The 144,179-nt window shown below is 45.8% G+C and overlaps 1 protein-coding gene across 1 annotated transcript; it reads left to right on the top strand.

Moving 5' to 3' along the window:
- The first annotated feature begins 77,141 nt into the window (after window positions 1-77,141).
- Window positions 77,142-143,732, top strand: MORN3 (MORN repeat containing 3). Its single transcript, XM_063454265.1, has 7 exons — window positions 77,142-77,240; window positions 78,553-78,708; window positions 89,176-89,333; window positions 102,408-102,567; window positions 139,689-139,873; window positions 143,589-143,660; window positions 143,696-143,732. Exons 2-6 carry the CDS (start codon window positions 78,564-78,566, stop codon window positions 143,655-143,657), a joined length of 717 nt encoding a protein of 238 aa, XP_063310335.1. The 5' UTR covers window positions 77,142-77,240; window positions 78,553-78,563; the 3' UTR covers window positions 143,658-143,660; window positions 143,696-143,732.
- The last annotated feature ends 447 nt before the right edge of the window (window positions 143,733-144,179 follow it).

Below are 144,179 nucleotides of genomic sequence, written 5' to 3'. Positions count from 1 at the left end.
ACATTTTTATTATTATTTTTATTTTTTTAATTTAATTTAATTTACTTATTATTTGTATTTTATAATAATATATATATACAATATATATAGTTATTATATATATTATATATATATGTGTGTAATTTAATAATACGTGTATTTTTATATTAATATATGTACATATTAATATAAAAATAAACTTAGCATGACATTATATATATGATATATAGACATATATTATATAGGTATAATATATGTCTATATATCATATATATATATATATACACATATATAATTTTTTTTTTTATTCACTATAACTTTAATTTTTTTTTGATTTTACACTGGCAGGGAGACTGCCTGTCAGCACAGACAGTCCCCCTGCAGGCAGATACTTGGACACCTATTGTGACCATGTGGTCGCCCTGTTGGGCGATCACATGGCCACAGGGGTCCTAATCCGCCATGGGGAGACTGTCTGGGCTGCAGGCAGTCTCCCCACAACGGGAGCAACGCCGATCGCCGCCGGGGGGAACGACGGCGATCGGGTAAGTACCTCTTAAATTTAGGACGGTTCAGGACCGTCGTCGGTCGGCAACGCAAAAATGCCGATGACGGTCCTGAACCGTCTAGCGTCGTTAAGGGGTTAATATCTTTACATAAAAACAAAAGTGCGACTTTAAGCTCGTTTGAGCAAGACCCTCATCTACCTATTGTTCCTGTGTCATTGTCTCATTTATTGTAAATTCCCCCCATTCATAATATTGTAAATGTAAAGCGCTGCGGAATTAGTTAGCACTATATAAATATCAATAATAAAAATTTGAAAAAAAAAATCGAAAGGAGGTCAAACATCACAATAAGATATACAGTAACAAAGGAACACTCCAATGCACCATAGCTAGTGTTTATGGTGCTACAATACAATGTACTGTTGTGGTTATGGTGCCAGGTGTGTATTGTATGTAGTTAAACTGGCTTGGAACGGTTGGACTAATGGGAATGCCAGTGTGGCTTCTGCTTCCCCTCATCAGCCCAGAGTCTGAAGCTCCTGCCCTAAGACTTCCTTCATGCTTCTTTTTTTTTATTTTTTTTATTCTTTTTTTTTTCGTGCAGGGAATTACAGAACAGTCTGCTTCGTCACGACAACAGAGCAGGTCAGCATAAACACAACATTTCGACATTGACATTGCATGGTAGAGAAAAGCACATTTTTGTTTATAAACATAGCATTCACGTTTGAGAATTATATTTTGTAACATCCCTGCGCGGCCTTGGTGGTCTTAACTGGTAACAGGAAGGATTTCTTGCAGGGAATGGGTGTGTGTGTAATCTCGCTAGCAATAAGATAGTAGGATATGTATGGTAAATCAGAATGATTGACGTACCTACGCTGACATAGATTAGGCTAGGAGAAAGTGCTGGTACCTCTATATCGTTCATACTGAAATGATACATTAAATGTAGTTGTTCTACCGAGGAAAGTATGGTCGGCTATGCATAGTATGGGTGGTGATTTGTAGATTACTGTGGCTGACGCCCGGAATAAAAGTGAGGGGAGCATCAAAACTTTGATATTTACATAGATGGGGTTGTTAACCAGGTATTTTGACACACGACATGTATTCAGATTCTATATATCACCATTTGGATAGAGAATCTTGGTGTGTCTGATTGTGTGAGGTGGTGTGTATGTCTCCGTGTCAGGGTCTGAACCTCCCATGTTGTGTTTGGGTTGCTGGCTTTGTTGCAGGGCAAGGTAAGGCTCCTGCTGCATTGGGCACCATCTTGCCCCCGTCTGGGCTGCCCAGGGTGTAATGTGTGTGTAAATACCATGTTCATATGATCACCTGAGGGCGTGGTGGGAGTGTGGGGGGGTTATGGTCGACTTGGTCTGTCGGTCGGTGTAAGAATGGGTTGTTCATGAAAAGTTAAACGGAAAAGTTAAACGGAAGGAAAAAGAAAAAATAGTCAATACTCTGTAAGTCCCCAAAAACTGAGAGGCAGTCCTACCGTATTGTTCAGCTCTGTGAGGCTAAGCGAGATAGACTTTAGTCCCAGTGTCCATCTGGTGTCGGCTGCTGCAGTTCCAAAGGGTAAGTGGAGGCAGTGATAAAATATAAAAAAAAAAAAAAAGTCCACAACGGTATGTACACATTGAATTGAGGATGGAGTAGTCTTGCGGCTATGGTAACGGGCCGGTATTATAATAATTGGGAAGGACGGCGTATCTCTGCAAGCTGTCTGAGGTGTCTCAGGTGGTATTTGGTGTATGGAGTTCCCTCCTTAGTTCCCGTATAAATGGAGGGGCATTAGCTGGTTCCAGGTGTGAGTGGTAGCAGTTGACACGCCGTTAGCCATAGAGTCCCCTGGGAGCCCCAGCGCTGGCAGTAGCCCTTTTGCTCCTTGTATGTCGTGGACTGGGTGTGTGGCGTCTCCATGTTGTACCTGCAGTGTGCGGGGTGATCTCCATCTATAGGGGATGTTGTTCGCTCGTAGGAGGGCCGTGAAGGGCTGGAGAGAGCGGCGCCATGCAGGTGTGTTCCCCAATAGGTCTGCGTAGAAGGAGAGCGCCATGCTCTTGAATGAATATGGAGAGTGGTTGCGTACCGCGTTGAGGACTGCTGTTTTGTCTCTGCTCCTCTGGAACCGGACGATCAGGTCTCGAGGTGCCCCGGCCGGGGCCTTAGTCAGTTTGGGTAAGCGAAACATCCCCTCAATCTCCACAGCTTTCGCTTGCTTGGGCGGTAGGAGCGCTTGGAGCAATCTGCGTACCAGGTGAGGTAGCTCTGCCTCCATTGTATCTTCAGGGATCCCCCTGACCTTCAGATTTAGGCTTCTCCTGTGGTCCTCTGCCGCCGAGAGCCTCAGCTCCGTTTTTGCTTGTTACTGTGTTAGCTCACATACTGTTTGTTGCAGCTGCGATATTTGCATCTTGTTTTGGTTAGTGTCCTGTTCCAATGTGGCCATTCGGCCTGTCAGGCCTCTCAGGTCTTGTCGTATTTGGGCCACGTCGGCCTGTAGCGTGCGTTGTAGGCCCGCGAGCAGGTCTTTCAGGACCGCCGTTGTGACTGGGGCCGAGTCTGGTGGTGCAGGTGGTGGCTTGGGGGCCGGTATTGGTAGTACCTGTTCCTCCGCTGCCCCATCCGAGAAGTCATCTGACATGTTGGAGGTGAAGTCTGCAAAGGCGCCATCTTGGCTTCTCCCGCTCTTTGGGCCTGGCGCCAGAGGTCCCCTATGTTTTTGCTTATGCTGGGCTTGTCTGGCTTAGATTTCTTGGTCTTTCAACCCATTGTGTCTTTACCCTCCTGATGCTCCGTTGGGCTTGTGTCTGAGGGTTGTTCAGCTTGTTTTCAGCGTTTTAGTGACTTGTTAGTGCCGAGCTGTTCCGACATGCGGCCATTCAGTTCAGCTGCTTGGCTCCGCCTCCCCTTCATGCTTCTTAACTAAATCCTGCGTGGCTTATCTCAGACAAAGAGCATCTAGCTGGAAGATACACAGCTTCTTTTTAAAAAGTTACATTTTTACAGCACACTGTATTTACTTTAGAAATTGTTTTCTCCTGCTTTGTTAAATGAACTTGTATCATATACAGAAGGATGGTGTAGGCAACCTTTGGTACTTAAGTTTTGGACTACATCTCCTCTAAAGCTTTGCCAGTATAGTCCATTTTTGCTCCACACTGGACAGTAGCCTTGGAAACTCATGGACCAATGAGTCTCTGCAGTGTTATAGGGAGATTGGGACATAGTGATATTAAACAGTGGCTTGACAAAGTCTTGACAATTGCTGCCTCTTAAATTTAGCTCCACTGTGCCAACCAAACCATGAAGTAAGAAGACCGATTATCTGCTTAAAAGCCAAGGGATATTCTTTGTGAAGAACTCGAGCCAGGCCGTCCATGCTGGCGTCTACATGGAGGATGTACTTCTGTACTGGGTCAGCATAAGCCTACACTGGAGCCTCCGTTAGTTTCATCTTTAAAGACATGAAGGCATCTTCACACATGGGCGTCCGCTTTTGCCCAAAAGCTTCACAATGGTTTAACGTCTTCTTCTCTTCTAGGCTATGGTTTAGTTTCAGGAGGTCACGCAGGCTTGTAGTAATCTCAGAGTAACCTCCCACAAACCTTCTGTAATTCAGAAGAAAAAAAAAACAAGAAAAGAGCGTAATTCCCTTACATTAGTTTGTCGATGCCAGTTAACTACAGCCTCAATCTTGGCTGGTCTGTGGATATACCTTCTGGAGAAATGATGTGCCCCACATAAGTGACTGAACTTTGGGAAAACTTGCATTTGTCTGGTGATTGCTTGAGCCCTTATTCTTAATCTATAATAACTAATAATACCCTATCAGTTTCTCTTCATGTTATGCAGGAGTTTTTCCAAACACAATAAGGGCATTGAGGTAAACTAGGCAGGCTGCTGGTGATAAACTGCCCATTACCTTCTGCTTGGGGCATTCGAGTAAACTGATATAACCCCAGTGGACAAATAAAAGCAGTCTTTTCTTGATCTTTTGCCTTCATGGGAACTTGATAATACCCAGATCTTAAATCTAATACAATGGAATCAGTGACACCCCATCAGAGCATTTAGTAGATATTTACTCCTGAGCAAGGTATACCGGTCAGGCACAGTTCTGATATACTGATATAAACGCTACATTCTGTATTAACACAATCACTGAAGATGTCTTCTTCCATTGCCATTTCTTTACTTCAGGGATAACCTCTGATATGGTCCTGCTCAGTGATAGACTCTATAGAGACCTGTCGAATCCCCTTTAATAGATTAATAGGCAGAGAGGATTGATTCAAATCTTTGGGTTGCTCCAGGAGTAAGGAATATAGTTCCTGTCAGGGACCAGGAACCAGACAGAGACGGAACTAGATGCAAACACACCTTTATTGATAAATAACAAATAAATAGCAAAAGCAAAGTCCAGGAATCAAGCAGGGGTCAGTCACCAGAGCGGGTAGTCAGACAAGCCAGGGATCAGGAGCACGGAGAGCAGCGGAGTCAGGAACAAGGCCGGAGTCAGGAACCAGGAACAAACAGGAAACACAGGAACAAGGAGACTTCTGGGAAACAGGAAACCACGCAAGGGCAAGGAGGTTCTGGGCTTAGCTGCTTAAATAGGCAGAACTGATTAGCAGCAGGGTTGATTACTACTCACAGGTGAGTAACCGTGGCAACAAGCAGAAGGAGCTCATAGTAATTGCAGCTGAAAACTCAATCACTGAAACAGAAAAGGGTTGCTGTTTAAAACAGCAAAGAAACCCTGACAGTACCTCCCCCTCAACGACTCCCCCCATCTCTGTTGGTGGGTCCGGGCTTCATGGGGAAGCGGGCGTGATAGGAACGAAGGAGGGATGGTGCATGGACATCAGAGGCTGGAACCCAGGAGCGTTCCTCTGGACCGTATCCTTTCCATTGCACCAAGTATTGGATCTGTCCTCTGTGGGGATATTTATGGGATAATAATAGTAAACAGATGAGAATTACCCACTATTTTAATTCTCAGATCCCTAATCGTTATCGTTATAAGTGAAAGGTAAACCATATAATTAAGTCACAGATTTGTTATAAAAATAGATATTTATTTTTATATTCAAATGATAATAATATAAGTAACATGCATGATAATAATCAATGGAATTTCAGTATAACAATATGCAATACAATATGATAATTTAAAACAAACATTTCCTAATGACTAAGACAGTTTAAAATCTAAACATTAGGTCGTCAGGATTGATTTACGACCCTTTCACAGAGACAAAGAATGTGGCCTGTTTGAGTCTCCCTCCTCTCTGCCTTGAATCTTGAATCTCCCGAGAGTGTTGTAATGTCTTTCTCTTCAATCTTTGAATGTCTGAATCTCTGAATTTCCCTCTCTTCCCTTGTCTTAACTTTTTAAAGGGGAAATTCCTCTAAGTGATAGCCAATCACAATTGTGGGGTGTGGTTCCTTTCTAGGTAACCATTTTAGTATTTGGACTCTAGATGGCAGCCTTGTCCCACTAACCATACCTATCCAGGAAAGAGTTAACTTTTCCTGGTGGCTATTTTTGACGTCATTTACGTTACCTATATGGTGGCTATAACTTATTTTATCCTTTCTGTCAGATCAAGAGGATTTCTTCAGACTTATCCAGACTATGCGTCTCCATTTTCTGTAGTAATTCCTAATATGAGACATTGTGAACTAAGTTTCAACTTAGACTACAATGGGAATCTTGTACAATATCGAAAGTAGAATTTAATTATTTAATCCTCTGTCATATATGTCTGGATGTAGAATTTATTTATATTCTATTAGTAATTAGACAGTCTATCCATCCCCCGCTCTCAATGTCTTATCTCTAGGTTGCTTATCTTACACATTCCATTCAGCTCGGGCAAAGCGGTCAGTTTTAGAGAAAGGATAGAAATTTTGTGTCTCTTTGTTAACTTGAAGATACAAAATGGAGTCTGGTCTATTTAGATTGACTTCAGAATATACACTTTGTATTTCATCATAGCACAAAATGTCTGCCGATATAAATACCCTGACACCTCTGAAGACCTGTGAGTCAATGATGCTGCGTATTTCATATTCCTCATGATTGTCAATCAGAACAGGACGTGGCACTGAGGTGGTATAGCGATTACAAACCAACGGTTTCAAGAGGGAAACATGGAAAACATTTGAGATGCGCATGTTAGCAGGAAGGTCAAGTGCGTAAGCTACAGGGTTAACCCTTCGAAGTATACGAAATGGCCCAACGTATCGGGGTGCCAGATTTGTGAGGGAACACGGAGGCGTAGGTTGCGGGAAGACAGCCAGACCCTCTCTCCGACCTGATAGGTAGGTGCAGGAAGGCGTCTGCGGTCGGCCTGGAGTTTGTAGTTCTGCATTGCGCGTTGCAAAGAATTCTGAACCTGCACCCAAGTGGAACGGAGTTCCCTGAGATGTTCCTCCAATGCCGGTATCCCCTGTGGCAAGAACGTATCAGGCAACATGGACGGTTGAAATTTATAGTTTGCCAAGAATTGGGATAGCCGGGAGGAGGCATTAATCGCACTATTGTGGGCAAACTCCGCCCAGGGTAGCAGATCAGACCAGTTGTTCTGGTGGTCAGAAAAGTAGCAACGCAGAAACTGTTCCAGTGTTTGGTTAGCTCGTTCCGCTGCACCATTGGATTGCGGGTGGTAGGCCGAGGAGAAGGAAAGCTGAATTCCCATTTGCGTACAAAAAGCTCTCCAAAATCTGGACACGAACTGGCTACCCCTATCTGAGACTATCACTTTGGGTAACCCATGCAAACGAAAGACCTCCCGAGCAAAAATTGTTGCAAGTTCCTGGGAAGTTGGTAGTTTTTTCAAGGGAATGCAATGCGACATCTTCGAGAATCGGTCAACAACCATGAGAACAACTGTATTGCCACGGGAGACCGGAAGATCTACGATAAAATCCATGGACAAGTGGGTCCAGGGTCGTTCACCATTAGGTATGGTTTGCAGGAGACCCACTGGAGGGCGTTGTGGGGTTTTATTTTCAGCGCACACAGGACAGGCAGCTACAAAAGCGGTGACATCCGAACGGAGACTAGGCCACCAAAATTGCCGGGAGACGGACCAGATTAACTGGTTTTTGCCTGGATGTCCAGCTGCTTTGGGGTCGTGGTATGTACTCAATAGTTTCGTACGGAGGTTAATAGGTACAAAACAACGGCCATAAGGTTTCTCTGGAGGAGCATTACTTTGTGCAGCCAGAATCTCCTCGCCTAGGGGTGAGGTGAGGTTAGTACGGATGGTTGCCAGTATATGGTCCGGAGGAATCACAGGAGTAGGGGTTATTTCCTCTCTAGATGGAGGGGAGAACTGTCGAGACAAGGCATCAGCCCGAATGTTTTTAGTACCGGGCAATTAAGAAACCACATAATTGAATCTTGATAGGAAGAGAGCCCATCTAGCTTGCCGGGGGGAAAGCCGCTTAGCTTTGGAAAGATATGTAAGATTCTTGTGGTCTGTGAGGATGAGGATTGGCACTGAAGTACCCTCAAGAAGGTGCCTGCATTCTTTGAGAGCCAAAATTATGGCTAGAAGTTCTCTATCACCAATCTGGTAATTGCATTCTGCCGGGTTCAATTTCCTCGAGAAATACCCGCACGGATGCCTGGAGCTCTCAGGGTTAGGACGTTGAGACAGGAGGGCGCCTACTCCTGTCTCAGACGCATCGACTTCAAGAATGAATGGTAAGGCAGGGTTAGGGTGTGCCAGTATAGGAGCAGCAGCAAAGGCGACTTTGAGAGACTCAAAGGCAGTAATGGCTTCTTGTGACCAATGCTGTGGATCAGCATCTCTCCTGGTCATGTCCGTGAGAGGTTTACCAAGGAAGAAAAGTTGCGTATGAACTTCCGATAATAATTGGCGAAGACCCGTAGGTCGAGGCCATTTTAGTACAGCCAAAAGTTTCTCAGGATCCATAGAGAATCCAGCATCTGAGATAACATATCCCAAGAATGTGACCTGTTTGCAGTTAAACTCACATTTTTCCAATTTGCAGAACAGATTATTTTCTCTGAGTCTCTGTAGAACACGAGAAACGTCTGCGTGATGGTTCTCGAGAGATGTGGAATGGATAAGAATATAATCAAGATAAACCACCACACATTGCTGCAGCATATCTCGCAGGACGTCATTTATAAATTCTTGGAAAACCGCCGGAGCATTGCAAAGACCAAAGGGCATTACTAGGTATTCGTAATGGCCGCTCCTGGTATTAAATGCGGTTTTCCATTCGTGGTCCTCTTTTATCCGGACGAGATTATATGCCCCTCTCAGATCAAGTTTGGTGAAGACCGTTGCTCCCTTGAGGTGGTCAAATAACTCGGTGATTAATGGAATGGGGTAGGCATTCTTAATAGTAATGCGATTGAGACCCCTATAGTCGATACAGGGTCTCAACTCGCCATCTTTTTTTTTTACAAAGAAAAAGCTGGCCCCGGCAGGAGAAGATGACTTCCGAATAAAACCTTTAGACAGTGCATCGGTAACATACTCCTCCATGGCTCGATTCTCTTCTACAGACAGTGGGTAAATCCGGCCACGGGGAGGATTGGCACCAGGTTGGAGTTCAATACCACAGTCATACGGACGGTGTGGTGGCAGAACGCTGGCTTGACCTTTGTCGAATACATCTTGGAATTCTTGGTACTCAGCGGGTAAGGAAGAGGCAGAACATGCGCCCAAAACTTTGACCGGTTTCTGGAGACAGGAAAATGTGCATTGCTGGGACCATGATAATATCTCAGCTTTGCGCCAATCAATTGTGGGGTTATGCTTCTGTAACCAAGGGTATCCCAAAACAACCTGGTAATATGGAGAGGAAATGACCTGGAATTGGATCGTCTCATGATGTAGAGCCCCTACAGCCAGAGATATGGGCACGGTTTCTTGGGTCACGTGGGTTGGCTGTATTGGTCTGCCATCGATGGCTTCGAAGGCTAGTGGAAAGTTGCGAGACTGTAAGGGTATAGAGTGCTTTGATGCAAATGCACAATCTATAAACAAGCCTGCGGCCCCAGAATCAAGAAATGCCCGGGTTTTAATGGATGAATCAGGCCAGGAGAGGATAATAGGCACCAAGGGTTTGCGCACACATATCTCTGGGTCTGCAGAAAGACCACCCAAGATCTGCCCCTGACAGTATCTTGGGTGCGGGCCCTTTGCCGGACGAATCGGGCAAAACTTTAACACGTGACCGTGGTGTCCGCAGTATAGGGACAGACCCTCCCTCCTCCTAAATGCTCTCTCCTCGACCGAGAGGCGTGAGAAGCCTAACCGCCTTGGCTCCACACAGACAGAGGACTCAGGACCAGGAGGCATGGGAGGTGAGGGAGGTGAGGGTGGGCAAGAAAAGCTCGCTGCCAAATCTACAAGAGGCCTCTGCAGGCGCTCCCTGGATGAGGATCTCTCTCGGAGTCTGATGTCAATGAGGGTGACAAATGATATCAGTTCCTCGAGATCTTTAGGTAATTCTCTGGCTGCAATCTCATTTTTAAACACATTGGAGAGACCCTGTGCAAAGGCAGCCACGAGAGTCTCGTTGTTCCAGCCACCTTCTGCTGCCATGGTACGGAATTCACTGGCATACTTGACAATAGTTTTTGTGCCCTGAGCATTAGACATGAGTAGTTCGGCAGTAGGGGTGGAGTGAGCTGGAATATCAAAAACCCTTTTGAAGGATGCAACAAATTCAGGGTAATTGTAAATAATAGGCTTCTCTGCCTCCCAGAGAGGTTTTGCCCAAGCTAGGGCCTTTTCAGACAGCAAAGAAATCATGAAGTGAACTTTGTCACTGTCTGTAGGAAATGCCTGGGGCAGGATTTCAAGGTATCCTTTAACCTGATTTATAAATTCTCTGCACTGAGCTGGGTTGCCCCCAAAATACTGAGGGAGCGGGACAGACCCAGTCATTTCTCTAGCCGCTACAGGTTTGGAGGCTACAACCGGTGCTAGAACAGGAAGTGAGGCAGAGGCGGCCTCAATCGCAGGCTGGCCGGGTACTGGATCCAGATGGGCATACTGGTCCAAATGGTGGTTCTGCTGGTCCCACCGGGTAAGTAGGTTAGGTATAGGTGTCTTGCCTGTACCATCTGTATTCATGGCCCTTGCGTAATGTCAGGGACCAGGAACCAGACAGAGACGGAACTAGATGCAAACACACCTTTATTGATAAATAACAAATAAATAACAAAAGCAAAGTCCAGGAATCAAGCAGGGGTCAGTCACCAGAGCGGGTAGTCAGACAAGCCAGGGATCAGGAGCACGGAGAGCAGCGGAGTCAGGAACAAGGCCGGAGTCAGGAACCAGGAACAAACAGGAAACACAGGAACAAGGAGACTTCTGGGAAACAGGAAACCACGCAAGGGCAAGGAGGTTCTGGGCTTAGCTGCTTAAATAGGCAGAACTGATTAGCAGCAGGGTTGATTACTACTCACAGGTGAGTAACCGTGGCAACAAGCAGCAGGAGCTCATAGTAATTGCAGCTGAAAACTCAATCACTGAAACAGAAAAGGGTTGCTGTTTAAAACAGCAAAGAAACCCTGACAGTTCCTCCCCACGGGGGCATAGAAAAGGAACCTTGGGGGGCGGAGCCAGCAACCATATTCTCTGGACGCGTTTCTGGGGAGCTCCGAGCAGACCAGCTTAAATATCATACAAAATACCAGAAGAATTACAGCCACAAGTGCCCTAGTGTGAACAATCGGGTCTCCATGCTATCGGGCGCAAGAATATGAAGTACAGGGCGGATAGGCCCCCGACGACCGCTGATATCGGCGACTTACTCTGGAGGCCGCGGTCAGCCACAAGGCCTGAAATGGCGCCACTCTCGGACCTTCCCGGTCCTCCAGTGAAGCGTCCCTTGCAAATATCAGAGAGCTGGAGATGCCGGCTACCAGACGCAATGCCACTGTGCCTTCTACGAAGAATGCAGAGCAGCCTGTTACATAGGGAACTCTGAAAACCCTCCTGGGCGACCTCCGCCGCAACATTGCCGTAGACATCAACGCTTTTAAGGAGGAGATCAAGGGAGTATCTGTGCGCCTACATGATACAGAGCTTACCACAGCTGCACACGAGATCCGACTCATTGACATGGAAAGTAAGCTGACAACGCTCAAATGCGACCAGACTCAAATACTAAACCGCATGGCAGCTATGGAGGGCTGCAGACGCTGTAATAATGTTAAAATGAGAGACCTTGCAGGCAATATTACAGTGGCTGAAGAGCTCTGGCATTAGAAAAAGGCCCTGTATTTGTTCTGCGCAGCGCAAGCAAATTTAATAACATGCTTGCGCTGTGTTTGCTTTTAAATTGTCTCTGGTGTCTCCACAAGTGGGATACCAGAGGACAAAAGGGCCAGGTAAGTGTATGGTGCATGTGTTTGGAGCCTGCTTGTGTGATTGCATGTGTGTAGAGTGTGGTGTGGTATTGTGTAAATAGGCCAATTTCATTTGTGTTTGTGGTGTAATATGTGTGGCTAGGGGCTGTAGAGAGTGTGTGTATAGGGGGCATAGTGTTATAGGGGATGTAGCGAGTGTGTGCCTACAGGCTGTAGTGTGTGTGTATAGGTGACGTAGTGTGTGTAGGGGTTGTAGAGAGGGTGTGTAGGAGATCTAGTGTGTAAAGGACCCAGAGTGTGTATAGGAGATTGTGTGTGTGTGTATAGAGGATTAAGAGTGCATATAGGGTAAGGTATCTAGCGTGTACCTGGAGCGTAATGTGTGTAGTGGTGCAGTGTGAGGGGTGCTGTAGTGTGTGTGTGTGTGTATATATATATATATATATTTGGACGTATTGTATGTGTGAGGGGCGCAGTGTAAGGGTGTTTTTATCTGCCGTCACATTCTAGGTTTCTAATTTTCTTTGTCTGTTAACTCACTGAGGGTTCTTTTATATATTATATATATATGTGTGTGTGTATATATATATATATGTGTGTGTGTGAGCGAGGGTGCTGTCTGTCTGAGGGTGCTGTGCGTGAGTGAGGGTGCTGTATGTGTCTGAAGGTGATGTGTGCTGTGTGTCTGAGGGTGCTTTGTGTGTCTGGGTGCGCTGTGTGTCTGGGTGCGCTGTGAGTGTTTGGGTGCTGTGTGTGTCTGGGGGTGCTGTGTGTGCCTGGGGGTTCTGTGTGTGTCTGGGTGCTGTGTGTGTCTGGGGGTGCTGTGTGGCAGGGTGCTGTGTGTGTCTGGTGGTGCTGTGTGTGTCTGGGTGCTGTGTGTGTCTGGGTGCTGTGTGTGTCTGGGGGTGCTGTGTGTGTCTGGGTGCTGTGTGTGTCTGGGGGTGCTGTGTGTCAGGGTGCTGTGTGTGTCTGGTGGTGCTGTGTGTGTCTGGGTGCTGTGTGTGTCTGGGGGTGCTGTGTGTGTCTAGGGGTGCTGTGTGTGTCTAGGGGTGCTGTGTGTGTCTGGGGGTGCTGTGTGTGTCAGGGTGCTGTGTGTCTGGTTGCTGTGTGTGTCTGGGGGTGCTGTGTGTGTCTGGGTGCTGTGTGTGTCAGGGTGCTGTGTATGTCTGGGTGCTGTGTGTGTCTGAGGGTGTTGTGTGTGTCTGGGGGTGCTGTGTGTGTCTGGGTACTGTGTGTGTCTGAGGGTGCTTTGTGTGTCTGAGGGTGCTGTGTGTGTCTGGGGGCGCTGTGTGTGTCTGGGGGCGCTGTGTGTGTCTGGGTGCTGTGTGTGTTTGGGTGCTTTGTGTGTCTGGGGGTGTTGTGTGTGTCTGGGGGTGCTGTGTGTGTCTGGGTACTGTGTGTGTCTGAGGGTGCTGTGTGTGTCTGAGGGTGCTGTGTGTGTCTGGGGGTGTTGTGTGTGTCTGGGGGTGCTGTGTGTGTCTGGGTACTGTGTGTGTCTGAGGGTGCTGTGTGTGTCTGAGGGTGCTGTGTGTGTCTGGGGGCGCTGTGTGTGTCTGAGGGCGCTGTGTGTGTCTGGGTGCTGTGTGTGTTTGGGTGCTTTGTGTGTCTGGGGGTGCTGTGTGTGTCTGGGTGCTGTGTGTGTCTGAGGGTGCTGTGTGTGTCTGGGGGTGCTGTGTGTGTCTGGGTGATGTGTGTGTCTGGGTGATGTGTGTGTCTAGGTGCTATGTGTGTCTGAGGGTGCTGTGTGTGTCTGGGGGTGCTGTGTGTGTCTGGGTGATGTGTGTGTCTGGGGGTGATGTGTGTGTCTGGGTGCTGTGTGTGTCTGGTGGTGATGTGTGTGAGGGGGTGATGTGTGTGTGAGGGGGCTGTTTTTTTTATTAATAATTTGAAAAAAAAGTGATATCCCCCCTCCCTTCTTACCTTTATCGTGGGAGGGGGGGGGATCCGTTCTGCCTGTGGGTGGGGTGCTGCCTTCCCTGGTGGTCCAGTGGTGAGAGTTCACTCTTGCGAGATCTGAGCGTTGCCGCGGTAACCGCGGCAATGCTCAGACCTCACGAGAGGCCCGGCGGAGCTGCTGGCTAGAGCTCCGCTGGTCCTCTCCTCCCTCCCTCACACCCCAGCTGGCGGACGCCTGGAAGTGTCTCTGGGTCGGTGAGGGAGATCTTTGATCTCACCACCGGCCCATGGAGACACACAGCAGGGCCAGCGCTCGGATAGCTGTGATCTCCCCTGCCGGCCTCGGCCCCACGGCCATCGCGGCCCACCGGGCATTTGCCCGGTGTGCCCGATGGCCAGTCCGGGCCTGCTACCAACTACCGGTGCCACAGGCGGGCGCTCCGAACATCAGCAGAGACGTCATTATTCGGTTCCAACAAGGCTCAGGTAGACAGTGTCACGGTAATATACCCCAACACGCAGGAATAGTTCAGATAGTCAAGAGACAAGAAACCAGGGTTCGTCTACCGGACCTTAGAATGGCCGGACTAGGACGAGAATAAGAAAGACAGAGTCTAGAACAAGCCGAGGTCAAGGGAACTGAGAGACAGCGTAACGTAGAACAAGCCGAGGACTGGTACACAGAGGACAAAACAGCGGATAAGCAAGCAAGGATAAAGAGAGAGCGGAGTCGGGAACAAAGCCAAGGTCAAGCACCAAAAAACCAACTGAACGATACAAGCACTAAAGGGAACTGGACAGAAACCACGATAGGGCAAGGAGCAAAGGAAACAGGTGAGTATAAATACCCTAATGTTCACTTTGATTGGCCCCTGTCATATCCACGCCCCCAAAACGTGAGTGTATGGGGAACATGGCATGACAGGGGCCAATGGGAGACTGATTCTAATTTAGTCTCCCACTGTCCCTTTAAGAGCGCGCCCGAGACGCGCGGCGCGCTCTTAGTGTCGGGCGGGACACGTGACCGCTTCTCGCGGTCACTGCCCGCCTGACTGATCTTATCGTTGGCTGAGCCGCGCGCGGCTCGTGCAGGAGCAGGACCGCGCGCGGCGAGAAGAGAGGACCCCGGCCGGCCCCTGGAGAGGGTAAATACCGCTACAGTACCCCCCCCTGAAGACACGCCCACCGGGCGGGGAGGAGCAGGCCTGGCAGGAAAACGAGCGTGGAAAGAACGCACAAGGCGAGGAGCGTGAACAGCGTCAGCGGAAATCCAACTGCGTTCCTCAGACCCATAGCCCTTCCAATGTACCAGATATTGGAGGCGACCCCGAAGAAAACGAGAGTCAATTATAGCCGCCACTTCAAATTCCTCATGGCCCTCCACAGAAACCGGAGGAGGAGGAGGGACATGCCGAGTATAACGGTTGCACAGGAGGGGTTTTAACAAGGAGGTATGAAACACGTTAGGAATGCGTAGATTCCTAGGAAGATCCAATGCATACGAGACAGGATTAACCACATGCAAGATACGTCGTCCAAGTATACTATAACGAATGTATGTATATATTGACGTAGGACATCATTAATAAATTCTTGAAAAACTGCTGGGGCGTTACAAAGGCCAAAGGGCATCACAGTATATTCGTAGTGGCCACTCCTGGTATTGAATGCGGTCTTCCATTCGTGATCCTTTTTGATACGTATGAGATTGTAAGCACCCCTAAGGTCCAATTTAGTAAAAACTGTGGCCTGTTTAAGCCTATCAAATAGTTCTGTGATCAAAGGTATGGGGTACGCATTTTTGACGGTGATTTTATTTAGGCCCCTATAGTCAATACAAGGCCTTAATTCGCCATCTTTCTTAGATACAAAGAAGAAACCAGCCCCTGCCGGGGAAGAGGATCTTCTTATAAATCCCTTCTCTAAAGATTCCTTAATATATTCCTCCATAACCAGATTCTCCTGAGGAGATAAAGGATATATTCTCCCTTTGGGAGGCATCGTACCAGGTAGTAAATTAATAGCACAGTCGTAAGGCCTGTGAGGTGGCAATTTTTCAGCCTCCCTTTTATCAAAAACAGATTTAAGAGACAGGTACTGAGGGGGTATGACCGTAGGCACGGGAGGAATATTAGTAGAATTCAAAGGGGTGATTTTAACAATACAAGACTCTTGGCAAGAATCACTCCAAGAAACTATTTGTCCTGACTCCCAATCAATGGTGGGATTATGAGTACGTAACCAAGGATACCCTAACACGAGGTGAGAGGAAGGAGAAGTAATGATCTGAAACCGAATGGTCTCAGAGTGTAACACCCCTGTAGACATATGTAGTGGAACAGTTTCATGTGTGATAACTGGAGAGCATAATGGTCTACCATCTATGGCCTCAACGGCCAAGGGTGTCTCCTTCTCTCTGGTGGGTATGTTATTCTCCTTGACAAAACTGGAATCAATAAAGTTTTCGGCCGCTCCGGAATCAACCAGGGCTAGTATATTCCCTACTATGCAGTTACTACCAAGGTGCAGGGAAACAGGGAGAAGTAATTTATTAAGAGGCAAATGTGAGGACTGTGATGTCACACCCAAGGCCAGTCCTCTATACGGTCTTAGGTGCGATAGTTTCCCGGACGCACGGGACATTCTTGTCTCATATGACCCCTCCTACCACAATAAAGACAAAGCCCCTCCTTTCTCCTATAAAGCTTTTCAGCGTCAGTAAGTTTGGCAACCCCTAACTGCATAGGTTCCTCCTCAGAACCTTTAGATCCCTCGGGAGTCTCAGCTCTAGGTGAGTTAACGGGAACAAAACGTCTATTTCTGGACCTGGTATATAACCTGTCACGGATCCTGTTATCTATATCGATAAGATAGTCAATCAGGTCCTCCAGGGGTACAGGGAGGTCCTTAGCTGCTACCTCATCCAACATAGTTTCAGACAGACCTTCCATAAACGCAGTAGTAAGCCCATTATTAGTCCAATCTACCTGTGAGGCAAGGGTACGGAACTGAATAGCATAATCGGCTACAGATTTAGATCCTTGCTTTATTCTCATTAATGCCCTGGCGGCATTTTTTGACCTTTTAGTCGTGTCAAATGTTCTACGAAACGCTGTGAGGAAGCTATTGAAGTCGTGTACCATAGGCCCATTAGCCTCCCAAATAGGATTTGCCCATTCTAGTGCCTTATCCGTAAGCTGGTGCATAAGAAAACCCACCTTAGATCTATCAGTGGGAAATGAACGTGGGTACATTTCAAAGTGGAATTCCACTTGATTAAGGAATCCCCTACATGTCTTAGCGTCCCCTCCATACCTAGGTGGCGGGGTTAGATGTGCTGAAGCATTAGGCATATTAGCTGTGTCTGGTATAGGGTTTACAGGAGGCGCAGGTACAGGTACCGGAGCTGATCTGGATAACAGTGTCTGGATGGCTTGAGCCATTTGATCCATACGGTGATCCTGTTCTGCGAATCTAGCCTCATGAGTGGCCATCTGTTGTCCTAAACCTGCGGGGTCCATGGCCCTATCGTAATGTCACGGTAATATACCCCAACACGCAGGAATAGTTCAGATAGTCAAGAGACAAGAAACCAGGGTTCGTCTACCGGACCTTAGAATGGCCGGACTAGGACGAGAATAAGAAAGACAGAGTCTAGAACAAGCCGAGGTCAAGGGAACTGAGAGACAGCGTAACGTAGAACAAGCCGAGGACTGGTACACAGAGGACAAAACAGCGGATAAGCAAGCAAGGATAAAGAGAGAGCGGAGTCGGGAACAAAGCCAAGGTCAAGCACCAAAAAACCAACTGAACGATACAAGCACTAAAGGGAACTGGACAGAAACCACGATAGGACAAGGAGCAAAGGAAACAGGTGAGTATAAATACCCTAATGTTCACTTTGATTGGCCCCTGTCATATCCACGCCCCCAAAACGTGAGTGTATGGGGAACGTGGCATGACAGGGGCCAATGGGAGACTGATTCTAATTTAGTCTCCCACTGTCCCTTTAAGAGCGCGCCCGAGACGCGCGGCGCGCTCTTAGTGTCGGGCGGGACACGTGACCGCTTCTCGCGGTCACTGCCCGCCTGACTGATCTTATCGTTGGCTGAGCCGAGAGGACCCCGGCCGGCCCCTGGAGAGGGTAAGTACCGCTACAGACAGGCACTTATGTCCGCAGTACGCAACAAATCCCCGTACCCCCGTTCCTCTAACCTTGGAACTTGCTAAACACAAAATACTATACAGGTGGGGTTTCCCAAAGAGCCCTTTATAATACCCAATGTACACGGGACCCTAAAAGTCACTGAAGCCACAGAGACTGCCAGCACACTCCAAAAAGTTGAACTATCCAACACAGCTGCAGCAACTCATTCCCCGGGACACTGATCGCGGCACGCCACCTGGGACTTGTCCTGAGTTCGTTCATTTATACCTGCTGCCCTGCTTCCCAGGAGATATTTTGAATGACACCATTCCACCAAGTTACCTATAGCACTGTTTGCAACTTTTTATGCCATTTTGTTTTCAATGTTTATATTAAGTTCAGTTGAACTGCTACAACATCTCCATAGCAGGGTACCCAGAGGTACTCCCATCAGGCCGAATCTCGACCTACCACCCCCTGCTAACACCGGGGGAATAGATTCCCCGTTTTCGTATTTTTAAAAAATAAATAAAAGGAGCCCTGTTGAGCTTCAAGGGCCTACTTGTAGCAATCTTTCTGCAAGATAGGGGGAAATTCCACCATACAGACTAATGAAGCCTCTCCAACCTCTTTCGGATAGCTCCGGAAAATTTCCCGCACCATGCTTGTGTAAGTGTTCCAAATAATAGGGGAAGGGCAGACCAGTGCTTCAACTTACACTTGGTGAAATGTCCCAGTGTTCAATTGGGACTACAATACAAGGGTATTCACTTGTGCTAAGGCCCCAAAGCTTAGCATCATCAGCAGGTAGAATTGGAACATGCTTGAGGTGGGCCTCATAGAAAGAGCGATATACAATAGTGCCTTGGGATCCTATGTAAAGCTGTGGTGGGGACCCCTTCTACAATGACAGTCACTATAGATCATGGGCCTATCCTTGGATTCTCAGAGGATAATGGACCCTCAGGTTTAGGCAATTTTTTCTTATTCTTCTGGGACATGTGTCGTTGCCGCTGACTCAGGCTCTGAGGTACTGCCACACAAATCTATCGCCAGCATCTTTACACCCATGGTGTCACTTTCCTTTGGGCAATTTTTGCTGTAATGCCTAGGCTGCATGCATCAATAATAGGTGAGCCTTTTAGGCTTCCCTCTTGACCTTTGTGCAGGAGATTTTCCCAGTGTTTCTATGGAAGGGGGCCACTAGCAATTGAGCTCTTACCACTTCAAAGGTTGCTTTACTAAAGCTCCACTCAAAGGTTGACGGCATTATGTCTCTTGATAGTATTATAATACTTTTCTATCTCTTCCTCCCCAGCAAAAAAAAATTATTTATCTCCTGGAGAATCTCTTCAGCGCTTGCCTGGCGGGATGTGACCTGAAGATATCTCACAAAGCCTAATGCAAGTGGTCTCAAACTTTCTAGTATCAGTCTTCACTGTGTCTCTTCTCCTATAAAGACTGAACGGCAATGTCTCTCCACACATGAAAACTCTCTTCCCCTGTGGGGGTAGGTATACATCCTGAGAAAACCTTTAGCCATTTGTAGTCTTTGTTATGGGAGATACGGCTCAATCCAGTGGCTAAGTCAAGGAAAGCTGAAGGCTCTCTCTCTGTTCACATGGAGAGCTGGTTTGGCAGCCACGTCGTGGCGAAGTTACATATTTTATAGCATAGTCTCTGTCCTCACTTCAAGAATCTTGAAAAATCTGGCTAGGATCATAATCTTCTTCATCATCCTCTACTGCATACACCATAGACCTCTCACCAGGAAGCAGATCCTTACTTGGCTTCTCTTTCACTTGTAGGTCAGATAATCCTTGCACTAGGGCCATTCCGATGTCTCTGAGTCACACTTAGTGTGGACAGTCCTAGGTTTCAATAGACCAGTGATCTGTCACAATGTAGCTCAAAAGACATGTCTTGTTAAGTTGAGAGGTGTCTGGCATGTCGCTACTGCTTGACTGGGAGCAACTCACATCTTTTGAGCACAATCTCTGACTTCTCGTGGTGTAGGAAGGAAAGACTTCATATTAAACTTTCTAGAGTCCCAATTTATCCCAGCAGTGCCTCCATTTGTAGCTCCTTTTTGCTCCATACTAGGCAGTAGTATTGGAAACTCAGGGACCACTGCATGGGCTGGAACAGACCGGGAGTTCTGAGCCTCCGCAGAGGTATAGGGAGATTGGGACACATTGATATTAGATAGTGCCTGCACCAAGAAATCAACATAAACGTATATACACCTTTCTAGCACTGGGTCAAGGAAGACTCAGAAGCTGGGAACAAAACGTAACTTGCAACTCGGTAAAACAATAATGGTGATTCAACATCCACTGGTGAGAGTACCACTAGCAGTTAATGCAGAACCCTATATTCCCCATCCCACATCATACAGCTCCCTACATCACCCCACTCCCAGATAGTACAGCACCCTATATCCCCCACACCAGATAATACAGCACCTTATACCCCCCCACTCTCAGATAATACAGCCCCCTATATCCCTCCACTCCCAGATAGTACAGCATCCTATATCCCCAACACCAGATAATACAGCACCTTATACCCCCCACTCCCAGATAATACAGCCCCCTATGTTCCTCCACTCCCAGATAGTACAGCACCCTATATCCCCCACACCAGATAATACAGCATCGTATACCCCCACTCCCAGATAATACAGCCCCCTATATTCCTCCACTCCCAGATAGTACAGCCCCTCATATCCCCCCACCCCAGATAATACAGCACTCTATTTCCCCCCACCGTAGACAGTCCAGTATGACCATCTTACTGCGTGGTAGTCTGACTGGAGATGATGAATTGTTGCTGGTTTTGCAGGGGTAAACACCCATTGTTCTACCACAGTGTCTGCTATATCTCTCATTCACCTCATAACCAAATAAAGGGTCAAGCTACTTGCGAGAGAAAAGGTGTGGAGCTACACATGAGGGGAAGCAGCTGAGCTACTCTTAAAACGGCTCAGGAGAGCCATTTTGTGACACCAGCATGATGTCCGTAAGCATTATGGGAGATATAGTCCACAACATTTGGAATACCAAAGATTGCCTCCTCATGCTGTAGGTTATAGCAGGCAATTTTATCACATGACAGGAGGCTTCCTATTTTGCATAACTCTCTTTACTAAACTCCACAGCAGTAAAGAAAGTGAAAACATTTAACCAATCAAAATGCAATAGGGAGTATGATATTCCCAGTAAATAGGCTCCTCCCCCTCTTTCTTTACTGCTCCATCGCAGACAGGTCAGAGTTTTTGGCTCTTCCCTTTATTTATAGTTTATCTATACTTATTGCTATGTCTATTTAAAATCCTTGTAACACTTATCACCTATTTATCTTTCCTTTCTTTAATTGCATACACTTCACTGTGTATATTTGCCTTATCTCTGAGGTTTATATACTTGCTGTTTCTAGGCAGTTTTCTAGTCAGTCTTGTCCTGCCTATTACTTGTCATTTCCTACTTTAGACTGTGTTTTTCTCCGTCCCCGCCCTCGGGCGGACCCCCCTCGGCGTTTTTTTTTCGATACAGCTGATACCTCACCTCACATCCCACTGCCGGCTCTCAATCAGTTGCTTTTTCCGTGCCACTCGCTAGTTTTCCTCACTCAAGTAGTGGCCATCTTTGTTCTCGCATATCGCGAGACTGCGGCGGCCATCTTTGATCGCCCGCGAGCTCTTTTTCACACAGCGGTTATTCCCCCTTTGCCACACAGTTCGGAAGAATAATTTCCTTTATCCAATACTACAGAGGTCCGTTAATTATTTAGCACAAAGGTTATTAACCTGTGCCTTGCTTGGGTGCTGCCCCTATACTGTGCTGCTGTTGGAGGTCGCCCTGTGGCCATCTCTGTTGTTTCCTGGGTGAGGCCTAGTAACATATATATATATTTTAAAAATCCCAATACTGTGGTTTACTGCCCTGTTGGGGCAAACTGACATTGCTAGTGTCAAATACATACTGTGATACCCTGCTGGGGTCCCCACAAATTGGATTTCTCCACTATATTAACCCTGCTGGGTTTTATATACCACCACTATACCCCAAGATACCCTGCTGGGGTACTACATACCACATACCCTGCTGGGGTTATATATTTTACGTGTCTATTAACAATTTACACGTTAATACAAAGCCCTGCTGGGGTTTCAAGGGTGCTGCCCTTATAGTCACTACCAAATACAGCTTCGCTGACCTCTGCCATATACGCCCTGTGCCAAGCCTATATTTTATCTATTGACAAGATGGAAGCTCCTCAAACGACAGACTTCCAAACAATGATTAATGAGGCTATAGCCGCCTCCATGGAGAAGGCTCTCTCCAGGATGATGGCCTCCGAGAAGAGGAAACCATTAAAATCCCACCAATCCCGCCACGATTCAGATTCTGAAGACCTAGAATCTCACAAGAGCCAAGAACCCCTCCCCGACAAACGCCACTGGAAAGGGGAAAAGGGAAACCAGAACCCAACTAAGGGTAAAAACCCGGCCAAAAGGCACAAACCCTCCACGATCACCACTCCGACCTTACAATACGAGGACTCCTCGGATGAAGACGACACTCACACGAAGTCCATGGCCGTTTTAGATGAATGGCAAGCACAGAAGTCTGACTCGCAAGATGACGCATGGGGCTCAGACTCCGGGTCCCAACCCGGTTTCTTTCAAAACACGTTACTAGGGGAATCGCTAGATCCCGATACCGCGGAAACCCCACAAGAGGGCGAAGACACTATATTTGATCCATTGGGTCACAGACTCTTCGACCCAAGAAACATACGTCATCCATGCTCGGGGGACTGGACACCCCCGGATCATCTTGCAAAATTTATGCACCTCTGGCTACGTAAGTCCCTAGACAAGACCGTCCGCAATTGCCTGCGGTCAGAATGCCAACGACCCTCGCTACCCGACCATGTAGCAGAAACACTCGAGTTTGACCAGGTGATGACCACCTTTATGTCTCGAGGTGGCCGTGACTCCCGTAAAGGGGTAGAAAAAGGCTTCAGGACAAATTATTGGACTCAGTGGGGCCTTGGCTAGGGCAGACCAATTTGACACAACCAGGATGCGTGAATGGGCTCATGATGTGCGGGAGTGGGCACAAAGATGCTCCTGCTTTGTGGGTAACACAAACGTCGCCCTCTCCTCTGAGCAGCGCAAGGCAGCACTACTCCGTATTGACGGAAAGTTGGTGGAATTGGGCACCAAAGAATTAGGTCCACTGGCACAGGGCAAATTATTCGGAGACCCGTTCCTTAAAGATTTAAACAGACACGTCAACGTGTTCACATCTCTAAACAAAGCTCAATCCTCTATGAGGAGAGTCTATGAGGAGAGGACGGGCTGGCCGCCAAAGGGGTCGTGCTGCCAGCCGTTTTTGGCCTTCAGGCCCCCGCACCCCAAGGCCCCAACCTTTCTACCCAGAGGTGGGATATCGTCAACCATTCTCCTACACCCGAGGTGCAGACAGAGGTCATGGACCACGTACCCGAGGCAGAGCACGCTTCTCTACCGGTAAGCAACCATCTAACACATTTTACTCTCCCACTTCGTACAGCAGGGCGCTTCTCTCCGCGGACGCATGGGTCCTACAAACGGTACAGGGCTATGTGGCGAAACCAGCTTCGCCACTGTGAACTGGAGAGGCCTGGCTGCTAGCCTCCTGCCCGCTGACTATGGCCCCTGGACATATTGCACTTTAAAGACTATATTTGGGCAGGTAATAATTTGTATTGCTGCTGCTGGCCCTTTAAAAGCAGCGATGGACATATTGGAACTTTTGGGACTACTGTACCTTTAAGACTGTGGAACGTAGTACAGTAATCCTGCCTTTAATACTTTAAATGTCATGTATGTATTGTTGTATGCAGTTAACCTGGGTTATATATATATATGCAGCCTTCATCTGATTGTTCGGTAGAATCACTCCATTCATTGTATTGAGGAAACTACCGAACAACCAGACCACCCAGGATTAAGTGTGCCTCCAATTACCGTTTGCAACAATGTTGCAAACGGGTAATTGGCAATCATGTAATGTGTTCTGTGTCCTCTGGGTGGCCGCCATTCAGGAAACCAACACGTGGCGGCGGCCATCTTTAACTACCGAACAGCGGTGTTTTGCCGTCGAGTGTCTGGAACTGAAATCGGACACTTGACTAGGCAAACACCGCTGAGACCTCCATACTTCCAGAAGTTCGTATGGAAACTACCGAATGACCCCCCGTTCGGTAGAAAGAACCCCACAAACAAGGGAATTCATTCAAACCCTCTCCAGGCTCTATAACACAGGCAATTCGTCTGTTTTCATTCCCTTGTTTGTGACCGACCGCAGGGCCAAAATGCATGGAACTGTTTTCGGATACTTTACCCATGCGGTCGGTCAATACTTTAAAGTTCCATAACTCCTGAACCATTTATCCGAATGGGCTGATTCTTGCATATGTTGTCCCCCTGAATAAGGGCTATCAGGGGATACCTGTTTTGGAGGTGTAGCATATGTATTTGGGGTACATCCAGGAATTGGGGAAAAAGGTGTACAGTATAATTGTGTTAAGTGTTAATCTAAGGGGAGGAAATGTGTGGGAGGTACATCCATGTGATTGGTTAATTTCATCCTCCCCCTGGGAGTGTCCTGTATGTACTTGTTGGTAATAAAAGCCAGACTGGGTGTCCCAGTCTTGAGTTCCTGCTTAACCCTCAAAATGAAGTGTCGTCTCGTTCTTGGGGGGGATTGGATTGTAAGCTGACTGCCAAGAGTGTAAGCCGATTGTATGCTTTTCTTGTTCAGCTGTTCCAGTTCGGAGTGTTATTTCGTATCCAGCTCGTGAGTTCTGATGTTCTGCAGTAGCTGTGCCTGTCTATGGAAAAGGGGATTATCGCCTAAACGCATTTTTCCCCTTTTATGCTGAAACGGTCCGTTACAATTGGTGGCAAGCGGCGGGATCGTTCCTACAACCAGAGGGACAGCTACAGACAACACCATTTCTGGATTACAAATTGAGGGCAACGTTAGTATCCGTACAGCGACCCTATCTACAAAGGAACTCAGAAAATGGAGGAGAAGTTGCAGGATAGATTGTACAGTTACGTATGCCTGGGGTCTGGAGTAGTCCCAGAGGAGCACATGTTGATGTACAGAGAGTCTGCCAGAGCCGAATTGTGGGACGAAGCCCTAGAGGAAGTACAGTATTCACGAGGGGATCAGCGCCGCAGCAGAAGGCAGCGAATTCTGGCTAGAATGGCAGAGCGGATGCCCCTCCTGAGAAAACAGACCACAGAAAAGTGGGTGACTAGACTCGAGATTCTAGTATACGCAGAACTGGTGCTCGACGACGCATACCAGGCGCTACAGTGGTACGCGGCTCAGTGTGTCCCCAGGATGGCAGAGTATGAGTTCCCAGAAGGCGGAGATTACACTGGCCCCGGTCTATTTTGGGATAATAGTGGTGACGAGGACTTTGGGGAAGATACCGACTATCGTTTTTGGGACCTGTACGGCATCCGAGAGAACATGCTGGGTCTCTTTGGCGCTATTGACCTCGAGGCAGACCTACGATATTTGGTTAACCAGGAATGGAACCTGGAGGGGGATTACCTGCGACTCATCAATGAGGCCTGGGAAGAGACAACCGGTCCTCCCGCCCAACAGCAACCAGCAGTACCCGAGGTAGCAGAGAGCCTAGACTGGTCCTGTGAGCAACCCCAGGGAGATGAAGGTGTCGTCCTTCCTCCCCAGCGGCAGGCTGAGTTACAGGGGGCAGAGGTTGTTGTTCCTGCCCCCCAGCAGCAAAGTGAGATGCCAAGAAGGCAGTGTGAAGTGAAGGGAGAGGAGAGCAGCGTCCTCCCTCCCCAGCGGCAATGTGTGCCCCAGGGAGCTGATGGTGTCGTCCATCCTCCCCAGCAGCCGTGTGTGTCCAAAGGAGCCGAAGGTGCAGTCCTTCCTCCCCAGCGGCAGGCTGAGTTACAGGGGGCAGAGGTTGTTGTTCCTGCCCCCCAGCAGCAAAGTGAGATGCCAAGAAGGCAGTGTGAAGTGAAGGGAGAGGAGAGCAGCGTCCTCCCTCCCCAGCGGCAATGTGTGCCCCAGGGAGCTGATGGTGTCGTCCATCCTCCCCAGCAGCCGTGTGTGTCCAAAGGAGCCGAAGGTGCAGTCCTTCCTCCCCAGCGGCAGGCTGAGTTACAGGGGGCAGAGGTTGTTGTTCCTGCCCCCCAGCAGCAAAGTGATATGCCAAGAAGGCAGTGTGAAGGGAAGGGAGAGGAGCCTGCTAACCCCCCTCCCCAGCGGCAGTTTACCGTCCAGAGAGAGGAACTTGTTACACCCTCTCTCCAGCGGCAGCCTAACTCACCAAGGGGAGATGTTAAGCCCCACAACTGTGCAGATGGGACCGTAGTCTCTGCACTTACAGCACAAGGGATAGGGACGGTCGGTCCTGTTCCCCAGCCTCAGTGTGATGGATCCAAAGGGGAGACAGTCGGTCTCCCCCTCCGGCAGTCGAGCTGCGCACCTAAAGGGGAGACAGCCAGTCTCCAGCAACCAGACGCCCACCAGACTACTCCCGTGGTAGTGCTGGCAACAGGACAGAGTACCGCTGGTCTCTGCCCCCTCAACAACCCACCAAGGCAGCCTACCCGTCTCCCACCCAGCAGTGGTGAAACACCAGAACTTGGACAAAATCCTTCCTCACCCAGATGTAGTAACCGGTTAGTGTGGGTGGGCTGCTCGGTTATTTCTGTTTTGTGGGTGGGTTGCTGGACTAACCAGGGCACTGACCGGCAGAAAGTCAGGTACCCTGTTAGTCTAATTGGCCAAGGGGAGAAATGTGGCGAAACCAGCTTCGCCACTGTGAACTGGAAAAGCCTGGCTGCTAACCTCCTGCCCGCTGACTATGGCCCCTGGACATATTGCACTTTAAAGACTATATTTGGGCAGGTAATAATTTGTATTGCTGCTGCTGGCCCTTTAAAAGCAGCGATGGACATATTGGAACTTTTGGGACTACTGTACCTTTAAGACTGTGGAACGTAGTACAGTAATCCTGCCTTTAATACTTTAAATGTCATGTATGTATTGTTGTATGCAGTTAACCTGGGTTATATATATATATGCAGCCTTCATCTGATTGTTCGGTAGAATCACTCCATTCATTGTATTGAGGAAACTACCGAACAACCAGACCACCCAGGATTAAGTGTGCCTCCAATTACCGTTTGCAACAATGTTGCAAACGGGTAATTGGCAATCATGTAATGTGTTCTGTGTCCTCTGGGTGGCCGCCATTCAGGAAACCAACACGTGGCGGCGGCCATCTTTAACTACCGAACAGCGGTGTTTTGCCGTCGAGTGTCTGGAACTGAAATCGGACACTTGACTAGGCAAACACCGCTGAGACCTCCATACTTCCAGAAGTTCGTATGGAAACTACCGAATGACCCCCCGTTCGGTAGAAAGAACCCCACAAACAAGGGAATTCATTCAAACCCTCTCCAGGCTCTATAACACAGGCAATTCGTCTGTTTTCATTCCCTTGTTTGTGACCGACCGCAGGGCCAAAATGCATGGAACTGTTTTCGGATACTTTACCCATGCGGTCGGTCAATACTTTAAAGTTCCATAACTCCTGAACCATTTATCCGAATGGGCTGATTCTTGCATATGTTGTCCCCCTGAATAAGGGCTATCAGGGGATACCTGTTTTGGAGGTGTAGCATATGTATTTGGGGTACATCCAGGAATTGGGGAAAAAGGTGTACAGTATAATTGTGTTAAGTGTTAATCTAAGGGGAGGAAATGTGTGGGAGGTACATCCATGTGATTGGTTAATTTCATCCTCCCCCTGGGAGTGTCCTGTATGTACTTGTTGGTAATAAAAGCCAGACTGGGTGTCCCAGTCTTGAGTTCCTGCTTAACCCTCAAAATGAAGTGTCGTCTCGTTCTTGGGGGGGATTGGATTGTAAGCTGACTGCCAAGAGTGTAAGCCGATTGTATGCTTTTCTTGTTCAGCTGTTCCAGTTCGGAGTGTTATTTCGTATCCAGCTCGTGAGTTCTGATGTTCTGCAGTAGCTGTGCCTGTCTATGGAAAAGGGGATTATCGCCTAAACGCATTTTCCCCCTTTTATGCTGAAACGGTCCGTTACAGGCTACATCGTCGACTTTGTAGTCCTCCCACGTCAAAGGGATCTACCACATCCCATCAACTGTTCAATAGAAGATCACACCCTCATACACAACGAGTTTCAAGAACTATATTCGAAAGGGGCAATAGAACCCGCCTCCGATCCCAGAGGTTTCTTCAGCAACATATTCTTGGTGAAGAAGAAAACGGGAGAATTTCGCCCCGTCATAAATTTGAAAAGACTCAACGAATACGTCACATACAGGACCTATTACAAGACAAAGATTGGTTCACAAGGCTAGGCCTAAAGGACGTGTACCTTTCAATACCTGTCCACCACTCCTGCCGACAATTCCTACGTTTACTCTGGCAAGACCTCCCGTGGGGGGGCGGGGCCTGACTGTGATGGCGGCTGGACGCATTATCAGAGAGCTCCGGGCAAATCATTGAAATTAAGCGACTTACCTGTACTACCGGGGCTCTCTCCGAAATAGAAAGCGAGGTTCTGAACGCCAGGTGTAAGGCGACCGGCTCTGCACGATCGGTGGCAGCCGTCCAGCATCAAACCCTCAACGGGTCGAAGTTAGGCCTAGCAAGCAGCGTGGAGGGGAGAGGCGGCCGCTCTCTCAACCAAGCTCAGGCAGACCTCTGTACATCCCTTGATGGCACCCTGCAACCCCCCCCTTTGGACCGGCGGGGGTGATCCCGGTCCCCACCCTGGAGGCTCACTCCCTCCACCAGGACTAAGCGACACGGCCTCAACCAGCATTGACAACCCACATGGCATAACCAATATGGCGGACGCGGCGGTCCTCACGTCTGATTATGGCGATGTGATGCCCAGAACGATGGCCTTCCTGGACAACCTAATTGCCGACTTCTGGGGAGCGCTGTCCCTCCGAAACCCAGTACCCGCCCAACAAATCTTGCAAGAGCACCCATCCAAACCTGATCCCTGGCAGCCTCGAAATAAGCGGAACACAGAGAAAACACAAACAGGGCGAAAAAAAACGGGTCGGCGGAGCACAAAGGGCGGGAAGCACAGGCCTACATCGGACAGTGATGCCTATGGAGCCATCAGCCGGAAAGCCAAGCAAGCCGAAGCAGGGAGAGGAAAGCAGGGGACACAGAAGAAGACACTAAACATTATGGACACTCCACCGACCTTTTCTGGGTCACTACACCTCAGGACTCATCCCAACACAAGGTACTGTACCCTGCTCATGACGGGCATAGGCTGAAAGCACAGATGGTCGCCGAACCCACAACCACACTACACACAGCCAGGAGAAATCAATCATCTGTACCTAAGCCTGCACCATCTGTTCCACACATCCCCATACAAGCTCATACTGATATAGTCACTCAGGGTGGTAAATCTCCTTTGCAAAATGCCTTTAAGATGTAACTATATAAGCACCATATATCAAACAGCTACTGCTATACTGAAAAACATGTTCATTAAGCGACTTCACTTCTATCCTACATAAGCAACTGGCTAGCATTTATTGGCCATATAAGCAATAGGCAAGAGTTGTATCTGGCATTGTAGATGACATTTTAAACAAAGCTCAGTCTCATAGGACACACACCCCAGCCGAAATGCCTATATAATGCCTATATTCAAAATATACAAAGCGAATTATTAATCTTGTTATTAATCTTGTTGTTATACCTTTTAAAAATTGTGCATGTCTCTCTCATGGCTCTATTACATGTAAGCTGTCTATTGTGAATCTATTGTCATTAGCTGTTGGGGCATGACAAAATTTGTGTACGTTTCTTATCTGCACTACAAAAATAAAGAATTAAAAAAAAAAAAAAGACCTCCCGTGGTAGTTCACGTGCCTCCCCTTCGGCCTCAGCTCGGCCCCATGGTGCTTCACCAAATTACTTAAGCCCGTGGTTGCTCATATTCGAACACTAGGAATTCGCTGCATTATATACCTGGACGACCTCCTGCTGTTCTGCTCCGACAAGTCCAGACTGGTACGGCACACACACTATACCACGGCTCTCCTATCATCCCTGGGTTTAGTGGTGAACTTCCAAAAGTCGGCCATCCACCCATCTCAAACAGTTCAGTTTCTAGGATTCAAGATAGATTCCACCACCAGCACGCTACGACTGCCGACGTCAAAGATTTCGGCCATCCGCAAGGAACTACGCAGGGCCATTCGGTGCCACATCATTCCTCTCCGCGCCCTCGCCCGACTGGTGGGACTCCTCTCACCTTCCATACAAGCTATCTTCCCGGGCCCACTCCACTACAGGGCGATGCAACGACTCAAGGCGTCCTTCCTCAGACACAATCCCTCATACGACTCAGAGACGAACTCAGATGGTGGCTAGACAGTATGGAAGCATGGAACGGTCGGACCATTTTCGGGAACACACCCGATATAGTCATGGAATCGGACGCCAGCCTCTGGGGATGGGGCGCAACAAACTGAGATACTTCGACAGGAGGCGCCTGGATCTCAACTTGCACATAAATTGCTTAGAGCTTCTGGCGGGATCCTTCGCTATCCGCAGCCTGGCAAAAGACAAGATGGACTGCTGCATCCTCCTCAGGGTGGACAACATCTCCGCAGTCCACTACATCAACCGCCTGGGCGGAGCCCGGTCCCGTCTTCTGTCAGAATTAACAAAATAGATTTTCGACTTCTGTCTACCCCGCAACATCTCCCTCAAAGCAGAACACCTCCCAGGGGAGATGAACCTCACGGCGGACTGGTTCTCACACCACTGGCGAGACACCAGCGATTGGAGACTAGATCCACAGATTTGCAACCAACTGACGGAACACCGGGGTCCGTTTCATCTGGATCTGTTTGCATCTCGCAACAACAGACAAACAAGAGTGTACTTCAGCTGGCTCCCAGACCTGGAGAGCAAGGCAGTAGACGCATTCCTACAACCGTGGCCGAGCACGGGAGCCTACGCCTTCCCTCCTTTTGCCATGATAGCAAGGACCATCCACTACCTGAAAAGCCAACAAATCTCCCTAGTCCTCATCACTCCATTATGGAGGGGACAACCATGGTTCCCGGATCTCCTGGCACTATCATACAGGGATCCCCTCCTACTACCTCATCATCCTTACCTCCTCACGGATCCCAAACGCAACCCTCATCCACTGATCCTAGACAACCGACTCACCCTAGTGGCTTGGACTCTTTCCGGGGTACCTGGCAAGTTGGCGGACTATCGCAGGCTGCTAGGGACCTCCTATGGGACTCATGGGTTCCGGGAACCAGAAGATGCTACCTATCCGCTTGGAATTCCTGGTCAACTTGGTGCATGGAACGAAATCTCGATCCATTTACAGCCACTATTCCAGCCGTTTTAAACTTTCTGTCTCACCTATTCTCGACAGGTCGATCATACAGAGCGATTAAGTAGTCCGCTCCGCTATCTCGGCGGCCCACATTCCCACACTAGGGATCCCGGTGGGTAAGGATCCACTGGTGTGTCGACTCCTAAGGGGCATCCGACTGCAACGAACCCCAGGCCCCAAATACTCACGGCTCTGGGACGTAGACGTTGTTCTCCGTTTCTTGAGAGACTGGCCAAATAACGATAACCTGTCCCTTTGACAACTGTCAGCAAAACTCACGGTTCTGCTTTGCCTAGTGTCCTTCCGCAGGGATTCAGACATTCGGGTATTCGACATAGACGCGTTCTCAATCTCCCCGGAGGGAGTCACGTTCCGGGTGTCCCGTCGCACAAAATCGGACTCTATGTTGGTGTTCTACCCCTTCTTCACCTCAGACCCACAACTCTGCGTCGTTTCCACCCTACGACGGTACGTGGAGGTTTACACTACCGATTCGGACCTCACCCTCAGGCCAACTCCTCGTATCTTAAGTTAGACCACACGTTCCCATCTCGACGACCACCCTCACCAGATGGGTTTGTTGGATTCTGGCTCTAGCAGGCGTGGACGCTTCCTTCGGGGCCCACTCGGTACGCGGCGCGATGGCCTCCTCGGCCTTCATGTTGGGTGCCTCGCTATCGGATACCCTACGTTTGGCGGACTGGTCAAGAGAATCCACGTTCCGCACATTCTACTTCCGCCCGAACTCCGGTGCAGCCATGTCACTCATACAGCGTTAAAAAATGCAAAATAAGAAGCCTCCTGTCATGTGATAAAATTTAAGATTATGGGGGGCGGGGCCGGACCGCCGACGGGATCAGACATGCTTGGTCTGAGCTCCCGCCTTGGGACCGGGAAAACGGCGCTAACTGGAGGTAAAACCTTCAGAAACATCCGCAACGACACTCACCCTGACCCCCAGACTCTAAGGTACAAGGGGATACCCTCCATGAGGTGCTCCGTGACCCGATGACGGCCCGAGGCGTGAGGAGCTTGAGCCGGGACGAGACGGCCGCTCTCCCGGGTCTCCGGCCGGTGTCCGGCGCCCCCCCCCCCTCTGGACCGGGGGGGTCATCCTGGTCCGTAAGGGAACAGAGCAGCTCGCCAAACCAGGCTCCAGTACTCACCCGAACGCGAGGTGACCACCGCATGGCGCTTCTCAAGATGGCCGCCATGACAGCCTGCACCAGGGCTAGGCTGGCGGACTGCACCAAGCAAATAAAGATGGGACCCAGCGGTGGCACATACAGCCAGACGGCGCAAGTAAAAACCGGAGCGTTACAGGGCTGACAACACCTGCCAATTGCCGTGCGAGCAGAGAAGGCCGTACATGTCCAAGGGTGCGAGGTGGCATTATTGAATGTGGCTGTGAATCATTACATCTCACACATCGTCCTATCCCAGGTTAATGCAATCCTGACCAAAGGATACCCACTGCCATTGCTGGATCACGTGCAGCTCACCAACGTTGTCCTGTCAGAAGGAAAAAGGTAGGCAGCTCAGCTAGACAACATGAGCAGGACGGGTCCGAATCACAGCAGAGGCCGGACAGGCAGCTGCTTCAAGACACAGGAAAGCGGTACTCACCTGCAGCACCTGGCAACCTAGCCTCCAGAAGGGGCATCGGCTGACCCAGAGACTCTAAGCCAAGCGACCTACCCTGGGACTTACAACCCACGCAGAGAGTCACTGGAGCAAACCTCCCTACGCCGACAGCATCACTATACCCTGAGAGACTATCACGGGTCAAAAGGCAGGAATTAAAATGTTAGCAATATTATTAACCGATAAATACCCAGCGACACAAATGATTTAGCTAATCTGTTTTATCTGCCAGATAAGCCTGTTGCCACATACGTGTCACTGCTTGATATGCTTAGTAGGGCTAGCACTTACTCAGTTTCCACGCATGCTACCATCCCTTAGCAATGATACTTACCTGCTATTAGACCCTCCAGGCTTAAAAGGTTTTCATTAGTTTTCAGCTTGTATTACTGCTCTACTTCCCGGTTTAGAGTTACCCAGGCTAGCCATGCTGTCAGAACACACACCACATTAAGTTACAACATAGTTACTCACATGCATGCTAATGTTGCTGTTTGACACCCTGGTGACTTACAACTAGACGTACATACCAATCTTGTTTATTCACATATAAAAACAAAATGTGCCAATACTAAATGCCATTTATGTGAAATACCTTGTTTTCATAGGCTTGTATTATGCTGTTGTGGCATCGTCAGCTTGTATGTTATCTCGTGCACAATAAAAATAAAGAATTAAAAAAAAAAATAATAAAAAAAAATTTAAGATTATGCTAGCGTTAGTGTACTTATAATCTTAATTTTAATAATGACAGGAGGCGAGTATTTTCCCACCCTTCCCACCCGGGGAGGAGGGGAACTTCCGAGTTACTATAGTAGATACAGTTTTTTCTTATATTATACCTACCGCTATCCAGCTTATATATATAGTATGTTCCATCTCCCTTAATGATGGTTATTTAGAGTTTATCAGGATATAACCATCCATAAATAAGAATATTGTATTAGTAATCCATGGGTCGTTGTCATTGACGCAACCAGTTTTGAGACCGGTGCCTAACCCATTACACATTCTCTTTCAGTTTAACTTCACGCACGCATGGAATATCTGCGAGACCCTAATCGGATTACTGCTCAACCCATGAACTCCACCGTTCCTGTTGGACCCTTTTCTCAACCGTTGACTTTGTTACGACAACCGTTGATACTTGTTCCTGATCTTCCTCAAGACCATCGTTCTATTGGTTTCTTATCTGTTAGTGATCGTTTCAGACTTTATACGGATCTCCTTCCCTGTTTATGATGTCGCCTCCGAAAGAGGGGGAGGAGCCTATTTACTGTGAATATCATACTCCCTATTGCATTTTGATTGGTTAAATGTTTTCACTTTCTTTACTGCTGTGGAGTTTAGAAAAGAGAGTTATGCAAAATACTCGCCTCCTGTCATTATTAAAATTAAGATTATAAGTACCCTAACACTAGCATAATCTTCAATTAACAGAGCAGCACATAAGAAACTCTAACTTAAACACACTGTACAATAAGGAAAGCTAAAGTATTTAAACTCTTTTTCAGGGAGAGTGTTTGGAGAGTGTGTGAGTCTCACGCAGTTAAGGTGTGCCTTGGGATGCATAAACAAAGTTATTTAACTCTGAATGATTTATACAGCAAAACCTCTTGGAGAGTATCTCTTTAAAAGGGAATTATCACTTACCAGAATTTGTTAATATTATGCTTACATATCACTTATAATTAACAAGTATGTGTTTGGAAGGTGTGAAAAATAAAATTAAATGTGGAAATTCACATACCTAATATTCAGCTATTTGGTTTATTTTAAAAATGTCATTTGTTTATTTATTTCAGTGATAACAGATTTATGAACATTTCCTCATTTTTTAATCACAGTAAAATGTTTTGTTTCACTTTTAACTTTTCTCCACTATATATTTGTTGGTTGAATTTACTATGAAAAAAAAAATAGTAAATTTTTCGTTCACTTTCATAAATACAGTCAAAATAATGTTGAAACTTAAAAGAGCAGAATGGGTACTTGCCCCAACAGTAAACCTATTGTCACTAAATGCTTTAGAAGTACCTTTATTGATCTTTGATTTGATCAGATTTTCTTCTGCTCCTCTGATTGCTTGTCATTTCCCCTTTTGCTTTTTCTGACTTCCTGTATTTCAGCCAGACTGTGCAGCAATGGCCATGCTCCAGTGACTCTCTATGAGAATCAGTAATGACACACCTTAGTGGGCATGCCGGAGCTTAGTGATATAATTTTCATCACTTAACACATGCCTCCAATGCCCGTACCAAAAAGTACTCAACCTAAGTTACACTACAAATACAGGATTCAGACACTAGAACTTGTATACCAAATCACACTTAAATATAAAGAGGCGGACAAACTCTCAAATACAGAAAAAGTTGGATATATCTATATCTATCTATAGCAACCTCTCTACCCACTGTTAAGCCCTTCCCTTCCAGCCCCTATCAGCCAATCTCACTACCCACTGTTAACCTCTTCCCCTGCAGCTCCTGTCAGCCAAACTCTCTTAACAGTGGATAGATAGGTTGGCTGACACGAGCTGGAGAGGAAGGGGTTAACAGTGGGTAGTGATGTTGCCTGACAGGGGTTGGTGAGGAAGGGGTTAACAGTGAGTAGTGAGGATCGCAGACAGGGGCTGGAGGGAAATGTATTAATTGTATTAAGGTGAGGGAGGGAGAGGCGTACATACGAGTGGCTGGTAACAGGCGGGTGTCAAAGAAATGAGGAAAGGAAGGAGAACAGAATACAAGGATCTATCAAAGCTATGAAATAACAAGTAGTGGAATCTGACGCCAGCCTTTGGGGCTGGGGAGCACACTGCGCAGAATCCTCCACCGGTGGCCCATGGCTTCACAAGGAGGCGGAAATGCTCATTAACTGTTTGGAATTGATAGCAGGCTCCTTTGCCATCCGCAGCTTGGCCAAACACATGTCGAACTGTTGTATATTGCTACGCATGGACAATATTTCGGCAGTGCAGTACATCAACCGCCTAGGCGGGGCTTGAGCTCAGGCACTTTCAGAAGTGACCAAAGACATTTATACCTTCTGCCTCTCCAGGAACATCACGTTGACAGTGGAATATCTCCCGGCACCTCCAACCTCATGGCGGATTGGTACTCCCGTCACTGGAGGGACAACAACGACTGGCAACTAGCCGGGGCAGTCTTCGAGACCCTCAACCAGCTTAGGGGTCCCTTACAGATAGACCTCTTTGCCTCCCAGACCAACCGTCAACTTCCCAGGTTCTTCAGTTGGCTCCCAGATCCGGAAAGCGAGGCAGTGGACGCTTTTCTCTAGACATGGACGACCCTAGGGGCCTATGTGTTCCTATCATTCTCCATGCTGGCGAGGGTACTGCACAAAATCCGGATGCACCGAACATCCCTATTATTGATCACATTCCTCTGGCCGAGCCAAGCCTTGTTCCCGGACCTATTGGAACTCTCACTCGACCACCCGCTGAGGTTAACGGATTTCCTTCTCCTGTTATCCAACCCGCAAGGGGAACCACATCCGTTAGTTCTCCAAGACCGACTCCACCTCGTGCCTGGATGATTTCAGGGGATCTTGGGATGTCACAGGACTTTCGCAGTCAGTTAAGGACCTCCTCTGAGACTCGTGGGCCCCGGGGACTAGACGTTTCTACCTGGCAGCCTGGAATGAATGGTCTAGCTGGTGTCTGGAGAGGGACTCCGATCCCTTTACAGCCACTGTTCCCGTCGTGTTGAATTTCCTATCAGCTATTTTTACGTTGGGTCGGGCTTACCGGTCAGTTAATGTTACATGGTCTGCAATATCGGCAGCCCATGTTCCTGTCCTACGAAATTGGCCAGACAACTCGATGTTGTCCCTGCGCCAACTTTTACTCTACTACTATGCCTGATCTCTTTCCGACAGATTTTGGATGTTAGGGCCTTCGACGTGGACGGTCCTTCCTTCTCCCCAGAAGGGGTCTCGTTTTCGATTTTGCGTCACACAAAAACTTTTTCGCCTTCGTTTTTTTTATAATTTTTTTCCGGCTTTACCCCGTCTCTGCGTGGTTAAAACTGGTCTCCGATACGTGGAAGTTACGGCTCCGCTCCAGAGTTCCCCCTCGGGACAACTACTCATTTCCTATGTCCAGCCGCACGCGCCGGTTTCAGCTACCACCCTCGCTAGATGGGTTCGATGGTTGCTATCACTGGCGGGCGTTGAATCTATGTTTGGGGCGCATTCTGTACGCGGGGCGGCAGCCACAAACAGCCACAAACTTTTTCATCAGGTGTTTCTCTGGCGGATATTATGCGCTCGGCTGACTGATCTCGGATACGATACTTTCCGTATCTTCTATTTCCGTCCTGCTTCTCATGCTTCTTTCGCGCTTTTCATGCTTCTTTCGCACAGCGTTAAAAATGCAAATATGAAGCCTACTGTCATGTGGTAAAATTTTAGATTATGCTAACGTAGTGTACCTATAATCTTAATTTTAGTAATGACAGGAGGCAAATATTTCCCACCCCTCCTCTCCCTAGCAGGCTTCTGTGTCCCCTTCTAATTATTTTCTACTGTTGCTTGCACCTTTTCATACTTCATTATAGTGACATGATTTTACAAACTAACATGAATGTCTAGAGATTTGTCACTGGGGTACTGATGAAATATGACCATTTCGCAACCTTTCACCCTTTTCTCCTCTTTTGCAGTGTGAATGCTGATACCATACGGTGGATTTACTCTTCGCACCTTGGTCATTTCAAGCAAAGTTTGGATTACTTGGGATCCACATCGTTAACTGAGTTACGATTGTTGGACTTGTTCACTGGACTGATAATAAATATATATATATATATGTAGACCACCCAGGTGCAGCAATAAATACACACTAAAGGTAATTACTTCCCTTATGTATCAGGTTGTAACAAGAGGATTCCTCAAAAGTCCTCAAAATGCAAATATAAAATATAAGATACACCTAAAAATCAAGGCAGAGAGAAAATGCATAGGGCAACACTATATAATCAGAATGTGGCCCCTCTGTGTAAATAATGCACTCACAAGATGTCGGAATATTAAGAGCCCATCAAGGTTTCTTTAAATGCTCAGCCACAGGCGTCCTCAATGTCCCAGGGTACATGTCAAAAGGAAAAAACTGGACATAGTACAGTAATGCTTAAATATAAATAGACACTTTAATTGAATGCACTTACAAAAAGTGAAAGATAAAAATGCTCATCAATTAGTCTCTGTGTCCCTCGGTTTCAGCCGGATAGGAGACCAAAATAAGCAATGATGCCAAGCTCAACGCGTTTCGTCTCCTAACGGAGACTTCCTCAGGAGCAAATAAAATAAAATACAATAAAATGCAATTTGTAATAACAAAAATAAAACATCACATCATATCAAAGTCCGGAATTCCTTTTGAAGGTCCTCTCATCATTCGTTCCCTCAATCAGGGACGCTGGAGTCACCTGTTCTCAGTTTCCTCATCAGTTCCTTGCCAAATAAGGACTTCTGTTTTTTCCGTGGAACGCATATGCGTTCCACCCGCCGGTGGCCCACGGTGACGTCATCGGTCCGCGCGTGGAACGCCCATGCGCTCCACTTCGTTCAAGAGAGAGAATCTCAAAGACAAAAATGAAAGTGCTAGAGACATCAGGCAGAATCACATCGGACACTCTGTATATACATAATAGATCAAGTATACATCGAATATACATTATTAGAATAAATCAAATATACATTAATGAGCACTACTCACAGAGGAAAAAGGTTGATGGAATCACAAGCTATAGTCTTGGTAAAAAAGGGGGGAAAATAAGAAAAAAAGGAAAAACAAAGAAGAAAAAAAAACAAGTAAAAATAAAAATAAAAATAGAAATAAAAATAAAATAGAAAAAAAATGAAATAAAAATAAATAAATAAATGAATAAAAGTAAAAAGAAAAATATAATACTAAATAATAAATAATAAATAATAAAAAATAAAATAAATATAATGTATAATTAAAGAAAACAAATCAAATCAAAATGTACATTCAACCCAAACGGTTGAAGTGTTTTCAGCTTGTGAATCCAAAATCCCTCCCTCTGTCTGAGTCTCATAACAATATCACCTCCCCTCACACCAAGTGATATTTGTTCTATTATCACCCAGGAAAAAACATGTGTATCAAAAAGCGGACAACGGTTACAATGAACTGGAACGGAATGATTTAACAACCTTTTCCGTATGTTATTCTTATGTTCCAGAAAGTGTACCTTAGCTTTCCTCACTGTTCTCCCAACATATTGCGCTCCACATCCACATGTGAGGAGATACACAACATGTGTGGAGGAACATGTGACTTGTCCCTGAATCTTAAATTCCTCTTTGGTGACAGAACTAGAAAAGGAATATGTATGCAGAGGCTGTCCTCTACAGGCTTTACATATTCCACAGGTATGAAACCCCTTAAAGTTACTATGAAACTTAGTCTTCTTCTGAAAAAGACTTGGAGCAAGAAAACTAGAAAGGTTCCTTCCTTTTCTATAGATAGTATTTGGGTATTTCGGAAGCTGAGGTCCTATGTATTCATCATACTTAAGGATGTTCCAGGGTTTCTTAAATATTTTATTAATGGCAAAGGTTTTAGAGTTATATTGGGTGTTAAATGAAAATTCAAAGGATCTATCCGAGTTATTAGTTGGTTTAACTTTGTTCATCAAAAGATCTCCCCTTTTGATGTCCCCAATTCTTTTAACTCCTCGGTCTAATAATCCTCTCTCGTATCCCTTCTCTACAAATTTGGTGGTTAGAATTTCGGCTTGTTCCATAAAGGTGCTTTTATTGGAACAGTTTAGTCTGAGCCGGGTATATTGGCTCTTAGGGACTCCTGCTAACCATCTCTGATGGTGTCCACTCTTTGAATCGATAAAGCTGTTAATATCAGTAGGCTTGAAATAAGGTTTAGTTAAGATCTGAGAATCTTCAATGAAGATGGTCATATCCAAAAAATCAATAGAAGTGGAACTAGCTACTGGACTGAAAATTAAAGAGAGGATATTGTCATTGAGATATCGAAAGAAATCACGTAGTTGTTCTTCAGACCCCTTCCATATGACAAGGATGTTGTCTATATAACGACGCCAGAGCACCAGGTTTGCCGCATATGGATTGTTATCCCAAATGGACCTACGTTCCCAAAAGTCCATAAAAATATTGGCATAACTTGGGGCAAACCTGGTGCCCATAGCTGTTCCCTTGATCTGCAGGAAGTATTCATCATTGAACATGAAGAAATTGTGAGTTAGTATGAACTCAATGGCTTCTAGAAGAAACCCTGCAAATGCTGGGTTTAAAGACGTGTCTTTATCTAGGTTATCTTTAACGGCTTGTATGCCAAATTGATGGTCGATCACTGTATATAGTGAGCTCATGTCTAAAGATGCCCACATATAATCTTCATGCCATTCAATAGACTCTAACTCCTGCAGGAGGTGTTTGGTATCTTTCAAATAGGATTGGGTTGATATATTTGTAAGGAATGGTCAATAAACTGGGATAGATTCGATGTTAATGAATTAATGCCACTAATGATGGGCCTGCCCGGTGGGTTCACTTTACATTTGTGTATTTTGGGTAAGAAGTAAAAGGTCGGAATCCTAGGGTTCTCCTGAAAGAGAAACCTATAGATCCCGATGTCTATCACTTCTTGTTGAACTGCTTTTTCCAATAGGATCTTTAATTGAGATTTGAAAGTCTCATTAGGATTCTTGGAGAGTTTAGTGTACGTATTCTTATCTCCCAATAATCTGTAAGATTTCCCCAAATAAAATTCCACGGTCATAACAACAATGCCCCCCCCCCCCCCCCTTTGTCAGCATTTTTGATAACCATGTCATCCCTCTTTTTTAAAGCATTGAGAATCTGCATTTCATGTTTGGACATATTGTTACAATATTCTTTCTTATTGGTTAAACCGTTTGGGTTGAATGTAGATTTTGATTTGTTTTCTTTAATTATACATTATTTTTTATTTAATTTTTTATTATTTATTATTTAGTATTATTTTTTATTTATTTATTATTTTTTATTTATTTTCATTTTATTTGATTTTTATTTTTATTTCTATTTTATTTTTATTTCTATTTTTATTTTTATTTTACTTATTTTTTTTTTCTTCTATATTTTTCCTTTTTTTCTTCTTTTTTCACCTTTTTTTACCAAGACTATAGCTTGTGATTCCATCAACCTTTTTCCTCTGTGAGTAGTGCTCATTAATGTATATTTGATTTATTCTAATAATGTATATTCGATGTATACTTGATCTATTATGTATATACAGAGTGTCCGATGTGATTCTGCCTGATGTCTCTAGCACTTTCATTTTTGTCTTTGAGATTCTCTCTCTTGAACGAAGTGGAGCGCATGGGCGTTCCACGCGCGGACCGATGACGTCACCGTGGGCCACCGGCGGGTGGAACGCATATGCGTTCCACGGAAAAAACAGAAGTCCTTATTTGGCAAGGAACTGATGAGGAAACTGGGAACAGGTGACTCCAGCGTCCCTGATTGGGGGAACGAATGGTGAGAGGACCTTCAAAAAGGAATTTTCGGACTTTGATATGATGTGATGTTTTGTTTTTGTTATTACAAATTGCATTTTATTGTATTTTATTGTATTTTCTCCTGAGGAAGTCTGCATTAGGAGACGAAACGCGTTGAGCTTGGCATCATTGCTTATTTTGGTCTCCTATCCGGCTGAAACCGAGGGACACAGAGACTAATTGATGAGCATTTTTATCTTTCACTTTTTGTAAGTGCATTCAGTTAAAGTGTCTATTTATATTTAAGCATTACTGTACTATGTCCAGTTTTTTCCTTTTGACATGTACCCTGGGACATTGAGGACCCCTGTGGCTGAGCATTTAGAGAAACCTTGATGGGCTCTTAATATTCCAACATCTTGTGAGTGCATTATTTACACAGAGGGGCCACTTTCTGATTATATAGTGTTGCCCTATGAATTTTCTCTCTGCCTTGATTTTTAGGTGTATCTTATATTTTATACTGTTCACTGGACTGTTAGTTCGCTACAAAGAAAGAGGAAGTGGAAATGCATCACAGGGCTATTTATAGCAGTGACTCTTGTTTTCTGATATGTTTAAAAGTTTTGATTGACCTGTGCTGCTGACGTTTTAGTAAAGAAAGATTATGCAAATATTCACTTCCTGTCATTACTAAAATTAAGATTATAGGTACTCTATGTTAGCATAATAATAATTACAAAGTATTTAACCAGGAAAGGTACATTCAGATTACTCTGGTTTCCAAGTACGTCCTGGGGATGTTACCTTAGCCCAACATCCAGGGGTTGTTACTATCACCCAATTTAATGGTACTCATTTTATCTACCTCGGAAGGATGAAGGGCTGAGTCAACCCTGCCGGGATTTGAACCTGCGACCCAAGGGTTAGAACAGATTCTGCTGATCTACAATTTACATGCAATGCTGGGCAAAGCCTGTCAAAGCATGCAGATTTGTTACTGCTTGCAGTGCCGAATACATACACGCTTGCTGGACAAAATGTAGACGCACATGTACGCATACCACATTTCTTCATTAGATACCTGTGCAGGAATCATGGGGTGGCAAAGTTGTTGTAACATGGAAGTATTGCCGAGATCAGATTTATCCATTTTATTTAACCCCAACTGCTTTATAGCACATCGCTCACTTTTTTGTGTGTGTGTGTCACTCTCCAACACTCTCTAACACCCTTTTGTTAGAGAAATCACACACATATTTGAATAGTGCAGTGGAATTATAATTTTTTTTTTTAAATGGTCCTACCATGTGAGAGTGCAGACAGGTAGGCTCTCCCCCCCCACTAGACATAAAATAACTTTTTATTAAAAGGGGAAGCATCACAACACTCGCCAATATGTGATCTAATGGTGGTTTTATTCAGTCAACAAAAACACTTTTTTTTTCAAAGCAAGTGTCTTCGGTGTGTAGACATTGACTTTTGATGACTGAATAAAACCACCATTAGATCACGCATTGCCAAGTGCTGGGGCATTTCTCCTTGTATTACGAATTTCTAGTCCTGTGAGACTGGGACTGTCTCTATAGAACAGGCAGAATTCCGACAAATTGAGGGGAAAAAAGTTGTCAGATGCAGTAATGGCAGTAACAGTCAGCAGACCCCAGGTAGGAAGTCAAACTCTTAACATAGGGTATGACTATTTACATTAGGGGGCACCAGGCCAGGGTACTCTTGATACCATAACCACTGCAGCATTCTTGCAGTGTTCCTTTATTTTTATTTTTTTATTTACTATATGTTTTTCTGTTTTTGTAAGACATATATTTGAACAATATTATAAGGTACAATCACTTGTGGCTTGTAGGTGAGAACTTTGGTCTAGGGTTCCAGTCTCCTAACTGACACAAGAGCACTTTTATGGCTCTAGATAAGAACACCAGATAACATCAGACATATAGACCTACCCAAACATGTACAACATTCCTAGCAACCATATTTTGTTTTTCACCTTTATGCTATTTATTGTTTATCTATTACTATCTAGTATTTATCTATTCTTGTAGAAAAAAAAACCTCAGAATTCAAATATAGCTTAGTAAATTGTTGTGAGTTTAGGGGGAGAATTAAATGTTTGGGAGAAATGCACTGCTTATTATATAGTTTACAGTTTATATACTTAGTACACAACTACAGTTAGGTCTGGAAATATTTGGACCCTGACACAATTTTCTTAAAGGAACACTACAGTCACGTAAATTACTTTAGCTAAATAAAGCAGTTTTAGTGTATAGATCATTCCCCTGCAATTTCACTGCTCAATTCACTGTCATTTAGGAGTTAAATCACGTTGTTTCTGTTTATGCAGCCCTAGCCACACCTCCCCTGGCTATGATTGACAGAGCCTGCATGAAAAAAAAAACTGATTTCACTTTCAAACAGATGTAATTTACCTTAAATAATTGTATCTCAATCTCTAAATTGAACTTTAATCACATACAGGAGGCTCTTGCAGGGTCTAGCAAGCTATTAACATAGCAGGGGATAAGAAAATCTTAATTAAACAGAACTTGCAATAAAGAAAGCCTAAATAGGGCTCTCTTTACAGGAAGTGTTTATGCAAGGCTGTGCAAGTCACATGCAGGGAGGTGTGACTAGGGTTCATAAACAAAGGGATTTAACTCCTAAATGGCAGAGGATTGAGCAGTGAGGCTGCAGGGGTATGTTCTATACACCAAAACTGCTTCATTAAGCTAAAGTTGTTCAGGTGACTATAGTGTCCCTTTAATTTTGGCTCTGTATGCTACCACAATGGATTTCGTACACAGTCTCCTTATTCCAGGGGCTCAAATGAAATAAGACAAACTAGAAAAGCTACAATTTCTGGGGAAATTGTGTGAAGTGTTCTTGCCTCCACCAGTAGTCTACAACTGGAGAGGGCGGAGTAACTGGGTGGAGTGGCTTGAGTAACTGTTGTGTGGTTGGAGTGGCTGGAGTAACTGTGGAAAGGTTGGAGTGTGGTTCACTCACTCTACAGCAAGGGCAGAGAAGAGCTTTCAAATCTTTCAAATCCCTCGAACATTCCACCAACTGCCAACAGGAACTAATAGATTTCAAATAGGGCAGAGAAGAGCAGTTAAAAACAAACTGCTCCAAATTGCTCAATTCACTGGCGGCTGCCATCTTCAAATGATCGTATTTTAAAAATAAATCCTACATCAAAGAGCTTTATATTGTGAGAATCACAAGACCCAAACCTACATTTTGATGCATAGTATGTCTCTGAAATATTAAAAATGAAGGTACAGTCGCAGTTTAGCTATTGCCCTTCAAATTTGAGGTGGCTAGAGTGGAGTTTCAATGAATGTCAATGGACAGCGTGAGTTGCAAACAAATGGTCATATTGTGAAAACTATCAGGACTATGGCTTAGCAGTTGACATGTTTAGTGTCAGGGATAGCTGAACATTTTGATATACGATTTGTGTAGGTGGGCTTGAAAATGAGAGAGTTGTGGCAGTTTAGAAATCATGTCCTGATTTTTCAGCTTATGCCAGCTCCCATTCTAGTTTTGAACATTTCGCCATTCATTCCTATGGGACCAATTTCGCAACAAAAATGACGATATTTCGTGTACCATTCAGCGAAACGTTCCACAAAGTAATAGCAATCCAATTGGGAACAATCCGCACGTTTCGGTATATTACTGTCCATGTAGTGTAAAAACTGTGGGAGGAGTTAAGGTGGTAAATTTAGCTATAATAAGAATAATATATATGTGAGATAATATTAAGTGGTCTTGCTATGCAAGAACACTTAATTAACACAATAATAAATCATAAATTCACCTGTAAAGTGAAGAGCCGTCCAATCAAGTTAGCTAAATTTAGCTGAATCTCAGCAGACAATATATCCCTGTACACTTCAGAATTCATCCGGCTACTTCTGTCACATCATCAATAGACACTAGGGACCGAGTGCCATTGGAAGTCATACATGCCCATGCCATCACACACCTCCACTGTTTTACAGATGATGTGGTATGCTTTGGATTATGAGCCGTTCCAAGCTTTATACATACTTTTTCTTCCCATCATTCTGGTACAGGTAGATCTTAATTTCATCTGTCCAAAAATGTTATTCCAGGACTGTGATGGCTTTTTAGAAAAAAAATATTTTTGCAAAATCTAATCTGACCTTTCTATTCTTCAGGCTTATGAATTGTTTGCACCTTGTGGTGAACCCTCTGTATTTGCTCTTGTGAAGTTTTGTCTTTATGGTAGACTCAGGACCGGTGCAAGGATTTAGCTACACAGGCAAAGATGCATTTTGCCGCCCCCCACTCCCCCTTTTAAAAGAAATGCATCTTCACATGTGTCTTGTTGTAACCTCCCTTTTGAATTTCATATCCCTTTTTTGCTCTAGTGTATTTTATTCACCCTTTAGTGTGTCTTACAACCCCCTTTGTATGTATCTTACTCCCCCCCAGCCCCTCTGTGTGTCTTTTACCTCCAGCCCCTTTCTGTGTCTCATTCTTACCCCAGCCCCTCTCTGTGTCTCTTTCTTACTCCAGCCCCTCTGTGTGGCTCTTTTTCCCCTCAGTCTGTTTTTTTTTTTTTTTTTTTATAAATTCTTTATTTTTGTAGTGCAGGTGGTTACAGAATATACACTTACGCCACAACAGCGTTTGTCAATACAGGAATGAAAATGATGTAGATTAATTTAGAAATAAATAAATATGTTTAAATGTCTATCTGTTCCTGTCCAAATCTGAGATGATTAAATTGCGTATACGCAGAAGTAAGTTCACACTGACACATGGAGTTCAGGTTAAAAGCACTTCAGAAAATTTAATGGCATCTGGTTAGAAAACGGGTATGCAGACCCTTTTAAAGGCAAAATGACATCATCATTGAATATCAGATAATAACAAATAAACATCATTAATTGGATTAAATGTTAAGTGGCTTATGTCAGTGTCCACCCATCAATATTATTAATTGGCTCAGGGATTTGAGTGACTAGTGGGGCACCCTCCCATCATGGGATGTCGTCTTTACTCGATGGGAGGGGGAATCTGGCGGCTAGCCATTTTGGGTAGTTAGTGATGTCAGTCTCGTGGTCAGGTGCAAGGTTCTTTTATGAATAGAACATTTCATTAGTACAGTGTTCTCATGGCCTTCAGATTATACTATGTTGCAAATTACAGGAGATTCAGCAATTCCGGGGTTAGTCATGTCTTTATAGAAAATACAGTCTCTGTTCATTGTACTAAATGTTGCTGGGAAATTCTGTCATGTAATGTAGACAAAATGGAGGGTCTGTCATAATGTGAGGTTATGTGAGATTAAAATGGAGTTAGTACAATAATTCAATACAGGTGCAATAAAGATTTTTAAATAATTCTACATCAGTCCCCCCTATGAAATGTTAGATTCTAAAAAAGATAAACTTTATTGGTTAGTTCCAGAAGACAGGTTAGCCCAAAGGCACAAAACCCTATGAAGTAACGGTTCTTAAAGTCTTCTTAGTTCTTCAGAGGGACATCATAAAATAGACAAGCTTACATTACCATATGGACCTGTGTTATCTGGAGTATAGGCACAACAAGTCATGGTGACAGGTAAACGTTATTGGTTGCAATAGATATAATAAATGCAAATTAAAATATTATTATTAGCAGTGACGGTTGGGAAAATGGACTCAAACTTTCCTTTTACTGCAAAATCATCTGGTACCCCCCTTGGCACACCTATGGCATCAATATATATATGTGTCAAACTTTCCCTTTAGAGGGGTGCTCCTCTTTGTGTTCTGAAGCATGAATGTGGTGTGTCAAGAGTACCTTGTCATGTATTATGTGTATGGACATAATAACCTTGGCTAGGGCACATTTGCTTATGCATCGTAGTATTAAACCTGTCCCACGCTACATCAGCGTAGGTGGACTCGGATCATTTAGTCAATATTAATATCACCACAAACTCAGGATGGACAAATAATCCTGAGGAAGCTTGGCGTTTGGATCTCTTTAGCTTCACGAGGTCTCCTTTTGGGGTCCTCAGCTTTCCATCGATGGCAGGTGGTCAGGCATTATTATGGCCATCAAACACCTACTTGTTGGTATCTTTTTATTTGTTTTAACAAGTCATTTTTCCTTTAGAGTCAAAAGTGTGTCAAAATCAACAAATGTTACTTCCCATGTTGCAGAGAGAGAGAGAGTCTTGAATCTGGAACAATGAATCCACTGAGTGATCTCTGCAACTTTCACAATGCACTATTGGGTATATGGTCTTGGTTGTCACATTGATGACCGGCTAGGCTTCTGGCCATCCTGACAAAATGTCTATTATAACTAGTGCATATTTGACCCAGCAGCTCTTTGTCACCTGGATTCTTGAAAGGGATAGTGAGAGTTAGCTAGGTGCTTAGGATTCTCCTCCTCTTCTGCCTGAGCTGTCCTTGGCACAAATAACACAGGATCGGCAGTAACTGATGATTAGAGGAGTAATTCTAGGTGCTTTAGAGTATTTAGAGATCAAAGAGTTCATGAGGGTCTTGGATAGGTATAAAGTTCCATGGGCCCACTGCCCAGTACATGTTTTTGGGTAAACAGAACTTGAGAGTGTTGGAGTACAGCCCGTCTTCAAGGGTTGCCCCTTTCCGTTTTTCCAGCTTTGTATTTCTTCAGGGTCAGCAGCTGCTTGTCATTCTTTCAGAAGCTTGAGATCTGTGGGTAGGATCTACATGGTGAGTATAGAAGTTTCTTCAGCGGACACCCTTCTGTCCACTTCCCTTGGTGCACTTGTGGCTTGGTTGGCAGCTTGGTCAGCTGAGTGGTGCTTCTTATCTTCCAGATTGATCCAAAATAATGTGCTGCACCCAGGGCATATCTTGAGTCAGTGTAGGTATTGGCATGTCTTCCTTCAGGCATTTTGTATGCCACTGAGAAGGCTGTCAATTCAGCGTCTCGAGCAGATGTGGGCGAGGAAAGTGAAGATGCTTGACGTACCTGATCTTCTGTAGCAACAGCAAATCCAGTATGGTACCTTTCCTCTTTATCCGCAAACAGAGTGGAGTCAGGATCTGGTAAAGCTACTGCATGCTCTGTTGAAAGGTGTCTTGTTTCTTCTTTCATCTGTTCAAAGCAACCATGAGGAGCAGTAGAAGAGGTTTCCTCACCTATTTCTGTGTGAGATTGGGGGGTATTTGTCTTTCTATTTACAGTTCTCTTGCTGACCCCCCTCTGTAGAGAGTTGTAAATTGATTGTTAGTGTTTCATGTTTTGTTCTAATGAGTCAGGTTCCTTTCATGAGATTTCTGGGGACTTAGTGAAGAAAAAACATGAGGGACAGCCACCTCCCTTACAGGTGTCGTACTTACATGGGAATCTGGGTCAGGACCGCACTATTTCCTTGAGAGTGCCCAAAACAGTTCTTTCATGATGAAGTGCACCTCCACCAGTCTGAATAATTTTTTGTTAGAATAATTTTTCGTTAGTGTGGTATTTCCCCCTGGGAAGTGGCGGAAGAGTGGCCAGAGCAACTTTTCTTCAAAATATAATGTTGTCAGGTAGAGGCAGAGTTGTCTATGAGCGGAGGAAATTGGTAAGGAATAAGAAGGGAGGAAGCATATAAAGGATATAGATATGGTAGTGGGGAGATGGAGGAATGAGTAGTGGATAGAGCGAGAGGGGAAGAAGGTGGAGTAGGAAGGACAGGGGAAGTAGGAAGAGGAGAAGGTGGAGTAGGAGGAGGAGAAGGTGGAGTAGGAGGAGGAGAAGGTGGAGTAGGAGGAGGAGAAGGTGGAGTAGAGGGAGGAGTAGAAAGAGGAGGGAGGAGTAAGAGCAGGAAGAAGGAGGAGGAGGAGAAGGTGGAGTAGAGGGAGGAGTAGGAGGAGGAGAAGGAGGAATAGAGGAGAAGTAGGAGGAGAGAGGAGAAGGTGGAGTAGAAGGAGAAAGTGGAGTAGAGGGAGGAGTAGGAGGAGGAGAAGGAGGAATAGAGGAGAAGTAGGAGGAGAGAGGAAAAGGTGGAGTAGAGGAGGAGGAGAAGGAGAAAGTGGAGTAGAGGGAGGAGTAGAAAGAGGAAGAAGGAGTAAGAGGAGGAGAAGGTGGAGTAGAGGGAGGAGTAGGAGGAGGAATAGAGGAGAAGTAGGAGGAGAGAGGAGAAGGTGGAGTAGAGGGAGGAGTAGGAGGAGAAAGTGGAGTAGAGGGAGGAGTAGGAGGAGGAGAAGGAGGAATAGAGGAGAAGTAGGAGGAGAGAGGAGAAGGTGGAGTAGAGGAGGAGGAGAAGGAGAAAGTGGAGTAGAGGGAGGAGTAGAAAGAGGAAGAAGGAGTAAGAGGAGGAGAAGGTGGAGTAGAGGGAGGAGGAATAGAGGAGAAGTAGGAGGAGAGAGGAGAAGGTGGAGTAGGGGAGGAGGAGAAGGAGAAAGTGGGAGACTGTAGATGAAGGGGAGGGATCGGTGGAAGGAGTAAGCGGGGGTGGGTAGGTAAGGGAGCAGACAGGTGATGTAGCAATGGAGGATACATCAGAAATCAAGACTAGGTAGAAATGCAATGGAGGCTGCAAATAGCCCATGTACAACAACTATTAACTGGCCCTATGCTTTCCCTAGAGAAAAATAATAAAAGGCTAACATACTCATCTTGTCTGCACAGGCCTCGAACGTTTCACTCCGTGGGTGTCCCGCAGTGGTTAGCCCACCACTTCTCCCACACCAGACTTGTGCCCGTGGAGACAGACGCTATCCCTGACTCTCGTTCTTTATTTTATTAATTTATATCTAACATCTCAAAATGTAATTCCTACTTATATCACAAATATACATTATCACAATTTTATGTCTCGCAAATGGGATAAAATTTATTCTACTCTTCACTGATAATGTATTTTTAAAACATACAAAAGAGACAAATAGCATTGTCTTCTGCAAAATAAATGAAAAAGATAATGGAGATTTTGTTAAGCTTATAAATAGCTATACATTAATTCACATTTCTTGTTCTCCAGTTTCTGGCTGTTAATAGCAATGTACAATGTAATAGAGCAGCAGAAAATGCTAGCAGAATGCTTGGTTGCATAGGGAGAGGTATGAGCAGTAGGAAGAGGGAAATGCTCATGCCATTGTACAGAACACTGGTGAGACCTCACTTAGAGTACTGGATACAGTACTGGAGACCATATCTTCAGAAGGATATGGATACCTTAAAGAGAGTTCAAAGAAGGGCTACTAAACTGGTTCATGGATTGCAGGATAAAATTCACCAGGAAAGGTTAAAGGATCTTAACAGGTATAGCTTGGTGAAAGGACGAGACAGGGGAAATATGATAAAAGCATTTTAAATACATAAAGGGAAACAACACAGTGAAAGTGGAGACTATATTTAAAAGAAGGAAAACCACCACAACAAGAGGACATAGTCTCAAAAATAGAGGGACAAAGGTTTAAAAATAATATCAGGGGGGGCGGGGCCGGACGCCGAGCTGGACGGTCGCAAGACAGACCAGCTCCAGCAAAACATGAGCTTTTCAGCGATTAATCTGCAGTTTTGGCCACATATTCCGACCGGCAGTGGCGGCCCTCGATGGGCATAGTGCCCGGGACCCAGGGAGAGGCTAGCTCGCTGAGTTTTAGTCCCCTGGGAGGGTAATCTTCGAGGCTGAAATTGAGGCCTACTCCAGCGGTGAGCGGAGCGGACGGCCGCTGCCCCGCTATCCCGCCGAATGGTACCCAGCCGGGGGCCTGGGCCCTCGAGGAACCGGCCCTGTTCCCCCCCCCCCCCTGGACCGGGGGGGTGATCCCGGTCCTCACCCTGACACCCTGACCGCCACGAATGGGACGGAGGCCTTGCAGTACTGCCAGATCTTAAAATGGCGGGGAACACACTTAACCTCAAGATCTCGGCAGGAGAGAACTACCCCACGACCGCCGCATCCAACGCGGCTCCATAGCGCTGCAGGATCAAACACCCATAGACTCCAGCCGTGTACCTGCAAAAAGGCACCATACTGGGACACTTACCTCGTGGATCCCTCCTCAGGCTCTCAGCTCCGGTAAGGAGAGGGATCAGCAACCAGTGGCGGGAAAAAGGGCACAATGCACCAAGCCTGCAACCACCAGTCCGGCAGAGCATATCAGCCCTCACTCTGCACCACATCACCACTTGGAAACTCCGGGGTCCAAGCCCAGAAAATCCGATGTCGCAAAGCACCCCATGCAGCACCGGCTAGCCAGCCCACAGCAGCCGCAACGCGAGCTGAACACCAGACAACAAGGAGACCAAATTGACTCCACAGAAGGCAGGACTTTCCAGACACAAAGGGACCTTCTAAGCATGATCTGAATAGTCCTTACCCTCCCTAGTGTAAATATAACGAAATGCTACCTGCCTTACTGTATTTTAAGTATTTTCTGTATTCATGTATAGCTATCAGCGGCTAGGGCTTGACAGTATATCTCTCGAGCTTTACCTACTGCATCCATGTGTGGCTAAGGGGAGTAAGGGGTGAAAATAAATCGTTCATACCTAAGCATGTACTTACCTAAAATAAGCTTATTACCTGCACGTAACCGTATAAATCTAACGCAAAGCTATCTTCCTGTATATTTTCTTGATATCTCATAGAATCGCAATCTATACAATACCTACTCAGCATGATTTAAGCGTGATCACATATATATAAAAAATAGTGCACAGTACTACTACACCCCAATGCTCTCTATACTATGTAATCTTTGTTTTGCAATATACACGTGGATTGCCTTTGGGGTACCATGTGCTTGTATGTTACCGTCATATGCACTACAAAAATAAAGAATTAAAAAAAAATATATATAATATCAGGAAGTATTACATTACTGAGAGGGTAGTGGATGCATGGAATAGCCTTCCAACTGGAGTGGTAGAGGTTAACTCAGTAGAAGTGTTTAAGCATGCGTGGGATAGGCATAAGGCTAAGCACTTGCTGCTAGTAACAGATCTAGAATTAATACACTATAATGCCCAAAGTCTCAATTCCTACGCATATGCAATAATAAAATATCTGGGCTTACAACAAAAATTATGTTAGTCAGTCTTTTAATCTTGGAGGCAAACATTATCCAGTACAAAAAACAGATTGGAACACACTCCCACCTTATTCATTTGTTAATAGTTATGCTTACAATGTTAACTGGTTCCTTTTCAATTAGATCAAAACATTTTTAAACCAATCCTTAATTGTATTACCATTTGTTCAAGAAATCTTGGTTTATTAGAAATTTCTTTTAGTAAATGTTCTTTAAGATAACCCTTCTTCCAGCATGTTATCAATCTTTGTACACAAAGTTCAAACACACTTGTTACTTACACGTGAATCGATAGACATATATATTCTATCTACATATTAACCATCACTTGTCACAGACACTTTCCTGATATAGGGAAACTAATAGCAGGATTATTTTAGTAATTGTAACTTTCTTGTTCATAATATGCAGGAATTTAAGGAAAACAGCATGTCTTTAAGATAGGATGAGCATGACACGATATATGGGCGGATATGACCTCACTGATATGGTAAGGGCAGAGTGAGGGCAGGAGGAGGCGTGGGTACTAAGGACAACCTTCTTTTGTTCTAGGGGCCATTTTCTTTTAGGGCATTTCTACACTAAGTTATAGCCTAATAAAATAAATCAGAGAAGCAACATTCTGTTCGGCAAAATGAAATACTAAACTATGGACAGACTTGACGGATTAAATAAGACAAATGAAAACATTATACATTTAACAGCCCGTGAAGCTTTGGAATAACATGGTGCAAAAATAAACTCACGGGATGCAACTAACCTCCCCCATCATTCACCAGCTATTAATCACCCAACACGTCCAAATACATATACACGGCGTTCAGTAGCCGACGTCATGACGACAACCCAACCCGATCTGTCAATCAAGCCCCAAGCACGAAGAGGATTCGTCGGGGGCGTGATTACCTGTTTAGAATCAGGGTATAAAAGAGGGCTTTCTACGTTTGTTCATTGCCCTGTCGTGGTTCTAGCTTGTCTAGTCACTCAGTGCTCTTGTATTCTGTTAGTTTCTTTGGTTTTGACCCGGCTTGTCTGTTCTACCTCGTTTACCTCTATTACCCTTTGACTCGGCTTGCCTCTCGTTTACCTGCTCTCTCGTTCCCTCGACCTCGGTTTGTCTCTAGACCATTCTTTACTACTACTTACGTTAGTCCGGCCATTCTAAGGTCCGGTATACGTACCCTGTACCTGTTTGTACTCTGCGTGTTGGATCCCTGTCCCGATCCTGACATTACGACAGGGCCATGGATCCTGCAGGTACAAACACTCAGGTTGGTCCTTCCGATTCTAGATTTGATGCCATGGATCACAGAATGGACCAGATGGCTCTAGCGCTGCAAGCTTTATTATCTCGATCTAGTAATCCACCGGAGGAGATGCGAGCTACGTCCATCTCTCCTGTAAGTTCAGGTCTAGAAGTAGCCACTGTAGGTGCTTCTTCCCGTATTACACCTCCTGTACGTTATGGTGGTTCTCCGGAGAAGTGCCGTGGTTTCTTAAACCAAATTGGTATTCATTTTGAATTACAACCTCGCTCTTACCCTACAGATAGGGCAAAGGTTGGATTCATTATCACACTCCTCATTGATAAGGCTCTGAGATGGGCCAATCCTCTGTGGGAGAATGAGAATCCGTTAGTCTATAATTATAATGCCTTTGTCGCTGCTTTTAGAAGAACTTTTGACCCTCCAGGTAGAAAGGTCAATGCAGCTAGATTACTATTGCGCCTTAGACAAGATAACCAAACCCTTGTGGATTATGCACTAGAGTTCAGGTCTTTGGCGGCAGAAGTTAAGTGGAATGAACAGGCCTATATAGACGTATTTGTAAACGGATTATCTGATGTAATCCTAGACGAGGTGGCTACTAGAGAGCTCCCTGAAAATTTGGAGGATTTAATTTCTTTTATTTCTCGTATTGACGAACGTTTAAGAGAGAGACAGAACACTCGTGATAATATGCGTAGACCTTCCTTTAAACTAGCGCCTTTATTTCAAAGTCCTCAAACCACTATCCCAGTTTTTTCTGAACCTATGCAAATAGGCAATACTCGCCTCTCAGAAGAGGAGAGACAGTACAGAAGAAAGGAGGGATTGTGTATGTATTGTGGAGTAAGAGGGCACCTTCGCCTAAATTGTCCTAATCGTCCGGGAAACGCTCGCACCTAAGTTTCTCTAGAGGACAGGCCTTGGGTGTTTCTATTTTGTCCTCTATACACAATTATAAAGATCACAGGCTTCTACTACCGGTTTCTTTAGCATGGGAGAAGGGAGTAATAAAGACTATGGCATTGATAGACTCCGGAGCTGCTGAGAGCTTTATCGACCAAGTTTTTGTTTCTAAACACTCTATCCCATCTCAGCTAAGAGATACTCCCTTGGCCGTTGAGGCCATAGATGGTAGACCATTATCTGAACCTGTGATTTCTCATGAGACTATACCTGTTATTTTGACTGTTGGTATCTTACACGAGGAGGATATATCCCTTATGCTTATCTCTTCCCCTTCTGTTCCTATAGTTCTGGGGTATCCATGGTTAAAGAAACATAACCCTATTATTGATTGGGAGCTAGGGGAGATAACTTCATGGGGTCAGGGTTGCCAAGACTGGTGTTTACAGAAAGTCTCACCACTTTGCGTAGGTAATACACCGGTTAACTCCACCCAGTCTACAGACTTACAAATACCGTCTCGATACATAGATTTAAAGGCAGTCTTTGACAAGAAGAATGCTGATACTTTACCTCCACACAGGTCCTTTGATTGCAAGATTAATCTCCTACCTGGTACTATGCCTCCGAGGGGCAATGTATATCCTTTATCCACTAAGGAGAACTTAGTCTTAGAGGAATATATCCGTGAGAATCTAGACAAGGGATTCATTAGGAGATCATCCTCGCCTGCCGGGGCCGTTTTTTTTTTTGTGAATAAAAAGGATGGCACGTTAAGGCCTTGCATTGATTACCGAGGTTTGAATAAAATAACTATCAGAAATGCATACCCAATTCCCTTGATTACTGAGCTCTTTGATCGTTTAAAGGGTTCCAAGATTTTCACCAAGTTAGATCTCAGAGGGGCGTATAACTTGGTGAGAATTCAGCAGGGAGACGAGTGGAAAACAGCGTTCAATACTCGATATGGGCACTATGAGTACACGGTAATGCCTTTTGGGCTCTGTAATGCACCGGCAGTATTTCAGGATCTGATCAATGAAGTTCTTAGGGAATTTCAACAGGATTGTGTTATTGTATATTTAGATGATATACTAATACACTCTAGAGAAATTGAGACCCACCACAGACAAGTCAGAAGGGTATTGCGCAAACTCCTACAACATGGATTGTACTGCAAATTGGAGAAATGTAGTTTTGATCAATCTCAGATAAACTTTCTTGGTTACGTGATTTCTGGGGAAGGCTTTAAAATGGATCCGGATAAACTCCAGTCTATTTTAGATTGGCCATTACCTAGGGGTCTCAAGGCCATTCAGAGGTTTATTGGATTCTCCAATTATTATAGGCGCTTCATTAAAGGATACTCTTCCATTATTGCTCCTATTACCAATATGACCAGACAGGGGGCTGACACTAAGACTTGGTCTACTGAAGCTCTCGTTGCCTTCAAGACACTTAAGGAACTTTTTGCTTCTGCACCAATTTTAGTTCACCCCGATACAACTTTACCTTTCCTACTCAAGGTAGACGCCTCAGAGACAGGTATAGGTGCCATCTTGTCTCAAAGGTTAGGCATGGATAAACCATTACATCCATGTGGTTTTTTTTCCAAGAAACTATCTGGGACTGAAAGCAGATATGATATTGGTGACAGGGAACTACTAGCTGTTATCATGGCCTTAAAGGAGTGGAGACATTTATTGGAGGGGACCTTGCATCCTGTTACTATTCTGACGGATCACAAGAACTTGTCTTATATTGGGGAGGCCAAGCGCTTATCCGCCAGACAAGCTCGTTGGTCCTTGTTCCTCACCCATTTCAATTACGTGCTCACTTATAGACCTGGTTCTAAGAACTCTAAGGCCGATGCTTTGTCTCGCCAACATGAACCTTCTACTATATCTGAGACGGTTTTCTCTTCTATAGTTCCCAAGTGCAATATTATCGCCAACACTAGCCTCAGGATTCATTCTCCGTTGCTTGCCGAGATTATGAAGCTACAACATCTGGCTCCTAGACAGAGTCCTGAGTCACGGCATTTTGTTCCTGCTGAACTCCAACTAGAACTGCTACAATGCTTTCACAATAGTAAGGTGGCTGGGCATCCTGGCATTTGTAAGACATGCTCCTTAATAGCCAAAGATTTCTGGTGGCCCACCTTACGTAAAGATATTAGGGATTTCGTCGAAGCATGTGAGGTCTGTATGAAGACTAAACGACCTCAGACGCTTCCTTGTGGGCTTTTGCATCCCTTGGAAATTCCCGAGAAACCATGGACCTGTTTGGCTATGGACTTCATTGTCGATTTACCTGTTTCTAAAAAACAGACTGTGATTCTCACGGTGGTTGACAGGTTTACTAAGATGGCTCATTTCGTGCCCTTACCTAAACTTCCATCTTCCCCTGAATTGGCTGAGATATTCGCTAAAGAGATATTTCGTTTACATGGGATACCTTCCGAAATTGTTTCTGATAGAGGTTCCCAATTTGTTTCCCGTTTTTGGAAGTCATTCGGCTCTCAAATGGGTATCACATTGAATTTCTCTTCTGCCTATCATCCCCAGTCTAACGGAGCTGCTGAACGCACTAATCAAAAGATCGAACAATATTTGCGTTGTTTCGTTTCCAAACACCAGGACGATTGGGTTGGTCTGATTCCTTGGGCAGAGTTCGAACACAACAATCTCGTTTGTGATTCTACTCGTTCTAGCCCCTTTTTCATGAATTATGGCTTTCATCCCTCCATTCTTCCCTCGGTTTCTCCTTCCCAAGGAGTACCGTCGGTTGATGTTCATGTTGCCAATCTGAGGAAGTTGTGGGATCAGACTCGACAAATTCTTCTGCATAATTCCATGTTGTTCAAGAAACACGCTGATAAACATAGAAGGGCGGCTCCAGTCTTTGTTCCAGGGGACAGGGTATGGTTGAGTACCAAAAACATTCGCTTGAAGGTTCCTTCTATGAAATTCGCTCCTCGTTACATTGGACCTTACAGGGTCCTGACTCGAATTAACCCAGTTGCGTATCGTCTGGCTCTTCCATCTGCCTTACGCATTCCTAACTCCTTTCATGTTTCCTTGTTAAAACCCCTAATATGTAACAAGTTTTCCTCCACGGCATCCTCTCCTCGCTCTGTTCAGGTTGAGGGACAAGAGGAGTATGAAATCAATTCCATCATCGATTCTCGTATCTCCTGGGGGAAGTTACAATATCTGGTTGATTGGAAGGGATATGGTCCTGAGGAGAGGTCTTGGATACCTCAGGAGGATGTGCATGCGCCTTGCCTCCGCAGGGCTTTTCACTCCCGTTTTCCATCTCGTCCCGGTTCCTTCCGCCCGGTGGGCGTTTCTGAGGGGGGGGTACTGTCAGGGTACCTGCTGTCTCTACCTCTGTGGAGGTGAGACACTTGGACGTTCTTCCTCGCAAAAGGGTTGAATCCCTCGTTCCTCGCGGTTCCCTCGGTCGTTTACACGCCGGCCGCGAGGGATCCACTTCCTTTTATGACGCGGCGTTCAGTAGCCGACGTCATGACGACAACCCAACCCGATCTGTCAATCAAGCCCCAAGCACGAATGAGGATTCGTCGGGGGCGTGATTACCTGTTTAGAATCAGGGTATAAAAGAGGGCTTTCTACGTTTGTTCATTGCCCTGTCGTGGTTCTAGCTTGTCTAGTCACTCAGTGCTCTTGTATTCTGTTAGTTTCTTTGGTTTTGACCCGGCTTGTCTGTTCTACCTCGTTTACCTCTATTACCCTTTGACTCGGCTTGCCTCTCGTTTACCTGCTCTCTCGTTCCCTCGACCTCGGCTTGTCTCTAGACCATTCTTTACTACTACTTACGTTAGTCCGGCCATTCTAAGGTCCGGTATACGTACCCTGTACCTGTTTGTACTCTGCGTGTTGGATCCCTGTCCCGATCCTGACACTGGCGTCACACAAATGGCAACAACAACAACAACAACACACAAACCCTAGAAACCTCCTATACGACACATCACTCCTATGTAAGTAGCAAAATACACAATTAGAATATTTTCTAGCAAAAATTCCATTGCTAAGTCTTATCAGTAGTTTCTGAATAACTCTACGGAAGAGACAAATCTGAATTTGCAAGCACGCAACCCCCCCTCCATCCCCCTCGCGTCTCACAGAAAGCAAGAGAGAGAGGCGGGGGAAGGCGGGGGAAGTGGGAGAGAGACTGCCAGCAGAATCTCTTTAACCATGTCAATGCTGTACAGTAACAAGACAGAAGGATAGCCACGTTACAGTTATTGCAAAAGCAAAGAGACACAAAAACACAACATTTAGTAATACTCTCAGTGCAACTCAATACAAAACCCCCACCCTCTACCAGGGTAATGGCTAACACAAAATACAAAAACAATTATTATGATATACATACATTCTTAACCCTTTGTGATCTAGTTCTTCCTCAACCCAACCTTCCTGCTGAATAGCCTTCAGTACTCTGTACCATGCTTCAGCAGTCCGCAATAGCAATCTTTTCAACACCTTTAACCATCTCCTCTCCCTCTCTGTCTTCAACTAAATCACATGCGAGCCAGCCCCTACTGGGCTTACTCAATTCCTGTCCCATATCCCCCCTATACAGGAGTCCCAGATATAGGGAAAGAAAAATGAAGCAGAACGTCTACAATGCTCGACTGCCACTCAAGAAGGGTGGGTCCCCCTTAAGTGCGTCTTCCCAAAACGTAGACCAGTCACTAAATCCGCCTACCCGAGGTGGTAGTCACGGATTGGAGCGGGGTGAGAAGTGTGTGACCAATCACTTCTCTATCAAGAGAAATAGGAGTGGATAGAGTAATAATACAGGAAGTATAGGAAAAGTACAAAGTAAGGTGAAATTTTAGAGACAGACACAGGAGTTTGAATGACTCCTAATTAAACAAAAAACAACAATACAATTGAAATACAGTGCATGCATCACAGTTCAAATAAAATCAACAGTAATCCCTTTCCTTTACTCGTGTGACCAAAGTCACCTCCCTCAACCTCGTAGTGTCCCCGCTCGGAGAATGACTTCCTCAAGTCTCACTACCAGCGGCCACGGAAAACAACTGACACCGGTCCGAGATCCGTAAGCCTCCCTCGTTACAGCAGTCCACTAAGTGTGGCCACCTCTATCCTCACCCCCGTAGCGCCCCTATGAACCCACTCATAAGTCTCACTACCCCGTGGTGATGGAGACAGCAATGCCTGCCCGAATACACGCACCACAAATAACAATTGGAATGACTCCAGCTCAGCGCTCAAAGCTGGAGGGTACCACCTCTCTGCAAGCAGAGCTATGTGCACAATGAGGCTAGCTAGGCTATCAAAGTGACACCAGAAGGATCCCCAGGAAACTATGAGTCTACACAATCTCCACAGATCCAACACCCCTCTTTTTCCTTACAGCCACAGCCACGAGGCTCCTAAAAGAGGTAAACAGGCAAAGAAGACCCCCAGGAAAACTTCCACAGGTCCACCCCCCTTTTTCCCTACAGCCACAGCCACGTGGCTCCTAAAAGGAGTAAACAGGCAGCAGAGGACACCAGGCAAACACCCCCGGGTCCACCCCCCTTTATCCCAAAAGGGGTAAACAGACAAACATAGGACCCCCAGGCAAACTACCACAGGTCCACCCCCCTTTTATCCCAAAAAGGGGAAACAAATAAACACTCAACCCGGGCACTTAAACTAGAACAGGCCAATTCAAACACACCCAGGCAACAGATAGACTAAATGCAGGTAAACAAGTGAGTAACAAGACACCGGGCAAGATATTACCTGTCTTTGATGTCCTCCCGGGAAGCAGTCACAGACACGTGGACGGGTCAATCAAAGGGGCCGGAACATACCGGTGGCTCTGCAGAAGTCTCTACCGTGTAATCGGAGGTGATCAGTCTCCCTTTCCCCCCGGATTCCTCCGTTCAACAGCGTCTTCCTTAGGACGGCTTACCGGCCAGAGGCCATAGCCCGATGCCCCACGTTCTGGGCGCCAAATTGATGTAGATTAATTTAGAAATAAACAAATATGTTTAAATGTCTATCTGTTCCTGTCCAAATCTGAGATGATTAAATTGCGTATACGCAGAAGTAAGTTCACACTGACACATGGAGTTCAGGTTAAAAGCACTTCAGAAAATTTAATGGCATCTGGTTAGAAAACGGGTATGCAGACCCTTTTAAAGGCAAAATGACATCAGCATTGAATATCAGATAATAACAAATAAACATCATTAATTGGATTAAATGTTAAATGTCAGTGTCCACCCATCAATATTATTAATTGGCTCAGGGATTTGAGTGACTAGTGGGGCACCCTCCCATCATGGGATGTCGTCTTTACTCGATGGGAGGGGGAATCTGGCGGCTAGCCATTTTGGGTAGTTAGTGATGTCAGTCTCGTGGTCAGGTGCAAGGTTCTTTTATGAATAGAACATTTCATTAGTACAGTGTTCTCATGGCCTTCAGATTATACTATGTTGCAAATTACAGGAGATTCAGCAATTCCGGGGTTAGTCATGTCTTTATAGAAAATACAGTCTCTGTTCATTGTACTAAATGTTGCTGGGAAATTCTGTCATGTAATGTAGACAAAATGGAGGGTCTGTCATAATGTGAGGTTATGTGAGATTAAAATGGAGTTAGTACAATAATTCAATACAGGTGCAATAAAGATTTTTAAATAATTCTACATCAGAAATATATTAAGCAGTGGCCTTGAGTAGACATGCACATTTTTAAAGAATCAGTATTTTTCACTTTTAAACATCAAATCATGTGAACAGTTGTACAGAAGTGAGAGATACGGGGTTAGTTATGATAAAAAACAGGGGTAACAACGGTGAGGTACGACATTGTGTTATCTTCGGATAATTCTGACATTTCAGTTTTGTTATTATGTGCTATACCATCAATGGTGGGCCGGGATTTTTGTTCGGGGTCGTGAGTCCGACCTTTTTGTACAGGTTGATTGTCTACTCATCCCAATGGGGGGACTCGGTAGGGGCGTAAGGTCCCCGGCTGGGTAGCGGGCTATACAGTCGGCCTTTCTACTGTTGCGAGTTGTGGTATGGCTTATGAGTCATCAATGTCAGGGGTTCTGGTGATGGTCGTTTATAGGGGGATTTGCTGGTGTAGGGGTTGCCTTCGTAGTAATATTTGATGAGTGCGGCTGCGTCGGCAGAGCCAGGCAGTTGGGTATGGTGCAGTGGTCGAGGGGTAGTTGGGTAGGTGGGCAGTGGGGGGGTGCCTGACGGATGAGGGGAGTGGTGCTGCCTCCTTGGGTCCCAACCAGGACCCCAAGTAGGGTGGGAGGGGTGGGGGGTCAAGTTGGTAGTTGTTGCATCAGAGGTGGTGGCATAGCTGTATGAGATCGTGGTATGTTACCATGGAAGGGAGCTGTGTCCTTCTAGCCATGGGTCCCAGACTTTGTGAAATGATTTTGGGGTGTCATGTATTTGTGCTGTGAGCCTATCCATATCAATGCTGTCAGTTATTTTAGTGTGTATTTGGGGATGGGTGGGTATATGTTGTGTGGACCAGACTTCAGCGATTGCTCTCCGAGTGGCTTGGGCCACTCTTGCGATGAGTTTGTTTTCGTTACGGGTGAAGGTGTCCAAGGGTTTAGAGAGTAGTAGGGCCCACGGGTCTAGAGGTACAGGTTTGGTGAGTATTCTGGATAGGAGTGTTGTGATTGTGTTCCAGAGGGGGGAGAGTTTGGGGCATGTCCACCAGCAGTGGAGGAAGGTGCCGGTGTCGCCACACAGTTTCCAGCAGAGGTTAGTGGGGATTTGTTTCATTGCTTTTAAGCGGCAAGGGGTGAGGTACCATCTGAAGAGCATCTTATAAGCCTGCTCTTTGTGAGTGACGCAGGTGGAGATGGATTTAATGGATGACCAGACGTCCGTCCAGTCAGTTGAGTCTGCTGGGGGTCCTAAGTCCGACTCCCATGCTGTGATGTATGGGAGGGCTACCTGGGTGTGATGTGTGGTTAGTGTCGTGTATAGGGCTGATATTTGGCTTTTCCTAGTTGGTGAGCGGAGGGTGTCTCTTTCGAACCCAGTCAGGGTCGAGGTGGCTGCTATTCGGACTGTGTCTGTTGTGGCGAAGCTTCGGAGTTGGAGGTACCTAAAATAATCAAATGTGGTTAAGGTTTCTGGGTCGGGAATTTCTGCGTATTGCAGGAGTTTGCCATTGGGGTAAAGGTGGCCTAGTCTGACTATGTCCCTGTCTTCGAAATGGGTGTAGTGTTGTGGTGTGAGACCGGGCGGGAACATTTTGTTGCGGAGTATTGGAGTGAGGGGGGATATGCCTGTGGATAAATCGAATTTTCGCTGAGGTGGTCCCAGAGGTCCAGGGAGTAGGTGATCGTTGGGGATGTGGGGGGTGGTAGTGGTCTATGCTGTCTCGGGAGCCACATGTATTGGGAGGGGTGGTCTTTGCCAAAAATGGAGTGTTCTAAGTCCACCCACCGTTTGTGTGCGGGGGGAAGATGCCAATGTTGGATTTGCGTCAGGTGGGCTGCATTTAGATAGTGTGTGAGGTTGGGAAGGCCCAGTCCTCCATATGGTGTAGGTACATACAAGGTGGCTCTGCGGACTCTGGGTTTCTTCCCGTTCCAAATAAATCTGTCTATAGCTGTTTGTAGGAGTTTAAGGTCATTTTTTTTTTACAAGGGATGGGTAATGCCTGGAATGCGTAAAGGAATTTAGGTAGGAGATTCATTTTAATCGAAGCTATTCTCCCGAGCCAGGAGATAGCCATCGGTTTCCAGCGTTCGAGATCTGAGAATGCTTTCTGGAATAGGGGGGGTAATTGGCTGAGTAGAGGGCGGTGGTGTCACTGGTAATTTGGACGCCTAGGTATGTGATTTTTGTTGGGCGGATGCGGAAAGGGAATTTTTGTTTCAGAGTGTGGATGTTGGAGTCAGTGAGGTGGAGCGGCATGAGGTCTGATTTTGTGGCGTTTAATTGATATCCTGAGATTGCTGAGTAGTCTTGGAGGGTGGATAGGAGGGCAGTCAGGGTTGGGATGGGGTTGGTTAGGGTGAGGAGGATGTCGTCTGCGCATGCGGCAACGGTGAATGTTTCGTCTCTGATGCGGAGTCCTGTGATGTGTGGGTTGGTTCGTATGGTCTCTAGGAGGGGTTCAAGGGATTAGGCGAATAAGAGGGGGGAGAGGGGGCAGCCCTGACGGGTGCCGTTCAAAATAGGAGGGAGGGGTAATGTTGGGGATCAGGAGTTGTTGTCAGGATCGGGACAGGGATCCAACACGCAGAGTAAAAACAGTAGCCAGATACGTATACCGGACCTTAGAATGGCCGGACTAACGTAAGTAGTACAGTAGAGAATAGTCAAAGACAAGCCGAGGTCGAGGGTAACAGAAGACAGGTAAGCGATAGACAAGCCGAATCAAGGGTAACAGAGATAAGCAGAATAGAGCAAACAAGCCGGGTCAAAACCAAAAGGGATAACTAGAAAATACGAGCACTGAGTGACTAGAACAAGCTAGAACCACGACAGGGCAATGAGCTAATGAAAGAAGCACTGTTAAATGCCCTGTTCAGATAAGTAGACACACCTCCGTCGAGTCCTGATTGGTCCTGAACCAATTGAGTGACAGGTCGTTCCGTGTTGACGTCCTGACGTCGACCTCCGGGCGTCATGCTATAAAAGGGAGTCACTCCCTCGCGGCCGGCTTTGCATGACCGGATGGACCGCGAGGAAGAGGGAAATCAGGCCGTCCGGATGGATGAACGACTAAGTCTCTACCTCTCTCGGAGGTAGAGACCTCAGGTACCCTGACAGTACCCCCCCTCTCAGATACGCCCACCGGGCGGAAGTAACCAGGACGAGAAGGGAAGCGAGAGTGAAATGCCCTGCGGAGACGGGGAGCATGAACATCCTCCTGAGGTACCCAACTTCTCTCCTCAGGACCATATCCTCTCCAATCGACCAGATATTGTACTTTCCCCCGGGAGATTCGAGAATCGACGATGGAATTGACCTCATACTCCTCCTGACCCTCCACCTGAACAGAGCGAGGAGGGGCGATCGTGGAGGAGAATCTGTTACAAACTAGAGGTTTCAGCAACGAAACATGGAACGAGTTAGGAATGCGTAAGGTAGTAGGCAAAGCTAGACGATACGCAACTGGGTTAATTTGAGCCAACACCCTGTAAGGTCCAATATACCGGGGAGCGAACTTCATGGAAGGCACTTTTAACCGAATGTTTCTAGTACTCAGCCATACTCTATCGCCTGGAACAAACACCGGTGCTGCCCTTCTACGTTTGTCAGCGTGTTTTTTCACCAGCATAGAATTGTGCAGAAGAATTTGTCGAGTCTGGTCCCACAACTTCTTCAAATTGGCAACATGGACATCAACCGACGGTACCCCTTGGGAAGAAGAGTCCGAAGGAAGAATGGAAGGATGAAAGCCATAATTCATGAAGAAGGGGCTAGAATGCGTAGAATCACAAACGAGATTGTTGTGTGCAAACTCCGCCCAAGGAATCAAACCGACCCAATCGTCCTGGTGTTCAGAAACGAAACAACGTAGATATTGTTCAACTTTTTGGTTGGTGCGTTCAGCAGCTCCATTGGACTGAGGATGGTAGGCAGAAGAAAAATTCAATTTGATGCCCAGTTGAGAGCAGAAGGATTTCCAAAAACGGGAAACAAATTGGGAACCTCTGTCCGATACAATTTGGGAAGGTATCCCATGTAAACGGAAGACCTCCTTAGCGAATATCTCTGCTAATTCGGGCGAAGATGGGAGTTTAGGTAAGGGAATGAAGTGAGCCATCTTAGTAAATCTGTCCACCACAGTGAGGATAACAGTCTGCTTTTTAGAGATAGGCAAATCAACAATGAAGTCCATAGCCAAACAGGACCATGGCTTTTCAGGAACCTCTAGAGGGTGCAGAAATCCGCATGGGAGCGAATGAGGTAGCTTAGTCTTGGTACAAACTTCACACGCCCCAATGAATTCTTTAATATCTTTACGTAAATCAGGCCACCAGAAATCTTTAGAGATCAAAGCATACGTCTTGCGAATGCCAGGATGCCCAGCCACCTTGCTGTTATGGAAACAGCGTAACACTTCTAGTTGGAGAGTGGCGGGAACGAAGTGTCGATCCCCAGGAGTCTGTTTGGGCGCAAGATGCTGTAATCTCATGATCTCAGTAAGCAACGGAGAGTGAATCCTGAGATTCGTGTTAGCGATGATGTTACCCTTAGGAACTATCGAGGAAAGGACTGGCTCAGTTATAGTGAACGGTTCATATTGACGAGACAAAGCATCGGCTTTAGAGTTCTTAGAACCAGGTCTGTAAGTAAGTACATAATTAAAGTGAGTAAGGAACAAGGACCAACGAGCTTGTCTGGCGGACAGGCGCTTAGCCTCCCCAATATAAGACAAGTTCTTATGATCCGTTAAAATAGTAACAGGGTGTAATGTCCCTTCTAGTAAATGTCTCCACTCCTTTAAAGCCTTAATGACCGCTAACAGTTCCCTATCACCGATGTCATATCTGCTTTCAGGCCCATATAATTTCTTAGAGAAGAACCCACAAGGGTGTAACGGTTTGTCCACCCCTAACCTTTGAGACAGAACAGCACCAACTCCCGTCTCAGAGTCATCGACCTCGAGTAAGAACGGCAGAGTCGTATCAGGGTGGACTAGAATGGGAGCAGAGGCAAAAAGTTCTTTGAGAGTCTTGAAAGCAACAAGAGCCTCCGTAGACCAAGTCTTAGTATTAGCCCCTTGTTTGGTCATATTGGTAATAGGCGAGATGATAGAAGAGTATCCCTTAATGAAGCGCCTATAATAGTTGGAAAAACCAATAAACCTCTGAATAGCCTTGAGTCCTTTAGGCAACGGCCAATCTAAAATAGACTGGAGTTTGTCAGAGTCCATTTTAAAGCCTTCCCCAGAAATCACGTAGCCAAGAAAGTCTATCTGCGACTGGTCAAAGCTGCATTTCTCCAATTTACAGTATAGACCATGTTGCAGAAGTTTGTGTAGTACCTTTCTGACTTGTCTATGGTGAGTCTCAATCTCCCTAGAGTGTATCAGTATGTCGTCCAGGTAGACAATAACACAATCATGTTGAAACTCCCTAAGTACCTCATTAATCAAATCCTGAAATACTGCAGGAGCATTGCAAAGTCCAAATGGCATAACTGTGTATTCATAATGGCCATACCGAGTATTGAACGCCGTCATCCACTCGTGTCCATGCTGGATTCTCACCAAATTATATGCCCCTCTGAGATCTAATTTGGTGAAGATTTTGGAGCCCTTAAGACGATCAAACAACTCGGTAATCAATGGGATAGGATAGGCATTTCTGATAGTTATTTTATTCAAACCTCGGTAATCAATACAAGGCCTCAGCGTGCCATCCTTCTTTTTAACGAAGAAAAACCCAGCCCCGGCAGGAGAAGAAGACCTCCTAATGAATCCTTTCTCTAAATTCTCACGGATATATTCCTCTAGAACAGAGTTCTCCTGAACAGATAAAGGATATACATTACCCCTCGGAGGCATAGTACCAGGTAGAAGCTTAATTTTACAATCAAATGGCCTGTGTGGAGGTAATGAATCGGCATTCTTTTTGTCGAATACTGCCTTTAAGTCTTGGTACAGGGGCGGTATCTGTCTCTCAGTGGACTGAGTAGAACTACCTGGTGTATTAATATTGGCCAATGGAGAAACCCTGCGTAAACACTTCTCCTGGCAGCTCAGACCCCACGAGAGTATCTCCCCTAATTCCCAATCGATAATAGGGTTATGTCTCTTCAACCATGGATACCCCAGAACTATGGGAACAGAAGGGGACGAAATGAGCATGAGAGATAAATTCTCCACGTGTAGGATACCAACATTTAAGTTAATGGGTATGGTCTCACGAAAGATAACGGGGTCCAGTAATGGTCTACCATCTATGGCCTCAACGGCCAAGGGTGTCTCCCTTAACTGGGATGGGATATTGTGTCTAGTAGCAAAGGCTTGGTCGATAAAATTCTCAGCAGCTCCGGAATCTATCAAGGCCATAGCCCTTACCACTTCTTTCTCCCAGGTTAAGGAAACTGGTAGCAGAAGCCTGTGATCTTTATAATTAGGAGTAGAGGACAAAATAGAAACACCCAAGGCCTGTCCTCTAGAGAAACTTAGGTGCGAGCGTTTCCCGGCCGGTTAGGACAGTTCAAGAGTAAATGACCTCTGGCTCCACAGTACATACATAACCCCTCCTTCCTCCTGTACTGTCTCTCCTCCTCAGAGAGGCGGGTATAGCCTACCTGCATAGGTTCAGGGAGCAATGAGACCGTGGAGTCAGGACTTGGAAATGCGGGAGCTAACCTAAAGGAAGGTCTCCTGTTCCTCTCTCGAGTGTTCTGTCTCTCTCTTAAACGTTCATCTATACGAGAAATGAACGAAATTAAATCCTCTAAATTCTCAGGAAGTTCTCTAGTAGCAACCTCGTCAAGGATTACATCTGATAGCCCATTCAAAAATACGTCCATATACGCCTGCTCATTCCACTTGACCTCTGACGCCAGAGACCTGAACTCTAGTGCATAATCCACAAGTGTTCGGTTCTCCTGTCTCAGGCGTAACAGTAATCTGGCTGCATTAACCTTTCTACCTGGAGGGTCAAAAGTTCTTCTAAAAGCAGCTACAAATGCGTTATAGTTATATACTAACGGGTTATCGTTCTCCCACAGTGGATTGGCCCATCTCAGAGCCTTCTCAATGAGTAAGGTGATAATAAATCCCACCTTTGCCCTATCCGTAGGATAGGAGCGAGGTTGCAATTCAAAGTGGATACTAATTTGGTTTAAAAAACCACGACACTTCTCAGGAGCACCACCATAACGTACTGGTGGGGTAATGCGAGAAGAAGCACCTACAGTGGCTACCTCTAGGCCTGAACCAACAGGAGAGATAGGAGTAGTACGTAACTCTTCTGGTGGATTATTGGCACGAGATAATAACGCCTGTAGTGCTAGCGCCATCTGATCCATTCTGTGATCCATGGCTTCAAACCTAGGATCAGGAGAACCAAGCTGACTGTTTGTACTTGCAGGATCCATTGGCCCTGTCGTAATGTCAGGATCGGGACAGGGATCCAACACGCAGAGTACAAACAGTAGCCAGATACGTATACCGGACCTTAGAATGGCCGGACTAACGTAAGTAGTACAGTAGAGAATAGTCAAAGACAAGCCGAGGTCGAGGGTAACAGAAGACAGGTAAGCGATAGACAAGCCGAATCAAGGGTAACAGAGATAAGCAGAATAGAGCAAACAAGCCGGGTCAAAACCAAAAGGGATAACTAGAAAATACGAGCACTGAGTGACTAGAACAAGCTAGAACCACGACAGGGCAATGAGCTAATGAAAGAAGCACTGTTAAATGCCCTGTTCAGATAAGTAGACACACCTCCGTCGAGTCCTGATTGGTCCTGAACCAATTGAGTGACAGGTCGTTCCGTGTTGACGTCCTGACGTCGACCTCTGGGCGTCATGCTATAAAAGGGAGTCACTCCCTCACGGCCGGCTTTGCATGACCGGATGGACCGCGAGGAAGAGGGAAATCAGGCCGTCCGGATGGATGAACGACTAAGTCTCTACCTCTCTCGGAGGTAGAGACCTCAGGTACCCTGACAGTTGTGCGGCCGGTGTGTGATACATTGCTTGTAGGAAGTGTGTGAGTTCTTGTGGGAATTCAAGCTTGTGGAGCACTGCAAAGAGGTAAGGCCAGAGAAGGCGGTCGAATGCCTTCTCGGCATCTAGGGAGAGTATTGTTGTCGGGAGGTGTTTGTAGTTAGCGTACCAGATTAGGTCTATTGTTCTTCTCGTGTTGTCTTGTGCTTGTCTTTGTGGGATAAAGCCTACCTGGTCCGGTTTAATGAGTTTTGGTAAAAGGGGGTTAAGTCTCATCGTCATAACTTTGGTCAGGAGTTTTAAGTCGATGTTTAGGAGTGAGATGGGGCGGTAATGGCCTGGTTCGTCATGGGCTTTACCGGGCTTGGGCAGGAGGGTGATGTCGCCTTTGAGCATCGCGTTAAAGACTTTGCAGAGTCGTGGGGTGAGGATGTCGCTAAATGATTTGTAGTAAACGGCCGTTAGACCGTCGGGACCGGGGCTTTTATTGGGCTTTAAGGTTTTGATTGCTGTCAATAGTTCTTCTGGGGAGATGTCTGCTGAGATTAGCGATCTGGCTGTGTCCGTGAGGGAGGGGAGGGAAAGCTTCCCGAGGAAGGCGTCAGTTAGGGTTCGGGTTAGGTCAGTACCTGGGTCAGGAGTATGGTTGTAGAGGGTTGTGAAGTATTGTTGGAAGATTTTCCCTATCGTGTGTGGGTCGTTGCTCATTGTGCCGTCCGTGGTGCGAATTTGGGAGATTCGTTTCGTTTCGGTTAGGTTTTTGAGGCGTTTTGCTAGCATTGCATCCGCTTTGTTACCCTTCTCGTAATATTTCTGCTTGGTCCACGTGAGTGCTTTTGTCGTGGCTGAGAGTGATAAGCGTTTGAGTAGGGCCCTAGCTGTGGTGAGATGTTCGAGGAGAGAGGGGGTTGAGTTTAGTTTGTGTAGGGTTTCTAGGCGGCCTATTTCGGCAATGGTTTCTAGCAGCTGTTTGTTGTGTTGTTTTTTGCGGGCAGTTGCTATAGCTATTAGTCTACCTCGTATTACCGGTTTGTGTGCAGCCCAGACAGTGATTGGGGAGGATACGGATGGGTCGTTGAGGGTGAAGTATTCTTTGATGTCATTGGCGAGGGACATGGTCGTTTGTCGTGTAGGAGTTGTGAGTTGAGTTTCCATGTCCATGGGCGTGTCATGTTAGGGATTGAGAGGGTTAGGGATATGTCGGCATGGTCTGACCAAGTTATGTGACCGATGGAAGAGTGTGTGATTCTTGTCGTGATGTTTGGGGAAATGAGGAAGTAGTCGATGCGGGAGTATGTGTTGTGAGGGTGGGAATAGAATGTGTAGTCAAGGGTTGAGGGGTGTTGGGCTCTCCAAATATCCAGTAGATTCTGAGTGCTTAAGAATTGGGAGAAAAGGGCGTCATTTTGTGACGGTCTTGAGTTCTCCTGAGATTTGGTGGTACGGTCCAGGACTGGGTGGTGAGTGGCATTGCAGTCGCCGCCTATAATGGTGAATGTTGTGTATAGTGCTGATAAGTGGGCCGAGAATGTTTGCCAGAATAGTGAGTCCGGGGTAGTGGGGGCGTATAATGATGTGATGGAGTAGGTGGTAGGGCCTATTTTGCCCGTGAGTGTTAGAAATCTCCCTTGTTTGTCTGGGAAGGCTTGGATATCTGTCAGTGGGCAGGATGATTTGAGTATGATGGCCACCCCTTTGGATTTGGCATCCGGCGAGTTGGTGAGGAAGCTGCGGTTGTAGTGTTTGTTCTTGAGTGGGAAGTGTTTGTGATGGGTAAAGTGGGTTTCTTGAATCATAAGGATGTCTGCTTTTAGGCTGTGGGCCCATCGTAGTAGGGAGTGTCGTTTTTTGGGGTTGTTAAGGCCCTTCGCGTTGATGGAAAGACAGTGTAGTTTGAGCGGCATGGCCTGAGAAAGGGTAAACGCTTGCTACAGTGTGTCCTGGGGGGGGTGCGGGGAGGCGTTAAGGGGGAGCACCGGGGTCTGGGTGGTACCAAGGAGGCAGCAGAGGAACTTGGTGTATCGGGTAGGGTGGGTTGGGTTGTTAGTGTGCTGGGCTTACTTTTATTGCCAGCGAGGGTAGACTGAGTTGCCGGGGGTCTCTCTGGCCTGTGTGGTCGGAGACCGTCGGCACTTATCAAGTCGTGTGTGGGGGGGAAGTGGTCGTCTCTCTGGGAGCGGGCGGCAAACATTGTGCAATTTCTTGCGGGCAGTTTCAATTTACATAGAACCTGAGTAAGTATAACTTGGGAGGTAACTGTTGTAAGTCAGGGCGTCTCTAGTCTGGTGTCCTTTCCGTGGTACTTGGGGTCCTGAAAGAGGACGTGGGTGTATGCGCTGCCGAAAGGAGAGGGCCAAACCTGTAGGTCGTCCTGAAACTATATACATGGGTGTGTGTGTGTTGTGCCACACCCCGGCACGGTGGTTGGTCTGTCGGAGTGGATCGCTATTTGGCCTAGCGGCTCGGGAGTCTTAGGCTGGCCCGGAGACCGGGTCCCCTTAGGTCTAGTCTTGTGGCGGGGTGTTGTCGTGAGTGCTAATAGTGGTATAGCAGTGACACATTTATCTGAGTGCGCTAGTTGCACTGGTGTTGGGACCATCGCGGCCAGCCGCCCCCCCCGTCCCCGGGGGGGGAGGGGGGAAGGCCGCCAGGGCCCCGAGTCATTTAACATCTCCCCCCCCTCGGCCCCATTCAGTGGGGGCTGTTGGTGAAATGAACTGCTGGTTTGTGGCCGTTGAGGAGCCACATCCCCCTCGACCCCGGGACCATCACGGCCCGCCGCCCCCCCACCTCAGCGGAGGGGGGGGGGAAGGCCGCCAGGGCCCCGGGTCATTTAACATCTCCCCCCCCCCGGCCCCGCACAACGGGAGCTGCTGGTGCGATGGACTGCTGGTTAGTGGCCGCTGAGGAGCCACCACCTTCCCAACCCCGGGACCGTCACGGCCCGCCGCCCACCCCACCTCAGTGGAGGGGGGGTGGGGGGAAGGCCGCCAGGGCCCCGGGGCCGCCCCCCCCCCAAACCCCACAGAGCGTCCCCATTACATGTGCCAGTAAGCCGTTCATCAGGAGCGATCAAACAGTTCATGTGCAATATTCAAGGTGTAGACTCTCCCCGCTGGGCTCGGCGCCGCCACCGCCCGCCGCCCCCCCGCTCCGCAGAGAGGGGGGGGGGGCGGCCGCCAGGGCCCCGAACCGCAGCCCTCCCAATCACCCCCCCAGCCCCGCGGTAGGCAGAATGAGTGTCCCCACTGTGTTCTTACGGTTTTCCAGAGTCAATAAAGTTCTCACAGTTCTGTCTCCGCCAGGCAGGCGGCAGGGCGTCGATCCAAGCATCTATCGGCCATGCGGGGTCTCTGTCACGTGCGGTCAGGGGGCGCTGGGCCGTGTGCTTGGGTTTGCCATGTGTCCTTGGTGGGGGGTCCCAGGGTTTCGAGCAGGCATGGAGAAGCTCGGTCAGGTCCTGAGGCTGTCGAGTATTTCCCCGGAGCCGAGGGGTGGGAAAAGTGCTTGGAATTGTCGTTTGTTCGATGATGTTTAAAGTTTAAAGTTTGTGTCCAGGCCCCATTGTGGCCTCTAAGCGGGGTGCTTCATGCGGTGCGTCCGCTTGCTAGGGCCTGAGGCTGCGTTGTGGAGTTGGTCTGTTGCTGAGGCTTCGTACGTGTCGGGGTGCGGCAGCGGGGCTTGTAGTGTTTAAGCGTGGGATTGCGACGGGCGTTGTCACCTATCTCGGTCTCTTTGAGGCTGTGGTTCCCATGTGCGGCGTTGGGTCGAAGGCTGCTGTAAAGTTACGGCTAGTTCTTGGGTGAGGTCTTGGAGGCCTAGTTGTGCGGCGAATTCTCGGGCTTCCGATGGCCTGTGGAGCGTGTATGTGCGGTTGTCGTGTCTCACCACTAGTTTGAAGGGGTGACCCCAGGAGTAGCGTATTCTCCGCGCTTGCAGTGCTTGGGTCAGTGGTCTTAGTTCCCTACGTTTACGGAGGGTAGTGGGTGCCAGGTCCTGGTACAGTTGTACTGTATGGCCTTCAATTTGTAGTGGGGTCTCTCTTGTTGCGCGCATAATCGCCTCTTTAATGTGAAAGTAGTGGCATCGGATAATGATGTCTCGAGGCTGCGTGGTGTTTGTGGATGGAGGGCGGAGGGCCCTATGTGCTCTGTCGAGGAGGAGGTCTGACGGCGGGGCGTCAGGCAGCAAGCTGCTGAAGGCCTCGTGTAATATGGCGGTAAGTGCCTCTGGTGCTGAGGATTCTGGCAGCCCCCTTATGCGAATGTTATTACGCCTTGACCTGTTATTCAGGTCTTCTTGCGTATCTTCCACGTATGTAATTTGTTCTTGTAGGTCTTTGAGGGAGACCTCGTGAGTGGAGGTGGTGGCGGTTACCTCGTCCATTTTGTTTTCAAGCACATGTGTCATTCATATCCCTGCCCCCTCCACACAGCCTGCAGCAGACACCAGGGTAAAAGGCTGGGCTTGGCTCCGCGGGTGGAAAGCTCGGGGCTGCTCTTGGCCATGCTACAAGAAGTAATCGGCTGGAGGGGATCGAAGTGCGCTTCCCTCTTGCCAGTCAGCCTGTCATTGCGCCCCCAGGGCCTGTGCGCCCTAAGGCAGCAGCCTGGGCCGCCTTATGGTAGCGCCAGCCCTGGGTAGACTTGACTAATGGGATGCCTACCTCCTGGTGTTTTTCTCTTGGCTGGATGTTGTGAAGTGGTTTTTCATTACCATGGAAAGGATCCTACTACCATTCACAACTGTTGTCTTCTGTGGAACTCTAGGCCTTTTTGTGTTGCAGAGCTCACCAGTGCATTCCTTTTTTCCTCACAATTTACCAAACTAATGGTTTGGGCACTCATAATGTCCATACTGTCTCCCTGATTGTTTTGGTTTTTTTTCTTGTTTTTTTACAGCCTAAGGATGGACAGTTTCACTTGAAATGAGAGCTCCTTTGACCGCATGTGGTGGGTTCACAGTAAAAGCTTCTAAATACGAATGCCACTACTGGAATAACATCCAGACCTTTTACCTGCTTAATTGATGAAGAAATAACAAAGGAATAGCCCACACCTGCCTATGAAACAGCATTTGAGTCAGTTGTCCACTTACTTTTGGTCCCTTGAAAAAGAGGGGACTACATATTAAAGAGTAATAATTCCTAATCCCGTCTTCCAATTTGGATGTGAATACCCTCATCAAAGCCGGGAGACTGCACTTTAAACCTATATGAATTATTTAACTGTTTCTTATTTTGGGAAACAGCCAAAATAACAAAACTTGTGTCAGTATTCAAATATTTCTGGACCTAACAATTTTTTTTTTTTTTTGGTGTATCCACTGTACATTGTGTGCAGTGTATTGCTAATATATTTATATATATATATATATATATATATATATATATATATATATATATATATATATATACCGGTGTATATATATATATATATATATATATATATATATATATATATATAGAAAAAAAGGGGAAAAACCTTGCACTCCTACTTACAATATTAATGACCCGGTGCTCGATTGCACTATTCAATATGTGTAAAGGATAATCAGCACTCCCAGGTTTTGTAGAAAAACAAACTTCTATTTATTCCGAAATGTCAACGTTTCAGTTCCTCTAGGGAACTTTCATCAGGACAGCTTGCTGTCCTGATGAAAGTTCCCTAGAGGAACTGAAACGTTGACATTTCGGAATAAATAGAAGTTTGTTTTTCTACAAAACCTGGGAGTGCTGATTATCCTTTACACACATATATATATATATATATATATATATATATATATATATATTATGCCAAAAAACAGCTGCTCACCTGTCTTTAAAAGTTCCAATATTTTATTCAGTATAAGTTAAAATAAGAGACCAACGTTTCAGTCCCTGCTCAGGACTTTCCTCAGGGTAACAAAACAACATTTTGTTTTGTTACCCTGAGGAAAGTCCCGAGCAAGGACTGAAACGTTGGGGTCCTTTTTGAACTTATACTGAATAAAATATTGGAACTTTTAAAGACAGGTGAGCAGCTGTTTTTTGGCATACTGTACTATTGGAGTCCAGGCTATGGCACCCGGCACATTGGAAATCTACTAAGCGTGAGTGTGGGGGATATTGGATTTTATATATATATATATATATATATATATATATATATATATATATATATATATATATATATATATATATATATAAACATATTAAAATATGTAAAAGGCAAATTAAATTAAAGAAGCATTTTGGATAAATCCCCATGACTGCTGACATACCCATCTTCATGTTGCCCAATAATACACAAGACCTAAGTTTGTTGGGTAAGGGCAACGGCCATAGCTTTATTTATTTAAACACCAAATGCCAGCAAACATTATCACCCTGTCAGTTGTTGGGATGCTTTTCCAACAGACAGTTTTAACCTGGAAGACCCAAGAGTCCGTAGCAGCCTGCCCCCGCCATAAGCTCTCAGCAGGCTGCAACTCCCCAAGCTGACTAGGCACCTTCTTCCACTGTACTGCGCTGGCCAGGAATCGCACAAGCTGTGACAAAAAAAGAAGAGAAACAAACACCAAGCACAACCAGCAGAACACGAACTAGGATCCCCGCACTACTCCTGACAGAATGGTAAGTCCCCTCTCCATGTTTAGCTACAATTGTATCCCCTAAGTCCCAACCCCTTAACTCTGGCAGCTGTTAGGTCTTCCCTTTCTTGGCAGTCCATGGAGATACTTGTGTATCACCCCTTTGATGTCTCTTTATTTTATTTTTCTCATGTTCCCATATTTCTGTGTTTATCAATTATGCTCTATATTTCTTTTTGCCCTCATTTGGTAATGGTTTGACCTCTTACCTGGGATCCACAGGGCACCTCTAAATGCCTCTTCTGTGCTGGAAGAGAGTTCAAAGCTCATATTAAGAGCTTCGTTTAGCTCTCCTGAGCTAAGACCTGCAGTGCAATGCCAGCTTATTGGTCAGCTAATCACTCTCAGCCAATGAGCCAAGCCCTGTGCTGTTGAGTTTAGCTTGGCAAAGAGAGCTTCCAACTTTGAGGAGGTAGGGAACGGTGCCCAGTGGATCCCAAATAACAAATCAAACCATTACGGAACAGTTTGACTACATATATTAGGAGAAGGGTGTGCCAGGGCACCCCTGGCACCATAAGCACTACAATGTTCTGTAGTGGTTATAGTGCTTAAAATATTAATGCAATAGTAGTTCTGTAAACAAGATGCAATAATATACCTTTAATAGTCTCCCTATTTGCCTTTAAGACTGCAATTATTTGAAGCATAGTACAATACCCCAACCAAACATGTTGCTTCTTACTGCCAGTGTAATCAGGAGAAGCTGGGGAATATTAGGGGCATATAATGAAGAAATCTGTAACAGTTTATTACTTCAATTTCTATTATAGAAAACCTTCCAATACAAAGATTATTATTATTATTAGTATATGCTGAAACCTGTGCACTTTCACAAAATGACATATATTGACAAATATTGCAAATAAGCGCAAAATTGATTTAGAATACGTATTCATTGCCACTTTTCATGACCAGTCTCCTTGGGTGCAGTACCAGGTTCAGATGAGAGGTGGTGCTGTTGAATGCACTAGTCCAGCAATCTATAAGTGTTGACTAGCCGCCTCAGCGTTCTGTTGCTGTGGAAACTGTTCTCATGGTTGCATATGCACAGCTGAATGCATGCCACTTTTCTGTTTTGAGTGTATTTTTACTTATTTATTTATTTTATTTGGTCTGCCAAGTTCAGTTCCAGATTTTAAACGGAGGTAAGTTACTGATTTTATTTTCATGAGAATACTAGAAGTGCTGCAGCATGGTACTTAGGGGATTATTAACTGGGGCAAGTATACATAAACATGGGAAGCACGGGTAAATCTGTATTATTGTGTGGGACAGTACTAAGGATCTCTGAGAATGTGTGTGACAATTGGGTTCCATTGATTTTTTTTTTTTTTTTTTTTTTTAAGTACTTTTAGTGGTCGAAAATTATAAAACTAGTGCAAAAATACATGCATGGGTTATCTCTGTACAGCCTGGGGACAATAGGCTTTGGCAGCTGAAATAGATGCTGCCCAGTACAGTAACTCCCACTAATCTCAGGGGAAAGTATGTCCCTTTAGTTCTAACCTCTATATACCTCTATATTCACCCATTGTGAATAACCATTTGGAGCATTTACTCAATTTAGCTATTTGAGCCTTAACCCCTTAAGGACCAAACTTCTGGAATAAAAGGGAATCATGACATGTCACACATGTCATGTGTCCTTAAGGGGTTAAAGGGACACTATAGTCACCAGAACAAATACAGCTTAATGTAGTGGTTCTGTTGTGTATAGTATGTACCTGCAGGGTTTTAATATGATCAGAGAAAAGGCAGTGTTTACATTACTGCCTAGTAATACCTCTAGTGACAGTCACTCAAATGGCCACTAGAGTTGCTTCCTGAATCAGTGTTGCACAATATGCAGCACTGAAATTCAGCGTCTCCACACTCTGCATGGAGGCGCTGAACGTTTCCCATAGAGATGCATTGATTCAATGCATCTCTATGAGGAGATGCTGATTGGCTCAGCTTGGCGTTTTGCCGCACATGTGCTTTAGCATTAGATTAGCTGAAATCATCAAAATTGATGATCTCAATCAAGGCGGCAGGGTGTGCGCAGGACCAGCCTTGAGGAGACCCGTGCGATGCTGGCAATCAGTAAAGCTACTACCTTTTTCACAGGGGGGCAAGGAGGGCCAGCCACCTAAATACTGATTTCTCAACTATAGTGTCAGGAATACACATTTGTATCCTTCACACTATAGTGTTCTTTAAAATGCTCAATTTCTTTTTTTAATGGGACTTATTTACTAAATTAGGAATAGTGGCAAATTAAAAACTGAATTGCAGATTTCAGGTTTCTTTTCTAGTTCAGCTATTTTGACGTAAAATTTGCCATTTGATTTCAATTCACAGTTTAGCAAATAAACAGCATTTAACTATGCAGCAGAACTGTATTTTGTTGTTGTTATTATTATTACTGTGAATAGTTCTTTGAAAGAACACAGTTTTGACCGAACATTTTCATTTCAGTAGCTAACACAATGCCCTTAGTGAAATCTCTGAAGAAGGCTGAACCTCCTTGGAAGGAATGGGACCACAAAGCACAGAAATCTGGCTTAAGACATTCCGTGTACAGTGTAAATGGTGATGAATATTCAGGGGAATGGATTAATAATTTAAAGCACGGTGAGTCAGGCGGCTACAGTTATAAATGCCAGATCCCAGTGATATTAGAACAGACAGTGTTTATAGGTTTGTCTCATATTCTCCATTCTATAGGATTAGCAATCTTAAAGGAACACTCCATTGCCTATTTATAAGATAAATAAATCTCTGCTTAGTAGTTATACCCTCCCTGCCTTCCCCAACCCCCCACCCCCACCACCCCAATGAAAGCATGCATGCATTCAATTGTGCAAGTTTAACTGGAGGTTTATCTAAAAACAGCTTGCAAAAGCTGCAGGTCTCTTGTATGCAGTGGCGGATCCAGAGCCTGATCTCGGGAGGGGCACTTGTAGATTATTTAAAAAAAATAATCCTAGCACAATAACCACTACAGCTCAGTGTAGTAGTTATGATACCGGAGAAACTGACGGAAGCCAAGCACAGAGAGATGGACACAGGTTTCTTCAGGAAGGAAGAGATTCTTTATTGGATCACCGATCGGGACTCAGAGGGACTAGCGTCACCAAAATACAGCAAAGTCTGAGTACTGAATACATAGAGTACATTCCTTATATAGCACTGTAGCTCCTCCCACAATTAACTACACCCACACATACCCTTAACCTATTTAATGAATAGAGTCTAAACTCATCCATCCGGTCTAACCACGTGGCTCATCTGATACAAAGGAGAGGGACGCGTAATTCCAGTTCTTACATTCCTGCACCTGGTCAGTACAGTGATGACAGTATCTTAGCTACGTGTAATTAACTAACTGATACTACAAACACATATACATACATATGCCTTGTGGCAATCTTAGCCTGCTAAACTTGTATTTTACTGGAATTACATCACATTCCCCCCTTTGATGCCTCTGATATTTCACAATTACTTGAGGCATCACTTAACCTTGGTTTGCATATACCTCAGGTTACCTGTTCTCGTAGTCTTAATGCATACCTCACAGCTAGGAATGTCGGTACCTCTACCTTCCTGAATATAAAAACACATGTAAATAAACACAATCAAAAGCACATCTTTCGCCGTCATCCTCAGTCTTCGTCCGTGCGATGGAACCTCAGCTTCCAGGATGTGAGGGCTGCAGGGAATGGAGTTCTGCTCGTCTTCACAGGTGTCCCTTCGAGACTTTCCTGGCTTATACACTATGTGATGGTAAGCGGACAGGCTTTATTATGGCCTTCTCACTCACACCTGTAACAATAAGATTTGTAATCCACAATAATTCCTCGTTACTCCGACTGAGTAGTGCGTTTCAACCGGATCTTGCAGGGATTCTCTGGATCTGCTGTAACTTGCCAAGAATCGACTGCTGCTGGTTTAACCCTGGAGTGATGTATCCACGGAGTCACTTCTGCTACTTTTATTGCTGTAGGGGTAGACAAAAGAACAACATAAGGACCTCTCCACTTGGGCCCTAACGGTACATTATTCCACTCTTTAATCCACACTTGATCTCCTGGATGATAACTATGAACAGGGGGATAAATATTCACCGGTAATCTATCTTGTACCCATTTCTGTACCTCCTCCATAGTCTTACCCAACTCTACAACCTGCTGCCGAGTAATTCCTTCTCCCAACTGACTCAAGTCCCCCCTTAAGTTACCAAGTACGGGAGGTGGTCGCCCATACATGATTTCAAAAGGAGAGAGGCCCATCCTTCTGGTAGGGGTACTGCGGATTCGCAATAAAGCTATGGGTAAGAGAACGTTCCACTTAAGTTGGGTTTCCTGACACATTTTAGCCAACTGGTTCTTTATAGTTCTATTCATTCTCTCTACCTTACCAGAACTCTGGGGTCTATATGCAGTATGAAGCCTCCACTTTATACCAAGCATATGAGTCAGTTGTTGTAGGCACTGATGAACAAAAGCTGGACCATTGTCCGATCCTATAGAACAGGGTAGTCCATATCGGGGTATTATTTCTCGTAGCAGGAATCTCACAACTTCTCCTGCTTTCTCTGTACGAGTAGGACATGCTTCTACCCAGCCTGAATAGGTGCACACAATTACCAGCAGGTAACGATGTCCACCCGATTTAGGCATCACTGTAAAGTCTATTTGTAGATCGGACATGGGGAGTCCCCCCATAAACTGAACTCCTGGTGGCTTTACTGGTCCTTGTCTTGCATTATTCTTAGCACACGTTACACATCTGCGTACAATGGCCTGAGTCAAGTTGGACAATCTTGGTATGTAGAAATGTTTTCTAAGAGATTCTTCAGTACTGTCTCTCCCAGAATGTGTCCCGTTGTGATAATTTTGGACAATTTCTACCGCTAGCGATGCTGGTATAACTATTCTTCCATCTTCTAGCTGATACCACTTGTTCTCCAGATACTTTCCCGGTTCAGTCTTTAACCACTCCTCTTCTTGAGCTGTATAAACTGGAGTCCATTGGGACAGTGGAGTTGGTATAAGAGCAGCTATATGCCCTACATACTCCTGTCTTCCTGATTCAGCAGCACGCTTAGCTGCACTATCTGCCATCCGATTTCCCTTGGTTACATCACCATCTCCTCTCAGATGCGCTCGACAATGTATGATACCGACTTCTTTCGGCTCCCACACTGCTTCCAATAGTTGTAGGATTTCAGCTGCGTACTTGATTTCTTTGCCTTCTGAATTCAGTAGTCCTCTTTCTTTATACAAAGCTCCGTGGGCATGAGTGGTTAAAAACGCGTACTTAGAGTCCGTATAGATATTCACTCTTAAACCTTCAGCCAATTGTAACGCTCGTGTTAGTGCTATTAATTCTGCCTTTTGTGCTGATGTTCCTTTCGCCAGTGGCCGAGCTTCTATCACCTTGTCTATTGTTGTCACTGCATATCCTGCATAGCGGATCCCTTCTTTCACATAACTACTGCCGTCGGTGTAATATTGAACATCGGGGTTCTGGATGGGAAAATCACGAAGATCTGGTCTACTTGAGAATACTTCATCCATTACTTCCAAACAATCATGTTGACTTTCAGTAGGTTGTGGCAAAAGGGTAGCTGGATTTAAGGTGTTTACAGTCTCTAAATGCACTCTTGGGTTTTCACACAACATTGCTTGATACTTGGTCATACGGCTGTTACTAAACCAATGATTTCCTTTGTAATCCAACAACGTCTGTACTGCATGTGGGACTCGTACATAAAGTTCTTGACCCAGAGTGAGTTTATCGGCTTCAGCTACTAGCAGGGCGGCTGCAGCTACGGCTCTTAGACAAGGTGGAAGTCCGCTGGCCACTGCATCCAGTTGCTTAGACATGTAGGCAACAGGTCTTTGCCATGATCCCAAGTACTGTGTCAATACTCCCACAGCCATTCTTCTTTGCTCGTGTACATATAAGTAGAATGGTCGTGTGTGATCAGGTAGACCTAATGCTGGGGCACTCATCAAAGCCTTCTTCACATCTTCAAATGCCGTTTGCTGTTCTTGGGTCCATAAGAAGGGGTCGTGCTCTGTACCTTTGATAGCTGCGTACAGAGGTTTTGCTAGTATCGCATAGCTGGGAATCCATATCCTACAGAAGCCTGCTGCCCCCAAGAATTCTCGCACTTGTCTTCTATTCTTGGGTATTGGTATTTGGCAGACAGCTTCTTTTCTCTCTGGCCCCATAATTCTTTGACCTTCAGAGATATGGAATCCTAGATACTTGACAGTTGGCAAACACAACTGAGCCTTCTTTCTAGACACCTTGTATCCTGCCTTCCAGAGAATGTGTAGTAGATCGTGCGTTGCTTGCTGACAGATTTCTTTTGTAACTGCTGCTATCAACAAGTCATCTACATATTGTAACAATACACACTCTCCTGGGATGGACTCGAAATCCAATAGATCTTGACTTAGGGCTGAACCAAATAGGGTAGGTGAATTTTTAAACCCTTGGGGCAGTCTTGTCCAAGTCATTTGGCGTTTTGAGCCCGTTACAGCGTTCTCCCATTGGAAAGCGAAAATACATTGACTTTCTGCGGCAATTCGGAGGCAAAAGAAGGCATCTTTGAGATCTAAGACTGTGAAGTAAGTAGCCCCGCCCGGAATTAAAGCAAGCAGGTTATATGGATTGGGTACAACTGGATGTATGCTAACAACCGCATCATTGACTGCTCTTAAGTCCTGCACAGGTCGATACTCATCTGTGCCGGGCTTTTGAACAGGCAGCAATGGGGTGTTCCAGGGGGAAGTACAGAATTTTAGGATACCATACCGTATGAACTTATCCAGATAGGATTGGATGTTCTTCTTAGCCTTCTGCGGAATGTGATATTGTCTTAGGCTCACTGGATAAACCCCATGTTTCAGTTCAATTTTTATTGGTGGAATATTGCGGGCCAGTCCTGGTGGGTTGTTCTCTGCCCAAACTCCTGGTATGTTAAACAATGTCTCATCACTCCTAGGGTTTTGGCTAGTCAACACTGTATAAAGTCGCCACTCTTCTTCCTTTGGTATGGATAAAGTCATAATACCTGAAGGTCCATTAAACTTTAAAGATGTTGTTCCATCTGGTAGGAACGTAATCTGCGCTTGTAATTTTGATAGCATATCACGTCCCAGCAATTGGACTGGACATTCAGGCATATAAAGGAATTGGTGTTTTACTATGTGGCCTCCCAATGTACAGAGTCGACTTTTAAGAACCGGTCTTTCAGCACTTCTTCCAGTTGCTCCTATCACAGTAATAGTCCTTCCAGATGGAGGAGCAACCAGATTAGTCACCACTGAATGTTCAGCACCAGTGTCGATCATGAACGCACTCCTTTTCCCCCCTATTGATACATCGACCATAGGCTCCGCTCGACCAAGGGGGATGGAGCCCGGTCGGTATCAATAGTCCTCCATGACCGTGTCAGCCAATCCTACGAAGTCCCTACCTTCTCTATCGCGGGACCTTTGCGCTGCTGGAATATACCTATCTTCCCTCACACTTCCTCTGTTCCCATTACTCCCTCTATAACCATTACTCCCTCCGGGACCTCCTCTACCTCTCGCTCTGCCTCTAAAGTTTCCGTAGCCTGCCCTGGGTTGGTCTCTCTCATACTGCTCTCTTTGCGGACATTCGTTCCTCCAATGCCCTTCTTCCTTGCAATACGCGCACTGATCCCTACTCAAAGGCTCCCTACTCCATCTATTATTGCCTCTATCTGGGCCCCGTTTATCTACGCCTGCGATCGCTACCGCTAGCATATCAGCCTTTTTACGCATCTTGCGCTCCTCCTCTTTCTTGCTTTCTGTTTCCCTATTCATATAGACCTTATTAGCTACCTCCATTAGTTGGGAGATTGACATACCTGCAAACCCTTCTAACTTTTGTAGCTTGCGCTTAATATCTCCGTATGCTTGGCTGACAAAGGCGGAGTTAACCATTCGGGAATTATCTGCGTCTTCCGGATTAAAGGGGGTGTACAAGCGGTACGCCTCCAATAATCGGTCATAAAAGACACTGGGCGCTTCATCGCTTTTCTGGATCACCTCAACTGTCTTCGACATGTTAATGGCTTTCTTTCCTCCGGCTTTCATGCCAGCAATTATAGCGTCTCTATAGGCTCTGAGTTGAACCATATCAGCACCATTTACGTTCCAATCGGGATCAGTGTTGGGATAATGTGTTGCGGCCCATGCTGCTGGATTAGCTTGGTTCAAAGCACGGGCTCTATCCTCTAATGCTTTAATGGCTGCTTGATTTATTCTTGTCCTTTCCTCATTGTTAAATAAAGTCATTAATAACTGCTGGCAATCAGCCCATGTCGGATTATGTGTCTGTACTATTGAGGTGAACAGATCAGTCATGGCTTGTGGTTTCTCAGTATACGAGGAATTATGGGTCTTCCAGTTTAAAAGGTCGGTAGTGGTGAAAGGGACATATACGAAGACAGGGTCAGCGTGTGCCATTTGACCTGCGGCATCGATATAAGCTGACCCGGGATTTAAGCGAAGAGGCATCTGATAGTGCTTTAATTGTTGGGCACCAGTCAACTGTCGGGTTTGGATGGGGCTACGTAGGGAAGCGTCAGTCATGGGTTCCGGTCGGGGAGATATAGGGTATGGGGATGTGGGAGGTTGGTTTTGGGAAAAGGTAGTGAATAGAACACTTCGGGCCGAGCTAGATGAAGCTTGACCGGAAGTCTGAAGTGGCGCCAAATCAGGATATTCGTTTCTAATGGGGGTGGGTTCTGGTTCCGGAAGGGGAGATTTAGTACGAGGGGGGGTGGATCCTGTACTGGAGGAGGAAGCGGAAGTGGATGAGGGTAGTGAGGGAAGGGTTACAGGACTTCCTGTATTTGCGTCACTTCCTCTTACCGGAAAGTAAGGGGGCGGCAAAGGGATCTCGGACTCAGGGGGCGTGTCCAAAATGGGCCTAACACCAGCCCTAGTGGACGAACAAGTCCTAGCTACCATGAGGCGACACTGTTCCTCGTGGCATGTCCGGAGCCATTTTGGCGAGTCATTTACGGCCTGTCTCCAACAATCAATATAAGGAAACTGGCCGTAAAGTTCAGGCCTACCTGATACAGCCACGTGTAAGCGCTGTACCAGAGTTGGATCCAAACTGCCACGTGGCGGCCATGCCGCAACCAAAGTAGGCCACTCCCTAGTGCACAAAGTGACCAAACGTACAGGGGACATCTTAACCCCAAAATCACAAACTTTGAATCCCTTTTTAAAATTCTTAACCATACATCCTAAGGGATCCGGAATCGTTGACTGCGACGCACCCATATTTAACAGTGGAACGTCGTCGACAACGATTACTATACACGCGTACTATTCAACAGTCACACCCGTTTCCTCTGGCAACAGCACCACGTGGTACGGTTACCAAGTGAAACGTACACAATAACAATAAACACTCAGGGAATTCCCGTACACACACAGCTGCTACACCAGTCACTATATAATCAATATTATGCCCTTTGGCGTAACTACACAGTCACCCACGCTATAATTCTCTATATACGAATTACCCGTCTATAACACACCCCAGTAACATCGTCTTTTACAAATAGCGGTTACAGTACGGTTAGCATAGGTCAAAGCACAAGTTAAGGTCACAATACAATTATTAGTGGTTATGGTGTTAAACATGCAATGGACGACAATGATTAGTACTTATTATATAATGTCAGTAAATATACAGGGTTATGGTACCGTGCACTATAATACAGCAACACACTATCAACACTCTCGCTAGACGGCTGAGCTCGCGCTATCTAACAAGATATACACTTTACTAAAACAATCGTTAACACATTTACAATTCCCAACTAAACTATTGGCCAGTACCTTGAATGGACTACCTAAAACTATATACACCCGTTTTGGTTAGCCACACTGCCCAATCACCACATATATAGCGAGCTAGAGAACCGAATTTACACAGACGCCTCTTAGTCGCACTATACAACGAGCTAGAGAACCGAATTTACACAGGCGCCTCTTAGTCGTACTATCAAAAGTCTAGTGGGTTCCAAATTTACACGCCTTCCCACTTAGCCCAGATAGGATGAGAACTAGCGAACCGAATTTACACAGGCGCCGCTTAGTCTCCCGGTCCCTCCGACCTAGCGAACGTAATATACACCCTAGAACGCTAGTCTAGACAAGACACCGGTGTCCGGCTAGGGCTATTTACACCAGGACCCCGCCTGACTAACCAAATCAAACGGTCTGACTAAAGAGCGTTCGATCGAGCGGTGCGCCTTCGCTCCTTCCCTCCGACAGAGGGGGCAGATACAGATTCAAAAACCCCTTTGGGCCTACCGCACAATCGGTATACCCCTAGCGGGTCCTGCCGTCTAAAACAGCAGTTGTCTTACCTCCTCGTTCCTGAACCTGAGTTCACACTCATCGACGGGGACACCCCAGCACTTCTCACGTAGAGGCCGATGATCTCCTGGACAACAGACCAGTGGCGCCGAGACGAAGGGAGGTCCACGCAGAAGTTCAGGGGTGCAGCCGTAGAGAACGTGGGCAAAGATAGACCGTCTCACGCCTCTGCCTCTCAGCTACCGTTGAACGATGAGCTTCCCGGCCAATGCACCAAATGATACCGGAGAAACTGACGGAAGCCAAGCACAGAGAGATGGACACAGGTTTCTTCAGGAAGGAAGAGATTCTTTATTGGATCACCGATCGGGACTCAGAGGGACTAGCGTCACCAAAATACAGCAAAGTCTGAGTACTGAATACATAGAGTACATTCCTTATATAGCACTGTAGCTCCTCCCACAATTAACTACACCCACACATACCCTTAACCTATTTAATGAATAGAGTCTAAACTCATCCATCCGGTCTAACCACGTGGCTCATCTGATACAAAGGAGAGGGACGCGTAATTCCAGTTCTTACATTCCTGCACCTGGTCAGTACAGTGATGACAGTATCTTAGCTACGTGTAATTAACTAACTGATACTACAAACACATATACATACATATGCCTTGTGGCAATCTTAGCCTGCTAAACTTGTATTTTACTGGAATTACATCACAGTTATGGTGCCAGTAGTGCCAGGATCCCACCCCGGAGTAAGTAGTCATACCGTTTAAGAACAGTTTGACAACTTACCTGGGGTCTGCTGGGATATAGGGCATAGGAGAAGTGGTGTGTGTTAGGGGTGAAGTGTGTGTGAAAGGTGCAGTGTGTGTGTGAGCGGTGAAGTGAGTGTGAGTGCGTAAGGGTGGCAGTGTGTGTGTTAGGGGGCAGTGTGTGTATGGGGGCACTGTATGTCTGTGTGGGGCAGTGTGTGTATGGGGGGGCACTGTATGTCTGTGTGGGGCAGTGTGTGTATGGGGGGCACTGTGTGTATGGGGGGGTCGTGTGTGTGTGTTTGGGGCAATGTGTGTATGGGGGGGCAGCAGGGTGTGTAGGGCACTGTGTGTGTATAGGTGTGCAGTGTGTGCGGGGCAGTATGTGTATGGGGCAGTGTTTGTGGGGCAGTGTGTATGGGGACAGTGTTTGTGGGACAGTGTTGTATGGGGACAGTGTTTGTGGGGCAGTGTGTGTATGGAGGCAGTGTTTGTGGGGGCAGTGTGTGTATGGGGTCAGTGTGTATAGTGTTTGTATGTGGGGCAGTGTTTGTGGGTCAGTGTGTGTATGGGGTCAGTGTGTGTGTGGGGCAGTGTGTGTATGGGGACAGTGTGTGTATGGGGACAGTGTGTATGGGGGCAGTGTGTATGGGGGAGGGGAGGAGGGAAGGGAGGCTTTTTAATAAAAAAATAAAAAAATTATTTAATAAAATATATTATGTCCCCCCTCCCTTCTTACCTTTATTGAGGAGGAGGGGGGACATTTCTGGATCCCTGGTGGTCCCAGTGGGGAATCCCTGGTGGTCCAGTGGTTCCAGTGAACTCTAGCCCGCGCTCCAGGGCTAGAGTTCACTCTCGCGAGATTTGGAGCGTTGCCGTGGTAACCGCGGCAACGCTCCAAATCTCGCGAGAGGAGGACCCGGAGGAGCTGCTGGTAACAGCTCCCGGGTCCTCTCTCCCTCCCCTGCCGGTCGGCTGTCAGTAATGTGCCTGCGGACCGGTCTGCAGGCACAATGCAGGGCTGGCACTTGGGCAATGTCAGCCCTGCACTAGCCGGCAGGGGAGAATCTCGGGGGGGGCAATTGCCCCGTTGCCCCCCCCCTGGATCCGCCAATGCTTGTATGTAGCCTTTGCTAGCCCTGCCCTTCTTTCCAGCCCAGACCTTCAGTTTGTGCTGGGGAATACTTCAATCCGAGGCTTCTCCTTGAGAGCATGAATGGACAGATGATTATTTAATGCTTCTTAATATGTGTTGTAATACAGCTCATTGAGAAGGCAGAACACCTGCCATTTCCGTTAGCTCTGTGCAGGTAACAGAAGTAGAAGAACATCTCACTAGCTTTCTGATTGACATCCAGGGAAGTGTTTCTGAACAAAAAAGTGTCAATTTCTATTGAAACGTGCACTTTTATAAACTTTCACAAATGTAGCAGGCTCCAGACACATAAAGCACTAGAGTGTGTGGAGTGTCCCTTTAAGGGAGCACATTTTAAGCCTATATAAGACACTAAATGCATGGCATGGTAATCAAACAGTGCCACCCAGGCTTGCCAAGGACATTAAAAAATATCCTGTTTGTACATATCTTAACTAAGCTTGCGACCCAATAACGCAGAAAAATGTCAGTATGTTTCTCTGTATCCGTACCTCATATGTCGTAACCTGTAACTGACACAGAAGTTTAACTCTTGATGAAACCACATTACTTTAAAAATAGTGCTGTAAATCAGACATGTGATGCTCTGTACTGGATGTGTTATTACCTTTTGGAATGTCTATGCTTATATGTGAAGTCTGTAAAGCACTACAAAAATAAAGAATTAAAAAAAAAAATAAAAAAAATATCCTGTTTGAAACCTAGATGTTTTTGCTTTCCATACTGAATTGACATTTTGGCTTTATTTGAAATTATCATCTTTAATTAACACGCCATTTCTCTTGGTTTAGGCAAAGGTACATATACATGGAAGAGGACACGTTCTGAATATGAAGGTGAATGGGAATGCGGGAGAAGAAGTGGCTTTGGGACATTCAGTGTGCAAGACCCTACCACTGGGGTGTATGTTAAGGTGTATTCCGGATCCTGGAAAAACGACAAAAAACATGTATGATTTTTGCTTGTTTTTTTGTTTTACATTTCTTTTACTATAATAGATAATAAAAGAGATAAGGATAAAATAGTTATGATCCCAGAGAAGATCACGTTAGTCTTTGAAGACTCTTACAAGCTTGCATGCTGTCCTTCTCCATATTTGATTTCAGAGTTTTTGGGGAGGTACAACATCCCAAAGTTTACACAGGGCCAACTAATTTATTTTAATACCCCTATAGTGGAAAATGAAATAAGGAAACAATAGAAAAACTGAGTTTCTTTGAAGCCCCCAGTCTGGATGATTTTACCAATCGATTTTACATAATAATGAAGGATGACATTAAGTCGGATCTTTTAAAATATTTTAATGATTTCTGTACATCTAAAAATACACCTGGTGAAATGTTACAGACTAACATAGTCCCCATACTCAAACAAGATAAAGATTCTGAGAATGTAGCAAGCTGTCGGCCAATTGTCTTATTGAATGTAGATATTAAACTTTATTGCTCAATATAGGCCAAAAGATTAAACCAAGTTATCATCAGTATTATACACTCAGACCAGGTATGATATCTCCCTAGAAGATCATCCCAGACTGATTGACATGGTAAATGGAGTCCAAAAAAGAGTTTCCCCTTCTGACTCTCTCATTAGATGCCGAAAAGACCATCAACAGGGTTGGGTGGTGGTACCTCAAACAGACTTTGCTTGCTCTTTGTTTTAAGGGTAGGATTTTGGATGCCATTATGGCTTAATATGCCACACCAATGGCTAGTGGTGGTGGGGAATGGGTTCATCTCTGGAAGGGTCCGTCTTAGCAATGGAACCAGTTAGGATTGCCCATTGCCCTGATAACTTTATGTAAACTTACTTGAACCCTTTGACATTAGAGGTAATGTTAACATCAGAGGATATGAGACCTCCTGACAAAGCTCCAATCTCTATGCCAATTATGTCATCTTGACTTTACAAAGCCCTAATGACTCACTCATAGAAGTGATAGCAGTCAATGATTTCTCGATAGTGTCGGGCTATAAATTACAACTACCGTAGATAAATTGGTGGCATTAGCAAGTAAAAAAAGATTCTTAGTACAAGATTTGACTTTGATTGGGATACTCAATTTATCAATTATTTAAGAATTAGAATTAGTGCAAACTTCACTAACCTGGTAGAACTAAATATGTTGCCTCTATTGACTCAGACCAATAGACAGCTCAAAGAATGGAAGTGTATGGAAGTGTCCTACTGGGGTAAAGTGAATATCCTTACATCATACATGCTGTCAGTCAATGAGCTGTCCCTCCCTGCATGATTTAGCTAAGGAGGACAACACAGAGGAACTTCTGGTTCTCAATGGAGGAAGTGACATGGGCTACTCACTAATTTTATGGCAAGACAGGAGGCTTCATATTTGCTTATCTTTCTTTACTGTAACTCCCAGCAGCAAAGAAACAGTTAACAATCAGTGTAAAAAGTTTAACCAATCAGAATGCATCACAGTAATATAAACTGCCATCAGGCTCCTCCCAATTCCTCTTTCTTTGCTGCTTAGCCTCCCAGGTGAGTCTATTCTAATTATTTCCCTATTAATACTCAATTTAACTGACTATTATCACTTTAATACCATTTAAATATATTACATATATTTTCTGTTTCTTTAACTCTATTATGTGCAATATATGCTCATTTTATTAACAACTGTTACGTGGGCTGACATTCCAGTCAGCCCACAACTTCAGATTACTTCATATTTTTTTTTCAATTTAATTATATTGTGCTGTCAGTTTAAATCTAAAGTGCAAACTGACACTTTTGCCGCGGCTCCCAGCATTTTGCCGGTCCGTTCAGCCGCTCAGCTTCTCTATACACAATCTGTGTTGCCCTGGCGTCTCCATAGAGACGCGTCCCGCCCTCCCTCCTATGCCGCGGCCATTTCTCTTACCTTTTCCCGGGCTTTTTGGCTCAGCGCCATCTTGTGGAAGGTTTCTGTGTGGCTGTTTAGTTTCGTTTCAGCTCTTCACTGCAAACGCGACCCAGCTGTTCGGTAAGTATATTTTCACTTCTTAAAGCCCCAGTCTGTTAGTTAATACTTAAAGGTATACACTCCCATACTCAAAATATCTGTTTTTCTGTTTACAGATTCCCAATTACAACAAAGTGTTTCAAAACCCTTGCTTGATTTTGAGGGTAACCCCCTCTAGCCTACATTCTGAGGGTGACCCCCTCTAGCCTCTTTTCTAAGGGTGACCCCCTCTTTGCCTCTATACAGGGTAACCCCCTATATAATTACACAGGTACATACCTGTTATTGATTTTGGACATTATATTGTCCTTTTTCTCTCTGGGTGAACCCCACTAATAAGCTGTGGATGAAACCCACTTTTTTGCAGGATAATTGTTTACCAGAAGTTTACATACTGTCTAAGTCCACCGCCCTATTGTAAATAGTTTGTCTGCATAAATTTTTTTTTTTATAGATTAAATAAATTAAATATAAAATAAATAAATAAATAATAAAAATAAATATAGAAAAAAAAAAAAATGAAAAAAAAAAAAAAAATATATATATATATATATATATATATATATATATATATAAAATACAAATAAGTTAAATACTATAGTGGTGACCCCACTGTTACTGACATTATGTCGGATTTGCCAGAACCAGCAGTCTCTGCTGAACTTAAGGCTTGGCTATTCAATGCCATTACCAAATCCATACCCAAAGCTCTAGCAGCTTTCCGCGAACAGACAGTCCCAGCCCCTACAGCGACTATTACCCAGCTGTCAGACTCCGAGGATTCTCACGGTTCAGAACTTGATGAAGCTCCTCGCAAACGCCCTTGGAAGGGCGATAGCGCTACTGCCAGTAAAGGCAAAGCGCCTGCCAAACACCCTAGAGTATCCTATTCTAAACCCAGGGAGGTTGTCTCCCAACATAATTTTTACCCACTTGAGGGTTCAACCTCTAATTATAATCTTCAGGTGGTAGATGAATACTATGCAGAACATTCGGATAATGATGCTCCACCTCATAAGACATCCCGAGATCTTTACCCTTCTGATTTTGCAAATAATGACTTCCTCATACCTCAAGAGGAATTCCATTTGGAATCTGACTTAACATCCGAAAACCCAAACTTAAAAGATGATACCTTATTTGACACCTCTGGCCGCCCTTTATTTGACCCCAGATGCATCAGGCACCCTAGATCTGCCGAATGGACACCCCCGGACCACTTTGCCAAATACTGCAGAATGTGGCTCCGTCGGCCTTTAGAAAAAGAGGTGAGAGCCAAGTTGAGGGCAGAATGCCCACGTCCCATTATCCCGGACAAGGTGGCCAGTACACCTGAATTCGACCCCTTCCTTGTTACCTTTCTGACCAAGTCAGGAAAAGACCCCCGTAAGGGTATAGAACAGGGTCTGAAAGACACTCAAGATAAGTTGATGGATGTGGTGGGCCCGCTTATGCAAATTTTCATTATAGCAGACGAGGCTTTATCAGGTGGCACGTTTGTCGCACATATGGTGTGAGAGTGGGCACAAAGGGCTTTATGCCTTTTAGGCAATGCCAATGTGGCAATCTCGACAGAACGGCGGAATGCCGTCCTTTATAAAATCGATGCCAAGCTTGCCGAATTGGGCACTAAAGAACTTGGTCCAGAGGCTCAAGGCATGTTATTCGGAGACAAGTTCATAAAAGAACTAAGTAAACACGTCTCTGTATTTACTACGCTGCCAAAAGCGCAATGTTCCATTCGCAAGGTGTTTCGCACACAGCGTTTTTCCGGGAGAGCTGGTCGCTACAGAAGCCAAGCAACTGGCAGAGCCGCCTTCACGGGCTACAGGCCTCGACCTTCGGACACCTGGAACTCGGGCAATACCCGATTCCACCACAGGCAATTTTTTCCCTCGCGCGGAGCTATCTGAGGACGTGGATCCGCTTCCCTCCGCGGTCGCACGGCTACAGGTAATGGACCTTCCTTATTCTCATATTCCTATTGCAGGCCGGTTAACCCTTTTTTCCCAACAGTGGTCTCAACTCACTCGGGATCCTTGGATCCTTCAGACTGTGTCCGGGTTCCACCTGGACTTTTCAGACGAACCGATACAAAAATCTCCTCCTATCCCGATCAAGATGTCATTGTTAGACGACTCGACTCTACAGAGCGAACTCAACAATCTATTCACCAAAGGTGCGATCGAAAGAGTTGTTGGCCCTCAGGTCTTCATAAGCAACATGTTTCTAGTCAAGAAAAAATCAGGAGACCTGCGACCTGTTATCAATCTGAGAGATCTGAACAGGTTCATCACATACCATCACTTCAAAATGGAGGGAATACATTTATTGAGAGACCTACTCTGCGAGGGGGATTGGTTCTCCCGCTTCGATCTAAAGGATGCATACCTCACGGTGCCGGTAACACCAGCCCACCGCTGCCTCCTTCAATTTTGTTGGGAACAGGAAATATGGCAATTCACCTGCCTCCCCTTCGGCCTATCTTCTGCACCCTGGTGCTTTACCAAACTAATGAAACCAGTAATGGCATTACTGCGTTCCCAGGGAATCTGGTCCATCATTTATCTGGACGATATCCTCCTCATGGTGCAGGATCAAGAGACTCTTCACCTTCATACAGCCATGACCTCAGCTTTGTTGCAGAACCTTGGCTTCGTGATCAATCGCCAGAAGTCATCTCTCACACCGTCCCAGACAGTACAATTCCTGGGATTCTAGATAGATTCTGTTCAGGCAATCCTTCAACTTCCGGCAACCAAAATCAAATCCATAAAAAAGGATATTCGGCGGTTGCTGATATCACCATACCTCTGCCTGCGAGATCTAGCTCGCATCATCGGCTTGCTCTCCGCCTCAATACATGCCAAATTCCCTGCCCCATTGCACTACCGAGCATTGCAATGCCTGGAGACGCAATATTTACATCAGTCGACATCCTACGAACAACAGATCACACTCACAGACGAAGTTCGGTTAGAATGGAATGGAAGAGCCATTTTCGGATCCCAACCCGATTTCATTCTAGAATCTGATGCAAGCCTGCTCGGATGGGGCGCAACTTGCTCGAAAAATTCTACAGGAGGACTCTGGTCCCATTCGGAACGAGTACTTCATATCAATTTCCTCAAACTAATTTCAGGCTCCTTCGCAATCCGCAGTTTCGCCAAGGATGTCTACAATTGTTCCGTGGTGCTGAAGATGGACAATGTGTCAGCAATTCGCTACGTGAATCATCTAGGAGGTTCCAAATCAAAGATGCTTTCGGACCTGACCAAAGAATTGTATCAGTTCTGCCTAGACAGGAATATCTCCCTGTGAGCAGAATATCTACCGGGATCAGACAACCTCGTTGCAGACTGGTTCTCCCGACATTGGAGGGATTCCAGCGATTGGCAACTGAATCCACAGATATTCCACCGTCTCCAGATTTGGCGGGGACCATTCCACCTGGACCTCTTTGCGTCTCGCCTCAACAGTCAGAGGGTTGCATTTTTCAGCTGGTTGCCAGATCCAGCGTGCCTTGCAGTCGATGCCTTCTTACAGACGTGGCCGATGTCCGGTGCATATGCGTTCCCTCCATTCTCCATGATTCCACGCACACTACAATACCTCAAAACTCAAGGTGTCAAGATAACACTGGTGACCCCCCTATGGCGGGCCCAACCATGGTACCCTTACCTCCTGGAACTGTCAGTGGACTTTCCCCTGCTTCTACCCACCTCCTGCGACCTCCTCAGGGACCCGGCAGGCAACTTTCACCCGTCGGCAATCCAGGATCATCTCCGACTAGTGGCTTGGACCGTTTCAGGGGATCTTGGAATGTCTCAGGCCTTTCGACAACTGCTCAGGGACTCCTTTGGGATTCATGGGCCCCAGGAACCAGACACTCTTACATCTCTGCATGGCGTCTCTGGAGTTGCTGGTGTTTGGAAAGGAACTTTGATCCCTTTTCAACATCTATAATTAATATTATCAATTTCCTGTCGTCTCTGTTCGACCAGGGTAAATCCTACTGAACTATTAACGTGTTTCGATCTGCTATCTCTGCAGCGCACGTTCCTATCGAAAGTTCTTCAGTAGGCAAACACCCTTCTGTGTGTAGATCCGCATCGCTAGACCCCCAGCTTCCAAATATAATCAATTCTGGGACGTGGCCATCATGCTCACGTTCTTAGAAGCTTAGCCGGACAACGAGGCGCTCTCCCTACGCCAATTGTCAGCCAAATTAGCTCTCCTCCTTTACTTGGTCTCCTTCCGAAGAGTCTCCGACATCAGGGCTTTCAACTTTCATGCCCTCGATTTCACACCGGAAGGGGTGCACTTTCACATCACTAGACGCACCAAGACCAATTCATCTACAGTGAGCTACCCCTATTTTTCAGAGAAACCCCTTCTCTGCATAGCCCGTTGCATAAGACACTATATCTCTCGCACTACCCCTCTCAGGGCACCTACTGGGCCCCTCCTGGTGTCTTATGTGCGACCACACAAACCAGTCTTGTGCCCTACCATCGCTCGATGGATTAAATGGCTACTAGCCCTGGCCGGCATTGATGCGTCTTTCGGGGCTCACTCGGTTAGAGGGGCGGCTGCCTCCTCTGTATTCATAACTGGAGGTTCCCTGGCAGAGATTTCATCCTCCGCTGACTGGTCTAGAGAATCCACTTTCCGTACCTTTTATTTTAGACATTCTCCACACGTTTCTTTGTCCATGCTATCTACGCGTTAAAATAGCAAATATGAAGCCTCCTTATTTGCCATAAAATTCGGGATTATTCTAACTTTTAGTGACCGAATAATCTAAATTTTATTAAAGACAGGAGGTGAATATTTTTCCACCCTGGAATATCTTTACCCACCCTAATAGGTAAGTATCTCTTACTACCTCCATCTCTAACTAGGTGACTAATATTCTCTCAAATTTTCTAACCTATATTAATTAGTTCATTATTATATGTTAAGCTTGCATTAAAATTGGACATTAGTTTCATTACATTTTAATTTGGTTTTCACTTGCCCTAGACACCAGACCATTAATTATTATATGTTAAAACTTGCACTTAAATTGGATGTTAGTTTCATTACATTTAATTTGATTTCTCTCTTGCCAAAGAGACCATACTTTCACGATGTCTCTCTTTCCTCCTACTGTGAAGATCACTCGTCCTCTCTGTCTCCCCGCGGGTTGAGCATTGTCTTCATCCTATCGGATACTTACATCATTACCTACTCATCTTTCTAATGGTTCTACGTTTACGTGGTTGACTCTACGGCTGTTCGGCTACATCAAGAAAAAGGAATTGGGAGGAGCCTGATGGCAGTTTATATTACCGTGATGCACGCTGATTGGTTAAACTTTTTACACTGATTGTTAACTGTTTCTTTGCTGCTGGGAGTTACAGTAAAGAAAGATAAGCAAATATTCGACTCCTGTCTTTAATAAAATTTAGATTATTCGGTCACTTAAAGTTAGAATAATCCCGTATTTTTCTCGATGAAATTTGAAACTTGGTTCATGGCCAGAGACCTGTGCTGTACTTATTATACATGTTGAACTTTTTTTAAATTTTTTTATTCTTTATTTTGTTTGTGCATTATTAGGTTTCATGCTTTATATTGACATATACAGGAGATAAAGCAATTCAGGTTATAAGAGTATGCATTTCACAGTATTTAGTCAAGTTGGTCAGCACATTTTGTCTTTTTATACATGTTGCGTAATAATTGCGGATATTAGTGTTTACAAATGTTCCTGGGTTTGTAGCCCTTCATGGAATAGTGTTATAAGCCCTTACTTCTACTCGTTGTTGTTAGGGTCACAAGTTTGTACCATTGGTGAGGCTACGTATTGCTATGTGTAAGTGCACTAGTTTGGGGTGGTCATGAGTAGTCAAGGGTGGTTTTATATGAGTTGTTATTGCCCTTTATGTGCTGGTCGGCTTTGGTGGAGCGTTAGTGTGAGGTCACGTTTGTTACCACGATAGTGGAAGCCCCCTAACCTAGGGGGGCTACAGGGGGGGGGGATGTAGGGAGCTTGTTTGGAGTTTCCCTGTGTTAGTGAGGTGTTGTGTGATCGTCACCGGCTGTGTGTGTACCATGTGGATGAAGAACACAGGTTATAACGGTTATAACGAAATAACGAAAACAGCTATACTAAAAGAATAACAGTTCTGTATGCAGGTATAATAGAGTCCGGATTAGCCGTGTTGGCTAGTTTCGCTTGCAGACAGTGTCAGGTTTCCGAGTCTGTGCTTGGGGCTCGGGGGGTAAATGGACTTGTGGTGGCTGGATCCCCCATCTGGGATGTTCCTGTCTGGGCGGTTGTTTGGAGAGCGTCCGATAGTCTCAGGAGGACTGCAAGTATGTCTGTCTCCGATGTGGCTCTGGGGATAGTAACGTTGTGCGTAATCAGCAGGGTCCGCGGCATGCCCCATCTGTACTGTATGCCTGCGGTCCTCATGATGTAGATTAATTTAGAAATAAACAAATATGTTTAAATGTCTATCTGTTCCTGTCCAAATCTGAGATGATTAAATTGCGTATTCGCAGAAGTAAATTCACACTGACACACGGAGTTCAGGTTAAAATAACTTCAAGAAAATTTAATGACATCTGAGCAAAAGTGGGCTCGCAGACCCTTATAAGAGCAAAATTACATCATCATTGATTATTGAGATATCAGTGAATAAACATCATTAATTGGATTAAATGTTAAGTGGCTATGTCAGTGTCCACCCATCAATATTATTAATTGGATCAAGAACTAAGTGGTTAGTTAGGTGTCCTCCCACCGGGAGGTGGTATTGTTCTGGACACGGGTGTGGACAGATGGCTCAAGCGCCATCTCTCCCAGCATGAGGCTTACTCGGTGGGAAGGGGGGCTTGAGCGTCATTTTGGGCAGTTAGTGATGTCAGACTCGTGGTCAGGTGCAGGGTTCTTTTATGAATAGAACATTTCATTAGGCCTGCTTCACATGGCCTTGGCTCTGGCCTTGGTTATACTTTGTTGCATGTTACAGGAGATTCAATAATTCCGGAGTCAGCTATGTCTTTATAGGAAATACAGTCTCTATTCATTACACTAAATGCTGTTGGGAAATTCTGTCATGTAATGTAGTTTAAAATGGAGGATCTGTCAGGTAATGTGGGTTAAAATGGAGTTAGTGCAAAAATTCAACACAGGTTCAATACAGGTTTTTAATAATTCTACATCACTCAGGCGGCTTGTTAGGTGCTTTATCGATCTTCTCCAGTGCAGTGTCGCTCGAGTCAGGTCTTGGAAAAAAAACAGGTTGGAATTTTCGAATGATAGGGGAGTCTTGCCTCTGACTGCTGACATTATTGCTGCCTTATCATGTGTTGTGGCACATTTCAGGATAACGTCTCTTGCCTCTGCGGCAGGTGTGTTGTTCCCTGCTGGCAGGCGAAATATGCCCTCTAGTGTGAGTTTTTTGGCCATAGCTGGTGGTAGTATAGTGGTTAAAAGCCTTCTTATAAAGTGGGGCAGCTCCTCTGAGGTGATTCCTATCGGCACTCCCCTAAGCTTAATATGATTGCGACGCAGGCGGTCAACCTGGGTGGCCGCCTGTGTCGCTAGTGCTTGGTGGGCTGTCTGCAGGGATTGCAGGGCTTCAGTGATATTTGATGCCCCACTGGTTAGTGATTGTATGTCCCCTTCCATGGCACTCACCCGCTCCGCGGTTTGACGTACATCCGTCTTTAGAGTACCAATATCCGTGGCCAGCAAGGATTGAACCTCCTGCATCCATTTTTGCAGGTCTCGTTTTGTAGCGAAGGTGTTGTCGCTCAGGTCTGTGCAAGCCAGGGGTGAGTTGGGTCGCGTGTCCTCAGGCCTTAGCCCCAGTGAGTGAGCTATCGCCGGTAGTGCAGGCGGTGGGCCTTCTGTGGAGGTTCTCGTGGCAGCATCTCCCCGATATTTGGCTGGTCTGCTGTCGATGCCGGGTGCTGTTTTTGCGTGCGGCGCCCCATGGTTGCAGTAGGGCTGCTGTGTGTTGGGGTGACAATCTCCTCCGAGTCCGGGTGGTATTGTGTCCCGATGCTGTCTAGGAGAGTCTCCAGGCTGTATCTCGTGGGTGTGAGGTAGGCCCGGTGTTTTTGTTTCACCTTTCCCGGCTTTGTTTGGTGAAAGAAGGGCATTAGACGACTCCTCTCGGTTTCCCAATACTCGGGGTGGAATTAATGTCTTCGATTGGGTTGAGATGCTCGTGATATTCACAGGTTAATCGTTGCGAGGTCGGGAGCTGATGGAGATGGTGTCCGTTCAGCTCTGCTCACAAGCGCCGCCCCCTCATGTTGAACTTTTTATGTTAGACCATGCTACTACTATACTCGCTGCATGAATATTTTTGAATATACATTAGGCTGTGCTTAAATACATTTTTTTGGGAACCAGCACTTTAGACTACTGGCTCTGAAACTGTGGTATGTGGAATATTAGCGGTTTCCCCAGACCCTTCACAGTGGTTTTCAGGCCGATGCAAAATGATATAATAGGTATGTTAGAGAAAAAAAATAATGTTGGGGCGTGAAAATTTGTGAATACGTTCTTCCATAGCATATGCAGTGTAATCCAAATTTTTAAAATAGTCTTATATTCATAAGAATGAAGCATCCTTTTCTTAATATTGGACCTTGTGTGTGTATATATATTTATTTATTTATTATTAGCATTTATACAGCTCCAACATATTCTGCAGCACTTTACAATTATAGGATGGGGATATTTGACAAGAAATTTATATACAGTATAGTAACAAAGACGAGATGAAGAAGGCCCTGCTCAAACGAGATTACAATCAGTGAGGAAGGGGTAAAACAATACCAGAAGAAGAAAAGCATGACAGAGAGGAAGAGGTTGGAATAAAATACCTGTGTGTTAAAGGTAAATAAACTAGTAAATATGGTGTGTGGAAGAACTAAAGTGTGGAAAGAGAGTGAGCTGGGTAAGGATGAGAGGGAACTAAGGAGGCCAATTGTAATTTGAGAAGCGTCACCCAGGAAGATAGCAAACTGTCCTACATAGGTTTGCTATCAGTGACTTCTTAAAGGGCAAATGGTATGGATAAGGTAAGGTATTCTAAAGGAATCATTGATCATTGGAAATAGCAGATTTGCTTGCTGTGCCAGAGTTGAAGGCATTTAGAATGAGCTTTAATTGGTGCATTAGAACAGTACGGGCAGAATTGTAGTATAATGGAGCTTCAGAGGTACTCGAGAGAGGAGGCAGTAGAAACTGGAGAGATGAAGTGACATGGATCAAACGAGCTTTAGATTTTGAATAGCCTGAGATGAGTTATATTTAAAGGGACACTATAGTCACCAGAACAATTGTTCTTGTGAGTACTTGTTCTGGTGAGTGTAATCATTCCCTGCAGTCATTTCCATGTAAACACTGCTTTTTCAGAGAAAAAGCAGTGTTTACATTGCCCTTTAGGCACACCTCCAGTGCCCCCTAGTGATACCTGCCGTTTGAGACGCAAATTTTTTTCTCATAGAAATGCATTGATTCAATGTATTTATATAAGGAGGTGCTGATTGGCCAAGCTGGTATTTGGCCCCATTCCCATCCCGCCTCCTTGCTGTTTTCAGCCAATCCAATGCTTTCCCTAACTAGTGATTTTAACACTATAGGGTCAGGATTACATGTTGAGTGAGGGGCTGGAAAAGACAAGGTCAATGGTATAGCCAGCTATGTGTGCAAGGGAGTTAGTTCATTGAGAAAGGCCAAAGGAGGAGGTGATAGATAGAAATCTAGAGGTTTTTAGGTGTTAGCTTGGTTAATATAGATGTTGAAGTTGCCAACAATAAGGGAAGGGATATCAAATTAAAGTAAGAAAGCCAAGCAGAAACATGATCAAGGAAGAGTAGAGGAGAGGCAGGCGTTTGGTAGATAACGGCAACTTGGGCTGAGAGACTATTGAAGAGATGGATGAAATGTAATTCAAAAAAGGAAAAGGGAGAGAGAAGGACATGGGGGCAAAAGTTGGAAGTAACAATGAGTGTAGAACAAAAACCCCAACACCACAATTGCAAGGCTTGGAGAGTGGGTTAAGTGCAAAGCACAATAAAACAGATTGGCAGGGGAAATGTATATGAAATTGCCAATTTTAGGTGGAAATAGCCAACTTGGGAAAACTTTAAAAAAAAATTCCCAGCTCATATTTTTTGGCCTAAAATGTTGCATTACATAAATTCACCACAATTCCCAGTTTAGTGAAAAACAAACAAACAACCAAAATCTCTTTCTGTTCAGCATTTATTACAGGCTCATTCACCAAAGTGAAAATGGTCAGGAATATAATGTGATTTTAAGGTGAATTTCAAATTTAAAGCCAGTTTAGCTAAGTCTGAAATTCACTTTGAATTCTCGACCAATCTTCTAGACTTTATTTTTATTTTTTTATTAGCATTTAAATTGAGCATAAGATTTTATCTACACATTGCGCAAGCAGTTTGACTAACAAATGTAAAGATTATAAGAAAAACCTATTTTAAAAAGTTTTATTTTCTCCTAGTTGTCATTCAATGCCTCAGCATCCCACGTGAGGTCCCTTTGCTCACCTCCTATGCGCTGTGGTTGCTATGGAGACTCCTTAGCCATCCCTATTGGCAACGAAGCCAGGGTGCCAACATCACTGACAAGATTTGCCCTGTTTGGGTATGCGTCCCATGCAGGACAAATCAAATAAGAACAGGGACGAAGCAAAGGACAGCCAGGAAGCGTAACACCCATGAAGCTTCACTAGAACAGAGGAAAATTGAGTAAATCTATTTTACTTTAAATACACCATGTATCTTTATGATTTATGGTGTATTCGATGTATAGGGGGACAATGTACTATAATGGACAACTATACATTATAGTTTCAATTTACCGGTATTCTGTTTATTTTGCACTATCCCAGCTCCAGTAAGGGTAGGAAGAGTCAGTTGCAGTAGTTGCAGTTACAAAAGATGAAGACACCAAATGCATATTACAATGTAATAAATGTTTTAATTACTTTTATGTTTTTCTTCGTTTGCATTTTCTTACAGGGATATGGAACTAAGTTTTACTCAGACAAGGAATATTATGAAGGAGATTGGAAAGATGGAAAACGAAGTGGCTGGGGTAGAATGTACTTTGCAAATGGTGATATCTATGAAGGAGAATGGCTAGAAGATAAACACAATGGACAGGGAATGCTCCGATTAGGTACTTGCCACATAATAATCTATACCGGTTTGTCTTGTTACAACCTAAATATCTTTGTCTACCTATTCTAGCTCATTTACCTTCACTTTGTTTTGTTTTTTCTCCAACCTCCAAATTGTAGTGAATATAAAATCTGTATTTAGGCGAAATTAGCTGATGTGTAACACAGCAGTTTTATTTCACATTATTAGTAAAAACAGTAATACGATTCTTTTTTTAAAAAAAGTTAATGTTCCTTTAAGGATTACTTAGCCAAAAAAAACTGTATTAGTGGCACTTGGTTTGAAAATAATAAAACCACTGTTAAATGTGACGTGATGTAGGTCTTATAATGGGCTCTATTTGCTAGTAATTATATGGGTGTTATGGTGTTATGGCGTTGTTGATGTTTTTTGGGTGCTGATTCGCATGTGTTTGTTAGATTCCACAGGAGTGTTTGTGACTGATAGATGTGACTTGTTTGCTGGATTTATTGTTGTTTCTTTTCTTCAGTTGATACATTTGGATGTTACAGGCCCTTTGCCAACTTTGGTTTCTAAATGTTTAGCCGGACTCGGAAACTTTGGTTTCTAAATGTTTAGCCGGACCACTCTCTCGAACTGTACATATAATCTCAATAAATGTACATATAATCTCAAGCACCAGAGAATGAGACAGAATGAGTGATCCGTGGCTTTCATCAGGATCAGTTCAGCACCAGTGCTGAACTGATCCTGATGAAAGCCACGGACGATGGCTGAAACGTTGATGACTACTAAGATGTTTTAAATAATTTTGGAATAAAGAAGAAACATTTTTTTTTATTTTTTTTTAGACAATCTTTATTTTCGTTTTATATTTGACATGTGTCAAAAGGGTGATACAAGTATACATATATCAATGGACTTAGAAAACAGGTTGATTGGGTGAAACGTTTAACATTGATTTAGGGACAACAGATTCAACTAGTCACTTGTTATATATGCACAGTAACATCCAAATGAGGTGAAACTTGTAACAGGGATTACCTCCTATCAAATATGGGTGACAGCAATTGTACAGGGAAACGGGAGCTCGGGGCGTCTCTACCTAATGGGGCGCTTAGGGGCTTTCCTCCGCTAGCGGGTAGGACGTTCCGTGAGCGGGATGAGGAGGTCAGTACCTCAGGAGGATTGCTCGGTTATCCAGTTGCATATAACCAGTGAGATTAAATTTTCAGTCAGATGGTAAGCGAGAACCGTCTTGATTGTCAAGTTGTTGCTATCCTCCTGTCTGAGGGTAGCACGTTTGGGAATACTATATCAGTGATTCCGGTCCCCTGGGTCCGTTTTTCGGGTACCAGGTCATGTCTGGGTGCAAGTCGTACGTCTGGAACTGTGCGTGCGGTTCTCAGGCATTGGGCCTGTGTGTAGTAAGCATTACCATTATCAGTGTCCGGTTGTCTCAAGTCCATACAGGTATGTAGCCGTAGGTATGGAGTCCGGTGGGGATTGGAACACATGAGAGGGACATCACAGGGGGCGTCTAGTGGGGGTGGGCGTTTATGAGTTAGGGTTAGTCCTTACTCAGTCGACTGGATTTCTGTCCATTGTTCGGTCAAGGGGGCATGACAGGGGAGGGGGGGGAGAGGAGAGGGAGGGGGGGGAGAGGAGAGGGGGGGGGGGAGTAGAGGCCTCCGGCTTCCCGCTCCATCCATCATAAGGTACCACAGCCATGGCGCCCAGGTGCGATCGCATTTCTCTAGCCTCCCGTAGAGCGCTGCCGTGAGTGATTCCATATGGTGTATCTCTCCCACCTTGTCTAGCCACTGCCAGAGGGTAGGCGCATCCTTCTGTTTCCACCTAGTTGGGATTATTGCCGCTGCCGCGGACAACAGGTGTTTGAGTAGAGATTTTTTGTACGTGGAGATGGACATGTCTGTGTGGTGAAGGAGCATAGTGAGGGGTTGGAGAGGTACGGTAATATCCGTTATAAGACGGATGGTCTCCCTGATCTCTGTCCAGAAGGGAGTGATATCAGGGCAACTCCACCAGATATGAATAAAAGAGCCATCAGGGGCCCCGCACCTCCAGCATTCGTTTGGTATTCCTGGGTCTATACGGTGTATGATGTCCGGGGTTCTATACCAGTGTGTGAGGATTTTAAAGCTAGTCTCCTGAAGCTTGGAGCTGATGGAGCATTTGTGAGTCAGTATTAGGATCTTGTCCCATTCCTGCTCTGTGAGCGTGGTCCCTGTCTCTGATTCCCACCTCGCGATGTACCTCGGGTGGGGCTGGTGCTCGCCGTTGAGCAGGGTCGCATATAGCTGCGAGACTCCCCTTTCCGGATGGGTTTGTGCTATACAAAGGGATTCGAACTGCGTGGGCGGTCTGTTCAGGCATTGTTTATTAGGGAAGGTCGCGTAGTAAGCTCGAATTTGGGCGTAGTGAAAGTGATCTACTCCTGTTGGAGTCTTGTCCCCCAGTATGTCTGTGAGAGGTCTGAGTTGGGTACCCCGCAGTAACTGCCGGAAGCTGAGCCAGCCAGTGTCTGTGAAAGCGCGTAAGTCTGAAGGCGTGAGTCCCCCTCCCACTTGTGGGTTATGTGTGATGGGTGTAAGGGGGCCGTCGGTGGTGGTGAGTTGGTGTGTGAACCGTAACTTACACCAGACTCGTAGCGTGGCGTCGGTCAGGGGATTACCTGTTCGTAGCGCTGTTAGAGTGAGTGAGCTATGCCACAGGCGGGAGGGGAGTGTACCTCCCGCCTGCGTCTGCTCCATGGGGACCCACAGTTTGGCCGTGGGACGTGCGTGCCAGTCAACAACCCTGAGTAAGTGTGCCGCATGATAGTATCCCCGGAGGGATGGGAGTCCCGCGCCTCCTTTACTTTTAGGGCGCTCTAGGAGCTTCCTGCTTATTCTGCTTGCCTTACCGTTCCAGACAAGCTGCCGTATTGCTGTGTCTAGTGTTTGGAAGAATGACCTGGGTATCGTAATGGGGATTGCTTGAAACAAGTACAGAAGGCGCGGGAGTATATTCATCTTCACGGCGTTGATTCGGCCGAACCAAGAGACGTAGAGGCCCTTCCAGCGATGTAGATCCGCCTGAAGGACTGAGAGGATGGAAAGGAAGTTTAACCGGAACAGGAGTGTTAGGTCACTGGGCAGCCAGACGCCGAGATACTTGAGTTTCGTATCACACCAGGTAAAGCGAAACTGCGACTTTAAATGCGCGACTCTCTCGGCAGCGAGTGAGATCGGCAAGGCTTCCGATTTGCTGAGGTTTAGCTTGAGATTGGAGATCTCACCGAAGATTCTGAAGGCTCGGAGGAGATTAGGGAAGGAGACCGTGGGGTTGTCCAGAAAGAACAACATGTCGTCGGCATAGGCGGCAACTTTATGCTCTGAGTGGCGGTGCCTATACCCGGTGATTCCCCCGTCCCTTCTGACCGCCTCTAGGAAAGGTTCTAGAGTGAGGGCAAACAGGAGGGGGGACAGGGGGCAGCCCTGTCTGGTTCCGTTCCGAATGGCGAAGGGGGCTGAGAGACCGCTGTTAATCCGAATGCGGGCCGTCGGGTTTGTGTACAGGGCGAGGATCCACGAGCGTATGTGGGGGCCAAACCGCATGTGACTGAGGGTGGCTTCGAGGTACAGCCAGTCTACCCGGTCAAAGGCCTTCTCCGCGTCTGTGGAGACCAGGATTAGGCTTCTATTTGTCGATCGAGCAGAGTGGACCATGTGTAGGGCTCGGATGGTGTTGTCTCGAGCCTCCCGTCCCTGAATGAACCCCACCTGGTCGGGGTGGACCAGAGTGGGGAGGACGCGGGCGAGTCTCATGGCTATGGTTTTTGCGAAGAGCTTGAGATCAGCATTGAGGAGCGAGATCGGTCTATAGCTCCCACATTCAGTGGGGTCTTTCCCCTCCTTAGGTATGACCGTGACCGTGGCGCGGAGGGAGTCTGTCGGGAACCGCCCACCTTCCAGCAAGGAGTTGAGACCCTGTAACAGATGTGGTAACAGTATGTCTTTGAACTTTCGCAGGTATGAGACCGTCAAACCGTCGGGGCCCGGTGCTTTATTCGACTTAGAACTTTTTAGTGCGGCGGCGAGTTCCTCCCCCGTCAGAGGCTGTTCTAGCTCCTCGGCTAGCTCCTCCGGGAGCGACCGGCCTACGTGTTCTGTGAGGAAGGCATTTATGTTGCGTAGGTGTTGGGGTCTATCTGAGCGTCGCGTTGTGGTATCTAAATTATATAGCTCCTCATAGAAAAGCCTAAACGTCTGCAAGATATCCGTCGGTGTCCTTCTCAGTGTCCCATCCTTCCCCTTAATCTGGTGGATGTGGTGTTGTCTCCGTCTCTGCTGCAGTGTGCGGGCTAGTGTCCTACCGCATTTGTCAGAAAACTCATAAAAGTGTCTGTGGGATTTGCGTATGGTTTGGAGCAAGTTCTGGGATAACAGGTCTCTAAGCTGCCTACGTGTGTCTGTGAGGCGTCGGTAGGTATCGTCCGTCTGGTCACTTTTATGTGTTGTCTCTAAGGTGGCTATTTCGCGTAGCAGCTCCTGCGTTCTGGCTGAGCGCTCTTTTTTCCGCTGGGAGCACAGTTTAATCATGTGTCCCCGTATTACGCATTTATGCGCCTCCCAGACCGTGAGGGGTGCAGTGTCTGGCCTGACATTGTCTTGGAAGTATTGGGTCAGAGTTTGGGTTATTTGTGTGGCGACAGCGTTGTCCGTCAGTATAGTTTCATTTAGCCTCCAATGGCGGTCACTGGGTTTGAAAAGCGGTGACTTAATAGTGGCTCGGACCGGTGCGTGATCAGAGTCGTGCTGTAACCCTATTGAGGAGGACATGAGGAAGGGGAGGTATTCTTGTGCTAGGAAGATATAATCTATTCTGCTTTACCTATTGTGTGCTGCTGAGTAGCATGTGAAATCTTTATCATCAGGATGCGCCACCCTCCAGCAGTCTACCAGGCCCGATCTGGACAGAGCTTGCTTAGCTTGTCGGATACAGTGCGGGGGGATGGTGCTAGAGCCCGCGGAAGAGTCCATCCGGGGGTCCAGGGGTATGTTGAGGTCACCGGTTAGGATCAAAGTTCCCTCCCGGATCCTCTCCAATTTCACGAGGGTTTTTGCTAAGAATCGGTGTTGCCCTTTATTGGGGCAATAGATAGTGGCGAACGTGTATTTGTGATCAGCTATCGTGCCTTTAACGAATAAAAATCTGCCCATGGGGTCTGCCTGTGTTGCTGAGCTGAGAAACGGGGTGTTGTGGGAGAAGATGATGGCAACCCCCGTGCGTTTAGCATCAGGGTGGTTAGCGTAGAATCCTAATGGGAATCTCCTGTCTTTGATCTGCGGAGCATCACCTCCTTTTAGGTGTGTTTCTTGTAGAAATGCTACTGAAACCTTTTGTGACCATAATGTGTGCAGCAGATGGCGCCTTTTATTAGGGGAGTTGAGACCGCGGACATTATGTGTCCGCAGGAGCAAAGGCGAGGGTCTGAAGCCCGATGCCATGTCTGAGTGGTGGCACCGTACTCTCGGAGGGAGCGGAGCGCCGGGGGTAGGGAGGAGGGGGAAATGGGATGTAAAGGGCAGAGAGGGGCAGTCGGGAGAGGGGGGTTAGAGAGGTTAGGGTGCTAGCCCGTGGAGGGGCTCTGGGGTATAAGCAACCGTAGCCCTAGGTCGAGTCTAATTTACAAGAGGGCCGGTCGCAGGGGGTCACGGAAGTCAGGCGAGTGTGGTCTGTCAGGATATACCAGGGACCGCGGTCCCTCGGACCACGTTACCGTTCAGCTGGTCTACTGGGGGTCTCGTTAGTAGTCTAGTGTGGGCGGGCTGGGTATTTAGTCTGGGCGGGATTAATGTGTATCCTCAGGGGCGTCTGACCCTAGGCCGTCAGTTTTGTCAGAGCATCAGGGCAACGGGCACCGGGGAGGGGGCGCAATGTCCTATGCTATGTCTCTAGGGGGGTAGCAACGGCAGGGGCTGTCCAGCCATGCCGTGGTGGGTCGGGTGTAGTGAGTGAGTTCGTTTCCCGGTTCATGAGCCGTCCCCGGGCCGTCCGGGGTGGTAGTGGAAGGGGGGAGGACGGGGGGGGGTCGGCCCGGTACCGTCTCAGCTGAGGAAACCCGGAGGGTATGTCAGTCGAGCCAGTCTAGGGATCGTATCACACACCGGCAGAATTATTCGGGTTTTCACAAACAGTACATATCATACAAAGTCATACGTTTCTCTCGACACTCCCATTAGATTTAACCATGCCCAGATCCCCCCGCCCCCATAACTCCCCATCCCGAGGCAGCGCGGGCCTTCCCATGACCAGCACGGGCGGCCCGCTCAGCCCCGGGAGCGAAAATACGACAGCAGCATGGCAAGCATAACATAAGAGCATTTAACGGAAAACAGACTCTATGGGTGCGTGGGGGCATGTGAACTGATATATAACAGAACTGGGAGACAAGCATGGTCTACACAATACCGTGGTTAGACCAGATCGCCTCAGGGAACCCCCCCCCCTCCCCCGCTAAGGAATCATATGAGCATCTTATCGTAAGGGTGGGGAGTAGTTGGTATCTGTGGGTTAAAGTGTCGCAGCGATGTGGCCAGCAAATCTGCTAAAAATGCTAAGAACCCCAAACAGTAAGGTCAACAGACAGCATGCGGGTGCGTAATAAACAGGGCAGGTTACATTTCACAGAACATGTGACATTCCAGCCTAAGCAAATAACCCCCAATATTCCCAGGCCCCCGCCACCCAACCCTGGTTCAGTGTGTGTCCACTCAGCCCCAGTTTATGGGTTATCATGTGGGTCAACAGGTACTGGTGAGTGGGTCAGCGGGGCAGGAGGGGAGGCAGACCGTCATTAAGTTGGTCCAAGAGAAGGATCCAGGGCAACGGGGAAAGCAAAGCCAGGGTGCCTCATCTCAGGAACCCCGGTTAGGTGAGTTCCGCTACGCGGCCGACCCGGGAGGTATTGATGAATCCCATGCCCGTACCCCACCCAAGAGACAGTCAGATCGTATAAAGTGCAGGCCCACCCCATGAACCCGTGGTGTTCAGAACTATAGGCCCCAGGCCCCCTTACCCTTGGCAGGATGGGAAATGTGGCAGCACCCCAGTGGATGAAAGTGTGAGTACTTATCTGGTATCGCGAAGCCATGGGGTAACCTCAGCAGGTGAAGTCTGTGCAGGAGGGCAGGGAAGCTCCGGGGCCGGGGTCTGTGTGGATCAGTCTATTCTTCGGGTCCATCAGGGCCTCCCCAACGTGTAGGCTGTGTGTCTCTCCGTGCCTGGCTACGTAGCGGAGCCGGTACTTCAGGATGGTCCGGGCGGGCCGGAGGCTGGTCCAAGATCCAGTTGCGGATGGAAACCGGTGGCAGTTCCATTGTCCTCAGGAAACTGGGTACGTCGTTGGGCCACCTCAGTGTGCACCACGTGTTCCCCCGCTTGGCCTGGAGGCTGAAGGGAAAGCCCCATTTATAGGGAATACGTTTTTCTTGGAGTACATGCGTGAGAGGCCTCAGAGCCCTTCGTGCGTCTAATGTGAGGGTGGACAGGTCCTGATAGAGCGAGATAGTGGCCTCTTGGAAGGTGATAGTCTGAGGGCGCGCCGCTCTCATAATGGCGTCCTTGAGTTGAAAGGACAGGAGGCAGCAGATCACATCTCGTGGTAGGCCGTCTCTCCTGGGGGGACGCAGGGCCCTGTGAGCACGTTCTATTTGAAAGTCCTCCGGGGCGTTTTCGCCCAGGATGTGGGTAAATAACTGTGTGTGGGCTGAGGTCAGGTTTTCTTGGTCAGTTTCTGGCAGGCCTCGAATTCTAATATTATTGCGTCTCCCCCTGTTATCCAGGTCCTCCACTTGCCTTCGGAGGTCAAGCAGTACAGACTCGCTGTGGCATGATCTGCCGATTGGGAGTGCTGTATGGCCCTGAGGTTCTCCCCCTCTAGTTCTGTGACTCTCTCCTCTAGTGCTGAAAGGTCCCTCCGTACCTCCTGTATCTCCTCTCGTATCGCCGACCGCAGCTCCGCTACTAGGGCAGTCTTATCGGACTTTGAGAGCATGTTAGCTGAAATGGTTGCCAGTTCGGCAGTGATCCTAGATAGAGGGTCTCCGCCCGTCGCCCCCGGCTCCGAGCTTGCATTACTCTCCACCCCTGGGGAAGCGGCCGCCATCTTGTCCGCGTGCCTCGCGGGTCTGGTGCTATCAGAAAAAGAGAGGAATTCATCTAGCGGACCGGCGGTTTTCCTTTGCGGACTGGACCCAGAGGGTCCCGGGGTGCCCTGGCGCTTCGTTCTACCCATCGTTGTGGTGTATGTGGCATTGATATGGGGCTTTGTGGTCCGAGGTGGCGGAGCTCCTGTGGTGTGCGACTCACTCCATGCACGGCAAGCCACGCCCCCAAAGAAGAAACATTTTATCCTTATAAAAGTCCGTGAGTGCAAGCCTTATTTTCATTATTTTCTGTAATTTTTTGGCTATGGCTATATTGCACCCGGCATTTTGCTATATTTGGAAGTGTGTTTGCAGGGTACCAGTGGAACATATATATTTATATATATAATCTTTTCACTTACCTCTTTCCAGTGCCTGGGTCCCACGGCACTTGCTCTGTCTGAGCCTCCTCTGAAATTGTCAATGGAGAAAAAGTTAATGGGCATGGCTGCACGATTTAGGCATTTCCATAGGAAAGCATTGAATCAATGCTTTCCTATAGCAATTTTAAAGAAGTTGGATGTCCTCATGCAAAACGGGAGGATATCCAGCGTCATTTCACATTTTAAAGTCTGTGTAAATGCAGGAAGTCCCTCTAGTGGCTGCCAGGTAGACAGGCACTAGAGACAGAGTAAATGTATGTTATACAATGTATACCAATTAGTGGAGCGCTGTACAAAATAGAGGTAAGTGCAGGGGTTAAACTTACCCCATCAATTCAGTGTAACAACAAACTTGAAAGTGCAAGCGGTACATATGGAAAATACAAACAATATTAAGTTTATAGTGCAGATGGTCTCGGATAATAATCGGTGGTAGGTAAATAAATAGAACCACTCACATGGTCTGGAGCCTATATGGTATTTGCTCCGTAAGGTAAACCTTTTTGTTCTTAGTGCAGCAACACACCACTCCCTCACTGATGTTCCTCCAAGAGAAATACAAAAAAGAGAGAGAAAAGCGACCAAAGGTGCGGTACTATACAGAATGCAGGTAGTACACCTATGGTAAGTATTGCGCTCACCTTTTTAAGAGCCTTAAATTCCTGACTCTGAGGGTAGTCAGCAAGGTGACACTTTCTGGGGATAGCACTTCCCCAATGACGGTTCCTGAAGGCTTCAATGACTTGGATTAGAATAACTTTTAAGATGATTAGGTTACAAATAAAAACACATAGTATAAAAATAAAGTAAAAATACAAATAGAGTCCAGATCTGCCAAAGTGCGTTTTGCTCTTCTATGAGCTTCCTCAGTTAGCTGTGATGAAACCTCAGGAGTCCTTTGTCTAAATGTCCTGTGAGTCATTGAAATCCTCCCCTTTGAGGTCACATGGTGTCCAATTAACCAATCCCAAGTTCAGAAATTGTATGACATCCCTCTGAATAGTAAGCTGCACCTGTGTGTAGGGGCCCCGTATTGGGTTATTACATTTGCCGCTTAAAATTGATGCTATATCATAAGTGATATTCATCTTAGCGCGTCACTTCTTGTTTGCAGATGGCAGAAGTGATGTCACGGGTGGTGCCGCTCGCCACGTCCGCCCTCCACCACTGGAAGACGCGCGGACATAGCCTGTTGATAAATAGTATCATTGATGTTATCATTGGTGAACAGGGATACTGAGTGCAAGACCATTGTGTCTTCTATGCGGCCTGCGGAAATGACGTCGCGGATCAAACCACTCGTCATATCTGATAGCCTAACTTGGATGCACCTCCTTCCTACTTCCAAGATAACCCCTTACAAAACTGGGGACTGGTCTCGGCCCGTGCTGGAGGGTGGCCGTGATGACGTCACAGCGTCAGCCCAAACCCTTCCAGTGCCGACCTCGTCATATCCGCCATATTAGAAGTGGGCAAGAGGGAGAGAGAGGGTGCACTCAAAGCACAAATACGGATATGGTCTTTCATATGGGCAAATGGCTCCATTTTAGGATTGGGCAATAAACAATTCCCATATGGGAGGGAAAAAAGGGGGAGGGAGAAAGGGACAGAGGGTTATATTCAGTGCATAGGGAGTAGAAAATGGTTACTAATTTTGCACACATGTAGAAAATCTTTAATTTATTGAGGTTTGTGCATTGGAGAACACTTGTAGTAGAGATTAAGAAGATAATTTTATTAAAAAATAAAACGTTCAAATGGAATGTATTTGAGGGGATTAAAGCATTTTATTTTTTTTAAAGGTACATAAAAATAATTGAATAAAATCCTTGAAAATGGGAATGAGCATGATATTAAAGGAAGTGGCATAATTCAAAAACAATATTCAGACCCTGGGGCTGTAAAATCCCAGGATTGAATATCCACTTTGTCTCGTTTTGACCTAAAATTTTGTTAAAATCTCCTCCTATTCAATTTCCTAAAACTTTATGAATGCCTAAAAAATGGAGTCCGTTAGGGTTGCTATTGTGTTTACAGCTTTTACTGTTTACTATTCAGAGGGATGTCATACAATTTATGAACTTGGGATTGGCTAATTGGATTTTTACTCAATTTTTATACAATGTGTTTTTATTTCCAACCTAATACATTTAAAAGTTATTCCAAACCGGTCCTCCCCCCCCCCCCCCCCCCTTGGACTAGCGGGGGTCATCGCAGTCCCCCACGGCACGCTCACAAACATGGGCATGCAAGCATGGGCCCTGTTGGACGGCCATAAGGCGGGTGAAAGCAACAACACTCTGCTACTTAAGATGGCGGCAGTATGCAACGTGGCCTCACACAGCAGTGGCAGCCCAGGGGGAGATGGAGTGGAAGAGAAAAGCCCCAAAGCAAGCGGCGGCAAGAGACCTTATTCACTCCCTCAGGCATCCAACGACAGCACATAGTCCGTAATGGCAGCCACGTGACCCGGCGGCATTCAGCCCTGGCCCCTTCCTGGTCGCAACCTGGGCTCAACGGAGACAGCCACAAACCATGGCGAAAACTCACCTGGGGACTAGTACCTAACGAACTCTCAGCTCCTTATCCAACCGTATACAGCCTTTGCTTCAACCACCAGGAGTCACCGTGCGGGCAGCTGATCCAGACCACCGAAAAACCTGGTGCATCAACACCTGCCGCCTCCAGTACAGGCATCAGCCGACCCCACAAGGACCGACTGGCTCTACCACACACAGGGCGCGCCGGGGCATACATTATGTGGACTCTACGTATGTCTTAAGCTTCACAATGCTCAACCTGCATGGCTAATCTTACAAGGTTATATTGTTTACTAGATTGATGAACCAGCTTTTAGTTCAGACGCATACTTAGCAATAGTTCATGTTAATGATGTCTTGGCAAGGCATTAGAGTGTCTGTAATTCTTTGTCTAGCACTGTAATCTATGCACTAATATACTTGTCTTATTTAACGGGATACTTTTGCATGAAAAATAACAACAAATGTGCTGCTTTTCACTGCATGCCATGACAACTTGATGTTCAAAATCCACCTGCAGTCGCTGTTGTGGCACTGCAAGAATACATGTAATCTGCTTTCATATGCACAAATAAAAATAAAGAATTTAAATAAATTTAAAAAAAAAAAAAAAATTTTAAAAAAAGTTATTCCAAACCAAGTCCTTGAAGCCTTCAGGAACCTTCATTGGGGAAGTGCTGTCCCCAGAAAGTGGCACCTTGCTGACTAACCTCAGAGCCAGGAATTTAAGGCTCTTAAAAAGGTGAGCGCAATACTTACCATAGGTGTACTACCTGCATTCTGTACAATATCGCACATTTGGTCGCTTCTCTCTTTCTTTTTTGTATTTCTCTTGAAGGAACATCAGTGAGGGAGTGGTGTGTGGCTGCCCTAAGAGCAAAAAGGTTTACCTTACGGAGCCAATACCATATAAGCTCCAGACCATGTGAGTGGTTCTATTTATTTACCTACCACCGATTATTATCCGAGACCATCTGCACTATAAACGTTATATTTTTTGCATTTTCCATATGTACCGCTTGCACTTTTAAGTTTGTTGTTACACTGAATTGATGGGGTAAGTTTAACCCCTGCACTACCTCTATTTTGTATAGCGCTCCACTAATTGGTATACATTGTATACCATACATTTGCTGTGCCTCTAGTGCCTGTCTACCAGGCAGCCACTTGAGGGACTTCCTGCATTTACACAGACTTTAAAACGTGAAATGACGCTGGATACCCTCCCATTTTGCATGAGGACATCCAGCTTTTATAAAATTGCCATAGGAAAGCATAGATTCAATGCTTTCCTATGGAAATGCCTAAAGCATGCAGCATGCCCATTAGATTGTTCTCCGTTGCCAATGTCAGAGGAGGCTCACACGCCACCAGTGACCCAAGTACTGCACCTCGGCCATCCTAATGTGTCATTAATCTGGCATTAGAGTTAAGCCAGCTGCCCTAATTTTGTCTAATACAGCTCAGATGTGTACCAAATGTTCTCGACATATTGCCCTGTAGATGGCGATATTATCCTGCCAGTCCACCTTGTATTGGAAGGGGACTGGTGCATTTCTCATCCTGAATTATATGACCTTAAATTGGAACAGGCCAATACGTGGGGACAAAAGTGACTTTGGGCCATGTCCAGAAACCCTTGCAAAGGTTCCCCTAGTGATGCGATCTAGCAGCTTGTCTACTTGAAGCATGGTGTAAGCATCAGAGACTGTCTTATCGTAGGGTCGTTGGTAATCAACACAGAAGCGAGTGGACCCGTCCCACTTCGGTATGAGAAGCTACAGGGGAGACCCAGGGGCTGTCTGATTCCTCTATGACTCCTAGCTGGAGAATCTCTTGGTTCTCTTTTTTTCATATTTTCCTTAATCGCATCAGGCATTCGGTATGCCGGTTGTCTAATAGGAGTTTGCCCAGGAGTCTTCATGAGATGCACTGCTAAGGTGGTGTACCCTTGTCTATTAGAAAAGACCTCTTGATTTTCTTCTAGGAGCTGTCAGACTTTTGTCCGTTCTAGGGGGCCTTAATCTTCCCCTAACTGAACCTTTCTGGTCGACCCTGTCTGGCTACCTTCTAATTGGGTAGCGGGAGATTGTCATAGTCCTCAGAAGTGGGGGCACACTCTGCCACTACACTCTTCCTCTACCTTAAGCATATTGATGTGGACATTTCTCCACCTGGCCACAACATAGGTGGTGTTGCATATCTGCTCCTCCACTCTGTAGGGATCCTGCCACATGGACTGCAATTTGTCTTGATGGGTGAATCGTTTTCCCGACCTGTAAATTGCAGTTCTTGGTGCGACTATGCTACCAGACCCACTGGCGGCTTTGGGCCGCTTGGAGGTTTTCCTTTACCTCCTGAGTTAAGTCTTCCAAGTGGTCCCTCAGCACCAGCACATGGGGTAGGATTTTAGTCCATTCCTTGCGTTTCCCCTTCCCAATGCTTTTGGATGAGATCTAGGGGCCCCTTCACCGCCTCCTATATAATAATTCCCACAGGGAGAACCCTGATGATTTCTGCGGCACCTAACAATATGCAAACAGGAGGTGAGGTAGGAGTTGCTCCCAATCCTTGCAAACGGTAATGAACATCCAAAGCATCTGCTTCACAGTTTCATTGAAATTTTGATATAGGCCATTGGTCTGAGGGTGATAGGGAAAGCTCTGGATGGGTCTTATTCCACAGAGCCTCCAAAGCTGGTAGGTAACCTCAGTGGTGAACTGAATACCCAGATCCGATATGATTTCATGAGGGAACCTGACTTGAGAGAAAACTCGCATCAGGGCTTCAGCTACCATTTCCCTTTGTATATTGGATAGCGCCACTGCTTCTGGGTACCTAGTACCATAATCCACCATGGTAAGAATATATTTCATTCCTGATGGACTCGGCTTGGCTAGGGATCCCACAATATAAACTCTGCTAAACGATTCCTCTATGATGGGCATCGAATGTAGCTAGGCCTTGGGGCAATATCCTCTTTTTTTCTACTCTCTGGCAGGTATTGCAAGTCTGAAATCCTTGGAGATATCTGGCCAGAAGACACTTTGTGCTATTGGATTTCTACTTTTGCGGATAACAAGGTGCCAGGCCTAAGGAAATATATTGCCCAATCCTTAATAATTGTGCCCTATACTTTCGGGGAACCACTAACTGTCGTCTGAGCATCAGCGCTGTCCCTTTTCTGTCTCTGATCCCTGATCCCATATAAACCTTTCCCCATCGAACCCTCCCTGGTTGCTTTCTGCTTTGGCACGGTAGCTGGCCAGTGAAGGATCCTCCCTAACTTCCCTCTGGAACACAGTCAGTGTATCCCATGTCAGGGAAGTCGGGTCATTGGTCGGGTACGGGCAATTGGTCTTACCTGGGCCTTGGCAGAGTGTGAATTGGTGTTAGCTTGGTGAGCTTGCAGCTGTATAGTGATCGATGGTGAATGAAGAGGTAAGCTTGCCGGGGTTTACCTCCACCTTCACCATCTTCCACCTCTTCCACCATCTTCCACCTCGGTGGGTAATTCCCTCATCATGCCTACTTCCATGATGCCAGGTGGTGCCCAATCCAGATGTACTTTTGCTGTGGAGAGTCAATAGATGGCTCCCTCTGCAAAAAGGTAAGCCTGGTGTAATATACCCATATTTCCTCGGTGTGAGACTCCATGCTTCCGTAGACTGGGCTGGAGCTAGGGGTAATTTCAGTCTGGTTCTAGCAGCTTGGCCTGGTGCTTGGTTAGGAAAAAAGGTCTTTGTCCAAATTCCTAGTCGAGATTGGGACTGTGTTCCAGCTGTAGTCTCTGAGCCATGGTAGACCCTGGGACATGGCCTTTCAGCCCTCCTGGCATCTTGGTGTTCATCTGCCAGCCTTGAAGCTTCTGTCAAAGTGATCAGCCTGCGGTCTCTCATCCAGTCCTGTAACTCTGGTGCCACGGAGCTGTAGAAGTGCTCTTATAATAATAGTTGCTCCACATCCACCACAGTGGCAGCCTTGTATCCAGTTTATTGGAAGTATTTCTCCACTTTTTGACAGTGTTATGCTTCCAGGGTTATAGCATACTGTGCCAGCAGTGTCTCTTTTACTGTCATAATTTGTTATACACTCATCTGGGATGACGCGGTATGCCTCTGCTGCCTACCCCACCAGCTTGCCTGCCAAAATAGATACCCAATCGTCTGTGTCAATTCTGTGAAGGGTACATTGCCTCTCAGAGTCCCACAAGTACCCATTGATGTCACCATCTGTCTCTAGGAAGGGCTTGAAGGTAGAGTAGGGGATCTTCTTTTTTTCCCCATTCGAAGATACTGTACTCCATTTTAGTTGCTGAATCTCAGCCAGCCCTGTTCTCGATCTGCTTGCTGTGAGGCGATGACCCCATCAATGACGGTCTATACTGCCTATGCAGATAGATTTGGACCATAGAATTCCAGCCAGGTCCACATTTCCTGCTGAAAGACTCTCTCATCTGAGGAGTTGGAGGATGGGTTGCTGGCCTGGTTTTCCTCCATGAGTGCTGTGATCAATGCGGTTCTAGGTTTATAACTGGTGACCTGGCGTCTTGCTTTCTAGGAGGTCCTTTAGCATGCTCCTCTTTAATTTCTCATAGCACCGCTCCATCCATTTTGTGCCTTTTGACGTGGATCACCGACCATAACTTTTCCTCAGAGCATATCCCTAGAGCAAGAGAGGAGATCCCACCATTGAGACCAAATGTCTGCTTGAGTGTGTCCATCAAGGGTCCCTCTCTTTAGCTATGGATAGCTGTAGTGATTAAAGCTGTCTCACCCAGACACTAGCTGAAAATAAGAGTGAATAAGAACTGATCTTATTAGGAACAAATAATAATGAAAGTGCCACCTTGGTGCATCGGAGCCTGGGAGCTAACTAGATGACTGCTGACTTAATTATCCCCCAGACATAGAAACATAGAATGTGACGGCAGTTAAGTATCATTCGGCCCAATTTTTTTAAAATACTTTCCTTAGTCCCTGGCCTTATCTTATAGTTAGGATAGCCTTATGCCCCTCTAATTTATGTTCTCTTGTTGTGGTAGTTTTTCTTCTTTTAAGTATAGTCTCCTCCTTTACTGTGTTGATTCCCTTCATGTATTTAAATGTTTCTATCATATCCCCCCTGTCTCGTCTTTCCTCCAAGTTATACATGTTAAGTTCCTTTAACCTTTCCTTGTAAGTTTTATCATGCAATCCATGAACCAGTTTAGTAGCCCTTCTCTGAACTGTCTCTAAAGTATCAATATCCTTCTAGAGATACGGTCTCCAGTACTGCATACAATGCTCCACATGAGGTCACACCAGTGTTCTGTACAATGGCATGAGCACTTCCCTCTTTCTACTGCTAATACCTCTCCCTATACAACCAAGCATTCTGCTAGCATTTCCTGCTGCTTTATTACACTGTCTTCCTACCTATAAGTCATCATAAATAATCACCCCTAAATCCCTTTCCTCAGATGTTGAGGTTAGGACTCAATCAAATATTCTGTACTCTGCCCTTAGGTTTCTATGTCCAAGACGCATTATCTTGCAATTATCCACATTAAATGTCAGTTGCCACAATTCTGACAATTTTTCTAGTTTACCTAAATCATTTGCCATTTGGCTTATCCCTCCTGGAACATCAACCCTGTTACATATCTTAGTATCATCAGCAAAAAGACATACCTTACCACCAAGACCTTCTGCAATATCACTGTCAGGGTACCTGAGGTCTCTACCTCTGAGAGAGGTAGAGACTTAGTCGTTTATCCGTCTAGACGAGCCGTTTCCTCCGTTCCTCGCGGTCCATCCAGTCACTTAAACGCTGGCCGCGAGGGATCCGCTTCCTTTTCTAACATGACGCTCAGTACGTGACGTCATGACGCCAATCCCGAGTGACCTGTCACTCAATTGTCCGATATCAAATCAGGACTTGTCGGAGGCGTGTCTACTCTCCGGAGTCAGGGTATTTAAGCTTGCTTCTCTCTTCAGCTCATTGCCCTGTCGTGGTTCTAGCTTGTCTAGTCACTCAGTGCTCTTGTATTCTAGTATTCTCTTTGGTTCTGACCCGGCTTGTTGTACTATTCTGCTTATCTCTGTTATCCCTCTGACCCGGCTTGTCTCTCGCTTACCTGTCTTCTCGTTCCCTCGACCTCGGCTTGTCTCTGACCATTCTCTGTTATTCTCTGTACGTTAGTCCGGCCATTCTAAGGCCCGGTACACGTACCTTTCTACTGTTTGGACTCTGCGTGTTGGATCCCTGTCCCGATCCTGACATTACGACAGGGCCAATGGATCCTGCAGGTACAAACAGTCAGCTTGGTTCTTCCGACCCCAGGTTTGATGCCATGGAACACAGGATGGATCAGATGGCCCTAGCACTACAGGCGCTATTGTCTCGTGCTAGTAACCCACCAGAGGAGACACGTACTCCTTCGATCTCTCCTGTAAGTTCAGGTCTAGAAGTAGCTACTGTAGGTGCTTCTTCTCGTATTACTCCACCAGTACGTTATGGCGGTTCTCCTGAGAAGTGTCGTGGCTTTTTGAACCAGATCAGCATCCATTTCGAATTACAACCCCGCTCCTATCCTACAGATAGAGCGAAGGTTGGATTTATTGTTACGTTACTCATTGAGAAGGCTCTGAGATGGGCTAATCCTTTATGGGAGAATGATAACCCGTTAGTGTATAACTATAATGCCTTTGTAGCTGCTTTTAAAAGAACTTTTGACCCCCCTGGTAGGAAGGTCAATGCAGCTAGATTACTGTTGCGCCTTAGACAGGAAAATCGAACACTTGTGGATTATGCACTAGAGTTCAGATCCTTGGCGGCAGAAGTTAAGTGGAACGAACAGGCTTATATAGACGTATTTTTAAATGGGTTATCAGATGTAATCCTTGACGAGGTCGCTACTAGAGAGCTCCCTGAGAATTTGGAGGATTTAATTTCTTTTATCTCTCGCATTGATGAACGCTTAAGAGAGAGGCAGAATACTCGAGATAGGACTCGTAGACCCTCCTTTAAACTAGCTCCTGCATTTCAAAATTCTGAGATCAAAACCTCACGTTTCCCAGAGCCTATGCAGATAGGTAAAACTCACCTCACAGAGGAGGAGAGACAGTACAGGAGAAGGGAGGGTTTATGTATGTACTGTGGAGTCAGAGGTCATTTACGCCTAAATTGTCCCAATCGTTCGGGAAACGCTCGCACCTAAGTTTCTCTAGAGGACAGGCCTTGGGTGTATCTATTTTGTCCTCTGTTCACAATTATAAAGATCACAGGCTTCTGTTACCCGTTTCTTTGACTTGGGAGAAGGGAGTAGTAAAAACCATGGCTTTGATCGATTCTGGAGCCGCTGAGAGCTTTATCGATCAAGTTTTTGTTAACAAGCATACTATCCCATCCCAGTTAAGGGAGACACCCCTGGCCGTTGAGGCCATAGATGGTAGACCTTTACTTGAGCCTGTTGTTTTCCGTGAGACCATACCTGTTAATTTAACTGTTGGTATCTTGCATGAGGAAGACCTATCCCTGTTGATCATTTCCTCTCCTTCTATTCCCATAGTCCTGGGGTACTCCTGGTTAAAGAGACATAACCCTATCTTTAATTGGGAGTTAGGGGAGATAGTTTCATGGGGTCAGAATTGTCAAGAGAAATGTTTGCGGAGGGTCTCGCCTCTTTGCCTGGCTAACACGTCGGCTAACTCCTCTAATCCTACAGAGACACAAATACCGCCTCAGTACCTGGATTTAAAGGCAGTATTTGATAAAAAGAGAGCCGATACCTTACCTCCACACAGATCCTTTGACTGCAAGATTAACCTACTTCCTGGTACTATGCCTCCCAGGGGTCATGTATACCCGTTATCTACTAAAGAGAATTCAGTTCTAGAGGAGTATATTCACGAGAATTTAGACAAGGGATTCATTAGGAGATCCTCCTCCCCTGCCGGGGCTGGATTCTTTTTTGTTAAAAAGAAGGATGGTACACTTAGGCCTTGTATTGATTATCGAGGTTTGAACAAGATAACCATTAGGAATGCTTATCCCATTCCTTTGATTACCGAACTCTTTGATCGTTTAAAGGGTTCTAACATTTTCACCAAGTTAGATCTCAGAGGGGCATATAACTTGGTGAGAGTCCAGCAGGGACACGAGTGGATGACGGCGTTCAATACTCGATACGGTCACTATGAATATACAGTTATGCCTTTTGGGTTATGTAATGCACCGGCTGTATTCCAGGATCTGATAAATGAGGTTCTTAGGGAATTTCAGCATGAGTGTGTTATTGTATACCTGGACGATATACTCATACATTCTAGAGAGATTGAGACTCACCACGAACAAGTCAGAAGGGTTTTGCACAAACTTCTTCAACATGGTCTGTACTGCAAATTGGAGAAATGTAGTTTCGATCAATCCCAAGTAAACTTCCTCGGTTATGTGATCTCTGGGGAGGGATTTAAGATGGACCCGGATAAACTCCAGTCCATTCTAGATTGGCCTCTACCCAAGGGTCTTAAGGCCGTTCAGAGATTTATTGGGTTCTCCAATTATTATAGGCGCTTTATTAAGGGTTATTCTTCTATTATTGCGCCCATTACCAATATGACCAAACAGGGGGCTGATACTAAGAATTGGTCTAAGGAAGCTCTCCTTGCTTTCAAAACTCTCAAGGAGCTTTTTGCTTCCGCCCCAATTTTAGTTCACCCTAATACCACTCTTCCTTTCCTACTTGAGGTTGACGCCTCGGAGACTGGCATAGGTGCTATCCTATCCCAAAGGCTAGGTGTGGATAAACCGTTACACCCATGTGGATTTTTTTCTAAAAAATTGTCTGGTGCTGAGAGCAGATATGACATTGGTGACAGAGAACTACTAGCTGTTATCAAGGCTTTAAAAGAATGGAGACATTTATTGGAAGGGACATTACATCCTGTTACTATTTTAACGGATCACAAGAACTTGTCCTATATTGGAGAGGCCAAGCGATTGTCCTCCAGGCAAGCTCGTTGGTCGTTATTCCTCACCCATTTCAATTACGTTCTCACTTATAGGCCTGGTTCGAAAAATTCTAAAGCCGATGCCCTATCTCGCCAATATGAACCTTCTGCTTCATCTGAACCGGTTCTGTCCTCTATTGTACCTAAATGCAATATTATTGCTAACACAAGTCTCAAAATCCATTCTCCGTTGCTTGCCCAGATCATGAAGTCACAACATCTGGCACCTGGACAGACTCCTGAGGGAAGAAACTTTGTTCCTCCTGAACTCCAATTGGAGCTCTTACAGTGTTTCCACGAAAGTAAGGTGGCTGGTCATCCTGGCATTCGCAAGACTTATTCCCTGATCTCCAAGGATTTCTGGTGGCCTTCCTTACGAAAGGATATTAAGGAGTTCATCGGAGCTTGTGAGATTTGTACCAAGACTAAACAGCCTCACACATCGCCATGTGGTCTATTACACCCTTTGGACATTCCTGAGAAACCATGGTCCTGCTTGGCCATGGACTTTATTGTGGATTTACCTGCTTCCAAGAGACAGACTGTTATTCTCACGGTGGTTGATAGATTTACTAAGATGGCTCATTTTGTGCCGTTACCTAAACTCCCGACTTCTCCTGAATTGGCGGAGATTTTCGCGAGAGAGGTTTTTCGCTTACATGGGATACCTTCTGAAATTGTTTCTGATAGAGGTTCTCAATTTGTCTCACGATTCTGGAGATCCTTCTGTTCTCAATTAGGCATCAAATTGAACTTTTCCTCTGCCTATCACCCCCAGTCTAACGGGGCTGCTGAACGTACCAATCAAAAGATTGAACAATATCTGCGCTGCTTTGTTTCCGAACACCAGGATGATTGGGTCGGTTTGATTCCTTGGGCGGAGTTCGCACACAATAATCTCGTTTGTGATTCTACTCGTTCTAGCCCCTTCTTCATGAACTATGGCTTTCATCCTTCCATTTTTCCTTCGGTCTCTTCTTCCCAAGGAGTACCGTCGGTTGATGATCATGTCGCCAATCTGAAGAAGTTGTGGGATCAGACTCGTCAAATTCTCCTGCATAATTCTATGTTGTTCAAAAAACACGCTGATAAGCACAGAAGGGCGGCTCCAGTTTTTGTTCCTGGGGATAGAGTATGGCTGAGTACTAAGAACATTCGTTTAAAAGTTCCCTCTATGAAGTTTGCTCCTCGTTACATAGGTCCTTACAGGGTTCTGACTCGTATCAACCCGGTTGCGTATCGCCTAGCTCTGCCATCTGCCTTACGCATCCCCAACTCCTTCCATGTGTCTTTGCTGAAACCGCTAATTTGCAACAGATTTTCCTCTACGGTTTCCTCACCTCGTTCAGTTCAGGTGGAGGGTCAGGAGGAGTACGAGGTCAACTCCATTATCGATTCCCGAGTCTCCCAGGGGGAAGCTACAATATCTAGTCAACTGGAAGGGATATGGTCCTGAGGAGATGAGTTGGGTACCTCAGGAGGATGTTCATGCTCCTCGCCTCCGCAGGGCGTTTCACTCCCGCTTTCCATCTCGTCCCGGTTCCTTCCGCCCGGTGGGCGTATCTGAGAGGGGGGGTACTGTCAGGGTACCTGAGGTCTCTACCTCTGAGAGAGGTAGAGACTTAGTCGTTTATCCGTCTAGACGAGCCGTTTCCTCCGTTCCTCGCGGTCCATCCAGTCACTTAAACGCTGGCCGCGAGGGATCCGCTTCCTTTTCTAACATGACGCTCAGTACGTGACGTCATGACGCCAATCCCGAGTGACCTGTCACTCAATTGTCCGATATCAAATCAGGACTTGTCGGAGGCGTGTCTACTCTCCGGAGTCAGGGTATTTAAGCTTGCTTCTCTCTTCAGCTCATTGCCCTGTCGTGGTTCTAGCTTGTCTAGTCACTCAGTGCTCTTGTATTCTAGTATTCTCTTTGGTTCTGACCCGGCTTGTTGTACTATTCTGCTTATCTCTGTTATCCCTCTGACCCGGCTTGTCTCTCGCTTACCTGTCTTCTCGTTCCCTCGACCTCGGCTTGTCTCTGACCATTCTCTGTTATTCTCTGTACGTTAGTCCGGCCATTCTAAGGCCCGGTACACGTACCTTTCTACTGTTTGGACTCTGCGTGTTGGATCCCTGTCCCGATCCTGACAATCACTAATAAAAATATTAAAGAGAATGGGTCCAAGTACAGATCCCTGAGGTACCCCAATGGTGATAAGCCCATGCTTTGAATATACTACAACCCTCTGTTGCCTGTCACTCAGCCACTGCCTTACCCATTCAACAATATTGGAATCCAAACTCAAAGATTGCAGTTTATTGATAAGCCTTCTATGTGCAACAGTGTCAAAAGCCTTGCTGAAATCTAGGTAAGCAATGTCTACTGCACCACCCTGATCTATTATTTTAGTTACCCAATCAAAAAAAATCATTAAGATTAGTTTGGCATGATCTCCCTGAAGTAAACCCATGTTGTCTCTGATCTTGAAATCCATGTGTTTTTATATATTCAACAATCCTATCCTTTAACGTGGTTTCCATTACTTTCTCCACTACTGAAGTAAGGCTTACTGGCCTATAGTTGCCCGACTCCTCCTTTCTACCTTTCTTGTGAATGGGCACAACATTTGCTAACTTCCAATCTTCTGGGACTACTCCTGTTAACAATGATTGGTTAAATAAATCTGTTAATGGCTTTGCTAGTACACCACTAAGCTTTTTTTTTAAAATAACTTTAGGTGTATTCCATCAGGTCCCATTGACTTATTTGTCTTTACTTTTGACAGTTGAAATAGAACCTCTTCCTCTGTAAATTACTTGTTTGTCCTTTTTCCTAACTGAGGCCTATTTCCTTTATTTTCATCTGTAAATACTGAACAAAAATATTCATTTAGACCTTTATCCTCTTCTACATACCTTCCTTCTTTTGTTATTAATCTAACTAATCCTTGTTTTACTTTCCTTTTCTCATTTATGTATCTAATAGGGGGCCATCACAATATTTCCCCATACACATATAAAAACAGAAATATCCCCCACAAGTCTTACATACCTAGATAGCTCTCCACCTTCTTTGGTCAAAAGAGCACTCTTGTCACACTTACTGTGTTGAATCGCCACGCGTTAACGTGAGGAGTCCAATGCGGCTGGCCAGAGAGACCGCTAGGAGGATTTCCCTCATAGCGCTGTCACTTGGTGGGGTTAGAGTGCAGCACTCTTTGGGCCTGGTTCTGGGCAAGGGAAACTTTAGGAAGTGTGAACACAGCTCTTAGGGAAGAACAATTTCTCTTTGAAGTAGCAGAACTGTGGTTCTGTCAAATGGGTTCCCTTTGCCCAATAGTCCAGCAGACACCGCCCAATCCTTAAATGGGTTGGCTTGGGGATATCCAGGTAGATACCAGCTTAGGGTTCTAGTTCTGTTTGAAAGGTCAACCTGTTAAGCTTGCCAGGACAAAAGTGTATGTGTAAACAGAGCTCTTTGGGAAGAAAATAAAAGGTCTCTGAAGTGGTAGAACTGCAGTTCTGTCACAATGCGATAAATTAAAATACGATTTATAATTTGTTTTTTAATATTTCCAAAGGTTCGTTGATTCTAAGTATTAAAGGGAACATTATAAACATTATTTATTACTATTATGTTAGAGCGTTCCTTTGAAGTAATGACTCTCATGCAAGTTTTTAAAAGGTATGGTAAGCTAGGAACTAAAAAAAAAAAAAAAAAAAACACAACCAAAGGAAAAAAATACCAAAGAACTCTTCCAGCTTGTCACACTGGGGGTGAGGTGGAGTCCAAAGCACTCCTGGCACCATAATCACTACAGCTTACTATAGTGGTTATGGTGCTTGGAACATTCTTTTAATTCACTATGGCAGCACTGCACATAACACTAACAGAACTGTGATAACCACTTTGCAATACTTTAACACATCCTGCAAACATCACATAAAAAATTGGCGACCTTTGTCAAACTCAATTTCCTATTAATTAAAACATGCCTGTATACAGATATTAAAAGCCATACACTTCCTTTAGTAAACGTGTTTATATAGAGCTCTTATTACACTTTGTCTTTCTGCATGTTATACTATTTTGTTGTAGTTATGTGTATTTTTAATGCACTAAATAGTTGCATACTCAATTCCAAAACGAGATTTCAGTGGTTAATTCGGGCACAAAGCCATCTTTCACTGATTGATCATGAAACAAATCCTTAAAAAGGGCAGATTAAGCGTTATAATAACCAATCTTCAGACATCACCAAACTGGTTCGTATTAGACTGTTTTAGTGGTTTCACAAAAAAAAACCAACATGCTTTCATGACACCACAATTCCTAACAACTCTGGTGCAGCTCTGTGAATGCATTCACTAATACAACTTATGATAGCTATAGAAGGCTGAGACTACTGTGGACAGGTTTGCTGGTTAACCTGAAAGAGCCCATTTTTTGCCCAGAATAAGAATGGGAAAATAGCGCCAAGACAGGGTGAATCACTAATCTCTGGATTTTAACGATTTAAATCTGAAAAGCAAGCAGCCAATTGGTGACTATAACAAACATGGATAACTTTTACAGCTAATCTATTATAGCCTCAATTTTCCAGATTAGGATTTTGCTAAAATTCTGTTTAGTAAATAAACCTGAGACTCGTTGCACCTAGTGATTATGGTGCTTAGAGTACCCCTACAAATGGGAGTCTCTGCTGTATGAAATGCCCCAAAACCTTGTATTACAACACCCACAACTTTGATTATGCTATAGTAACCAAAATAACTTTTGCTTAATGAAGCATTTCTGGTGTACAGAACATGCCTCTGCAGTCTCACTGCTCAGTTGTCTGCCATTTAGGAGTTAAATTACTTTTGTTCATGCAGCCCTAGTCACACCTCTCTGCATGTGACTTACACAGCCTTCCTAAATACTTACTGGAAAGAGTCATCTAATGTTTACACTACCTTTATTGCAAATTCTGTTTAAGTTATAATTTCTAAACTCCTGTTAATTGCTTGCTGGACCCTGCAGGAGCCTTCTGTATGTTAATAAAATTACATTTACAGAGCAGGAGATAAACATTTTTTTAAAGTAAGTTAACATGTGACTGAAATTGAAACCAATTTTTCATGCAGGCTGTGTCAGTCACAGCCAGGAGAGGTGTGGCTAGGGCTGCATAAACAGAAACTAAAGCAATTTAACTCCTGAATAGCAGAAAATTGAGCAATGAAACTTCAGAGGCATGATCTATACACCAAAACAGATTAATTAAAGGGACACTCCAGGTACCCAGACCACTTCTGCCCATTGGAGTGGTCGGAGTGCCAACTCCCATCACCCTTAACCCCGCAAGTGTAATTATTGCAGTTTTTATAAACTGCAATAATTACCTTGCAGCGTTAAGTCCTCCTCTAGTGGCTGTCGATCAGACGGCCACTAGAGGGACTTCTGGGTTCTTAAAACACAAAGTGTTTTAACTACGCTGGACGTCCTCACGCTAATAATGCTTTCCTATGGGGAGGTCTAATGTGCGCGTACGGCCATTGCCGCGCATGCGCATTAGGTCTCTTCTGCCTGATGTTGGTGGGGGAGGAGCGTGGGTGGAGCCTGACCCAGCGCCGAGGGACATCGGCGCTGGATCCAGGTAAGTCACTGAAGGGGTTTTAACCCCTTCAGCAACATAGGATGGGGGGTGGGAAGCACTGCAGGATTCTGCAGTGCCAGGAAAACGGTTTGTTTTCCTGGCACTGTAGAGTCCCTTAAAGCTAAAGTTGTCCTGGTGACTATAGTGTCCTTTTAAATAATTAGAGCAGAAGAAGGGGTATATGGAAACATTAGGGCCTTTTCAAAATTTAAGATTCATTGCCATCATTTTTAAAAAATCTTTGAATTATTGAATTGAGGTTTTTATACACTGCTCAAAAAAAATATAGGGAACACTTAAACAACACAATGTAACTCCAAGTCAATCACACTTCTGTGACATCAAACTGTCCACTTAGGAAGCAACACTGAGTGACCATCAATTTCACATGCTGTTGTGCATATGGGATAGACAACATGTGGAAATTATAGGCAATTAGCAAGACACCCCCAATAAAGGAGTGGTTCTGCAGGTGGTGACCACAGACCACTTCTCAGTTCCTATGCTTCCTGGCTGATTTTTTGGTCACTTTTGAATGCTGTCGGTGCTTTCACTCTAGTGGTAGCATGAGAGGGAGTCTACAACCCACACAAGTGGCTCAGGTAGTGCAGCTTATCCAGGATGGCACATCAATGCGAGCTGTGGCAAGAAGGTTTGCTGTGTCTGTCAGCGTAGTGTCCAGAGCATGGAGGCGCTACCAGGAGACAGGCCAGTACATCAGGAGACATGGAGGAGGCCATAGGAGGGCAACAACCCAGCAGCAGGACCGCTACCTCCGCCTTTGTGCAAGGAGGACAGGAGGAGCACTGCCAGAGCCCTGCAAAATGACCTCTAGCAGGTCACAAATGTGCATGTGTCTGCTCAAACGGTCAAAAACAGACCCCATGAGGGTGGTATGAGGGTCCGACGTCCACAGGTGGGGGTTGTGCTTACAGCCCAACACCGTGCAGGACGTTTGGAATTTGCCAGAGAACACCAAGATTGGCAAATTCGACACTGGCGCCCTGTCCTCTTCACAGATGAAAGCAGGTTCACACTGAGCACACGTGACAGAGTCTGGAGGTGAAGAACGTTCTGCTGCCTGCAACATCCTCCAGCATGACCGGTTTGGCAGTGGGTCAGTAATGGTGTGGGGTGGCATTTCTTTAAGGGGCCGCAAAACCCTCCATGTGCTCGCCAGAGGTAGCCTGACTGCCATTAGGTACCGAGATCCTTAGACCCCTTGTGAGACCATATGCTGGTGTAGCTGGCCGTGGGTTCCTCCTAATGCAAGACAATGCTAGACCTCATGTGGCTGGAGTGTGTCAGCAGTTCCTGGAAGACGAAGGCATTGATGCTATGGACTGGCCCGCCCGTTCCCCAGACCTGAATTCAATTGAGCACATCTGGGACATCATGTATCGCTCCATCCACCAACATTCTGTTGCACCACAGACTGTCCAGGAGTTGGCAGATGCTTTAGTCCAGGTCTGGGAGGACACCCCTCAGGAGACCATCTGCCACTTCATCAGGAGAATGCACAGGCATTGTAGGGAGGTGATACGGGCACGTGGAGGCCACACACTACTGAGCCTCATTTTGACTTGTTTTAAGGACATTACATCAAAGTTGGATGAGCCTGTAGTGTGTTTTTTCCACTTTAATTTTGAGTGTGACTCCAAATCCAGACCTCCATGGGTTGAAAAATTTGATTTCCATTTTTTAGTTTTTGTGTGATTTTGTTGTCAGCACATTCAACTATGTAAAGAACAAAGTATTTTATTTGAGCCTTTATTTTATTTGAGCAGTGTAGTATACATCTGTCTAGAATATGTTTGTCAGTTCACTGGGCTTGAGCTTCTTCCTCTTCAGTAGATTTGGTAAAACATCCACTGTGTAAAAATAGACCTGGTTGGGTTTAGCTTTGTCCTATTAAGACATTTCCCTTACGTACACTTAGGATTGAATTACAATGTTCCCGCAGGATGCAGCCTCTTGCAGAAATGTTCACAGCCCCAATTCAACAGGCAGATCGGAGAACCTGATATGGAGAGAGTCCAAGCCTGCTTTCACACCAACTGAGCTTTAAATACAACCCATTGAATAGAGAATACATTATTTTCATCATCTTTCACTTGACCGTAATTGTGCATAAGAAAATAAACTGACAATATGTTAGTGATAGATGGTGAATTCTTAGTGTTGATATAAAAATCAGAAAGCTAATCTGAAAATGATGAGGTAGTATTTATTTAAGAACATTTGGAAGGTCAGGTAATTGCCTCACAGTAGTAGTGGTAACAAACATATGTCTGTAAGAAAACAGAAGTCTATTTTATTTAAAGCAAATAAGGGACTGTTTATTTGTAATTCATGAATTTAAAGGGACACAGCCACCTGGACCACTTTCTCATCCTGTCTTTGTCCCTTTAATCCTGCAGCTGAAACAGTGCAGTTTTAAAGAAGCTGCAATGTTTTCATTGCAGGGTGAAGACTGCATCTTAGTGTGTCCATTGTTTGATAAAGAACACTGGCCAAAATTGGCGTTCAAATTAGTTTTTTTTCACACACAAACAAATATTAACACTAACTTTGGCCAGTTTTTGTGACCAAGTGGCTACTAAAAAAGACTGGACATACCCCATTTGCAATACCTTGGGTTGTCTACTATTGCAAATGGTATGCCATCATGGGGGTAATTTTCATTCCTGGGCTACCATATGGTCTCAAAGGCAACGTAACCAATCTGGCGAATTTCAATGTGAAAAAACTGAAACACAAGCCTTATATTTGGCTCTGTAACCTTTGAAAACACCATAAAACCTGTACACGAGGGGTACTGTTATACTCCAGAGACTTCGCTGAACACAATTAGTGTTTCAAAACAGTAAAACGTATCACAATAAGATCGTCCGTGTAAGTGCCATTTGTGTGTGAAAAATGCAAAAAATGTCACTTTCACTGATGATCTCATCGTTGGAATACATTATACGGTTTTAAAACACTAATATGTGTCAGCTAAGTCTTCCATGTAAAACAGTACCCCCACCCCATGTACAGGTTTGATGGTGTTTTGGAAAGTTACAGGGTTGAATATAGTGCTAGAAAATTTAATTTTCTGGACTTTCTGTCTGGGTTATCAGGCAGGTCCCGCAAATTGTAATTAATAAAATGACCTAATTATATAAAATTATTACATAAATATATATATATGTAGAATTATTATATATAGTGATATATACATATATACGTATGTATATAGATATATTATTTTGTTCTACGTGTATTTTTTTTTTTTTTAAATTCTTTATTTTTATTGTGCATGGGATTTACAGCAGTGCTTGCATAGCCACAACAGCTTCCACAAGCGCTATAGTATTTGAACATAGGTACGTTATGCGTTAAACTTGCACATTTTTACATTTAGTGGTTTGTATAAAGTGATTTTGTTAAAGAATCTCCAGTGGGAGATTTGCGTTATGTTTATAGATCTTATATGTTAGTCAGGTATGCCTAGATTGGGTGGGTGTGTAGTGTTGGTTCGTCTGAGAGAGTCTAGGCATGTGCTTAGGGGGTTTAAGCTGTTTGTCAGCTTACGTTTGGTCGGTGGAGGCTGAGGGGCCCCTGTATAGGCGCTACATATTGGTTCCATAGGGGGTATGGATCGTTCCTTAGGTGTTTGGAGGAGTCGTGCGTATAGATTTGCTATGTGTGGAGCGCTACGTACTTCTGGCTGAACAGGCTCATACGCAGCCAACTGTTAGGGATTGCGATAGTAGGGTATCTTACTGTGTGGCAGGTGGGTTAGTAATTCCCGTACCTGTCGGCTAGCATAGACCCCGCCGAGTCAGAGGGAGGGAGGGGGGGGGGGGTGCTTGGGCCCCTCGGAGTAGTTCACCCTCATCTGAGAGGGGTGTTGTGGGGGGTGGGTGCCATCTCGGTTCTTTATATATTTAGCCCAGTTTTGGGGCGTTCATAACTAGCTGTTGTGTGCCTTAAAAACATATACATGAACTGAAAATATTAAACTTTAAAAACATTCTAAACCAGATTATGATGCGTTGAGCTCTGCGTGGGTTTTCAGCCACCTTGTCTAGTCGTTTCAGGGTGAATTATGCTCAGTCCTGCCAGGGTTCAGATTCCCCGGATGTGGTGGCTCTTGGTGTGAACGTGGTTGTGGTCGTTGGGTCCCATGTGATGGGTGCCTTGTCTCGAGGTGCGCTCGTCTCGAGGCCTTCTATGCCTAATGATGTAAGGAAGGTGGATATGTCTGCTCCAGATTCTAGCGTGCGAACAGTTCCGTTGTGTGTAGCTGGCAGAGTTCCAGGGGGGCCCCATCTGTATACCACCCCTGCGGACCTGAGTTGGGAGGTGACCGGTGCTAGTGATTTGCGTCATAGCAGTGTTGCTCTTGTTAAGTCCTGGTAAAAGGTTAGAGAGGCGCCTTCAAAGGACAGCGGTGTTTTATCCTTTAGGGCCAGCATAATGTGGGCTTTATCTTGCGAGGTGGAGCAGCGGAGTATGACGTCCCGTATTTGGCCAGGTTTTGCCGTGGGCGAGCCTGGTATTCTGTGTGCTCCTTCAATTGATATTTTCCTGGCCATTGGGTGGGGTAGGATGGTCGCCAGCAGCCGCCTGGTGTAGTGTGGTAGCTCGTCTGCTTTGATGTTGGCAGGGACACCCCTCATCTTGATGTGGTTGCGGCGTTGTCTGTCTTCGAATGCCGTCATCCTGAGGGACAGGGCTGATTGATGGACCTGTAGTTGGGTGACTGTGTCTTTATTGTGGTCAGTTCAGAGTTGATGTTGCTGATGTTAGTTTCTGTGTGTGTTACTCTGCCTGTATGTCTGATCTGAGTTGCTGGAGGTCTGCAGCCCAGACCTTGTGGATGTCTGCCAGCAGTGCTTTTAGATCTGCCTTGGTGGTGGGGGCAGTGCCATCATAGGGCTCTGGGGGTGAAGCCTGACCTTTCTGAGGGTCCTGTGTGGCCCCTACCTCGTCACTTGTCCCTGTGGCCTCCAGGTGTGAGGGCTGCTGTGCGTCCGTGGGAGCTCTGGTCTGTGCCGGCTTTTGCAGCATGGAGCTGATGTCTCTGCCCTCAGCCGCCGTATTTGGTTTTTGGGACCGGCGTCCCATTGCTGGCATCAGGGTGTGTCGCGGGGGCGAGGTGTCTGACCCGCACAGGCTGATTCCTGCGTTTCGGATAGCCAGATCGTCCAGGCTGTAGGCTTGTGGTGCGCGGTAGGCCCCGGGCCTGCGTTTTCCCTTAGGCTGCTTGGGCGGCTGAAAAAACGGCATCGGCGGGTGCCGGATCGCTCCGGGAGGCAGGTCAGTCTGGTTGGGATACTAGATGGGGCAGGATGCCCTAGATTTTGGGGTATAATGTGGGCTATTTGCTCGGAGCTGGCCGAGATGGCGTCCGACTCAGTCAGTGGCAAGCTCCGCCCCCCACGTGTATTTTGATATCAATATATATTAATTTTAAAATGGTTAGAACGAAATTACACATTTATTATTTCTTTTATTTATTTTTTATGTATTTACATATATATTTTATAATATATAATTATATATATATATATATATATTTTTTCATTCCAATGTTTTTATTGATTTTTTCAGCATAGGCAAATACATACATGTAGAATAACATAGATCTGAACAATTGCATGGTGAAGCATAGTGATATGTCACAAAGTTACGTAAACTAGTATCATGGAGCGTAGACATAGGCGTGCGCATGGGGTGTGCCGGGTGTGCCTGGGCACACCCTAATCACACCTCCGTGCTGCACTGCCTCTGGGCAGACTGACATGTCGGGTACTCGGTCCATGACCGAGGACCCGACACAGGAGGGGGCCGGCGGCGTGCACACAATGCCGCCGGGTGAGAGGCCCCTCCTGTCCGTCTGCCCTGATCCTCAGTCTGCAGCTCCGCTGGGAGTGAGCTGCAGACTGAAGTATCTCGCGATCTCCAGCCTGTCAGAGCGTTGCCACGGCAACGCTCTGCCTGGAGATCGCGAGACTCACCATGTGGTCTGCAGCTCACACCCGGCGGAGCTGCAGACTGAAGAGAGAGGGCGCCCACTGGACCACCAGGGCAGGTATTTAAACCCCCCTCTGCCCCCTGTCACTCACTGCCCCCCCACCCTGCCTCTGCACCCATACCCCCCTAACCCCTGTCCCTAGCCCTCTAACCCCCTAACCCCTGTCACTCACTGCCCCCCACCCCCCTAACCCCTGTCCCTACCCCTCTAACCCCTGTCACTACCCCTCTAACCCCTGCCACTACCCCTCTAACCCCTGTCCCTAACCCCTGTCACTACCCCCAACCCCTGTCCCTAACCCCTGTCACTACCCCCCAACCCCTGTCACTACCCCTCTAACCCCCTAACCCCTGTCACTACCCCCTTAACCCCTGTCCCTAACCCCTGTCACTACCCCCCAACCCCTGTCACTACCCCTCTAACCCCCTAACCCCTGTCACTACCCCCTTAACCCCTGTCACTACCCCCTTAACCCCTGTCACTACCCCTCTAACCCCTTTCACTACCCCTAACCCCTTTCACTACCCCTCTAACCCCTGTCACTACCCCTCTACCTCCCTAACCCCTGTCACTACCCCGCTAACCCCTGTCACTACCCCTCTAACCCCCTAACCCCTGTCACTACCCCTCTACCCCCCTAACCCCCGTCACTACCCCCTAACCCCGTCACTACCCCCCCAACCCCTGTCACTACCCCTCTACCCCCCTAACCCCTGTCACTACCCCCCTAACTCCTGTCACTACCCCCCTAACTCCTGTCACTACCCCCTAACTCCTGTCACTACCCCCTAACACCTGTCACTTTCCCTCTACTCCCCTAACCCATGTCACTGCCTCTCCACCCCCCAACCCCTGTCACTGCCCCTCTACCCCCCTAACCCCTGTCACTACCCCAACCCCTGTCACTACCCCTCTACCCCAACCCCTGTCACACCACTCTACCCCCTAACCCCTGTCACTGCCCCTTTACCCCCCTAACCCATGTCACTGCCTCTCCAACCCCCTTAACCCCTGTCACTTTCCCTCTACTCCCCTAACCCATGTCACTGCCTCTCCACCCCCCAACCCCTGTCACTGCCCCTCTACCCCCCTAACTCCTGTCTCTACCCCAACCCCTGTCACTACCCCTCTACCCCAACCCCGTTCACTGCCCCTCTACCCCCTAACCCCTGTCACTACCCCAACCCCTGTCACTACCCCTCTACCCCCCAACCCCTGTCACACCACTCTACCCCCTAACCCCTGTCACTGCCCCTTTACCCCCCTAACCCATGTCACTGCCTCTCCAACCCCCTTAACCCCTGTTACTGCCCATCCACTCCCCCACCCCCTGTCACTGCCCCTCTACCCCATCCCCTGTCATTACCCCTCTATCCCCAACCCCTGTCATTACCCCTCTATCCCCCTAACCCGTCACTACCCCTCTACCACCCCTAACCCCTGTTACTCCCCCCTAACCCCTGTCACTAACCGTCTACCCCCGCTACCTCCTGTCACTGCCCCTCCACCCCTCCACCCCCCACCTCCTGTCTCTCTACCCCCCCAACCCCTGTTGCTGCCCCTCCACCCTCCTAACCCCTGTCGCCCACACAGTGCACCCCTCACAATCATACACACTGTACCCAACACACACACTTAATCCCTCACAATTACACAAACTGTACCCCTTACAATCACACACACTGCACCCTTCACAATTACACCACACTGTACCCCTCGCAATCACACACACTGCACCCCTTACACACTGCACAGCTCAGCTCACAATCACACATACACTGCACCTACGTATACTTGTATGTGTGTGTGTGTGTATGTGTATAATATATATATATATATATATATATATATATATATATGTGTGTGTGTGTGTATATAAAAATACATATATACGCGGCGTGTGTGTTTGTGCTTTAGGGTGCACACCCTAATGCAACAGGCTGCGCACGCCTATGAGCGTAGACTAAATATATGTAATCTGGAGTAGCTAGTTAAGGTGTGGTTCAGATTCTTGTGCTAGACAGTAGTAGCAGAAAATTATCAAAACCAGGTTAGACACGACTAACGCATATACTAATTTCAGTGATCCATAACAGTCGTCTACAATTGGTTATGTCAAACAAGCCGTACATATCATAGTTAATCTTCTAAAGGGTAGTCACATAAATGAAGCAGGTATATATCAAAAGTAATGGCTAAAATGATAAAACTGCTTAAGTGAGCATAATTATACTTCTCCAGTTTCTGCATGTGATGCAGCGGAAAGGTAGTACTAACCAATCGCTCGAGACCCATCCTAGTTGTATAGCAGTGTCGGGATGGCAAGAAAAGGCATTATATAGGTTTTGATGGTCCTAGCTTACCAATCTATAATTTTATTAAAGTGGAAGCGAGACTGTACATTCCTTCGCTATCTAGCCCTACTAGTTAGTGTAGTGATAGGTTAAGATAGCTAGTGTGTGAGGGACTAGGGTGGTAGGGCTTAGGTATAAGTGAGAAGGCTATGTGGGCCCTCATGGTCCAACGCTACAGATTAGTGTGTTGCTAGGTGAATTAGCTGGGTCATGGCGGCTTAGATAACAGGAACAACAAAGAAAAACAGAAAACAACATAGATACACATATTAACAGAGCTTCTATTCCTACACATTATTCCAACAACTCAGGCCTTGGGATTGCCTCGCCTCAGGAAGTGTGACCTGTGGATCTGTACATGTAAAAAAAAATAAAAAATCGAAAGTAAAGTTAAGTTAAGTTCAGGACTCCCGGTGGAGTCAAGAATAGGGTGTAGGGAGTACGTGAAGGCGCTCGTGTTAGCTCCGGGGTGAGTTGTTTCCATGCTCCCTTGGGTCTGTTCCAGAGCACGTGTCTCCAGGCGTTTAGTCTCGTCAAAGTAAAAAAGGGGGCTAGGGTAGTTAAAACAAGTGTTAAAATGGTATGTACAGTGGTCTTTTCTTCATGCCTGTGTCCTGTTCATGCTCAGCAGGGGAAGCAGCAGGTGGGGCGCACTCAGGCAGGGTGCCAGACTCACCCACCTCCACGGGCCACCAGCCACTCGTCCACAGCCCTCTAGGCTGCGCCAGGCTTCCAGCCGAGGGTCCCCTGGCCCAGCGGGCACTCGGAAGCTTCCCAGTCCACAGGACCCTCCCCACTTAAGTCCATGCACCGGTCGTCCCCTGCACCCCCACTGTGCCCAGGGTCCCCAGCTGGGTAAGATGTGGGTCGTCGAGTTTCTCTCCCATCTCCGGCCGCTCAGGGCCGGTATCGGCGGTCCTCACGGCTACCGGTCTGCCGGAGGCCTTCGCTTTCCGGCACCGCAGGGCTCACGGCTTTGGGGACAGGTTCCTCCAGGTCCCCCTCAAAACCTGGATGCGACGGCTCCACAGTCCCAGCCCGGCACAGACCCGGAGCCCAGACTTCATGGCAGTCTAGCACCCGGTGTCGCGGTAGTTGCATGGCAGGCCCCGCTGCCCGTGCGCAGTGCCTCCGGCGCCCCCCTCATCCTCAGAGTGCTGGTATAGTACGGATCATTTCTTGCTGAATGGGGCTGACAGGCTCAAGCTGGATATAGGGCCAGCAACGAGGGCAATGTGTGTCGGTCATAGTGAGCGTATTAAACTGGTGGCCGGGATAACCCCCACTGGCCTGGGGGTGAGCGGGGCCGAGGTTCGTGCCATCTCAGGGTTGTTGCGGCTTCGCATCTATGTTACTGCTCAGCAGTCAGGGTGGTTCCGTTGGGGCATAGAGACCCCTTCTAGGCTCTCCAGTCGGGTCAGGTCTACCATTGTTGGCGTGGGATGTAGGCCCGGGGTGCTCATGTAGCCCTTACCCGAGTTAGATCAGTAACGGGTGGGTGTCGGTGGAGGGCAGGGGTATTCCTCTGCGTGCTTCTGTTGAGCAAATCAGTAAGAGCGGGTGGAAATTGCCTGACTTGGGGCAGGAGCTTTCAGAAATGGCTGCCGCTGAGTTCCAGGGTCCGGCCCCGATAGAGATATATATATATATATATATATATATATATATATATATATATAGGATGTCCTGACGAAAGCCTGAGGGGATCAGGCTGAAACGTTGACACTTTGTTGTTTTAGCAAGAAAAATAAAAGTTAATTTTTATCAAGACCTTGGAGTGCTATCTTTGGAAGTTGTTTTACATTTTGGCTGACAAGCACCGGGCATTGAACTACTGGACAGGTGGAGTGCAAGATTCTTTGTTTTTATATATATATATATATATATATATATATAGTTTTTTTTTGTTTTAAAGTCCGGAGAGCAGCCTTTCTTATTGGTTTTTGCATGCCTTGGAGCTCTGGTGGTGCGCCCGGCATTGGACTGTCCTGTATGCGTGAGTGCAGGGGATATATATATATATATATATACATATACACACACACACACACACACACTTAGATCATATATATATATATATATATATATATATATATAGTATATATTTTATTTTAAACAGTTTTTAAATCATTTATTTTACATTTTTCAGGTAGCAGGGGGAGTATCTGACATTACAGGCACTCCTCCTGCTGGCATTGCGGTGGACGGCTATTCCATCCATGTGATCGTGAGGTCCTCGCGATCACATGGCCCAGAAGCAGAGTGACTCCTTGGGATGCCAGGTGAGTCCCCACACCGCGATTGCCGGCGACCAGGAAAGTACATAGGACGGTGGGGACGAGTTATGCCCCCACACCCCCTGGCGTTTAGAACTGGGTCCCCAAGGACGGCATAGCACGCCCGCCGTCCTTAAGGGCTTAAGCAAAAAAAAAAAAAAAAATGCAGGTTTAGTTACAGTATATGATCATACACAATGCTTCTATCTGCCACAATGCCAATGTACCCCATTCTCGACAGTTCCTACTCTAGAAATCTAAGGACTGCTTTTATGAGATTAATACACTTCCTTGAGAAATGCTTCCTCCTGGCACTCTCTGCAGTGCAAGGTTAAATAGGGCCCTGGAATGAGGCCCCTGTGACCGGGAGGGATGCAAAGCCACAGAGGTTGGTATATATTTATATATAAAACCAAGAGGGCTGAACTCACCTAAACATGCATACATTATAGGGTGCTGCTGGGGACACTCATAGAACATACAATATCCAGCACACTCGCTCATTCACTAAACAGCCAATGCAAAGCTCACAGAATTTAAACACCTGACTAAAGTATATGATAATACATTGCATAAGTCTCCTGCAATGCCAATGTTCCACATATGTGTGAAAGTGTAATATCAATCTCTCTATGTAGAATAAATTGATTACTATTTTATCAGGGATAGTGGTATTTGGATTGTGTTATGTTTATTTCAAACAGTTACATGTAACTTTTCTAAAATTTAACTCCTATCTGTTCATAGCTAATGAAAATCATTATGAGGGTTCCTGGAAGGGTGGGAAAAAACATGGTCCTGGTAAATTTTATTATCTAGACAAAGGCCAGCTATATGAAGGAATATGGCTTGAAGACATTCCAAAATGTGGAACTATGATTGATTTCAGAAGCACAGACGCTCCCTTCCCAACAAAATATCCCATACCTGAGGTAAGTGATGTCTGAGAATTAATATTCATGCTTTACTCAGATTTTTTTCTATACTAATCTAGTTCCTTAACATAATTATTACATCCATATTCTAAATATGTAATTCTCCTGACTTTTGTAATATACAAGTTATCTGTTTACACCTTTACAATACACAGGTGCACTACAGTCTGTCACTTATGTAACAGAATGTAATCAATACTACCGTTTAGTAGTCTTGGTTATTGTACTGCGCAAATACCAATATGCTGACAGTGTATATATATATATATATATATATATATATATATATATATATATATATATATATATCAGTAAACAGAACTCACATATGTTATACTTTTTCATTAAAGTGTTACCCCAAGCAACATAACCACTACAGCCCACTGTAGTGGTTATGAAGCCAGTAGTACCCTGGCGGCACTGTTTGCCACCTTATCGGTGTCATCATGTTTCCTCTAATAACCAGTGTTGTACATCACGTTTATGCAGAACTGCACAAACTGGATGTGGATTCCGACAGTTCTTCAATAACCTATGCACAGAATGACATTAGCCAATCCAGAACTCTCATTCTGGGTTGGCTAGTGACGTGCTAATGATGCCACCAGAGTTGGAGATACAACTCCAGCAGCAATCATTAAATATCTATGTGTAGTGTTTCATGGTGAAACGCTGCACATGCAGATTCCAAACACCATGACCAAACCACTGCAGTGGTCATGGTGCTTTAAGCTTGAAAGGATCAAAATATGACCTGTCCTTATATGCATATTCCAGACATGTAGAAACGATAATGCCTGCAAGCATCTTGATAGAAGTTGGTTGAATTTTGTTGCAATCTGTATCAAATTTATCTACAGAAAGTATTCTTAATGTCTGTATGCCAAGAATGCGACTTCTGCTGCATGTTACATAGCTTGGCAGATTTCTCCCATAATGGAATTCAATAGATTAAACTAGATTTCACCATTGAATAGGCAAAGTTTTAACATTTTCTTTAACCCCTTAAGCACCAAACTTCTGGAATAAAAGGGAATCATGACATGTCATGTGTCCTTAAGGGGTTAAACACCTGACTCCAGAACCTAATGCGCATTAGCGGTGAGCATCATACGCACATTTGTTCTTCCCTATAGGAACGCGTTGACTCAATGCAGTTAAAGCCCAGTATAGTAACGATGCCTTAACTTTGTGAAGTGGCCAAATAAAAATACCTATTTAATAGATATATCCCCAGTGAAAACATGCACACTTTTATTATGCATCTTTTCATTGGGGTATATCTAAACACAGCTTGCAAAAGCTGCAGATCTCGTCTGAAGCTGTTGCAAGTCTTCCCATTCTAACTCCACCCATACTTTGTGGTAGTCCAATCACAGACTTCGCAATGCAGCCCAATGAGAAGTCAATGCAAGGCAGGCACTTTGAGCCCTTGCCTGCCTCTTGAGTTTAGCTCCACTGAACTAAACAACCAGGAAATAACAGGACCAGTGGTCAGATTTGCAGCTTGAAAGATTTATTGCAGTAAAATAATTTCTACACTGCAACAAAAACGCATTCTGCCCTAATGTTAGTCTAATGCTTAAAGGGACACTCCAGGCACCAAGACCACTTCTGCCCATTGGAGTGGTCTGGGTGCCAACTCCCACTACTCTTAACCCTGCAAGTGTAATTATTGCAGTTTTTTTTATAAACTGCAATAATTACCTTGCAGGGTTAACTCCACCTCTAGTGGCTGTCTACTAGACAGCCACTAGAGGGCACTTCCTCCTTCATAGCACAGATTATCTGTGCTACAGCGTTGCTGGACGTCCTCACGCTGTGTGAGGACCTCCACCGTCGCTCATTCCCCTATAGGAAAGCATTCAAATAATTTTTCAATGCTTTCCTATGGGGAGACGTAATGCGCATGCGCGGCATTGCCGCACATGCGCATTAGGTCTCCTTGGCCGGTGGGCGGGATCAGTCTCGCCCACCGGCCGACGCAATGAAGACGAGGAGAGTCGCGGAGGAAGAGACAGTGGCGAGGGACATCGCCGCTGTCTCAGGTAAGTGACTGAAGGGGTTTTCACCCCTTCAGTAACCGGGGATTGGTGGGTGGGAGGGAGAGGGACCCTCCAGTGCCAGGAAAACTGATAGTTTTCCTGGCACTGGAGATTCCCTTTAATGCTGGTCTTTGTATCTCACAAAACTACAAACACCAAATGTTTCCTTAGAATCTGATCTTCTTTCAATATGACATTTGTTTTATATACACAAGATGTCAGTACTTCGGGGGTCAGCAGTTAGAAAATGGTTTGGAAAAAAAAAAAAAAATTGTCAATGGCAGCATCTGTTTCCTTTTATCAATACACATATCCGGTTTCCCTGTTGGCTAATTCAAGTAGCACAATACAAGATATCTTTCCATCGCTGCAAAGCTCTACAAGCTCCAGAATGTTCATTATATTTTATTACAAGAAACTAATACGGGGACAGGAAGTGGTGTTTATATAAATGGCTTACATACATTTTATGAAAACATTAGGTGCTATTTTGCACAATTACGTATTTGCCATTATTCAAAAGATAGGAAGTACTTTACAAAGAAAATAACCCGCACAAGATGTAGGTGTATAATGAGGAAGTAAGACTAGCCTTATAGAAGGTACTGAGTTTATTTTGTTGCAGTAATATTCAGTAGGCAGCATAAACCAGTTAAAGGGACAATCCAGGCACAAAACATCTTCGTCTAAATGAAGTTGTTATGGTGCCAGATAGCCCCTGGTGGCACAGCAACTTTACCTCAAGGGTTTAAGCTGTTCTTGAACAGTTTGACCCCAAAGTTGCCTCCAGCGGCGTTGTCCACTTCCCACAAGTCAGCATCCAGCTTCAGGAAGCGTGGAGTTACGCTCGGCAGAGGCGCCGCTGATTGACAGAGTGGTCAGCTGATTCTCAGCCAATCAGCATCGCCCCTGCCCGGCGTCACTCCGCATTTCCTTAATCTGAAAATTCTGCAGCCGGATGCAGCTTGAGGGGGAGTGGACATAGCCACTGAAGGCAACTTTGGAGTTAAACTATACAAGAATGGTTTAACCCCTTGAGGTAACAGTTCCTCCAGGCATCCTAACAACTTAATTTAGACAAAGTTGTTTTAGTGCCTGGAGCGTCCCCTTAACCAGATGTAATTAAAACATGGTTACCTTCCTATGAATTTATCTAACTACAAAGTCTATTAATAGAGCATTAAATACGGCAAGATGCCCACGATTATACAGGTTTCTGCGTATTAAAATGTACTTCTTCGCTCGGGAGCCACTTATGCCAATAGACATTAATGAGGGATAACAAAGAACATACAGTGGCTCAAGCCATACAGCAGTGATTTATTTAATAAAGCAGGAATTAAGGGATAATTGACATAGGAATTGCAAATGTTATGCCAAAATAATTAAATTGAAAAACAGTCCATCTCAGCAACTATGAGCCGTAAAGATGGAATTCTCTTGTCAATTTTCCATAATTCAAGATTTAGTAAATAAGCCCCCAGCACTGTGTGATCCTTCCTGCATTGACAGATAGCATAAAGAAGATTTTAATTTTACACCTTTACAATAAATGTAATTTGGCAAACAATTAATCTTGTCAATCCACACTTTTTGCCTTTACAAAATTGCATAAGTCAAAGGTTGCCAAGATGTGACATGTCTAAATAACTTGATCTTGTGTTTAGGTGAAACTAGAAGATCCTAATGGGGTTCTTGCAGAGGCTCGAAAGTCATTCCTTGAAGATCAAGAATAATCCCTTTTCTTTCTCCAATAAAAAGCGAACACACACACAGACACGTCTATAGGAGAACCTCCTAACAAAAAAAAATTGAGTGCAACACTATATGGACAAATTCCCAAAGTGAAAATTTTTGCCCTGGCGAGTAGAAATTCTCCTCTGGAGGGTATGCTATGACTTGCAGTGGCTAGTAACATAGAACTACACATTGTAAGCCCTGATAGTACCGTATATCTTTAACTCAATCAATAGTATTCACAATTTACAATGCTGCTGAATGGAGCTGGAAAGGGTACTTTGTTTAGCACATTAATTTTGTGTTTCAGTTTATGACAATTGTTCTTGCAATAATAAGACAACATATGAATCAATTAAATAAATGCAGTTGTAAAATGTTTACAGTAAAAAATATTTTTGTAATAAATGAAGTATAATCTTACCATTTTATTATCAATTTCAAAACAATTATATAGGTATATAAAAGCGACACAATTTAATAAAAGAATATAAATCTTTATTATGATGTTAGGAAACAAG

This window comes from Pelobates fuscus, chromosome 5 (genome assembly GCF_036172605.1).
Source record: "Pelobates fuscus isolate aPelFus1 chromosome 5, aPelFus1.pri, whole genome shotgun sequence".
Taxonomy (NCBI): domain Eukaryota; kingdom Metazoa; phylum Chordata; class Amphibia; order Anura; family Pelobatidae; genus Pelobates; species Pelobates fuscus.
The sequence above is the reverse complement of the archived record's forward strand: the minus strand, read 5'-3'. Positions and strand labels throughout refer to the sequence as shown.

What these genes read in the sequence shown, in the direction of transcription:
- MORN3 (XM_063454265.1), top strand. Translation starts at nt 78,564, where the DNA reads ATGCCCTTAGTGAAATCTCTGAAGAAGGCTGAACCTCCTTGGAAGGAA. An exon ending in GATTAATAATTTAAAGCACG is followed by an intron (nt 78,709 to 89,175) that starts GTGAGTCAGGCG and finishes CTCTTGGTTTAG; the next exon opens with GCAAAGGTACATATACATGG. An exon ending in CAAAATATCCCATACCTGAG is followed by an intron (nt 139,874 to 143,588) that starts GTAAGTGATGTC and finishes TCTTGTGTTTAG; the next exon opens with GTGAAACTAGAAGATCCTAA.